The sequence below is a fragment of the Hemibagrus wyckioides genome, linkage group LG23 (assembly GCF_019097595.1).
Source record: "Hemibagrus wyckioides isolate EC202008001 linkage group LG23, SWU_Hwy_1.0, whole genome shotgun sequence".
Classification (NCBI taxonomy): Eukaryota; Metazoa; Chordata; class Actinopteri; order Siluriformes; family Bagridae; genus Hemibagrus; species Hemibagrus wyckioides.
In genome coordinates, this window is record NC_080732.1 from 6,930,144 (window position 1) to 7,074,322 (window position 144,179).

Genomic DNA, 144,179 nt, shown 5'->3' on the forward strand with positions numbered 1-144,179 from the left:
GCTCGGGAGTATTATTAAAATGGGTGCATAAATTCATTCAGTAGGCCTATTATACCAGGTCTATTGAATTTAATTTGGTCTTTTGAATGCATAATGATTTGTAGAAGGGCGCTGGAGAACTAGCTATTCTGTAGATCATACATTTATTAGCAATAATAGTATATCCACTGTATAGAAGAAGGTCATATGGCACAGATAGAGAGCATATGTTAACAAAACTTTATATAGTATCTATAGGGTAAGGATACAGCTCATTTGACATTATAGTAAAAATTATAAGAATAAAACTGTGTATGTACAAACATAAATCCTAGACACTTCTATTATCTATGGAAACTATGATTAATGTCTATGTTTCGTATTAAGTAAATGATTATATTAGCATAATAACCTACAATTATCAACAATTTGGTGTAATGCTGCCTGACATGTACTGTAAAAAAAAAAAAGTAACTGTTACTAGTTATTGTTTTCTTTTAATGGGACATACTGAAGTGTTTTATTCCTCTTATACAACAGCAAATAGCCAGTACTAATATTTACATTTATTTATTAAAGTTTGACACATCAGACTCATTTATCTGTTTAATGTTGTGGAATTTCTGAGAAATGTTATATGACCGAATAACAGTCATTCCTTACAGATAGATTCACTTTGTGCAGTGACACCTAAGGGGAGTGAAGAGCGCATGTACACACTGCCTCTCCTTCATCTTGTATGATATGAGGCATATATACAAACACCAAATCTCCATCAAATATGTTTTGTTTTGGCAGCAAGGAAACGGATTTGGAATGCTAGTTGTGTCACACAATGATAAACATTATTACTATGGCAACCAATAATAGGAACTCCTTCTGGCGACTTCATAGTACAGAGACTGCCGACTTAGAACGATAAAATCACTGCACATGTAAATATATAGCATGACTATGGGATCCTATGGTAACTATGGTAACTATGAATGTTATGGTGTTTATTACAGCTTTACTTTACATATTAATGTTTGTTATTAATAGTCCTGTATCGTAGCAACCATTAATTATAAACCTTTCTCCTTTTTACCGAAGAAGCGGTGGTTCATTTCTGTAAACAAATTATATAGATTCATGTAGTAGAAATTTTAAAGATTTAAGATTTTAGTATATTAGCTTACAGGTGGTCGAGGTTAAATGTCTAGGTTTGTTTTATTTGTTACATATGTTGAGTGTAGGTGAAAGTTTGCTGTATTCTCAAAGCGCTTTTAATTACAAAGTTGGAGAAGCAGAATGAGCGTGGTTCTTATCTTCGTTATGCTCCAGAAATTTTCCCTTAATTAAACAAGGCACCTTTTTTTCTGAGCCAAGGATGAATCTTTGTTTCTGAGATATATTGGATCACTTCATGTTCATGCTGCTGTTGCTGCTACTGAAGTGGATCTCTCTCTCTGTGTGTGTGTGTGTGTGTGTGTGTTGCGTTGAGATATATACAGTATGCTAGATAAGTCCTCGTTTGCATAATTGCCATGTTGCCTCTATTCATCACTTTACTCACCAATCAGTGAGCTGAATTCTGATTTATTTGGTCACATGACTCTCATACATCAAGCCACTGAGAGATGGTGTAACATCCTGAGATATGAAGAAAGGCCACTAATAGGATTAGCATGTGTGCAGATGCATTTGAATTTCAATCCTTCTTACCCCATCTCGCTGTGTTAAAAGCCAGAAAGACTGACAAGCTTTATTCGAAATGCTCTGAATAAAAACAAAATTAGGGTTTATTTAAAACCATAACCATCTCTGCTCATTATTGTCAGCGTGTGAGCAACGCAAATATTAAAAATCAATTTTTATCACTAAGTTTGGTCTGCTTTTACATGGAGATCTTCCTACATCACTATTTTTAAAATGCCCGTTTATTTGTTTATATGCCCTCTTATTTGTTTTCTTTTGGTGGAGTCCAACTGAGATTTTCATGTTTGTTTCATTATTTTATCTTTAGCTGGAGTGAAGTAGACTTAACGGCAAAATCCACCCTGAAAGGACAGCATATTTATTTATTCATCCATTTATTTATTTTTAAATATAATTCTTAGTTCATAATTACTGACCCAAATAAATTAAAAAAAAATCTGAATTCCTGCTCTGCTCTAGGGGATCTCCAGTGGTAATAAAACTGCCGGGGTTGTGGGTTTGATTACCAGGTTTGTGTGTTCTCCTCATGATCTGGGGTTTCCTCTGCGTACTTTGGTTTCCTCCCTCCAGCATCAGCATCTCTGTCTGTATTTGATTATGCCCTGCAATACGTTGCCACCCCCTCCAGGGTTCCCTTGCATTGTTCCCTAAATCCCCTGATACAGAATCCAGGTTCCCGGTGACCCTGTGTAGGATTCAGGAAGCGGTTCAGAAAATGAATAGATGTAACTCAAGATGTTCTCTTCAATTCCATCCGAGTTCAGGAAGTGTTGTCAAATCAACATGCTGATTACAGCATCAACAGTAAACAAAGCAGCACATTAAATGTTATACTATATACAAATAGTTGCTTTTTAATCAGTCAATATGCAGAGCTATTCAGTTGCTTGTTAAATTTCTAAGGTGCCATTTTTGTTTTGTAAGAGATGTACATTTCCCTACAAGCTAGCATGGACCATAATTCCAGGCTCGAATGAAGTTGGAAGAAGCATTAGCCCTTGCTTCATCTTCACCCAAAGAAAGTGATGTAACAGTATATTAGTGCTATGCATGCTATACATGTGGTAGCTTAGTGGTGAAGGTGTTGGAAGGCTGTTAGCTTAATTCCCAGGTCCACTAAGCTGCTACTGCTGGGTCCCTTAAGCAAGGCCCTTAACCCTCAATTGCTCAGTTGTATAAAATGAGATGAATTGTAAGTCGCTCTGGATAAGGGCGTCTGCCAAATGCCAGAAATGTAAATGTAGTGCTTTATTCTTTCCAGTTTTCTCACTTTCTCAAATGTACAATCTGCTGAAACTGATCAGCTTCTAAAGCTTCATCTGTTACACTAATACCACCATTTACACCATCATTTTCTCATCTTATACATCTCTAACTAGCCAAGCCAAACTCCACTGCAACTCTATCTTAAAAGTGTGCTGCATTTGATTGTCAGTGATGAGATTTGACTCCTGAAGCCTTAACCACTGAACCACCACGACTACCATAATGACCTTGTATTCATTTAGTGCAGTCTTTTACTGGAGTTAATTCAGTGGTTGAAGCAATGCCAGCTAGTGGTTAAGGCTTTAAGATGCAGATAAGAAGCTTGTCTGTTCAAATCCCAGCACTGCCATGGTTGGATCCTTGACCAGGGTCCTTAATGTTCTGCTCAGTTGTATCCTACATCAGCCAAATGGATTATGTGTTATTTTTAAATTATGTAAGATGTACAATATTCTAAATGTTTTAGAATTGTTTGCTGTACATTTTACAGCACCGGCATCCCAGCATTTTTACAGCATGATCGTTATCTCTTATGTTTGATGTCATTTCATTTTTTTCATTACACACCATCTAACTTATGTTAAGTACAAGTAAAATACAGCTCAAGCTAACATATTATCACCTGAATCAGCTGAACCAAATATTTGATCATAAAATAATTTCAGGGTGAAGGTTTCCTTTATGGATCATGAAAGCTGTGCCAAAAACCTCTTTATGTAACATTTAGTTTTGGCTCATTTCATCTGATTTTTTATTTCTTAGACTGCTCCAGCTGTACATGACTGTCAATATTTTTCTATTATTGAGAATTATTGAGTTACTGTATTGTATTGTACTGTATTGAGTTACTGACTTATTACTGTATGTTTCAGTACAGAGTACAACGAATTATACACTATATTGCCAAAAGTCCAAATCATTGAATTCAGGTGTTGTTTTTCAGGGGTTGGGCTTGGCATCTTAGTTCCAATGAAAGGAACACTTAATGCTTCAGCTTGCTAAAACATTTTGACAATTTCATGCTCCCAACTTTGTGGGAACAGTTTGGAGATGGCCCCTTCCTGTTCCATCATGACTGAGCACCAGTGCATAAAGCAAGGTCCATAAAGACATGGATGAGAGAGTTTGTTGTGAAGGAACTGCACAGAGTTCTGACCCCAACCCGACAGAACATCTTTGGGATGAATTAGAGCTGCAACTGCAAGCCAGACCTACTCGTCCAGCATCAGTACCTTACCTCACAAATGTGCTTCTAGTAGAATGGTCAAAGATTCCCCATAAACACACTCCTAAACCTTGTGAAAGCCTTCCCAGAAGAGTTGAAGCTGTTATGGCTGCAAAGGGTGAGCCAACTCCATATTACATTCATGTGCATGTAAATGCAGACGTCTCAGTTTTGGCCTGGCTCGCAGTTTCCGCTCTAATTCATCCCAAAGGTGTTCTATCAGGTTGAGGTCAGGACTCTGTGTAGTACAGTCAGGTTCGTCCACACCAAACTCACTCATCTATGTCTTTATGGACTTTGCTTTGTGCACTGGTGTGCAGTCATGTTGGAACAGGAAGGGGCCACTCCAAACTGTTCAGAGCATGAAATTGTCCAAAATGTCTTGGTATGAAGCTGAAGCATTAAGATTTCCTTTCACTGGAACTAAGGTGTCGAGCCCAACCCCTGAAAAGCAACACCTGAATTCAATGATTTGGAGCGGTGTCCCAAAACTTTTGCCAATGGTGTACAAATTGCTTCAGCTATATTGTGTTCATATTGCATTCATTGTGTTTATTTACTTTCTACTTCAATAACCCTTAGCTAGCTAATCAGGTTATTAGCAGTGTGTTAGTTGAGCAGTAAGGTCTTATCTACTGTCTTTATGTATTGTTTTGATTCCAATTTTTTTTTTTTTTTTAAATGTATGTAATGGATTATTTATTTATTTATTTATTTATTTATTTATTTATTTATTTATTTATTTATTTATTTCAGATTCATTTAGATATTAAACTTAATGAACAGTCTTCAATGATCCAGATGTCTATCAGCAATTTCTGGCATAAATAAAAAAAAGAGGGAAAGGAGGAAGATATGATGAATTTTCCAGCTGCTGCGATTCAAGGACATCAAAATCAACCAATACTTATGTGTGCTCATGTTGATCCCATTTCATCATGTCTCTTATGAATACAGAATAAGATCACAGCATACATATTTCAGAATAGCCTCTGTGCATATCCAGGTTTACTCGGTTCACAACAGACTTTGTTCGGTTGAAACAAGTAAACAAGAAACTATACTTTTATAGAAGAAAATAATTTATTTCTTATCATAGTGTGTGGAAAGAAAAACAAACAATATATACATTGAAAAAAAAATCTTAGATTAAATTGAATGTATTTAAATTTAAGAACCTTCAGAAAACAGTAACTAGGAAAATACCGGTTGAACACATTAAACATAAATAAATTAATTAATTTCTCTATTGACCATTAATGTGGTCATTATGGTGGTCTTCACACTGGATATGTTCACTACTGCCCAAATCTGAGTGTAATCATTTATGGTGCTTCCTACAGTGTTTACTGGTGCATTTGTGTTCATCTTATGTCTTTCCAAACTTGCATGGAGAACACAATATGACTATTATGCACACTAAGGCATATCACCTCTCCTGTGTCCCACAATATTCCTCTGACACTCGTGGTGTTGTGGAAACTAATGATGTTATCATCAGCTAAAACATGTGTGCAAGTGCAGACTTAAGTATGAGTTGCATTCACGTTCACATGAATCATGGATTCAACCGAACTCACACCACCTCCTACAGGTAATCTCGGGTTCTGTACCACCGTGTGCTTCCTGCTCCACAAGACAGCTTTCACATTACTACTTTTCCATGCAAACTGTACTCTATTTCGGGATAAACTACCAGTGGGAAATCCTCTATATCAGTTTACAGCTACATAATTAGTATTTAGAGTGTACTGCACTTTCCTCGTTTATTCATTTTTATTTGAAAAAGCAGATGAGACAACATAGACAGAACCAGAAGTCAAAAACTGAAATCACTCAAAGAAAATAACTTCTTGATGAGGGTTACTAGCTTTAATGAATTTTAATAACAAACCAAATATCAAACACCACCATTTGGGCTCCAGCTCTTTAAGAAAAAATGAATCTTGAATCAGCATCAGATTTACTAGCGCTAAAGTCATTTACAGTCTATGAGCTGGCTGTTGATCAAAAGCCCTTGTACTTGAGCAGTGTCATATTTTATGCAGATCGATGCAGGCATACAAATGCATTTATTAGCATGCGCGCAGCAGACTCAGGTTCAACCAAGACACGTTGAACAGGAATACTGCAATATAGAAGGTGTCCTCTGCTTGCCAAGGCTTATTTAACTCCGCAGACATCACCTCACACCTCTGAATCACTTTGATCAGCCATGTCATCGAGTCACGGCTGTGACTAAACACTTCGAGGAACTTTGTCGGATGACGAGCGTAAACTTTGTACTGCAGCGTATTTGGCAGAGAATCATATTTACAGGAATGTTCAGTGTCCATGTGAACTGAGAACATTTATTTTTGGTCTTTGGAAATTATATAGATGTAATGCTGAAGCACTGGAGCTTAGACACTGATTTTGGAAACAAGCCATATTTATGACCACCAATTAGCAGCAAGAAAACTGCAAGGCTGAAAGAACTACACACCCACACACTGTCAGGTTTTAAGGAAGCAAAATGGCTTTGAAACCAAACTTAATGACACGACCTAGGTCAAAGCACGTGTCTGGATTTCAGCATATGCTTTACATGATGTAAATTGATGGTCTTAAACTTCATCGACTTGTAAGCTATGGAAAAAAAATACTTAAATCTTGTAAGTATAACCTCCATAATTTTACCAGAGTAATGTTGAATTCTCAATTCTGATTGGTCAAGTGTCGAGTGGAAATCAAATCACAAATGACAACAACAAAGAAATTAATTTAATGGAATAAAAGCATATGTGATTGTTGATATTTTGTAGTAACTATGAGGCGATTATGCAACAACAACAAAAACAAAGTGTGGAATGTTGGACATGAACTCAACGTTTACAGATTTGCTTACAAGGCAGAAAAGGGGTGGGACTACCAGGTATTGATTTGTGGATGAGTAAAAAAAATTCAAAATGGCTGACTACACTCCATCTTACAAATGTGTTCTATATGAGATTTTTCTAAAATTCCTACCCTAGGCAGTAGAATAAAGTGTATAGTGTAAGTGCATAAAGCCATTTGGGACACAGCTATGGTGAAGCTTTCTATAAGCTTTCTGTTAATAACATGGAAGGAGTCTCCATTGTCCGCTTCAGTAGGATGATGTTATAGGATGACGCAAAACTCAAAGACACCTACCTAAAACTAGCACTGATATACTGATAAATATTGCCGAGGGGGAAAAAACTCAAGGTCACTTGAGAAAAATGTTTAGAAAAAATGTTCCAAAGAAAGACTGGTTGATGATGTGAAAGAACTGGCTTCCTTTAATCACAGGTCTATTCTTCATCATATAATCTGTCATGTATGTAGAAGAATGTTACAAAAGATTTGACTGGGATCGTCTCTTCCAATGTCATGCTCTTAAAACACTTCAGAAATCATATGATTTTAAATTGATGAGATTTTAATGTAAAAAACGTTACCAGAACTTTGTCATCAGCTATCATTGGTTGCACTAAACCTGATGAGAGCAGCATATTCTTGAGCTGGCTGAGTTCTAAAACCACAGATAATTGCCTGTGAGAGCAAAATCAGGCTTAAAAAAGCATACAGCGTAAACCTAACAAAACGCATTACCTGACACAGAAATAATAATTCAGCATGGAAGTCAATTCCCCAGAACTGGGAACTCCTAAGAGAGCTGTCTGACTTTATTTGCACTTGAATGAATGGACTGCTTCTCATGCTGCAGATGCTCCTGGCCAGATGATGCTGATTCGGATGCGTCTCCTCCTCCCTTCCATCCATCTCATTCTGTCCATCCTACCACTTCCTCCCAGAGAGAGAGAGAGAGAGAGACAGAGAGAGAGAGAGAGAGAGAGAGAGAGAGAATGGATTTCTCCTTGCTTCTTCATTCAGTCGCATGTGTATGTGTTTGAGCTGCTGGATGGATCCTGCAGTATAGCTGATATTTTATTATTGTTTTCTTTCTTTCTTTCTTTCTTTCTTTTTGGCACAGATTTGGATTACAAGCGCATATGGAGGGGAAGAGATGATAGAGATGCACGTGCGTTTTTGAATAGCTGGTGCACCATAAATCCGCGCTATGGAAGAAGTCCGAAAAACTAAAGCACGGCACTCCGCGGTGCGTATTGCTCAGTAAGGATGTAGAGAAATTAAATATACATTAAAAGAAAAGAAAAAGAAGAAAAGAAATACATTCTGCACGTGGATGAAGTTGCATGTTGCGTACAAGTGAAAGCAAGATAAAGAAGAAGAGGAGGAAGAAGTGACGAACTGGAGGATTGGATACACTTCGTGCACAGACGCATGGAGAGATCGATGGATGCATGGATGGATGGATGGATGGATACGTGCGATTTTTTTTTTTTCTCAGTTGTTGTAAGGATGGAGGCTTTTTCTTAAAATCCTATTGTATTTGCAAAACCTTCTTCGACGTGCTTTTGTAATTGTGTTCCAAAGCGCTAAAGGTGGAGCAATGCAGGAAAGGCGAATGCGTGCATGCAGCATGAAAGAGAGACCTCTCTAACAAAGTGGTGAATGTGTTTAAACTATACACTGCTCTTTGGACATTTTTGTTATTATTTTCTCTTTCTGGCTGGATTGCTTTCTGTACTTCTGAAATAAATAGATGCGCGATTACCCAAGGGCTGGTGTGCGCGAGACTCCACGCCACCGATTTTGGAAATATCCTTCGTTTCTTTTCTAATTATTCCTATCTAAATGGAAGTATTGGAGATCGAAGGCAGTGGTGAAAGGAGCAGACATGGTTCATGGGCGCAGTTTCCTTCACGGTGAGTCATTTAAAACAAAAAAAAAGACTTAAAACTTGCAGAACTTAATAGTTTTTGCATGCACACTTTAATCTAAGCTTCTTAATGCATCAATCTTTGAAAGTGAATGCAACACTGGAAACTGCAGACTGCATTTACACTGGCATTTATTCTCATTAAAGGTTTTTTTTGTACTAATAAACCATATAATGCATGATAATTAACCAGAAAAAGCCTGCAGAGCAGGACCGTTATGGGAAAAATATGTTTTTTTTTACATTAAGACTCTTATGTAGATGTATTATATGAAGTGTTGATTGATTGATTGACTGATTAAGTGGTAATTGATTAACAGCCCTCTTTTCTGAATTCTCTGCAGTTGTTGCAGGTCTCCTCATGGTTGGCTTGTCTGTTGCGACAAAAAAAGAAGCAGGTAATGCTGACTTTTTTGGGGGAGGAACACTGCTTGAATATTTTTGAAATGAACCTGAAATAAAAAAGAGTCACTTCAGTCACTGTCTTTCATTTTCTCTGCCTTTGAAAGTTTTTTTCTTTTGTGTCAGATTTTCTGAAAGACACAAGGCTCCAGGGAATAATTCTTTTGCACTGTTATTATCAATACTGGTTAAGAATACATGCCATCATACTGATGCACCATTTTCAGTATTTACATTTTCAGAATTTATTTTGTTAAACTATTTGGTGACCATATGGTTTCAGGTGTTTTTGTATCAGAGATGTCTGTTTCTGTATCATTGAGTCTTTACTGTTTGTTCTTTAGAAATTTAATCAAATGAGTTTTTCTTTCGTACTTTTTTCTCTCTCTTTGCTGCTGTGTCTGTCAGTTCTAGTAAAGGAGGTGTGGCTCTGTGCCTGTCAGTTCTAGTAAAGGAGGTGTGGCTCTGTGCCTGTCAGTTCTAGTAAAGGAGGTGTGGCTCTGTGCCTGTCAGTTTTAGTAAAGGAGGTGTGGCTCTGTGCCTGTCAGTTTTAGTAAAGGAGGTGTGGCTCTGTGCCTGTCAGTTTTAGTAAAGGAGGTGTGGCTCTGTGCCTGTCAGTTTTAGTAAAGGAGGTGTGGCTCTGTGCCTGTCAGTTTTAGTAAAGGAGGTGTGGCTCTGTGCCTGTAAGTTTTAGTAAAGGAGGTGTGGCTCTGTGCCTGTCAGTTCTAGTAAAGGAGGTGTGGCCTTTGTGTCTGTCAGTTCTAGTAAAGGAGGTGTGGCCTTTGTGCCTGTCAGTTCTAGTAAAGGAGGTGTGGCTCTGTGCCTGTCAGTTTTAGTAAAGGAGGTGTGGCTCTGTGCCTGTCAGTTTTAGTAAAGGAGGTGTGGCTCTGTGCCTGTCAGTTTTAGTAAAGGAGGTGTGGCTCAGTGCCTGTCAGTTCTAGTGGTGGAGGTGTGGCCTTTGTGCCTGTCAGTTCTAGTAAAGGAGGTGTGGCCTTTGTGCCTGTCAGTTCTAGTAAAGGAGGTGTGGCCTTTGTGCCTGTCAGTTCTAGTAAAGGAGGTGTGGCTCTGTGCCTGTCAGTTCTAGTAAAGGAGGTGTGGCCTTTGTGCCTGTCAGTTCTAGTAAAGGAGGTGTGGCTCTGTGCCTGTCAGTTCTAGTAAAGCAGGTGTGGCCTTTGTGCCTGTCAGTTCTAGTAAAGGAGGCGTGGCCTCTCTGTCTGTCAGTTTTAGTAAAGGAGGTGTGGCTCTGTGCCTGTCAGTTTTAGTAAAGGAGGTGTGGCTCTGTGCCTGTAAGTTTTAGTAAAGGAGGTGTGGCTCTGTGCCTGTCAGTTCTAGTAAAGGAGGTGTGGCCTTTGTGCCTGTCAGTTCTAGTAAAGGAGGTGTGGCCTTTGTGCCTGTCAGTTCTAGTAAAGGAGGTGTGGCCTTTGTGCCTGTCAGTTCTAGTAAAGGAGGTGTGGCCTTTGTGCCTGTCAGTTCTAGTAAAGGAGGTGTGGCTCTGTGCCTGTCAGTTCTAGTAAAGGAGGTGTGGCCTTTGTGCCTGTCAGTTCTAGTAAAGGAGGTGTGGCTCTGTGCCTGTCAGTTCTAGTAAAGCAGGTGTGGCCTTTGTGCCTGTCAGTTCTAGTAAAGGAGGCGTGGCCTCTCTGTCTGTCAGTTTTAGTAAAGGAGGTGTGGCTCTGTGCCTGTCAGTTTTAGTAAAGGAGGTGTGGCTCTGTGCCTGTAAGTTTTAGTAAAGGAGGTGTGGCTCTGTGCCTGTCAGTTCTAGTAAAGGAGGTGTGGCCTTTGTGCCTGTCAGTTCTAGTAAAGGAGGTGTGGCCTTTGTGCCTGTCAGTTCTAGTAAAGGAGGTGTGGCCTTTGTGCCTGTCAGTTCTAGTAAAGGAGGTGTGGCTCTGTGCCTGTCAGTTCTAGTAAAGGAGGTGTGGCCTTTGTGCCTGTCAGTTCTAGTAAAGGAGGTGTGGCTCTGTGCCTGTCAGTTCTAGTAAAGCAGGTGTGGCCTTTGTGCCTGTCAGTTCTAGTAAAGGAGGCGTGGCCTCTCTGTCTGTCAGTTTTAGTAAAGGAGGTATGGCTCTGTGCCTGTCAGTTCTAGTAAAGGAGGTGTGGCCTTTGTGTCTGTTAGTTTTAATAAAGGAAGTGTGGCTCTGTGCCTGTCAGTTCTAGTGGTGGAGGTGTGGCTCTGTGCCTGTCAGTTTTAGTAAAGGAGGTGTGGCTCTTTGCCTGTCAATTCTAGTAAAGGAGGTGTGGCCTTTGTGTCTGTTAGTTTTAATAAAGGAAGTGTGGCTCTGTGCCTGTCAGTTCTAGTGGTGGAGGTGTGGTCTCTGTGCCTGTCAGTTTTAGTAAAGGAGGTGTGGCTCTTTGCCTGTCAATTCTAGTAAAGGAGGTGTGGCCTTTGTGCCTATCAGTTCTAGTAAAGGAGGTGTGGCTCTGTGTCTGTCAGTTCTAGTAAAGGAGGTGTGGCTCTGTGTCTGTCAGTTCTAGTAAAGGAGGTGTGGCTCTGTGTCTGTCAGTTCTAGTAAAGGAGGTGTGGCTCTGTGTCTGTCAGTTCTAGTAAAGGAGGTGTGGCTCTGTGTCTGTCTATCGTAAAGAAGGCGTAGTACCTGTCATTCTTGATTCAAATTCAAGCTGAACAGTTTGCAATGAGACTTCAAATAACAGACAGACACAGTATTTTGTCATTCTCTACTATCGTGGAATATCTGATTTCTAATGTCCTTTGTTCCAGTGAAAAACAACTCAGGTGTTCAACCAGCTGGACAGTGTGGAACGTGGGTGAAAAAACCAGAGGGAGGACTTTTCACATCTCCCAATTACCCGAACAAATACCCCCCAGAGCGCGAGTGCATTTACGTCATTGAAGGTTCGCAAGACAGCAGCACCTTGACATTTTCTTTATTAATCCTGTATTGCTCACTTAGCAACGTTGCATCACATTGGCCAAGGTCATCTCTTTATATTCTATAGCAATAAGTCTGTAGCAATTATATGATCTGTTATTCTCACTGATAACCAGGGAGCTTTTATACAATTATTTCTTTTAATAATGACCTTTTTCATGCTCATTAGAAAAAATGAGCAAAGCACATCAAGTTTTCATTCTTTAAAGCACAATTTTAGTTTCAACTTTCCTCGCCACGGAAATCAATCCAAGACCTGCTCTTCATTAAAAATGAGCCACTTCAGTAATCATGGCACATTCAGGTGGATTTGATTATAACTCCTTAGAAACTAAAATAAGACTAGTTCATGTGTTTTGTGACTGGTTGTCTCAATATAGACAAGTAATATGCCTGTTGAGCTGCGAACCAATTATCATGAGAACTAATTAAGTATATGCAAATCAGGCTAAACAGATTAATCTTCCTGAGGAAATAATAAGATTTGAAATACTATTACTACAGGATCAGATTATAGATTAGGTAGCATCCTATTTCAGGGGAATATGTTTGCTTGATGAGGTTTTCCTTCTTCTTTTATTTCTGATTTATTTACCCAGCAAGTTCTTTTTTTTTTTATATATATCTTTAACCACATTACTGCTGATGCTGTAGAACTGGGGGCTGTACAGTGTGCGTAGGATTATACGTTCATTAAATATATGTAATTAAAAAAGTGCCTCTTTCCTTACTCAGTATTGATTCAAAATGAAATGATCTGACAACGTGCATGCACTTCTACCTTACGGTTACACTGTGTGTATGCTTTTGCTGTTCCAGCTCCCCCGAGACAGTGTATTGATCTCTTCTTTGACGAGAAGTACTCGATAGAGCCTTCGTGGGAATGTAAATTTGACCACATCGAAGTGCGTGACGGACCTTTTGGCTTTTCTCCTATAATCGGACGCTACTGTGGCCAGCAGAGCCCGCAGTACATCAGATCGAGCGGCCGATACCTCTGGATAAAATTCGTAGCAGATGGTGAACTAGAAGCCATCGGATTTTCGGCGAACTACAACTTCACCACAGGTAAGGTTTATGTTTATGCTGAACTGCAGCGATGAAGTGTGTTTCTTTTGAAAGGTTATTTTGAAAGATTAATTTGACTCACAAAAGCCTAAAAAAAAATCAGAGGGTTGTTTAGTTTTTCAATTATGTACACTAAAATTATTCTGTGCACGTCAGTTTGATTGGAGGTGTGGTCTGTGTGTTACTCAGCCCCAGGACAGTAAAGAAGGCGTGTCCACCAGACCTATGTACCAGTAAATGAGGTGCGGCCTCTGTGTTGCTCAGTCTCAGTAAAGGGGGAGTGACTTCTGTGTTGGTCAGTCTCAGTGAAGGAGGTGTGGCTTCTTTGTTGTTCAGTCTCAGTAAAGGGGGTGTGGCTTTTGTGTTGCTCAGTCTCAGTGAAGGACGTGTGGCCTATATGTTGGTCAGTCTCAGTAAAGGTGGTGTAGCTTCTGTGTTGGTCAGTCTCAGTAAAGGACGTGTGGCCTATATGTTGGTCAGTCTCAGTAAAGGTGGTGTAGCTTCTGTGTTGGTCAGTCTCAGTAAAGGTGGTGTAGCTTCTGTGTTGGTCAGTCTCAGTAAAGGTGGTGTAGCTTCTGTGTTGGTCAGTCTCAGTGAAGGAGGTGTGGCTTTTGTGTTGCTCAGTCTCAGTGAAGGACGTGTGGTCTATATATTGTTCAGTCTCAGTAAAGGGGGTGTGACTTCTGTGTTGGTCAGTCTCAGTGAAGGAGGTGTGGCTTTTGTGTTGCTCAGTCTCAGTGAAGGACGTGTGGCCTATATATTGGTCAGTCTCAGTAAAGGGGGTGTAGCTTCTGTGTTGGTCAGTCTCAGTGAAGGAGGTGTAGCTTCTGTGTTGGTCAGTCTCAGTGAAGGACATGTGGCCTTTATGTTGTTCAGTCTCTGTAAAGGGGGCGTGGCTTCTGTCTCAGTCAATTAAGCTTTGCATGAGCTGAAATGAGATGAGTTTTTGATTATTATTCTTTTCTAATTTCTAGTTTCTTTTATAGCACATTTTGTTTCTGCCCTTGACAAGTCATTGGTTAATGTTTCTGCTATGAAAAAAAATAATAATTGGCTACAGTTTTTGACAGCTTGTGCCAAAATTTATTTCGCACAGGTTCATCACCACATACTTGCTTCTTCCTGATTCTGAAAAGACTGCTGTCATCTGCAGACACAAATTAATCCACCTAGCAAAAAGTATTCAACGGTCACCCAGATTGCACCACCTGGTTGTGTGTGGTGTAGCAACGGTGGAATTGAAAATGAGTAGCATGGTATACGTAATCTAAAGCACTGAGGCCCGTCATGTGACTAACTGAAACATAACTGCATACCTTTTTGTTTTGTAAAAGACACCAGGAGGGGTTGTTTTATTATTATGGTAACTATGGATAAAAAAAAACTAACATCCTGGAAACAAAATTAGTTTGTTTAGCTTCCTTTTTCTGTCCTTAAAAATAAAAAAAATTAGGATGTTCACTGGTCAAATCAAAAGCGCTGTGAGTGACACACTTCTTAATAGCTGACAAGCAATCATTTTGATTCTTGATGCTTATGATTCATTTATGATTCTTTTGCTCATCACTCAAGTTTCCCAAGTTCACCTTGAATGAAATGTGTGTGAGTAATTCTCTTCAATGCAATACTATCGATTCCTATCCTGCTCACTGTGCATGAATTCCATCTTGTATAAGTTGGATTCTCTTACACATAAAAAGATTCAAATGACTGGAATCACAGACACGACTCAAATGAAGGCATCATTTACTTCTTCTGCTGCAGATTGATAGCTAAATTTGATGGACTCCCATAACTCATTGATGTTAATGTCTTAAAACACAGCTCAGTTATTGATTCTTTACAACACACCAGGATTCTGTGAAGGCAGCTCAGTCGATATATCAGATACATCACTGATTTTAAATTACTGCATGGACAAACCAGCATCACCTTAATGGTGTATTTTATTTCTTTAGAAGTGCTGTTAAACCATGCCGGGAACATGGCAGTAATATGGGAACAAATGCTCTTAATTGAAAATAAGCCACAGCATTAATCACATTCATGGATCAGTGAAGATAAACTGACATTTTAAAGTGCAGTTCAGAGAAAATGGAATTAATGATGCCTATGTAACCTAGCTAAAAAGGAGAAAAAATCTGATAATCTCAGTACAGCATTGGCCACTGCTCTCACGGTTCAACACGTTCTTCATTGTGAGATGCTTCTATGCCCAGCACAGGTATATAAAGTTGTTATTGAGACACCATACCCTTCTCGTCAGCTCAAAGCATGCTAGCAATTCACCTCTGAAATCTCTGATCAACATGGAGTTTAAGAAAAGCCTGCAGAACTGCCACTTACTGAATGTTTGTTTTGTTTGTTTGATTTTCACGCCATACTATATAACTCTAGAGGCATGAAATCCCTTGAGATCAGCAGATTCAGAAATACTCAAACCATTCCATCTGCCAAAACAAAAGTCATTGAGATCCCACTTTATTCTGTTGTTTGATGTGAATGTTAACTGAAGACCTGTATCTCCATGGTTTTATGCATTGTGCAGCTGCAGCATGATGGGCATGAGAAAACACTTTACACAGTGAAAATATTCTGCTATATTTATTTATTAAAAGTGTGGCATGTATGTGTGTGTGTAAGCGAAACTGAACATATTCACGTTAATATGTTAATGAATGCCAATCAGCCGTAAATTACCATGGCACGGCTGATTTGTGTTTGGAGACACCCCCAAAAACCAAATAACAGGCACCGCTCACTGAGCTTAAAAATAGACTTTCACAGAGATAGAAATAAAAGTTATTTTGACACACATCTTTGCCAATAAGAGAAGATTGGTACAGCTTTACAGAAAATTAGCGTAGATGTCAAATAATGAGGTGAAAAGGAAATATAATGACATGAAAATGGAAAAAAAAGAACCATAGCACACAAGGAAGGACACAACACTTGATTGATCTCTTTAAAGGAAGATACCATTTTATACAGACCAGACTTATACATCTCCTGAGCACCTCTTACCTTTATACAGAGTCATTATTAATCAAAGTTCTTAATTGTCTTCAGTTATGGATTTATGTTGTTTTGCTTTGCTCATATTTCTTTCATTAATGCAATTAACATTACATTTGTGTGAATCTTAAACTAGGCATGCTATTCAGACAGCGTAGTCTATATATAAAAGAACAGTAATTGCATGTTAGTTAGACTTTTAAATACAATTTACACACATTCAGGAAGGATATGAATGTTTTTTCCCCCCAAATTACAGGACTGAATGGATGAATACCAAATTTCTCGTGTAAATGCTTATGTGATTTAGAAATAAATCTTTTCATTTTTATGAAATTTTTCATGCAACCTTTTCTAGCATGATAAATAAGGCTCTTTGTATACAGTGTAAGCAACAGCACTTGTGCATCATGGGTAAATTTGACAGCTACTATTTATGTGGTTTATAGTCAACGATAACCATTAAAAGGAAGTGTAACAGTCAGTATGTGAGGAAAGCGCTCTGTAGCTAGCAAGCTTGGAGATAATATAGCTTTAAACACTCAGATGATATTCATTTTTGTTAAACTGATTATTTACACCAATCAGGCATAACATTATGACCACTTTGAGGTGACGTGAATAACACTGATGATCTCCTCATCATGACACCTGTTAGTGGGTGGGATATATTAGGCAGCAAGTGAACATTTTGTCCTTAAAGTTGATGTGTTAGAAGCAAGAAAAATGGGCAAGCGTAAGGATTTGAGCGAGTTTGACGAAGGGCCAAATTGTGATGGCTAGACGACTGGATCAGAGCATCTCCAAACCTGCAGCTCTTGTGGAGTGTTCCTGGTCTGCAGTGGTCAGTATATTTATCAAAAGTATCCTTTACATTCTGTAAGTTCTTTAAGTCCTGTAAGTATCCTTAAAGTCCTCGATGGGACCTGGTAACTTAAAAGAACTGCTGCTAACATCTTGGTGCCAGATAGCACAGCACACCTTCAGGGATCTAGTGGAGTCCATGCCTTGACAGGTCAGGGCTGTTTTGCCAGCAAAGGGGGGACCAACACAATATTAGGCAGGCAGTCATAATGTTATGCACGATCGGTGTATTTACTTAATGTGATCCATGCAGAAAGTCTAAAATGTTCAATAAAAATAAAAAAATACATAATTGACCGGAATAATTTGTCAATTAGTGACTAATTAATCTAAGAGTGATAAGCAATACGTTTTTGTAATTTTTTAAAGAGAATATATTCTTATTATCTCAGTCAGTAAACAATTAATATAAAAATCCATAACTACTATAAACATAACAACCAGGTATGCATCATAATCATTAAACTGAAACATTCAACAGGAATGCAGCATTTGTACTCTAGCATTTGTCACTCCTGTTCAGAAGAAAGGGTAAAGACAGCTGTCTTCTAAGTGTCTAGGCTATTTTGGGTTTGTTTGGTTGACTTTATTTATTTTATTTTTTTTGACAAATGCATAGGAACCCCACCTGTGCCCTCATTTCTGAAATGCACTGTCAAGATAAAATCCTAACCGGTGATAAAGAGCTTGGCCGTCATTAGCAAGATTTAATAACGGCTCATGACTTTTTTTTTTCTGGAACAGGACACCTCATGACTTCTTAATTAATACTGCATACCTCTTGTGGTAGAAGACTGATATGGATTCTGGAGGTTTTGTCCTCGGGATTTGAGTATAGAGGAATGAATTTGTGACTGAGATGACAGATTAGGGTGACAATTCATTCTCACTGCACAAATGACCTTCATTATTGACCTTTATAATTGACTTCAATTAGAGATGACTACAAGTGACTAATCTGTCACTATTAATATGAGTCATTTCTATAATAAAATCCGAGTTGTTTGAATATGAATCATTTCTGAATGAGCTGTTTCAATATGAATCTTTTTCTTTTTAAATGCTCTGGGAGAGAATCACTGTTTAATTGTGGGCTCTTTAAATATCACTTTTAAATGAGTTGTCTGAATAGAACTAGTTTTTTAATGTGAATTGTTTGATTGTAAATCACTTTTAATATCAATGGATCAGATATGATTTTGGATATGAATATTAATTTATCTACAAGTGTGCTGAATATGACTAAAAGGTGAACATTTTATTTATATTACTTAAATTACATCATTATAAACCATTGCCATAGCTTGGACATTTATTTCTACACTGAAATTAATGGCTAATATTTAGCCTATGCATTAAAATAACAGCTTTACAAATGAAATGCTTCCATTAAGCCTAAATAAAGTGGTCAGCACAATGGTCTCTCACAATTACGACTGCACCACTAAGTAAGAACTGTAAAGTACTTTAATATTTTACTGAAACCCACATCTCAGAAAGTTTGAGACAGGTCCATTGTTTAATTGTGTGGAATATTTGAAAGACAGCTGGCATGTTAAAGAAAAATCCATTAAAGAAACCTTTCTAGCCTGGTGGGAGTGGTGTCTTTCAGTATGACCCCACCCACATCCTCAGGGCACACATGAGCACTGAATGCTTTGATGAGGATGAAAATAATGAAAATTATTTGTTATGGCCTTCACACTCAGATCTCAACCCAGTTGAACAATTTGGAAAACCATCAGTAAAATTTTTTGGAAGGTGACAGCCATTTTCAGAGATATATAGACTCTGCAGTGACACACCAAACACACCACATATTACCCCAGTACACTTTTTTAATCTTTTATGTATTACGCTGTATTGGCCGAAATCATTTCAGTCCAGAGGTGAATCGGTGCCACATGGTCCTGCAGCAGATATGAATATTCATGAGAGTACATAGTGCTGTAAATTCAACTAAAAACCCCTTATTAATTTTATATTCCTGAATGTTTAATATTGTTTTGAACTGTATTAGTTGTGTTTTGGGCGTTTGAGCATGCATGGGGGGAGATGATAGAATTTTTAGGAGACTAGATGCAGAGAAGTCAGTGCTATACTTTGTTTATTCCATGCAGTTAAACCTATAAACCCTCCAGATCAGCAGTAGATCCAGTTTCTCAAATCACCAAGAACAGCACAATGAAGATTGTAACTGTGGTCAGAATTGAACCGGTTACACTCCCATCACACCTCATTTGCTTTAACAGAAATTATGCACTCATACTCATTTTATTCTAAAACATAGTTTAAAGCATTAAAAGGAAATGTAGGTCAATGTGAATTGAGGGGGAAAAAGATAAAAGAGATTTATTACAGTATTGCTGCTGATGAAGTTGATAAAGTGGAGCAAATAGCTGGATCATAATTAAATGTAGGAAATGTATTGCCTGTTTTTGTAGTATTGCTGAGAATATATGAAACGTCTACATGTAAAATGACATTTTAAAAATTTCATTAAGTTGCTATACAGTGGTCAGGGAATCTTGAGCCCAAGTTATTGTCTGTGTGCAATTTTTCATGATCTTCTTATGTCCACATTGGTTTCCTCCATGTCACTAGTTCCCTTCCCACTGTCCAGAAACATTCATTTCACTATATGGCTAATATTCTGTTGATGGATGGCTATTAATGAATGGTGCACAGTGTCTTTCTCTACCTCTTCAATACTTTTTTACTCCTCCCCAATTCATTACTTATTAATATTCATAACACCAACCCACATTATTTATTAATATTTATCAGTTGACTTGAGTAATTCCAGAATTATGCTTGGTCTGTCAGATGCAGAATATGCAGAAGAAAATGCACAGAATGTGAACTGTGAAGGTGATTTTAATTGAATTTTAATTGAAATCTGTAGTACTCATGACCCGGCCCGGCAACTTTAGCGTGCTCGGGTAAATTAGATCAGTGAACGCATACTCCACAAGATGAAGAAGCATTGTGCCTATCAATACTAACACTCAGCTTTGGGGAAATTAGTGTTGTATCATTTTGCTGTTTCAAACCTGAGCTGCACAAGGCTAATCCATTATTTAATGTAATGAAAGCCCAAGATAAAAAATCAGCTTTGTGCAATCATATTAACCTGTGTTTTCAATTCGGTTCTGAGAGAAATTGGCTGTGCTGTGAGGTCTCTTTTCACTTATCCTGTTGAGTTGATTCTGAATTTGCTAGCAAGAATTCGAGCACAAGAGAGCTTCACTTGAGTTGTGTGCTGTGTGTTAATTGGCTGCCATGAACCAATCAACAGTGGTTATACAAATTAATCTTTTGCCTGATTTACAGTATGTCAAAAATAAAATTCTGAACTGAAGAACCTGTCAAATTCAGGAAATTATGTTAATATGTTGTTTACTGACTATAACTCAGCATACCATAATTCCATTGGAGGTCCTGGGACTTCCAGCTTCCAGACAAACAGCGCACAAGCAGTAGGGGTGGGCAAGCATATTACCCTCCCCTCACCCTCAGCACTAGAGTCATCCAGGGTTGTAATCCCAAGCCCCCTGGTTTAATCACTGTACACCTATGTCTTTGTGGCTACTTTCAACTCTTCCACCATTGTCAAGTTTGCTGATCACGACATATTCATTGTTCAACTCTGACAATAGAGTCCTGGTCCTAGTATAACAACCTCCTCCAGAACATCAGCTAGACATCAATAAGGAGTGGACTTGAGAGAGAGAGCATAAAAGGAGCTACCAGGTGCTTAAAATCAACAGGAACAGTTTCAGACATCTGGTTATTCACATCACGCAAAGCCACATCAACATCATGGTGAGGAAAGCATCTCTACCTCATTAGATGTTAAAAAAGACTGCCCTCTAGGGCGCTGGGGACCTTTTCTACTTGCACCATTGAGAGCAAGCATGATGGGAAGCATCATAGCCTGGTTGAGAGCAAGCATGATGAGAAACATCACAGCCTGGTTTGGGAACAGCACCAAGCTGGATAGGCAGGCTCTCACTACATGCCGTACTATGTATGGTTGTGTATCTGACAAGTAACATTTGAATTTGAAAGTAGACTTTTCTCTCAGGGTTTCAGTGTGGGATTGCTTGGGTAGGTAAGAACACAGCAAATGTGCTTGGCTGCAGACCAAGACAACTGATCCAAGACTGTATGAGGTGGTCTCATTCCATTTCAAAAACAAACTCTACCATAGCTATATCGAACTCAGAAAGCGATTCGACCCTGAATCCATCCAAAAGAAGGAAGTGGAACCAAGCATGCTGGGGTTTTTTTTTTACATTACAAACAGCATTTTTATTTGGTTGCAGATGCAAGTTGCTGATGTGAGGAAATTCCTGTAAAGAGATGGGAAAGAGGAAAATAAAACAAAAAACATATGTTGGATATAGTATGCAAAATGTTTCACACTAATTAGTATTTCACTCTTTAATTACAGTATGTGTAGTCTGAAATCACACTAAATAACCAACATGGCAAAAATATCCATTTTGCTCAGGTTTCAAACCAGGAAACAAAATAATAGGTGTGAAATTGCCCTGAAAAACAGGACACAGCACATTTTCACACTATAGCCCCGTTAAGATCTGACTGTCTCACACCGCTCTCTGCCTATAGGATCTCTGCCTATATCCACCTCACCTCACCTGAAGCTTCTCTTCTGATTTAGGAAATTTAGGTGCACAAAATTCAGCATTAGCATCAATTAAACATCCACTTTTTGTTTTTTAAAGAATGATCTTCTTCTTCAGTAAAAATGCCATATGAGCCAGTCAGCATATGAATCTAGACTGATTGACATTTGTGTAAGGCGTTTTGAAATTTATGATATTAACTGATATCCCTGGAAGCCCCGCCCCCTTTCCCATTGCATATTAGTAATATTTTGGCAGGTGCTGTCATCTTGACTCGATCATCCTCACACAGTTTCCTGTCAAGGTAAATGTTGATTGTTTTAGAGATTATTGTGCTTACATTAGAATTAGCTAAGAATTTCGCTGTTTCTGTGAAGAGCATGAGACGAGCAATATTGAAAATGTACTGTGTTCTTTTTTCTTCTTTTTTTTTTTACTGTTTATTGTTTACTGCATTTCCTCTCTTCAGGCAAGTTTATACATTATTCAACTTCAGAGGTTAGCAGAACTGAATCAGACTAAAAATCTTTTAGCAGACACCCAGCATATAGCATGTATTTCTAGTCTGAACCCTTAGGTGCTCTTCATTCCTGCTTTGGGCTACTCATCACTTTGATTATCGAGGAAGAGGTGGACATCATTCCTCCTGTGGGAGTGTCGATAAGTATCTTCAGCACTGCACTGCAAAAGTCATGATTCAGAACATCATTCTCTTCTGGTCCTGATTTTCCTTCATCTGCTCAGCCATCTGTGTTAGCATGTGTTGGTGCAGGCTGGAAAGCAGCAGATGTGCTCTGTGCTCTGTTTGCTGAGGAACACCAACTGAAGTCATAGACTTTCATCTCACTAATTATGGAAATCCAATGCCATAGATATTCATTATAAAGACCAGTGATGCTGCTTTTTTTTCCCTCCCTGGCAAGCTGGACCTGGAGACTGTATGTCCCTCAGACTGAGCAAACTGTACGTGCTTGGAAGCAAAATGTCATCATGACCTGCAGTACAGAAGGAAAATACGTAAGCTTCGAGACAGGATCTCACCCAACAGTCTGACTGCACCATCGTGAACTGTCTTCATTTTAACAGCAACGTCACTCCAATCCATTTTGTCAGATCATATTTTATGCATCAAAGCAGGAGCTGAAAGCAGTTGGGTCAATATCACATAATACACTGATGGACCTAATGAGTGAGTCGATATTGTGTGTTAATCATTAATACATGGCAGTTATTAACACTGACTGTGTGTGATAATGCTAATAAACCAATTATTTGGTATCACAAACAGGATATTTAGACAGATTTCTATTTCAGACTTGGATTTGTTCTAAATAATGTAAAAGATTCAAGATTTTATTTGTCACCTACACAGTCATGTACAGGATACGGCTTGCAGTGAGATGAAAACCCGGCTTGCTCCTCCCTCCATTAAAGAGTGGGAACTGTTGTACCAAACGTGCAAAAGTGCAGTGTGCAGAATGGCAATGGAGTGACAGAGACTTTATAGACTCCTAAGGGATCTGTAAGGTGGGCAAGAGGACTCTGATGGCCTGGGGGAAGACACTCCTCCGGAGGCTCTCGGTTTTAGCCAGCAGATTACAGAAGTGCTTGGCTGATTGCAACATACTGAGCTGACAGTTACTGGGGTAGATGGAGTCCTTAATGATTTTAGCAGCTCTGGTATTGTATTATATGGTATTTAAAATTAAGTTTTCCAAACTTTTGCTACAGGTTTTTTTTTTTTTGTTCTAGTGTATAATTTGATGGTTAATTTTATCATGTTGCTATGTTGGTTGATTGCAAGCCTTTGTGTGTGTGTGTGTGTGTGTGTGTTTATGTTCTCTTGCTGTTTGCATATTATGCAATGAAATGAAAATGAAATGAAATTTTGTGCCTGTTTTGGCGGTGCCCTTGTTTAGCATTAAATTTCTTTGCCATGCCAAACTACAAAGTAATGGTTATGGGTCATTTAAAAAGAGACACTTAATATTTCTTGTTTTATCTAATAGGGGCAATATATTTATAGAAACGTTTTTTAAAAAAACAATATGGTGAGGTTTTTTTCCTCCACAAAATGCTTATATGTTCATAGTAAATGGTGACATTAAACCCATTTCTGCTCTCTAAGATGCCCCGGGTTACCTTCAATTACCAAAATTTGAGTTCGAGGACATGTACCATGTAGCGATGTGACACACCTAGAGAAGGTTTGTAATCTGGCATGGCCTTTGATTCTGCCATGATTATGCAGTGATTTGTTTTGTTTTTTTAAAAAAAAGGGCACTGGGTTTTTACAAAACCCTGTATTTACATCCTATTTGTTTGTAATCTGATAAGATATAATTAATCAGGATGGCTTGTGACCTGGAGCATTCACTAGACCCTGTGACAATTTGGCATTGGAAATAAACTGCAAAATGTAGCGTGACCATTTAGGTTTGTAGTGTTTATTAGGAGGAAACCATGCCAAAAAGAAAATGTGCTCTGTGCATGTGGTCTCAGCTCTGCTCGTGAATGATTTCACATTGGGTCTATATTCCTCATTGACGTTTTTTAATGTCTTTCGATCTACTTGTTAGCTTTATATCTTGCATCAAGGCTTCTTCCTAATGTAATCTCAGGGAGATTTTCCTTTACCTTGCTCTTTAGGGATAAATTTAAATGTAATATTTATATCCTGAATTTATATATTACTGTAAAGCTGCTTTGCAACAATGTCCATTATTAAAAGCTTTATTCCAAATTGAATTGAATTGAATTCAATATTTGTATGATTATCCCCTCTGCACGATTGTGGATTTGGAGTGTTGGCATTCAAAAGAAAATGCTTGTATCCCTTTAAAATCTAGTGACAAAAAGAATTTTATTTCCCGTAGCACTGAACTGATAAAATATATAATTGAAATCTAATGAACGAGAACATCTTCAAGCACCATCCCTCGCAAACACACCAGAAATATACAAGGCTCCGATCTTCTGTTTTTGCTCGTGCATTAATCAGAAAAATGTTGCCGTGGATACTGGATTCAGAGAGTGATGCTTGTGTCAGATGAGAAAGAGAACATCCAGACTTTATTACTCCTCCTGTTCCTCTTTCAGAGATAAAGTGATGCACGTAGACAAGATCTGGCTGCCTTAATAAAATGGAGAGCTGCTCACTTCGTTCTCCATTACTCGCCTCAGTGGCTATTGGAAGACTCTCCTCAGTGGTAAACAAACCAGTTGGTGGTAAGCAACAAAAACAGAAAGCAGAACACGGTTACAGTTACTCAGCTGCAGCAAGCAATAGAAAAGAAGTCATTGCTAAGAAAGTGAAAGAAATAAAGTTAGCATGATAGTTAGAAAAGTTCAAAATGCTAAGTAAGCGAGACAGTAGTGACAAGTCTTCCAAATATGAGAAAATAAAAGACTCAGTTCCAACTTGATTTGTTCTTCACCTTCGTTGTTATTATCTCATAGATATTATATATATAGCAAAATTCATTGTCTCCATCTGGATTCCTCATCCACACTAGTACAGATATATCTGAAAGTGGTTCTTGGTACTGGCTTTCTCAATTAAAATAGGCTTTTTAAAAACTGAAAATGCATTTTTTACACTCTCTGCAACGCTGGACAAATTTAAAAATGCCATGTTGGCACTTTAGTGAGGATGGAGGAATCTGGACATAGCTGTTTGGTAATGTCCATCATCTTGTAATTGGCCCATGCTTGACATGTGATCTCCAATGCATCCAAAACAGAGGCTGACTTAATTTGACTTTTGCTGTCTGTGCCGTCTGTTTCGATAAAATCTTAAGCTTTGTGTAATATAACTGCAGCAAGATGAAGCACATTGTATGACTTGCTGTCTGACCAATGCTGAGTGGACAATGTCATGCCACTGAACTTAGCCTGAACACTACATCCAGTTGCAAAAACTGTATAGAAAAAAACTGTATAGAAAGCAACAAAACATTGCTTTATAAACTACAATTTTATAAAAATGCTCTTTTTACATATATACATTTTAATATATATATATATATATATATATATACACAAGGCAACTCAAGAATTGGGTTTCAATACTGTGTTAGGAGCTGTGAAGTAACAGATGTGAAAATGGAAGCAATGAAGTAAAACAGCTTTAATCGCACACAGGTAAACAAATCCAAAACTTTAGGCCGGTTTAATGTCAAAAAAACAGCCAGATAGACTGAAGCAGAAACAGAAAGACAAACAATATAAAAAAGCGAGGTACAGACAGATGCACAAAGGGGAACTGAGTGCATATACTTTGCAAAAACTTGTGAAAACAGTGAATAAAGTGCAATTTATTCTGTTAGGAGCAAAAAATGTTTATGACGTTCTACAGCATTTTTGTTTTTGCAAAAGAAGTGCAAAGATGTACATTTGAGTATGTGTGTGGGTTGGTGTCAGTCCAATCGGCATGTATTAAGAAGTCTGATGGCTTGGGGGAAGAAACTGCTACACAGTCTGGTTATAAGGGCCTGAATGCTTTGGAACCTTTTTCCAGATGGCAGGAGGGTGAAGAGTTTGCGTGTGTGAGGTGTGTGTGTGGTCATCCACAATGCTGATGGCTTTTCGGATGCAGCATTTGGTGTAAATGAATAAAGCTTGATGATGGTGATTGGGACAGTGTGTGTGTTTGTGTCTGTGGGGGGGGGGGGGGGGGTTTGGTTAATGTAGTCCGGAGAGATCATGTCTGCAGGCTGTGATTTCTGCTGGGAAATGGAGTTTGTACAGTGAGATGACCTGACAGGAGCAAGCACTGGTGGTGATGATAATGATATCAAAACCAAAACGGTAAAAAAAATATGTATTGCATCATACAGACAGTTAAATCCATAGCGTTCATCACTTGCTATCGATTTTTACAGTCTTGACTATTTTAGTATGCAGCCAGCACTACCCTGGCACAGCTAAATCACTGGTTTCCACCATAAATTCATCCATCCATCTCAGCTGCCGTAAATACAGACTGTCCTGGACTCACAATATGCTTACACTGAGCATCCTTTCAGCACACTTAGTACTGCTCGGCTTTACTCTTCTACACCTGTAAAGTAATGATTTATAATCCCGCTATCTGGTGTTCCTCAGAAGAGGAGCTTCCATTTTGATTCTAGTTAGTTTCAAGGTTTCTTCTTCGTGTTGTCTCTGAGAGATTTACCTCCTCAGTGCTCCTTCTGGCTTGCTGATTGGGGATCTACGTAAATCTAGAGCTGGATTTCTGTGAAGCTGCAGTGTCTCCTGCATATCTATATATATATATATATATATATATATATATATATATATATATATATATATATATATATATATATATATATATATACATGTGTGTAGGAGAGTATAATAGGGATAATCAGGTAACAGAAAATCATAAACAAGTAAAAATATGTTTTCTTCTCCAAATATTCACCATTAATGGAGAGGGAAAATGATCCATGACTAAAAGTATTCTTAGTAGTATTTAATTATATAATTCTGTCATTGTATGTTACAAAGTGTTAGGAGAATATTTTTACAAGCTGTGTTCAAGTAAATGCAATCTCCTAGTTCACAAGGATTAAGACATGCTAAAAAGAATCCATTCCTACTCATGTGGAAAGGAAAGAATCCCCTTCCCAATCATGTGGAAAGGAAAGAATCCCATTCCCAATCATCGGAATCATTGATGGAACGAAGCCTTTTAATCTCATCATTTGCAAATGGGGAATAGGGAATAGTGTTAGAGGTAATTCAGTGATATTGCTGTCGAAAAGAGATGCTTTATGGCCTTATGGCTCTTCAGGGGTTTCACACCACTCCATGTTATTGAGGCTGCTGATGGAAAATTGAAAATTGAAGGAATGAAGCTTCATTTCATTCCAGTGTGATTGGGGAGGAGATCGAAGAGGACTATTTTGGTTTTGCGAGCTTCTATAAATTCTCTGGGAATAGATAAAGTCTCAAAGTCAACTGAGACGAATAGTGTTAGAAGATGATGGAGATGGACTGGGTTTAAGACTGAGATGCTAGGGGTTTTTCTTTTTCATCTTCATTCCAGCAAAAGTATTATAGATTGTTCTTTTTTTTTTTTTCAAACTGTCTGCTGCTCATTTCATTTCCTCAATGGAGGAAAGCAGAAGATTGGCTAGTGTTGCTGTGATTGACAGAGAGAGAGAGAGAGAGAGAGAGAGAGAGAGAAGACCATCCCTCCCAACCAGAGAGCACAGCTAATATTATTCCCTTGGCTCCTGGCCACGAATGGCTGTGGCATCACCTGAATTTGAATTTGCAAATTCAGTCTCCTGACAAAAGGACGAGTGGTTTTCTGTTTCATCACTTTGGTAGCCAAGTCATGTATTTTTTAAATTCACATCTTAATTGTATAATTTAAAATATGATTTGCATCAAATATTGAAACTGGGCATAAAGACGACAAAATGTGTAGTGTAGTGTAGGGCACTAGCTACTTTTAATGTGAGTACTGTGCATACACTAGGGAAAGTCACTGCAATCAGGATTTTGTGTCAGAACTGCCAAAAAATAAAGTGCGAAAGTGAGACACATTTTGGCAAACAGGGATTTTTTTTTTTTGGCACAAGCTATCATACTGCCACACTGCCAATCCAAGCTAGAAGCAAAAAGGTTTAGGTGGCCTTTTTTGGTTTTTGAAATGCCATTTGGGATGAACACTGCTACACTGCTGAATGCTAGAGAGCTTTACAGAGTGAGAATGGATCAGAGACGTTAAATGTAGAATAGTGATACTTGGTTATTATATATTACAAGGTTTATAATCACTGTATTATACTATTACACACAGCTAGATTGGACAGCATTAAAAAGATGAAGGGTCTTATCCCAGTATATACAGTATATATGCATAAGTATACAGTATATATATTTAAGACATTGGGGATAACCTTCTTAATATTAATATGGTTATATTACATGCAAACACATCTATACACACATACACACTTCCACACCAATCAGGTGAGATGATTAATCAATAATAACATAAAATGACATTGATTATCTTGTTACAGTGCCTCTTGTCAAGAGGTGTGATATATTAGGCAACAAGTGTACAACAGTTCTCGAAGTTAATTTTGTTGAAAGCAGGAAAAATGGGCAAACATAAGGGTCTGTGTATGAGTATGTGTGTATACAACAAAGTAAACAGCAAGGGCCCATGGCTTTCATGTATTTCAATACAATTTTAACGTCACATGATATCGCTCCTGAAAATACATGAAAGCCATGGACCTCACTCGTTGTCCATTGCTGTATATATGATGACAGGTAAATTTAATATCTAGTAACAGGAAAAGTAAGAGGAATAACATCCATCAAGAACAAATAAAAATGTTTTTTTTTAATTCTGTTGTTGTATGTTAGTGAAGGAAGAATATTTTCTGCTCACTATATTAATCATAGCTGCATTCAAGTTTTTAAATGCCTCACGCCACGTGTAAATGATTATGATCATCTGAAAAGGTAAACCCCAGCTCCCAGATCGCAAAGATCATGAAAAGCTAAAAAAAGGATTGCGCTCAATATCATGTGGAAAGGAAAGAATCCTTTCCTAATCATCAGACTCACTGATGGAATGAATCCTTTCAATCTCATCATTTGCAAATGGGGAATAGGGAATAGTGTTAAAGGTAAGTCAGTGATATTGCTGTTGGAGAGAGATGCTTTATCACCTTATGGTTCCTCTGGGGTCCTTGGCCCTTGTCAAACTCGCTTCAATCCTTATGTGTGTCCATTTTTCCTGCTTCTAACACGTCAACTTTAAGGATAAAATGTTCACTTGCTCCCTAATATATCCCACCCACTAACAGGTGCCATGATGAGGAGATAATCAGTGTTATTCACTTCACCTGTCATAATGTTATGCCTGTATATATATAACTATTAACTAAAATATAACTTAAAAGATGACTAAAATGCTCACAATGACTACATCATCATTTCAGCCCATAATAAGCAGTGTCATTATAAAATTCAGCATAGAGGAAGTGCTTTTCTTTGTCTGGTTGTCCAATTGGTTATTCTGAGTGCATTACAGTGAAATAGTTTGGTGATAAAAGGTTTTTTATTTTGATTTTAGGTTTTTGATTTTAATTGTCCACACTAACACTAAAAAATCTGACATAAAAGACTTTATTATTATTATTGGTGGCTTTTATTTGGGTTAGGAATGAATGGAAGATTTAACCTTATAATATTAATCTCATGAAATATTTTAAACAATAAATAAAAATAAATCATTAATATTAATATACATTAATATATAAAAATATTAATAAATGCATGAAAAATAAATGTTATTATCATTGTGCTCTTGTATTGGTAAAACGTTTTTTTTTTGTTTGTTTGTTTGTTTGTCAATTTGACTAAAAGATGATTGTCATATTTATATTTTCTTTCTTTCTTTTTGCAAAACAAAATTTTAATATTGTATTTAGCTAAAAGTGTCATTGTCACATTAAGGCAATGACAGTGGAGGCAAAAGCAGAATTCAGTTTATTTAATGTGCAAAATAAAATACTAGATTAAGAAATAAAACTGATGGAAAAACTAGGCAAAACAAAACAGACTCTGGAATATACAAACGCTGCATCAAGGCTAGGCACGACAAACACACTAGCATCTACAGAAGCTAGACAAAGATGTGGCAAGACAAAATGGATTAAATTAGGTAGCTAATTACATAATACAAAACTGCCGAGAATAATGAAGAAACACACAAGCAAAGAAGAATTCAACTACAATGTGCAGGGTTGGCCTCTACGGGTCTGGCATAGTTCCGTTGCTTCCTAGTTTAAAACTAGCTCCGTTACTATAATAGTGTTCACAACATCATAGGTGTACATGGCAAACAATATAACATTTGACGTAAAATATGAAAGCTCAGATGAAAGATGAAAAGAGGAAAGTTTATTGGACGCAACGAGAAAGTACAAATCAATGTCAGCTACATAGCCAGCTAGCTGACAGGCTATAAAGTGAGTGTGGCTTCTGTGTTGGATCTATTTCCAAAAAAAAAAAATTTAAAAAGGAGGACATTTGGCCACATTGTGTCCGAAATGTCGCTTACTCAATGCTAATTTCTTGTATATAGAATAAAGTAATATTGCAGTCACAGCTGTGATGATATTCAGTATAACCTCACTCTTATGAGTGCAATATTGCTTGGATGCACACAGTCACCTCTTGGCTTGAATAATATTATTTACTTCCAACAGATATCTCATAGAGAAATTGCTAACATTTACCATTTCATCTTCCTAGCTAACTAGCTCCTCATACGTCATATAATTTGCTACCATTTTAGCAACCAGCCGGTTTTCATATTTCAGAAAAGGTTGCTTTGTAGTGGCCATTGTGTGTTGTGCACCGTTATTCGGTTAGGCATCAATTTAATTTAATAAAGTTGTGACTTCTGGCACCATAACGTAATATGATCATAGCGAGACATTTGGCACAAGCTGGTGCAGACAAGGTGGAAAAGAACACAGAGTATTTCTCTGTCCTGGACTTATTCCAAAAAGCATTATTTCACCCTTTTTGCATTATTATTGCAATACAGAAGGAAGTCGCAATTGACCTGGTCTCAAAAGTGGAACTGAAGGAACGTGGTGTGTTCTTATACTGCGTCCTAATGGTTGAAGAGTCATTACGTTACTTTCTATAGACAACCTTTAGCCTTTAGAGATTAAACCATCAGTTTAGACGTACCTGCCTCAGTGATTTGACACAATTACCATGTTAACTATGTACCACAATAAAGATAAATGTGTTTATTAATGTACAAATGCTTATTACAAAACATTACAGAGACATTTTAATTAGCATGGCATATAGGAAGCCTGTGTGATTTCTTGCCAAGTGTGAAGATAATGCAGCATCTGAATCACTAATGAAGGCACTTCAGATAGTCCGCTTTGTTGCTGAGATCGGGTTGAAAGGAAATCTTCCCTGACACTGAGCTTAGAAGAAACAACCACCAATAAAATGCTCGGATGAAAGTAAAAGATTCTGCATATCTGTTATATCCAATGTGTGTATGGTAGGGGGCTCATTGTTTTCACGTTTGCATTGTGTTACGCTATGTTTTGCATGTTTCACAACATATTAACCCACAACAGAGACTGTTGCTAGTCTGGAGCTATGCTCAGTGAACTGTGCTAGTTTTGACAACACGTCTGCTCCAGCTGAAGATGAGGGTCTGCTTCAAAACAGACACAATAACCAGTTGATTAGCACTCAGACCTGTGTGTTATTATTAGGTACACAGTCCTGACTTTTTGACATTTTCTTCTGTCTGCTGTTGTGTTGCGTCAATTATTCCCAAATCAAACTGAGGGGAGAAAGAGAGAGAGAGAGAGAAAGGAATAGACAGACAATAGCGGGAGAGTCAACAATTTCCAGTTCATGCTCAAATGGACTAATACACTGAGTCCTAAAGCCTGGAAATGAGTTCGCATTTTTGCACTTCTGGCTCTGTCGTCCCAAAGTCAAAGGCTTTTTTGAATGTCTGCATTAAGGTCTGCGGTTAAACACAAACTCAAGACATTTTCATGTTTTATTCTACAACATAAAATACATCAGTAAGACCTCATTACTATTTTTTAAGCCTTTACATGTATTGAAAAAGACGGTTGCTAACAAATGGCTAAATGGCACCATAAAGGTTGTCAGGGACATTAAACGTCATCATGCTGAACAGGAAAACCCATCTACTACATCCTTTATACTCACAGTCTTGCAAATTGCATCATTCAGTCAGAATCATCCACGAAAAAAGAGCAGAGTAGATCCTTGTGGGCACCATATGGGCTTGAAACATGGGCCCCAGATGGGTTTGTCCGCGGGTTCCACGTGGGCCCCATCTAAATTAGCCCATATGAATCTCACGTATTTATTCTGACTGGGGCAAATGTGGGGCCCAACTGGGCAACATACATGTTGGCTGATAACACAAGCCTTTCATTATGGTACATAGAGTAAACAAATTATTACAAAAAAAACCCTGCAGTGCAGTAGACAGAAAACACCCCTTCAGAGCAGGACATTGTACATAATGTATATGTACATGTGAGTATATTTAGCGTTTGTATAGTACTGTGAGTCTGTCTAATGTATGCTGGTAAGGTGAGGTGAAAAGTCTCATAAGGTTTGGCAGTGAGTACACATCACTATAAGCTAAAAACAGCAGAGATCATAAAGAATTTCAATTGCTTGGGGGGAAATGATTTCCTCTGAATTGCTTTGTGTCTGTTGTCATGCTGTGGTAGCATTTGCCTGAGTGTAGAAGGAAAACAGGCTTGTGGTGTGGGTGACTGCGATTTTAGATCATTTTCCTTGCCTTGTCTGAACACTGTCTCAAATAAATATCCCGCAGATCCAGGGGAGCTTCACCAAGAGTATATTTAGTCAAACGTTTTTCAGAACCTTGCAGTCCTGACTGATCTAGCTCCCAAACCAAATACGGATGGTTTCTGTCACAGTACTCTCTGCGGGGCTTTTATAAAGGTTTATGAGCTTGTAGGGAGGCAGCTTAAATCTAATCAATCTGAAGCAATAAAGCTGCTGTTGTGGCTTCTTTATCAGAATGTCCGAGTGGAAGGACTGTGTCAAGTCTTTGGAAATCTTTTATCTAAACTCTTAATTCTAAACTGACCCGGCTAACTCTCTTCAAGGATGTCCTGTGGATCTCAATGTACCTGTATCCATTATTAAAACACTAAAAGAATATTGTATAAGTATGAGAATGCCATCGACCAAAGGTCAGTGATTGTGCAAAGAGTGTATTAGTCAGAGAAGCAACCAAGATTGTACAGACTGGAACTGCAAAGCCGATTATTGTGTTTTTGTTGTAGACTGAAGACATCTGGGTTTGAAATCGAAAGACAAATATGAGATGAAAGTGTATAATTTCAGGTTTTATTTCTTGGTATTTAAATGTAGATGTGTTAAACGGCACGGAACGTAGCACGTTTTGTATAAAACCACCCATTTTTAGGCAAGCAAAAATATAACACATTGAGCAGCATTTTCACAGGAGAGTGAAGGGAGAAATCACCCGAAACAAACAATAACTGAAAGAGGCTGCGGCAAAAGCCTGGAAAAGCAATACAAAAGAAGAAACCTACAATTTGGTGATGTCAGTGAGTCACAGGCTTGGTGCAGATACTCCAGGCAAGGGATAAGCAACCAAATATCAAGTGTTATTTACTTTAATTTACTTATTCGTTCATATATTTTTGCTAATATTAAAATTGGGTGGTTTGATATCGCACAGTTTGGAAATAAAAGCTGAAAATAAAAGGAAATGAAAGCCATCATCTCATAATTGTCTCTTTTTTTTTAATCTGAAACCCAAATGTTTTAGTGAATGGCACAAACAAGTGAATGAATTAGCTCTGCAATAATTCTAATAGTTTTGGAGAGGAATGTGACTCACTCTTTAACACTGATAAGCAGAAAAACATCTCAGAAAGCACAACACATCAAACCTTGAGGTAAATGGGCTTCAACATCATCAGAGGTTCAACTCCTGTAAGCCATAAATAAGAATCTGAGGCTGTCATTTATTCTAATCTTCAAGTGGCCACTTTGGGTGAGTTTTTGTCAGTGATAGCCTCAGATTCCTGTTCTTAGCTGACAGGAGTGGGACCCAAATTGGTTTTCTGCTGTTGTAGCTCATCCACCTTGATGTTTTATGCATTTCCAGATGCTTTTCTGCTCACCCCAGTTGTAAAGAGTGATTGTATGAGTTATTATATTCTTCCTGGCAGTCTGGCCATTTTCCTCTGATCTCTCTTATAAACAAGGCATTTCCACTCACACAACTGCCCCGCCCCCATTATTTTTTGTACCATTTTAAACCATTCTTAATTAATTCCTTTCTGAAATAGTTACACCAGTCTATCTGGTACCAATAGCCCCTTAGAGACTTTTAACTGCATGACTGATTCGTGCTGCTAAAACAGGTGTTCCTATTAAAGAGGACGACAGTGAGTGTAGATAAAAGAAATATATATATATATATATATATATATATATATATATATATATATATATATATATATATATATATATATATATGATCATCCCTAATAAAAAGGGTTCCAGAGTATCTGATCCAGTCGAGGCACAGTTTTTATCACTGCGCTGAGAATGAGTCAAGTCTCTGTGGTTCAATTTATCATCTGTAGCCTGGAGTCCCAGAGAATAACTGAATGAAATGAAACAACATGGTTTTACAATTTTCAAGTTCATAAGAATGTTCACGCTCCAATGTGTATGTAACACTCTGAGTGGTTCAGCTTAGGGTAAGAGGCTGGTTGGAGCTTGTAGCTTTAACTACAACTTCAATCACATCAGATACTAAATCACTTGCTCGCGTTCTTATGAATTCTTATCATGTTGAGTTGCGACACACTCTTCTTCTTCTTTTTCCTCTTCTTTCTTTATCTCCTGCTGTCTCTCTTCAGCTCTGCAGAAAAAAACGTCACAGTCCCAGAACATGCAAATGTGTTCTTTAAACACACGCTGCATTCATCTCTCTGTCTTTCTCTTTCTCTGAGATTGTAAGCAGTGTGTGTGTGTGTGTGTGTTTTAGTGTTATGCACTTTGGTAGTGTCCATTTTTGTGCCAAGCTTATGTGTTTTATAGTGTGTGTCAGTATGTGTCAGAGTGTGTGCTGTGTATTAATAGTCTGTATTGGCATTGTGTATTTCTTCACCTGTTCATGTGAATGTTGATTTGACGTGTGTATTAGTTATGTATCTGTGAGCATGTGTCTGAAAGCATCTGTGAAATTGTGCGTGTAATGCTGTGTGTGTGTGTGTGTGTGTGTGCGTGTGTGAATGTATGTGTGTGTAACAGTGAGCTCCCTCTAAGCTATGTTCTTTGGCGATATTTCATTACGTGCTCAAACAACCCACAGTTTAACCGTCAGTGATCCCGGAGTGTGCATTAATATCTTGAGATCACTCACAACAAACAAAATGCTGCTGCTCATACACATTCATAATCCTTCTACATTAGTATTCCGCAAAGAAAAACGTCCTTGTTATACACTGCATCAACATTCCATGCGTGAAATTAAATTCATTTCACTGGAAATCGTTTGTATTTACCAGCCTGATTTAAATGTTTGTGTGTCAAATCATTTCATGGTGAAACCTATTGCAATTTGACACAATACTGTCTCCAAGGGGGTTCCTAGTTATGTTGATCATCAGCATCAGTTGATAAGGAAACTCAGATCATGTCATTTATCATAGTTTTTCGTATGAAGATAACTAACTCTGGATGAATAATGGGTTAATTATCATTTGGTAACAATTTGCATTAAGGCCAAAAAATTTAATTTTGTTTGTGCCTATGTTCAGAATTGAATTTCTTTGTCATGTTACTCCATTGTGGTTCATATGAAAGTAGACACTCAAGTATTTTTTAAGAATTAAGAATTTAATGCTTAAGAATTTTTAGATGTCTATAAATATTTCTGTTTTTATCTAGCCTGTTCATAGAAAAGTTCCAAAAAAAATAAAATATTGTTAGATGTTTCACCCAAAAGTTTCAATATCTCAAAGGGGATATCAAACCCATTTCTTTTCTTTGAGATGCCCCAAGCACCTCAAATTTAAAGGCATAATCTTGAACCATTAAAATTCTGTGAAAGGTTATCCCAACAGAGGTAAAAAACATCTCACGCTAATTTTATATCAGACTTGTGGTGCTAAAATAATTCATTTGTTTATACTGATCGAAAATGTCTGACAAGTCGATTTCCATTAGGCTGGCGTACATGTAAAAAGGTTAAATAGTAATATTTACTGCAATAGTTACATTAAAAAAAGAATGAATGTCTCATTATCAATTGAACAAAGTATAAAAGTATAAATTATGAATTGATGTTAGAGTAAATGGGAACAGTTGTGTAATGTTGCAAACCTCACAGCTCCATGAGATGTGGCTCAAACCTGAGCTCAGGTTTTTATATGTGTCTTCTCCTTGTTGGTTTCTTCCAGGATCTTTAGTTTTCTCCTACCTTCCAAAAACATTTCAGTAGGTGGACAAGCTTCTCTAAATTGGCGATGAGTGTGTGCATGCTGCAGGTTAGGGTCAATTTCCATCTTGTGTCCAGTTTTCTCCGGAGGAGAACGTCCACGGTGACCCTGACCAGGATAAAATGCTTACTGAAAATGAATGAACGTACCATTAGCTGGATCCCCTTCATAAAAAACCAAGCCTGAATATAGCAGTGGCTTGGTGTGATATATTATATAACAGCTCTTTGGTGAATTACAGATGGATTACAGGTTGCAGATATAACTACACATTTTTGTTTTACGATCTGAGAAATTAGCATAATAGTCAGCTGGCAAGCTAACTTCTGCCTACACAAACTCTTAATGAACAAAACTTTATTTATACATAGGAGGAGACTTGGTTTAATTCCCCTGAATTAATTCAAGAATCTTAACCCAAGCAGCCAAAAGAAAATCAATCATGTAGAAATTTGGTTTACAGGAAGAGCATTTCCATACGCACACACACATACACACACACCTAGCCTCCTCCACAATATGGTTCTCTCTGCAGTTCCTCTTCTCATTGCCAAGCTCAATTAATCACACCAGCCACATTGCCGTCTAGTCCTCCTTTTATTACCTTTTAGTGCCTGAAAAATGCATCAATTTTCAGAAAAAAATGGAAACAGTGAAGAAATACTGGAGGAAATGTATGTCATAGTGGTTCAGGACCCTGAAGTTTTTCTTCACCTGCATATACACAAAGTGAAACATTAGACTCAGCAATATGTGTTAGGATAAATGACTGTGTACAGAGTATATTAAGGCTCTCCGAATAAATGGTGCTGTTAGGATACTACTTAATTGTTATAACTTAAGTGTTATAACGTTAACAGGTTCAAAATAAATGGGGACCCAATTTGAGAGCCACTGAGCTTAGGTATGTCTATCAAAGAGTTTCATTAAAAACAAAACCCTTGTACCTTGCACTACAGTTTTTGCCCTTCGTAGGAACCTTTATAGGATTTATAACATGAATTGAAAGTGTGATTATGATCACAGACACACAAATCATTGAGAAGTCAGCAATTCATCTCAATAAACGCCATTTGATTAGTGGTTGTGGCTGTAGATTTTGACTGTACAGCTGTCGCAGATCTACAGCGTACAGCTAAATAAACAAATCTACTCTACATGCTAAGGGAAAGGGGGGAAAATCCATGTGAGGTACAGTTTATCGCCGTGAGCACGTGAAAATCTTTACAGAAGTGTATTTCTGCCACATCAGCATCTCATTATAATGAGACAAGCATCTTTTTATTATTAAAAACACCTCGGTATTACAAGAAAAGCATCTTTTTATTATTAAAAAAACATGAGGAAAAAAAGTGTCATGAGAAAAGCATCTTGTTTTTGTGGATGGAGTTTTTTTTTTTTTTTCTTATGTGGAAAAAATGTATGTGCTTTCACACATTAAACATGTGTCTATATTGTATAAAGTACTGTATTCTAACTAAATAACACGATATTTATTTTAATAAAGGAAGAGTTCCTCATAAGATGCTCAAAATGCACAGCTGCTGTTCATATAAGGCATAAGAGATATTTTTCCTCATAATAATAAGTAGCTTATTATTATGACAAGAAACATATCTCATATTAACAAAATGATGATGGGGATTTATTTTTTATTTACCTCAGGAATGGTCTTTTGCTAGCTCGTTCGCCTTTAAGTAACAAATGCCTCAGGTCATGTCAATAGACAGGATTGATCAAGTGGAGCCTTTTAACGTGATTCATTTCTGAAGATATTTGCTGCCTCATTTGGTATAATGTATCCGATATGTCTGGAACTTGGGACTCCAGATCCATTTCATATAATGGTTAAGCTTGGGTGAATGTGATATTGAAATTCGACACTCACCTTACGTGTTAGTGTAATCCTCTAATGCACAACGATACCCACATTCTCTCCCACTGAGGCTTCTTCTTTCTTAACTGCTCTCCTGTCTAAATTCATTTTTCAGTCACCTACCCATTTCATCTGTTTCATCCCGTGACAGCGGAGTGGGAGTGGAGTCGTAGTGAGTAGATCAGATTTGTGGAATTAGCCTGCTGCTTATGAGATAATCGTATTGTGGATTATAATGTGTTTATGCACAGCTATCATTTATGATGTGGCTATAAATAGAAATGCCTGGATATTATCATTACTAATAGTGCTAGATTTTTTTTTTTTTTTTTGTGGGCTATTTAAGCATTTCAGAAACTGCAGCTTTTCTGGAATTTTCCAGCTCAACGGCATGTAGAGTTTACAGGAAATGGTGCGAAAAAAAAAAAAAAACAGCAACCAGTGAGGGGAAATTCTGAGGGAAGAAACACCTTGTTGATGAAACAGCTCAAAGTAGCATAGAGTAGAATTGGCAAAATGGTTCAAGCTGACAAGAATGTTTCTTAACTGAAATAACTACTCTTTACACCCATGATGAGCTGAAAAGCATCTCACAACACACCCAAGAACCGTCCGAGAACAAGAAATGTGATTATATGAGACACAGGATCTCCATCCTGATGTGGTCTTGCTCTCCTGCTGTTGTTTTCCATCTGATAGATAGATAGATAGATAGATAGATAGATAGATAGATAGATAGATAGATAGATAGATAGATAGATAGATAGATAGATAGATAGATAGATAGATTATACCTACTATGCACCTAGGTTGCCAAAATTTTCTTGACTTATGGATGCTTCTACTCAAGACAGTTCTGGCAACCTTGGCGTATAGAGAGTTCATAGAGAGGCACCTATAATCTCTGAATATGGAGAATTTTCCCCATGAAAACTCTAGATTTGGCTCCTTTCAAATAACGCATTGCTTATGTTAGCATAATGAACCTAATGCAGCAGATAACCGTATTTTAAAGGTTACATAAATGTGGGATCCTAAAACCCTTCGGCTTGTTTCATTACTCATATCAATGTTCTCTTTATAACATATGTATATGAAGAATATTAAATTGTAAAAATGAACCAAACCATATAATGTAGCTGAACACTGCAGCAATATGAGGACAGCCATCTTAGAAAAATCACTTTTGGTATAATTTGACCCTCTAGACCCCATCTGTCAAGTCTGAAGTCCGTCAGGACTTGTATAGAAGATGAGCACTTTAATTTATTAAGTTATTAGGATAGAGGAGAAGCAGAGGAGCACCAGGACAAAAAGTTTATTCATCATCCTGCTACTGAACTGCCATTAAATGAGTGTCATTTCTGTTTCTGTCACGGTTTAGCACTTCAGATTTATCACTGACTGCAGTTACATTTGTACCAGATCTTTAAAACGTTACCTTCAAAGCTCCTCTGAAAGTAAGAGACGTGATGAAATAAGAAGCGTGTCGCATCAAATATTTCCAAGCAACAGCGGGTGAAAACGTTCAAACCAACAACATGATTTAGCAGAAATCAAGACTGTCATAACATCCTTATTACTCAATCTTGTTAAAATTCAAAGTAGCAGAATAAGCAAGGCTGGCTGGTAGAAATGGACTAGAGAAGCTAGAAAGAAAAAGAAAATAAGCTCAAAGACTAGACAGAACTAATAGTCATAGGACTATTAGTAAATTGACACAAAAACTGATAAGGTTTTTATGCAAATAAGCAGAAATGCAGGAAAAAAGTAAGTGATTTTAGATTAAAGACAGATAAGCACCATAAATGATTATCTAGATAATCCAAAGTAGATAATAAATGGTCAACAAACAATCTATAGACTATCAACATCCTGTCATTAACAAGTCTGTCAGTTAATTCCACAATAACTGTTCCTGATATTCTAAGATTCCTGAGATTTTCTGCCATTCTCGTCATTTAACTTTTTTTTTTTCTTCTAGTTGTATCCTATTGGTTTTTAATTTGAAGCTAGTCTTTATTATTTTATAATTTTTTATAGTTTATAATTTTACATAACCTTACTTTCTTTTACTATTTGTATTGTTATTAGTTTATTATTATTTGTATTGTGCAACATTTATTTATTTATTTATTTTATAATTTTATAATTTTTTTACATAATTTTTTTTCTTTTTCTATCTGTCTTTTTTTAATTTTTATCTTTATCTTATTTATTACATGCCTATAAATAGAAATAATGCCTCAATATTAATATAACAATTACTAACAGTGCTCATTTTTTTCACATTAAATACATACATTTTATATTTAGTGAGCAAACACAAATTTTTTAACAGGATATTTTTATCAGTCAACCTTGTGCCAGCAGAGCAATGTATAACATCATAAAAAAAAATGAAGTCCACAACTTCAGTTAATGATCATATCAAACATCAGAATAAGGAAAAATGTGAACTTCAGCAAGATAGACTTCGTGTTAAAACTAAAATGCATTTCCTAGTTATGCAATTGCGCTTATAGTACCATATAGTGCACAGTTATAGAAGGAGGATTTTTATAATCGCTCTATCTTAGTATCACCCAGATGATGATGGATTCCCTTTTTCAGTCTGGTTCCTCTTGAGGTTTCTTCAGAGAATTACCAAAGGCTTGCACATTACGGATAAATTTGTGTAATAAATATCCTGATATTATGCAATTCTGTAAAGCTTCTTTGTGAAAATATCTGTTTTAATAGCTATACAAATAAAACAGAATTAAACTGAATTGATGTTAGTGACCTTGAATGTGGCAGGGCATTTCTGTAGATTTTCTGGAAATCAAAAGGAAATCTCTTTCTAAAAATGGTAAAGAATTCAAACAGTGAGATTAGGTCCCCGTTCACCTTCTACTTCATCTACATCACATCCAAAAACTCTGTTCATATTATCATGTTATTTGGGCGACTTGGCCAACAGAACGTTAAGGGATGAGTGATTTGGTGCCAAGCGCTGCAAAAGAAATTTCCATGGGAGTAACACAAAGTGCCAGAACATGCTGAATCTCCTGAGCTTTACGATTATTCGAATGAGCAGTTTTGCTTAGCAGAAAACCTCCACTGAAACTCACTCAGCTCTTTTTTTTTTTGTGACCAATCAGGTTACTGTTCAGGGAGCAAGTGAAGTTTAAGAGGATGTGATGTACAAGCATTTCCACAAACATGTCTTCCTCTGTTAAGCTAAATGTTCAAAATGTTAAACCCTTCTGATATGTTTTCTAAATGAAAATCTAATCCATCAGCACTAAAAAGGCAAGTATGAACACTACCAATATGGCCAAACAGATATAACTGTGTGTGTGTGTGTGTGTAGACTTCAAATCTTGTTTTACTATATTTTTCTCATTTCATTAACATTTCTCATTTTTGCCCATTTATCTCTTGTTTATATGCCCCCCCTCTCTCTCACACACACACAGACACACACACACACAGCTCCTCCACTGCATCTGTTTCTGTCCTTCAGTAATTATCACTTATTCAGGTAGCTCGGGAAGGTCACACTATCCCGCTGTGTTAGTGAACTGCAATCGGTGGAGATAAACAGATACAGGAAGTGATAACAGTCAGGCAGGTGCAGGATAAAAGGATAAAGGGATGTAACTTGAATTGATGCAAAATGTAGTCATGATAATTTGTGTGACACCAAAAAAAAAAACAGAAAACTGGTGGCCAGAGTGAAGAATCACTGCAAATGTTTTGATTGGTCACCTTTGTCCTGTGATGCTCTTTATCTTGAATTTATTCTTGTGTGGTAAGGTAGCATTCTGACTTTTGCATACTATCTGCTTGACAAAGTTGGATCTAGAGTTTTTGATCTGTTGGGTTATATATATTGTATAGCATTGTTGATCCTATTGTGTTGGTTTATGCTAATTAGTTCTCTCGGCTGATTAATGAAGAGTACTTTCAGTCTCCATTAAGGTGTGAATTATGGGCAGGGCTTACACACCTCTCCTCATGTATCATGTAACCATCTCTTCTCTTGTGCTCCCTTTCTAGCTATCAATTCCAAAACACTCACGCATAGGTAGACTGAACACGTGTCAGCTGACAAAGCTGCTCAACATATCTAATTATTGTACCATTCCATGTTACTACTAATAATGCACTACTTCATTTGCACCACTTTACCCTGATGTCCTTGCATGTGTATTGTAGCATCCACACTCTAGAGACATCTAAGAGCTTAGATGATAAACGATATTAAACAAAACAATGTTAAACAAAAAATCTTCAGGTTTAGAGAACATTAGGGATGTCCAATCTTATTCACAATAAGCCAGTGTGGGTGCAGGTTTCCATTCCAAGGAGCCATTTCACTTGTTCAATCAGTTGATCTTGGCTTTCAATAGACTCAAGTGTTGCTTCTGCTTGTTTGGAATAAAAAAATCTGCACCTCCACACCGGCTAAGATCGTACACTGCTGGCCTACATGGTATTCAACAATATGATATACTGCGACGTAGGTTAAGGTAGGAGTCAGCTCCTCTGGCATTGCTGATATATGTTGTCTTACTTTGTAAACCTAAAATGCTGATGGTGGCAATTTCCACCTTGTGAATAGTGTGCTGATCTGAACAAACACTACCGAAAAAGCACAAAACAAATGATTTGAGTTGTGCTTGCGTTCAATTATTTACAGAAAATGCTGAAATTTGTGGTTCCAAGAGCAAACAGAATCAGAATGTAATTCCAGGGAGCATATAAAGGCCATTTGAGGAGCCAGATGGCTGAACAGGACTTTGTTCAAACACAAATTTATTAAGTGTCGCGACTCATCATGAAAAAGACCTTTTAATGATGGGTGTCGTTATACGTGTCTCAATACGTGTCAGAAAATCATAACACCATTGAAAACTCACAAAACACTGACACAAGAAACCCCAAGAAATCTTAATGCCTTAATACCAATTAATATGTAACACACGGCCTTTTTACATTTGAATAGATGAATCATTGTTATGTGCTGAGTAACTAAGGTGTGTGAGAGATGGACTGGGTGTAAAAACACACAGTGACTGCACTATCAGCCTTAGTCATCTCTTACACATGAACAAGTATGAATCTACAACTGTATTATGGACTTTAATATATGATAATGCATACGTTTGTTATAACATGATGCATTTAAACTGTTCATTTACTTTTGGAATATACTGTAAATGTGTCTTCAAGGAAGCACAGGTTTAGTCCTCATCCTGCCCGGCTAATAGGTATCACATGACAGGCAACTGCAGTAGCTAGTAGGGAACAGTTAAGTGATGGTGTAGATGGTCATATTAGCACAAAGGCTTTGGAAGTTGAGCTGTTTGTGACCAGATGAAAGATGGGCAGATTAAATAACTAAAGCAGTGGTGGCTTAATAGTTAAGGCTCTGCTCAGAAGGTTGGGGATTCAAGCCCTAGTGCTGTTACTGGTGGGCCCTTGAGCAAGGCCCCTAACCCTCTCTACAGTGTGCTGTATCTGACCTCAGCTTCCTAGCAATCTGGGGTACACGGGGAATCGAGTTTTACTGTGTTGTAATGTATTTATGACAAATAAAGTCTTCTTCTTCTTCATCATCATCATCTTCTTCTTCTTCTTCTTCTTCTTCTTCTTCTTCTGCATTGCTTCATCACTATTTTCTGCAGACTTAGAGCAAGGCTGAAACCCACTGGTGCAACTATCAGCATGTAGTCAAATTGAAAACAGACCAGTATGTCAAGGAAGGACATGTAAACTAAAAACTTCAACTCACAGCTTCATTATATCATAAATCTTGGACAACACTGAGGATTACATGTTAATTATAAAGATTAATGTGCAATTTTATTACTAGCTAAAATATTAGTGTTAGCGTTGCGAATTAGAAGTGGCTGAACGAAGTCTCAAATGAGATGAGATGACATGAACCTTCATTAATCTCCCACAGGGGTAATTCAAGTTGACAAAGTGTCACAGCTAAGAAGAGTAATATCAAAGAAAAACATCATCAAGAATATACATCAAGACGTGTCAAGACAATGCCCCTGTGCACAAAGCAAGGTCCTTTAAAACATTGTTTGCCAAAGTTGGAGTGTTAACTCTCAAAGCAGCCTGCACCGCGGTCCTGACCTTAACCCCAGTAAACAATTTTGGGATGAACTACACCCCTTAAGGCTGGCTGAATAAGCAAAAATTACCTCAGCAATGTTCCAAAATCTAGAGAAAAGCATTCCCAAAAGACTCTATTTTATAACAGCAAAGGGGAGGATAATCTATAACAGAGTGTTTAACAAACACAGACACATAAAGATAAATGCGTGATCTCTGCATTGCAGGTTTGAAATCTCATATAAAGAGATATTGTGATGGGTAAGATGAGGTCAGAAATGAAGCTAAGATCTAAAATTCCTAACATCTGCTATGACATGTGGGTATACACACACACACACACACCAGTTCAACCTTGGTGTGAGGTTTCAGGCAGCATATGCTCACCGTATGCTGAGAAACACGGTGGCCACCATGCCAGACAGATTAGACTCAAGTTGAAAGAGCACACTGGAATATAAATGAGCATGCAGGGAAGCGTGTATGCCCACTATATCCTTTCTCTGACTGTATATTTAGGGAAGGAATAAAATAAGATTTAAATGTGATTTAAAGAGGAAAAATCACATATATTCTATCAGGTTTTAGGAACCAGTGGAATGAACAGTTGCGCTAGTAATTTGAATTATAGCACAATGCTCTCGGATTCGGATTGGTCAAAAGATGTTTATTACTTTCACATTAAATCACAGGTTAATGCGCTTATTCTAATATGTTATTTGTTCTAAAGTAATAATTTCGACAGAGACTACTGGCATTATTTGACAAAGAGAAACAAACAGACATTGATATTTTTAGTTGCTATAATGTACTCGATAAACCTAATTTGTTTCATGAATGTTCTACATTATAATGAATGAAATGTGAAATGGATCAAAAACACAATTTGTCATTTGTTAATAAATAAAAATTTTGGTCATTGTCAAATTATTAGGGTATAGGAGTACTTATGTGTGATGTCGGTGTATGGATCACAGTACCTTATCGTCATTTATTTTCCTGCATACAGCAATTAGTTCCGGTCAACTAATTTTATTGGACGAGTGACATTCCAAGGGAGTTTATGATTAGTAAAACCAAGCTGGGATACTGCACTCTTTACAACGTAGAATTTCCAATTCTAGCAACAGTCCCAATAAAACCATTACTACTACTACATTACAACATCAGCGGACATGATATATATTATATATCATATACATTTTTTGTGAAATAAAATAAAGAAGCTAATTTCACCAGGGGCACCTTTAATGAGCATGTGCAAATCATAGTGAGCTAGATAGCCAACCAGGTGACATCCCATCAGTGAGTGTGGATCTTCAGGATCTATTTCCATTTGAGGAACAAAAATAATCTTTGCCCATATTGTGTCCAAAATGTCAGTTACACAATAATAATGTCTTATGTATAAAAGCAATATGACACTCACAATCATGCTTTTAGAATGAATATAATACAATCATGCTTTTAGAATGAATATAATACAATCATGCTTTTAGAATGAATATAAGTGGTCGCCTCGAGCCTACAGCCAAATCTCTGTGTTAATATTCAGCATGACTGCATTCTTCTGCCTGTGCAATATTGCTTAAAGAACAGCTCAAACAAGAAGGTCTTAGAGGCAGAGGATCCAATTACATGAGGTTTTATACAAATCTTAGCAAACTTAGAAATAAAATCACCAAATATTCAGAAGGTTAAGGCAAGTCTCCGAGCTTTCTCAAACGCAGGGTATGGCAAACTATCAAAATCAGTAAATGTCCAATAGATGGCCAGTTTTTATTCTCTAAAATCAAGAAATTAACCAGTAAGTAAGTGTTAGCAGTCACACAAGTAACCGTTCTGCTTGACCTCTGCTGGCAGGGAGGTGAAATGTCCTGAGTCCTAAATTAAACAGCACACATTTCACCCTTCTAAGGTCTCAAAGATGAGATGTCACTTGCTGAATATATAATTTGATTAATTTCACTAGTGAATATTTATATTGCTATAACTGTTATTCATATTTAATTCCATGGTTACACATTGTCAAGAATTCTGACATATTTATATATCAGTTAAAAATTAATATCACACACACACACACACACAAGCACTCATAAAGATGAGTGCACACATACAGATGGTAAAGAGCTTCTAATGAAACCACAAGTCTCTATCTGACCAAAGTGCTTCTAAACATTTTGGTGATTAGTGTCGGTTCATTACAAGCAACAAAACTAAGCTTTCAGCAATGTTTTAGGCAGCAGTAAAGATTAGAATCAGATGTCCACATTATGATGATGTTGGAGCAATTGCATGGCAGTGCAAGAAAAAAATACATATAGTTTTTTTTTTTTCTCCATATCCTTGTCGAGATGAGTTTCTGTGTCTGCTGTGCACTGAAATTGAGGATTATTTATGATCAGTGTCAGTTGATATGAGTAACCGCAGATAATACCCGGTTATAATTTAAGGTCAGGAAGATAATTGGGTTTTTGCCATTTTTCCTCTTTGATAGCATAAGAGAGAGAAAGAGATAGAGAAAGACTATGATCTCTGGAGATGAGGACAGAGATTAGGGAAAAGCTGGGTTTAGAGTGAAAGTGCACTTTATTATTATCCCATTCACATACTCATACAAAGGCAAAGGAAACATCAAGATGTGTAGGCAGTGCTACACATAAGACGATATACACAATAACACACAGTACACATAACACATGAGTGTTTTAAATGGGCAGATTAACCATGCATGCATTCATCCATACATATTTTTTGTACCACTTATCCTACACATGGTTGCACGGAATGTAACCCAGGGTATTCGGGTTGGGTTACCCCCTGGATGGGGCACTAACCCATCTCACGGCACAATCACACACACACTCATTCACGTACAGACAATTTAGAGATGTCAATAAGCCTACAGGGTGTGTCTTTGGAAGGAATGTTATAGGAAGCCAGATGTACCAAGTTCAAAAGGTTCGAGAAAGAGGCAGGCTAAGGAAAGTGGAAAAAGTGCACTTTATTTTCTACTCTGCTTTTCAGCATTATTATTTTAATTCCACACACACACACACACACACATATACACACACACATCCCTGTGTGTTCCACTCTCTCTCTCACCGGCTCTCATTTTGTATCTACCACTTTTATCTCTGCTGCAGCTCACTGCATAACAGAGCAATCATTACTATAATTAAGCACAGGTGTGTGATCCTTACCGCTCACTTCCCTCGGCTCCACTCTCCATTCACAAACCGGCGCTCGACCACGCCCTTGCATCAACACCAGAGTACCCAGGGGTGCCACTGTGCCTCATTGGGTGAATTACATTTTACAATTTACAAATCGTTACAGTTTACAAATACAAATATCTTTGGCTTTGCTGTGTTAATTACAGTACCTGTTAGAGGACAAAAATATATGGTACAGACAAGAAGGTAGACTACCACTGTAGAACATGGAATACTGAATGAGACTACATCAAATTATATACCAAAGTGAAGTACTTTAACATTCCACCTTCAACCAAATTTCATCATTAATTACAAAAGGACACACAGAGAGGTGTGAAAGACAAAAAAAAATCCAGTAGGCAGCAGCTCTGCAGGCAGAAATACATTTGCTGATGAAAATGGTCAGAGGAGAATGGCCAGATTGGTTCAAGCTGTCAAGAATTTATTTAAAGTAACAAATCTTTACATCCATGCTGAGCAGAAAGGCATTTCAGAACACAATGAACCGCGAGGCAAAAGAAAAATTGGATTTAATTTAATTAGTTAACTATTTTAAAATTCCACCTTCATAATAATTAAAAGTTTCAAACAAATTTTAACACCGATTATTGTAAAAAAAAAAAAAAATTAAAAAATTAAAAATACACCCTATAATGTGCACTTTATGTTCAGTAGTTGGTCACTGAGGATTTGTCTTGAGATATGATATGGACAAGTAGAATCCTTTCCAAGATTATTCATTCAAAACAAGCCTTTTAAAAACCTTCTTTTATTCATAATCAGTGATGGCATTTCCTCGAGACACAGCACTGTTTAATGTTAAAGCAGACGCCCGCACTGGGACTTGCTGATGAAGCCTACCGTGTGCTTATCTATATGAAATGAGGAAACTCGCTAGAACAAGTCTTTTGGGTGATAATCATTATTAAATATGCACCGCAAAGTTAATTAGGAAGTTTGCATAAGGAACCTCTATGATCGCTTTAATTTACTGAGTGATTATGAATGAGCAGAAGCAGAGGAGCCCCAGGACAAAAGGATTATTCATCATCCTGCTGCTGAACTGCCATTACACGTGTCATTTCTATTTCTGCCACGGTTTAGCACTTCAGATTTATCACTGACGTTTGTACCAGGTCTTTAATGCTTTACCTTCAAAGCTCCTCTGAAAGCAGAGACATGATAAAACAAGAAGTGCGTTGCATAAAATATGTAAAATAAGAGAGTTACGACTTGTATTTTATGACTAACTTTGTGGCGTAATGAGAAATAAGTCATCTGGTCCTTATCCATAATGCAGACGGATGCAGATGTTGTGGAGAAATGCAATTAAACTTGGCCAAGGTCTCAGGCCACCAGCAAAAAACTTGCTGTATTTCACTAGATATTTTTGTCAACAACCTTTACGTTCTTCAGTAATATCCTCACAAACCATTTTGTAAGGAATACCTGCGTACCTGCCAATCACGGAAGCAACACAATGTATAGTATATCATCATGCAGATAAAAGTTTCAGAATGAATTAGAATGGGAAAAAGGATGATTTCAGTGATTTTAGCCATGGCTTTGGTTGTTCAGTGTTGGTGCCAGATGCATTGGTTTAAGTTTTTCAGAAATCTCCTGAGAGTCTAGAGTTCACACAAAATGGTGGAAAAAAGTGAGTGGTGAAAAGCCTGGTTGACGAGAGAGGTCAGAGGAGAATAGACAGACTGGTAGAACAGCTATGTTCTTGATTAATGTTTAATTATGAAGAATTTCTCCTTACTGTTGTTTGTTTTATGTGTGTTTTTTTTTTTTGTATTTGAAAGTAAAATAGTGTAAAAAATTTCTGTCAATACTGGTGTTAGCAAACACCATACGATACGAAGCATCGGATCAGAAATTTGAGATTTGTCTAAACATTTCAAAAGCCAGCTGTTGCAATCTGTGAATTGAGGCGGATCTGAATGCATTTCAACACTTTTAATCCAAAACATCAGACACAATCAAAGTCAAAACACAGACATGGGTCAGACGATGAGAAAACTGAGTAGACTAGACAAAACAAAATTGACAGAGCTAAGCAACGAAAAACCAGAACAACAATAATCAACTTGAGGAGCACAACTCTACTTAGCACTTAACAAGATAGATAAAAAAAAAAAAACACAGGCTAAACCTTTCTTCTTCTTCTTTTCTTCTTAAATCGTTAAATGTTTCAAAGCAACTAAGAAATGTAAAATTGTCTATAGTTATGTCCATAGACCAAAGTCTCATTATAATTATAAAAAATCATATGAAAGACAAAAGAAATAATATGTCTCACAATTAAATTGTCAACACAAGTCAGTAACTTGGCTAGCTAAGTAGAAAACTGATACAATAAACAATTTTTTAAAAATTAAAATACAGAAAAGTCATATTTGACATATTAGCTAACATCTGCTGTCAGAAAACAATCAGCTTCACTGTAAAATATACACAATATTACATTAAGTGAGATAGTGGTTTCTATAAATGTATGAAAATATCTTCAGTCAACCACCAGAACCTAAAAATATCATCTTTTATTATATTTCATTACACATATAGCTGGTGTCACATTTGTGGTTGTTTATGAGAGTTTTGCCATAGAAACCAGGAAGAGAGTGTGACTTTGTTTTTCTTTCTTGTTCTTATTTGATTGAGCTTTTCTTCACCACTACTGGACTTTAGAGGTCATTTTGTGTGTGTGTGTGTGTGTTTTTCTTTTTGCTAAGTGCTCCTCACAGAGCGTTTGACTCACATTCCACACAGCTTTAATAGAGGCCTTTATCTATCCAAAAGACGGATTTATCTGTCAGGGTTTTGCGAAAAGAAGTGATTTAGTGGTTGAAAAAACGTGACTCAAATGCTTTTGACAGTATCTGACTCTGTGACTGACTCAGTCGTTGGTTTGAATTGAATCTGCACTTTAAATGATACTGAATCAGGGTATAAAGCATACCAGTGCTGGCTGTAAAGCTCCAATGGAATGACAGGAAAAAGAAGACAATATTGGCCATACTGTCTCACCAAAAATAGTAACTCCTAGCATCCCAACATCTATTCAAGTATTCAAGTGCCAGATGTCCCTGGATCAACAAGGCTGGAGCTTAAATTTAAAGCTTCCCATAGTCTTTCTCGATTTACCTCATACTCTACATCACCTAGCAAAAAATAAAATAGATTTTAATGAAATGTTAAAAGCTTACTGTGACACATTCAGTACAAATCCCGGAAAGGCTAAAGGAATGATACGCATGTACGACAACCATATACAGGTGACTGTGGCTTCCATTATTGCAAATGAAGACAAATTAAGCTCTATATTTTTTAATGAAACCAGCATGTATTATAAATATGATGTCTGTCAATCTTGAGAGAGAGAGAGAGAGAGAGAGAGAGACTTTGTTAATGGTCTGCAGTCCTGAGAAAGCACTGCAGACCATTAACAAAGTCTCTCTCGCTCTCTCTCTCTCTCTCTCTCTCCTTTCTTTCTCACACATGATTCAATTTCAGGTCATTGCCAAATTGCTTTATTAGCTTGCCAACAGTATATTAGCAGAACATCAGGGAAAAAAGAAAATGACAATAATAATAACGCTCATAATAACAACAGTGCAGTAATAATAATAATCAGTGGTGTACATCTCATTTCAGTTTTGGCAGTGCAGACCACTCAAGGAACCCCAGCTATCATATGAAGCTTAAATACAAATATTAATAATAATGATTATACTACTTTTTTAAAATGAAGAATTTAAATCTATGAATGAATGAATTATTGTAATAGCATTTCAGCATATATATATATATATATATATATATATATATATATATATATATATATTTGCATTATACAAACCCCAATTCCAATGAAATTGGGACATTGTGTGAAACATTATAGACAAATATTTTGATCTCTGCAACACATTCCCAAAAGAGCTGGGACAGGGGTATTTTCACCACTGTGTTACATCACCTTTCCTTTTAACAACACAATATGTGTTTTGGAACTGAGGCCACTAGGGCAGTGGTGGCTCAAGTGGTTGCGGCTTTGGGCAGTTGCTCGGAGGATTGGGGTTCAAGCCCCAGTACCACCAAGCTGGCATTGTTGGGCAATTGAGCAAGACCCTTAACCCTCCCTGCTCCAGGGATGCTGTATCATAGCATAGATATGTGAAGAAAAATATTCCGCTGTAATGTATGTGTGGCAATAATAAATACTTCTTCTAATTGTTGAAGCTTTGTAGATAGAGTTCTTTCCCATACTTGCTTGATGTATGACTTCAGTTGCTTAACAGGTCGGGGTCTGCATTGCTGTATTTTGCACTTCATAATGCACCACACATTTTCAATGGGAGACAGGTCTGGACAGCAGGCAGGCCAGTCTAGTACCCACACTCTTTTACTATGAAGCCACGCTGTTGTAACACATGCAGAATGTGGCTTGGCATTGTCTTGCTAAAATAAGCATGGACGTACATGAAAAAGTTGTCGCTTGGATGGCAGCATACTTTGCTTCAAAACCTGTATGTACCTTTCAGCATCAATGGTGCCTTCACAGATGTGCAAGTTGCCCATGCCATGGGCACTAACACACCCCCATACCATCACAGATGCTGGCTTTTGAACTTTGCGCTGATAGCAGTCTGGATGGTCACTTTCCTCTTTAGTCCGGAGGACTTGATGTCTATGATTTCCAAAAACACTCTGAAATGTGGACTCGGCAGACCACTTTTACACTTTGTATCAGTCCATCTCAGATGAGCTTGGGGCCAGAGAAGCCAGCGGGGTTTCTGGGTGTTGTTGATGTATGGCTTGCACTTTGCATGGTACAGTTTTAACTTGTACTTGTAGATGTTGCGAAGAACTGTGTTAACTGACAATGGCTTTCCAAAGTGTTCCTGAGCCCACGTGGTAATATCCTTTACAGAATGATGTCTGTTTTTAATGCAGTGCCGCCTGAGGTCACGGCCATTCAGTTTTGCTTTTCATCACTTGCATCAGAATCACACTTGCAGTAAAAAAAAATTATTTACTTGTACTCAGCTTCACATTGCACCACTTTGCTGTTGATTATTTTCCTATAACAGCACACCCTCTATGATCTTTAATGCCTTATTAAGTCAAAATATCGAAGATATATAGAAGCAAGAACACATGATTTGAACAGTTGTTTTAGTGAGAGGCTTATATCCTTCAATATATTCCAATCTGCTTAAATACACATCTGTAACAATAATAATAAACAATAACAGATATTGTAGAGTGGCATGGTGGCAATATAAAGAGCAACAACTGAGGTAAAAAAAAAAAAGTGTGCTATTATAAATAAATAAATATAAATGTTTAAAACATCAATTATAGCAGTAATATAGGAATGAATTACACAGTAAGAATAAGATCGTATTAATGATGACAGTAAGAGTAAGGGTGAGGAGATGAGAGTTGGTGTGTATTTAGTGAGCATATTGATGTAGATGGTGAGTATATTTTCTAGAAGGCGGTGCTACTTGTTATTCACCCGTGTAGCTAGGTGTGTACATTTCAGTGTCGTTTCCCTTCCTTTATCTTATTTTGTCTTTCCCTCCCTATCTTCATCTTCATCTCTCTCTCTCTCTCTCTCTCTCTCTCTCTGTCTCATTTTCACTGAGATAGGAATTTGCAGTAAGGAGTTTTCCAGAGGCCCTTTCGTTGCAGGGAGTGATGTATGAGGTTTTCAGCCTTTTAAATTATTTCTATCTCTATCTATCTCTCTCTAACCCTCTCCTTATTTCTCGCTCTCTCTCATTCTCAGCCTCACTCCTTCTCTTTGTAGTTCTCAGTCTATCCGATCAGTTCATTGGTTCAAGTAGATGTTTCACAGGTCTTGGCACAGTGAGGAGCATTCAGCGGCGTTGTCCTAGCAGGACTGCTGTAGAGGATTTCACTAGGAAGAAAGGCCTGTCTCTTCAATTATTTGTCAGGGACAGTACATGGAGCTCTCGGAAAGAGAGAAAGTCAGAATAAAGCAAAGAAAATATGAGGCTGTGGACTGTGTGCTGACCAAAAGACGATGCCCGCATGGGAGCTGGTGAATGCTGATTAAGGAGAACGGAAAGTTTAAGGGGAAGTAAAAGAGGAACATGTTTATTAAAATGAATCTGAAAGTTGTAATGCAGTGAAAAATTCGTCAACCAGTGAAGGTGAAGGTGCTTGCTCAGAAATTTGCTGCTAAATTGGTAAACCAAATGGTGTGACGTGTCTATAAGTTAAATTAGATAAGCCACATACAAAGTTGATTATATGATCTTATAAGCTATGAACTTGGCTAGCTACTTAACACCAGATCGCTACTCCTGAAAACATAACATTAAAATTCATTTCGGTTGTTTCAGAATGTACCTGTAGTGCAGACCATTTGAACTTTTTCTTTACTAGGAGGATGAATCCCTTGCTGAGGACAAGCAAATTTGAATCCCAGGAAAAGACGCTAGACAGATCTGAATTATATTGTTTACGCGTGATACGAGGATTGAAACACGTAGAGCTTATAGCTGAAACTTTGGAGCGCTAACTAATGAATTTGTCATTAGTTAGCTAAATGAATTTGTCATTTGTCAGCTAACTAATGATTTGTCCACCTCTGTTTTGACAGATGAGCAAGTGATTCTTTGTCCACCAAAAATCATGGTCCTCTCAAACCCTTTGTTTTTACAAATGACTAATGGGAACAAATTAAAATGAAATGAAAGAGCCTGAGTGCTTGCTATCACCACTGTTTCATTTTCATAATTTGTTTTTAGCTCTAATAGCATTCAAATGGATTTTAGTAGCCAGTTCAGACTTGCAAAAATACAACAGAGATCATCCACACCACCAGAAGGGAGAGACGTTATTTGTCTTAATCTCGAGAGACCCAGTTTGTTTTTCATGAGAATCTGTTCGTGGTTGGAATTCAATTCTTCATGCAGTATAGAAAGTGCTTCCTTCAGCAGTATGTGCAGTCTGCCTTGCATGTATTTGTTCTAAAAATAAGTCAAAATAATTAGGCAGACAGGTTTGATTAAAGTGAGAGAGTCCAGACAGTTCAAAGCAGAGGATATTTTATGGTTTACTAAAACTAAGGTATACATATCTACATGCAAACTTGTGTGTATATAACTTTCAAATTAAGTTTTACAAGACTGGCTAATGCAGCTCTTTAATCCCCTCCGATGTTTCATTATTTAATGCTAACACGGCCACACGCCCTCACACTCCATTACTCCCGCTTGTCTGGGGTGACACGGTGTTCAGAGGGAAACACGAGTTTGGCTCAGAGGCATGTAACTGTAGCGTGTAATTGTGTTCTCAAGCGGATGCATTTGCAATATGAACTCCAGCACTGTGTTTAGGATAAAGTGGTTTTTCTTGGTCTGCTTTGACAGGCGGCATGTTCAAGCGTACAAACGCTCTCGGGCTGTTAAAGTGAGAAGTTTAAACATCTTTGCTCACATTTATTTTGTGCTGTAACCTGTGCTTTTCTGTCCTTTATTACAACACCTATACCATATAAATTACATTGTTTAATACAAAGCACACAGTTCAGGGCATAATAAAGTGAGAGATTAGAAATGCTATTTCTATACTGTGTAATAGTAAATAAAAGTTTACATCCACATACAATAAAAATATTCAATCTCAGCTTTTCACAGCTGCACAATTTTCATGTTAAACTTAAAGTATAACTTTTGGCAATTGTTAAAACAAAGATATAAGCCAGATTTATTTATATGCTCTTAGAATTAAAGCGGGTGAAAACTTTACAAATGCCAAGCTGACTGTCCATTTAAACAAAAAAAAATGTAAATGATAATATAGTAATGACTTAGGACTTTTCAAATTGGTCAATTGTCAAAAGTAAGAGTTTATCAGAGGTCACCTGTGTCTGTGAAAGGTCCTGTGTTCACAGTCCGTACCTTTTTGCTCATGGTAATTGGAAAAAAAATCCAAAATCCAATTGGCAACTCAACCAAGACCTCAGAAAAACAAACAAGTGAAGGTTGCATTGTATGCAAATCTATAAATCTTGGGACCACACCAACTGCATTGTTCAGGAAAGTGGTACAAATTAACTTTAAAAGTTCAACTGAACCCCTTGAGAGTAACAAATAAAATGGTGAAGGAGCTAGAGTTATGTACAGTATATCCACCATTAAGAGAGCACTACATCGCTATAGTCTTGTAAGGAAGCTGCCTCTATTCCAAGACTGTCATAAAAAAAAAAGTCAGACTGAAGTTTGCAGGTCATCGCTAGCCTTTTGAAAGAGTGAGACTTTTAATCTGAAAAACACTCTCCCAACTGTGAAGCATGGGGGTGGCAGCATCATGCTGTGGGGGTGTGTAGCTGCACAAGGTGCACATCAGAAAATAGATACAGTAGCATCATTAGGAAGGAGGATTATCTTGAAATACTAAAGCAACCTCTCAAGACACCAGGCAGAAGGTTGAAACATGAAATGTGTGCAGTTTGAATCACTTTGTGTGTAAACTTTTGGCCTCTAAGGTAAAGTCTAAGGGAAGGCCTTTAGGTAAAGTCATTTTTTTTAATAATGGATTTAATGGTGCTCCATGGGCACAGTGGGGTAATTTCCCAGAATTATGTCCTTTGTCATTTGTTTGATATTTCCTTAGTCTTCATGATGCTTTTTGTGTAGGCGTGTTCTCTACAAAATGTTGTATTAGTATTGAGAAACATACTTTATTTACACACAGGTCATCTCCATTTAACTAATTATGCAACTTCAAACAGAAACTGGTTGCTCCGGACCTAATTTACAGCAATGGGAGTGAATATGCAATCACAAATCATTTTATTACATAAATTTTGCTTAAGTTCATGATTTTTTTAATTCCAATTAAATCTATTTTAGTTTTTTAGCAGATTATAATAATATAAAATGTGCTAATGTTCAAGTAAGGGTGAAGTCATCCTGAGGTTAATACACCAAAACAATTTGTATGCATGATTTTGTTTATCCCAGTACTGAGAAATCATACACTTCAAAGAACAACAGAGCTGTCATGTTTCTTTCTACTAGTGGAATGTTGGTCCTACTGTATAAAGAGATCATCTTGGAAACGCACCCCTTATTTAGCATGTAAAGAGACCAATGTCTGTCAATATTACAATGCAAATCAGGCATCTGCTACACAGCATATGGCGTTTCATGATAGCATTCAGTCTGTCCACTATACTAAATAGTCCTGACATGAACAATTTGCGACTCACTCTGCTACAGCATTCTGCAAAACACATCAGTCAACCTGACCAGATAAATTAGACGTGCCCAAAAAGTCTGATTAAGGATTCAGTGAGTGGATAAAGATGCTTCATGTGCTGGAGGTCTGTCTCACCCCAAATTTGTCACTTACAATGATTTATAAATCATTTTTAAATAACTCCTTTATCCCGGTCAGGGTAACAGTGGATCCAGAGTCTATTGCAGGCATATATTCACAGTTTTTCAATAACACACAATTAATATAAATACTGTATAATAATTAGCCATGACAGTGAAACTTTCCATTATGTCTAAACCAAACATTTCTACATATATCTGATATCTGTATACATTTGTGTTTTCTGTTACATGATCTCCATGATTAGTACTCAGGTCTGAAAATGTGCTATACCAGCTATTTTATGAATGTCACTTATTTTTCAGTCATATATCCTTTTTGGCCTGATCTCAGCTGAGAGACTGGTGTCATTACCTTAATGTAGCTATAAATCCATTTGTGTGGTTTTTGGCCCAAAAACTGTCTCTGTTGATAGAGAAGTGGAAAAGTTCTTGTCAAAGTGTGTGTCACTAAGAGAGAGAGAGAGAGAGAGAGAGAGGCCCATCTTCAACTAATTTCAGGACGAAGTTTTTAGAAGAGGCCACAACTCTTTTAAAAGACATATCTATATTTACATATTCCTTTAAAGGGATAGCTTGGCCAAAGATAAAATTTAAAGATTAAAAACTCAAAAGCTACGAGGGAAGCTTAAAAAATACAATGACTCAGTAACACTGATGAAAGCTATAATGAAATAGTAAATGACATTGGACGTATTTTCTGGACACTTTTCAAAGGTAATTGCAAATTGTTTTTGTGTTGTTGATTTTTTCATATTGCCTTTTGCATTTTTGTTTACACAACCCAACAACATCTGCCAAATCTCTAGTGGAAAACTAAAGTCCATTTGCAATTGCATTCCACATGGCTTACGGGTTATTACTCTGTCAGATCTCAACCCTGTCAAATACCACAGTATACCATAGTGCCCACAGTACACTTCTACAGTACGCTCCCACCCCAGCACTGATGGACAGGTTTCTGTGCAAGGCATCGGAAATGCAAACACAAAGGGATTTCTGATTCCATTTGAATTTTTGGCAGTCTCCATTCACGACGCTGAGGAAGTAAAAAAGCAAATGGGGTACTTGCTATTGCTATTTCCATATGACAGAGTCATAACTCACAAGACATGGGAAATGCAGTTGCAAATAGACTTTGCTTTTCCATTTGAAACGTAGCAGACATTGTACATTCATGAAAACGGTAATACACGATTTGCATTTTCATTTGAATTATGTGACAATTTATGCGTCCACAAATAGAAAATGCATTTGCGAGGTCAACTTAGAATTTCTTTTGAAAATTGTCCAGAATGTACTTCCATATGACTCTTAAAATTATTGCCCAACTCACTATGTCACTAAGCTCTACATTCTCACTTTGGGTCACACATCCTAATCCATGAGAATGAAAGTGATTTCAGCTTCAAAATGGCTGCTTCTGTTGTTTCAGAATCCTGCAATGTCCTCTTTGTCCATTTCTGTAGACAACAGTGTCATGCTTAACTAATTGTTTTTGTGGTGGGTGGGTGATCATTTGGAACGTAAACCTAATAGCTGGATGGGTCGTGTCAAGAGCTCATTCAATTCTATTTTAACAAGCATTTTTATCTTTATATTTTGATTAGCAGATTGTTACAGACGAAACAACCTTAAAAACGAAGGCTTGAGAACAAATACCACATTGTCACAATGTGTGTTCGTCCTGATCTTGCGGTTTTTCTGTCTTTTATGTCTAGTCTTACACTCTTGACTCATCTTATTCTTATATCCTATTATACAGTTTAATCCTGCTTATTTAGGCAATGTTCACAACAAATAAGATAAAAAGGTACATTTATAAAAATAATTTTATTTCTTGTGGCAATGTGGAATTTATATTCAAATACTTTCCTCAGCTCCGAATCTCCCTACCTGTAGTTCATATGAATATGCAGCTGTGACACAGCTGGTGATGTGTGACTAAGGTCTTGATGTGGTGCTTCCAGTGTGAATTCTAGGTAAAGGACATTGTACACTGAATTTTTTTCCTCAACTATTTCTTCCATTCTTGTTTTCTTATATTGCTATTACAAGAGACAAGCAATAATGAGTTTATTCTTTGAGGAAATCCTCAGCTTGTCAGTGACAGGATTAGATAAGCATGCGCTTTTAACTCCACATACTGATCAGCTGGACTGTGATGAACAAGCACAGGCTTACATAAGAGGAAGAATTTCGATCTCCTCTCAGTCAACATCTTGCTGTTCTAAAGCAGTTTAAATCCCCTCGCGCAAGTATTTAATTAATCGTCTCTTATTAAAAACATCCTGATTAAAAAAACATCCGTCTGGCTTTCTGCTTAGCTTTCAGACATCTGGAGGCTCAAGAAAATGAAATGAAAGGATTTTTTCAGTCAGCGCAATGTTAATGCATTCATTTATACACTCATGCTTCCGCATACATTGATTATTTCATTAGATAATTTAATTTATTTTACATATATTCATATCACCCTCAAGGAGGCATGAATATGAGAAAGGTGTGTGTGTGTATATATATATACACTACCGCACAAAAGTTTGGGATCACTTGCATATTTCAGCTTGATTTCAGCTACAGAGGAAGACTCCATCAGCCAATCCATCTTGTGGGAGATGCTCCAGGAAGCATGGGGTGAAATCTCATCATATTATCTTGAAAAATTGACAACTAGAATGCCCAGGCTGTAATTGCTGCAAAAGGTGTTTTTTTGATGAAGGAAGTTTGAAGAAAACATTAATCATTTCCATCCAAATCATTATTTCTAACTCTGACATGGCAGCATGTCCTGTTCTTTTGCTATAGTTTCTATCCAGACTAATTTTGTGTGTGTTTCCTTGGAAAATGATAAAATTTTTGAGTGATCCCAAACTTTTGAGCAGTAGTGTGTATATATATATATATATATATATATATATATATATACATATATATATACCAATCAGCCATAACCTTATGACCACTGACAGGTGAAGTGAATAACCTGTTAGTGGGTGGGATATATTAGGCAGCAAGTGAACATTTTGTCCTCAAAGTTGATGTGTTAGAAGCAGGAAAACTGGACAAGTGTAAGGATTTGAGCGAGTTTGACAAGGACCAAATTGTGATGGCTAGACCACTGGATCAGAGCATCTCCAAAACTGCAGCTCTTGTGGGGTGTTCCCGGTCTGCAGTGGTCAGTATCTATCAAAAGTGGTCCAAGGAGTGAACAGTGATGAACCTATATATATATATATATATATATATATATATATATATATAGTTTGAATTACATAGAGTGATTGTGTGTGTAATATTCACATAATATTAATGTGATCCAATTATGTTATAAAAAATATATGCAGTGCATAAAGTCACATAACATAGTCATATAACAAGTCATGTTCTATGTTACAGTTCGATTTTATGGTCAGGTGAGTGTTCAGGGCTTTGAATATATAGTGCAAATGACCGAATCATGTTGGTTGAACAAAAAATAAATTATTAATGCAATACAATTTATTCAAGAAAACTGATGTACAACTTTAAATTTACTTTTTTATTTGTTCAGTATAAGACATTTGTGTGTTACCATTACAGAATAGTGAAGACAATTATGTTTTCCCTAAATTTTAGTAATGGTTGTAACATAATAGGAGGAAATTTTTAATATGTAAATTGAAAACCTTAAATACAAATCAGGTCATTTTTTGGATAAAAGGTCTCTTTTTTAATAAAAAAGATTTGATAATCCTTTGGGTAAGTCTTGGTGTCTTTGGTGTTAATCTTTGGCCCCAGATTATGTTTGGCATCTTAAAAGAATGTATATGAATGATATTATGTATAAGTAGGCTTTAGAAATAAGTCTGACCAATCTGTGGATAACAGGATGCCTGTGGAGATAATATTTACTGGAAATGAAATTATGCAACACATATATTTTTAATTTTTGAGAAACTAAAAGCACATGGTATTTTGCGATTGCCAAAAGGACAGTTAAATTACACAATATTATAAACCACTTTTAAATCTTCATGGAAAATATTGGGCTTAGCCTTGTAGAGTAATAGAAAAAGAAGAAGTAGAAGTAAAAGTTTTTTGGCTGTTAAATAATATAATATTATTATATTATTATATAATATTATATAATAAAGTCACCTGTGAATAAACATACAGTACAATACCAAGTGTGAAATGTTTATGTTATGTTCAGATCAGAAAGATATAAATGTCCTAAATATAAAGGTTATCATTAAATGTAAATATTTGCTATGTATCCCTGAATCCTTATTTCGATTGAGATTATATATCAAGCTGAAATACATTATGTAGAATCATGTTATTTAGATTAGGGAAAAACTGTGTAGTATTGTATTATATTTTATGTAGAACTGTCTGACTTTGCTGGATTAAAAGGGATTGTTGAAGAGTTTGTGTGTTGTGTTTTAAAGCCTGTCTTCAAGCTCCTGAAGCGTGCAGTATTTACTTACAAAAGCAGACAGCAGAAACACATCTTTTGCTTCCTCCTGAAATTAGACTGACCCTCTCAGCATACAGGCCAATCTCACTCTCAAATACACAAGCTCAGAAGTGGCATCAAACACACACACACATACACACACACACACACACACACACAAACTTGTCAGCTTGAATTGCTGCAGGAAGGAATCGCTGTGCAGCTTAAATCTGGATCCGACTGAGTTTTTTATTTCATCAGCAGTTAGCAAACACTAATACAATTGTCAAATAATATAACTCATCCACCACATTTTATGGGATCAGGAAAGTTTTGAGGTAGAAGGTGACAATGAAGCCTTTGGTAGAAGTTTGAAAAAGAGAATTAAACAAATAAACGATTTCAGCAAACAGACTACGACAAGGTGAAAATGAACTCTAGGGCTAAATGATACAGTCCTTAGGCTGATCTAGCTAATTTATTAACTTGTTCTACATGATAAGCTTGAGATAGTGTGGATAAGCATAATAAAGGTTGGAATTGTTCTGAATATTTTTAATGGATCTGCAAATTTTACCTAGCTATATAATTTTTGGAATACAAGTTATCTATGGTAGTTTTGCGAGCTTTGCTAACTTCGTTTGGTTTGTTAAAGCTACTTTAAAATCTTTGTTAAAGATTTTGTTGCTGCTAAAATGCATAATGTACGGTCTGTTACTGAAATACTGTATACTCTGTCTGTAATGTATACTTTGTCACCTAAGGACCGATAAAAAGCAGAGTGCTAACGACATGCACTATATTCCCCACAGGAATTGTTTTCTTTTCACTCTCTAGCACATGATTTCAGTGCTAAATTGGTTGATCAAACTAATGAATTACTTCAATAAATCAGTGCCAGATCCATCTGGATTGGGATTACAAACCCTCCCTTCAGTCTGCTACTATTAAACGCTAACGTTTTATCACTCCTTTAGCGTGTCACACACACATCTGTGGATAAATGATCATAGGTTGAGTGGAAAAACATTTAAAATTATTTCTGTTTTTCTAGATCACTTGTTTGCTGTTAATTAGGTGTGTATTACCCATGATGCATTACATATATTACCAGTTTTAACACTAAACGATGGCAGCAGATATGGTTTTAGCTATGCCTAGCTATGGTTTGGACTGATATGGCTAATATACTTCCGTAAGTGAGTTGCTGGACATATGGCCTTGGCTAATATTTCCCCTGAGACAAGACGGAAATGTACAGATATCAGTTATCATCGACAGCCCTTACGTCTCACTCGGGCAGCTGTTCATATGTGGATGACTAAATTTAAACGCAGCTCTTAATCAGCCACATTCTTCTCCTGCCTGTCAGTCAGGCTAAGGATCAATATTATAGGAGATCATTTTCATTACACCACTTCTGCATATTAGCGAAGAGGGATTGGCACTCTATGGGGATATTACCAAGAGGTAATTAAAATGTTTTGGAGATTGCCTTTGCCTTTTTTCTACATTTCATAGCATGAAGAGTCTCTAAATCAGATAGCGCAGCCTATTTTCTGATTCACCACCTTTAGTTATTACTTAGGACCGATAAAGGTGGTTGACAAATATGAAGTGATTTTATGCAATTCTGTTTATCGAAGCATGTGAATACACCTGCAAACTACTAAATACTGTGCCAGAGAGTGCAGAGAATCCCTATTTCCAACTAGTTACTTCATAAATTAGTCAGGGCTTTCCCGCTATATTTGAAGATACAACCACTGACCACTTTACAGTTGAACATTCATGCAGTTATTTAATCAGCCAATCATGTGGCTGCAGTATAGTGTATATAAAATCAGATACTTGTTAAAAGCTTTAAATGTGATCTCACTGACATGGTTATAGGTACCACATTTATGGCATTTGGCAGACACCCTTATCCAGAGCTATTTACATTTATCTAATTTTTATATATAATTGAGAAATTGAGGGTTAAGGGCCAAGCAGCAGTAGCTTGGTGTACCTGGGCTTTAATCTCTCATCCTTCTGATCATTAGTCCAACACCTTAACCACTGAGCTACCACTACAGCCAGTTTGGCTGGTTCAGGTCATTTCAGAAACTGCTAGCCTCCTGGGATTTTTCACTCACAACAGATTACAGTGTTTACACAAAATGGCTTGGAAGGCAACTAGATCTGCCTTGTGCATGTGAGAGTTCAGAGGAGAATGCTTACAGAATGGTGAGAGTATTTCAAATAACTACTCTTTACAACCATGCTGAGCAGAAAAGCATCTCAGAATGCACAACATGTCAAACCAAATGAAGCAAATGGGCTACAACAGCAAAATACTTAGCCAAAATGGCAATTTGAGGCTTTTTCCCATCTTCAGCTCTCTGTATAATATAATAAATTGCACTGCTACCATAAGATTGGCTATTTAGACAATTACATTAGTGTGTACAAGTGTTCCTATTAAAGTGGTCACTGAGTAAATATGATCGATCAAATATCACACACATGGGTTTCAGTGTCATATCTGAGGATTTATTTGCGTGCCTTCTGATTATTTATTCTGTTCACAGGCTTCAGTATGGTAAGAATGTCCAAAGGTATAATAACATTTCCTTTCACACTGATGTCTGATATGATGTCAAACTCGAAATTCACTCTTAAACACTATTCTAAAGCCCAACATCAAGAGTAGAATTGTGAAATGATCTAAAACTTTTGTTTTAAAATAGTCAAACAATAACTTTCATTTTAAAGAAATGCAATTTGTGTATCAACAACATTGCTGTGCTGTTCACGTCAAGTTTATATAGCTAGTAGTTAGCTACGCAAGTCTCCAATAACACAGTACCACAACGCAGTTGTCTGTGCTCACTAAATGAATTTAACTCTGTTAACAAGCACTCCAGCTCAATGTTTGCTAAAGTAAGCTAACTAGCAACAGTCATGCTGTTACTGCAGCTAATACACCTGCTCAATTTTTTTAAAAGCAAACTAGCTACCAACATTTATGCCGTTAGCAAAAACACCTTAATGTTTCCTAAAGCAATCAAACAACTTTTATGTTTTTAGCAAAACATATCCTCGGTGTTTGCTGAAGCAAGCTAACTAGCAACATCCATGCTGTTAACTAACACAGCTCCTCAGTTTTTAGTAAAGAAAGCTAGCTAGCAACATTCATGCCGTTAGCTAACTGCCTTAGTTTGAATAAAGTAAGATCATTAGTAACCTTTATGTTGTCTTGACAAGGTTATAGACAGTATTAGCATTAACACAGTTTTCATTGATGAATTCTAAAAGAATTTAATCACCAACCCTACTAAAATTGAAAACTAAAAATGGTGTTTATTACCATCATTACTTCTATTTTACATCCTGCATTTTATCTGTGAGAGAAATAAAGTTTAAAATGTTGGTGAATAAATAAAGGTATTATAATTATGTATGCTGAGTGCAACTGGCATTACACAGATAGCATGTGCAGCGCTGCGAGACTATATGCCTCATGAAAGCTGAGAAAGATTCCTGCATATAAAACTGAGGAATTGCTTATGTGATTAAAAAGGCATTTATATTCAAAGGCTGATTTCTTTGTAACAAAAAGTCAATCTTCCTTTACGGCGTGTCTGTTTACCCCAAAGCTGTTTCACCCAATAATAGAATTATAGTCATTAATTTTAATGTCAGTGCAAAATGGAGGTCTAAAAGTCAAAGACTAATGATATTGTAGATATTGGATGAGGCTTCCCATTCACATGCATTTATGCAAGTTTTTTTTTTTATATGGTAAGGTATGAAAAAAAACTTTAAAACCATAAATAATTAAAGTTTAAAAATCCTGGGAGTATTCTCATGCATTTTGTATGCTGAACTTGACTATGCTGCACTCCTGCTATTTCTTCTAATATCCCATATAAATGCTTAGCCAGCTAACTAATAATAGAAGTCCTGTATATGTTTAAGATGTTTCTTTTAAGAGGATGAACATCTGTTGATTACATGAATATGCGCTTTGGAATATAACCTATGCTGGTTTGTGTGAAAAAGTTGTGTGTGATTGCAGAAGGTATGATCTAACAGGGAATGGAAACCTAATGTTGTAAATAAACAAGCTTATCACATGGACAATAGATAAGTGACATTTTTTTTTGTCATGGGAAATTTCCAAAGGTATCAAATAGGTGATTGGTCAGAACTGCATCAGAAAATTTGTTTATAAAGCAAAGAGCATATTTTCACATTATTGAGTAAATATGGAACTATCCTGACAGATGTGTAACGAAACACATACATTTACTAAATGAAAACAGCCCCATGGGAAATACCTGCCTGGGGTGTAAATGATGCCAAATGCCACATTATAAATCAGTGCAGTAGCCAAGCTTGCTTGACCTGAAGGTCACCGTTCCACTGACTTCCTGCCATTTTGATTATTGCTTAGAGTGAAATATGGAAGGCCATCCAAAATGGTCGATATTCCCACAATCAACATGCATAGAGAGTATAGAGATATATACACACAACTATGGGATTGAATTAAAAAAAAAAATACACATGAAGCCATATTGAATCTGTAGTGTTTTGTGTTGAATAGTGACTGTTTACCTTATTAAGATGCAGGGTTTAGAATACAGGAATGCTGATATTGGTTTCTACTCTGTTGTATAGAAAAGATTTTTGATCGTTCCAAAGTATTTATTACTTTAAATTATTATTATTAATATTATTATTATGTCAGCCCCATTGTTTTAGTTATCATTTGAATACTACTTTTACAAATGTAAAATTGTTAATTGGTCACTCCACAGAAAGTGTATTATTCCTTGGATGATACATTCAATAAGCTGTTTAACAGGAAAACTGGAGATCACACCATCACATGGCTGCACTGAGTATATAATAACTACAAAGAAGACTATTACACTGGATAGAAGATAAAGTAATGCTGTACAAAGACCCAAACCTCAGTCTAAACAATTACAACAGATTTTCCCAAAATGAATCTAACTGCTTTACAGTAGATTACATTACATTTATTAGATTCATCTGGCCAATGGTGGTGTTAGGAAAGGAACAAAGATGGTGTGAGGGATGCTGTAAAGAATCAAGGATGGGGCAGAGTCTCATCCTGCAACTAGTATGCATGTATTCTGTTGACTCGCCTACTGTTCATGTTGACATATTGAAATTTCAGGTCTGGCAGATGTGTTAGCTCTATTTTGCCTGATCAATATTCCTGATCATGCACTGCAAAGTGTGCATATGCTGATGGCAATCATGAAACAGAGGTATGGAGGGGAACCCAGACACAAATCCCAATCAGATTCTGTATCACCACTCCAACCAATCATCCTTTCTTTTTTTCTATAAAAAAAAAAAAAGAAAGAAAGAAAGTCAGAGCTGCATATGATGGAACTGAAAATCAGGTTGGGACCCCAGAGTGACACAGTAACACCCTGAGCCGAAAGTCGCCTGTGGTATTGGGTCAGTTCTTATCAGAACCCGGTCGGCTGATTGAGCATTTCGAATCAGAGTCAGAGGAGAGCTCTCTGATTGACTGGTCAGCCAGGCAAATCAATGCAGGAGAAGAGAAACAAATGATGCTGTCAAGAGTCCCATATATATAATGTCTCATTTCTCAACTTCTATTTAAGCCACAGTTTATTTTAGCAGTGAAAATGTGTTCTCATTATTTGCATTTACATTCCTTTATTTAGTCAGTCATCTTCAACAATACCTTGGTGACATCCCAAAGCAGGGGGGCAGTGGTGGCTCAAGTGGTTAAGGCTCTGGGTCGTTAACTGGAAGATCAGGGGTTCAAGCCCCAGCACCGCCAAGTTGCCGCTGTTGGGCCCTTGAGCAAGGCCCTTAACCCTCTCTGCTCCAGGGGCGCCGTATCATGGCTGACCCTGTGCTCTGACCCCAACCTCCAAGGATGGGATATGCGAAGAAAGAATTTCACTGTGCTGTAATGTATATGTGACAAATAAAGGCTGTTTCAAAAAGCACCTACTGCACCACTTTGACTAACACTAGTACTTCAGGATAGTACACTGGTAATACTGGCAGGTTTTGACAAATCAGATATTGTTACATTTAGAGATTTGGCATTAAAACTCTGTTATTCAATGATATTGAGATGTCTTCTTTATTTCTTTCTTTAATATCAACTATAAATTCTACTGCTCCAACTGATACGGAGCATGACAGCCATCAAATTTCCTCCTCTAGCTAGTCTTGAGTGTAGAAAGTACACATGATCCCTACATTCAAAAAGCATTTTATCCTCACTTTGCTATGGATCCTGGCGATAATCTGTTGCTTGAGGACTTGGGATTGAGGTGTATGTTGATTCTTTTTTATAAGGTTTCAATGATATGAAATAGAAGCTTCACTGCCAGGTGTGAATCATTGAATCAGCCACAGAATGGGATTTAAACATCCCTGACAGCTTTAAGCTGGACAGCTCTACTGATGGCAACTGAACCCAAAATTGTGGGATGTTTTACTTTTTTTTTTTGCTATATTTGCATGGTTTATACATTTGTAATAATTCTGTCATCTTAATTTAATCTATTTAATTTACGAAAACCTAGCTAATTTGACAAAAAGCCCAGTACTGTCGCTTATTTTTTTCCACTTCCAACATTGCTTTTACCAAATTACAATTCAGCTCATGATTTTTTTCCCCCCATGGCTGAATTTCAAATGCCATTTGCTGCATATATCCTACTACAATGCAAGGTTGTGTTGTACCCTAGAGGTCATGCTTTTAAAATGAAAATTTTAATCAATACAACATAATCTTACATTCAATCTCGGTACTTATTATAGGCACGATATTACTTTCATTCCAACAAAACCTGATCTGATGATAACACACAACCATTCACATTTTCTTACAGTGCCCATTGAGCATTCACTTTACATCAAGAAACCTTTGGATGGACAGCAGGTCCATTTGAGGACAGTTATGAGAGTTTTGCTGAGATCATATTATAAAGTCATGTAGACACCAGCAGAACCTTATTAAACAGGGCCTTTCCAAACCAAATGACTAGGGTTCAGTCACAAAATGGCAATATAAAGTTTGAGTACGTTAGGTTTTGCCTATTATATTGATATATATTTTGTTTAATAAAAATAAAACATGATGTGCCATACTGTTATAGGGAAGTAATCAATGACAGTTTCTTGTTCAAGTCTCTTTTTTCTGTCCTGAAGACTTTCCTGCATTGGAAAACATAAGGGTCCTTCTGACAAAGCACTGATATTAAAGGCTACTTTCAAAAATGCTAATAAATAAAGAAAACCTCACAATATCAGCAGTTACCTATGTTTTGTAATCATTGAGTTTATATGGCTCAACAACCATCTCTTTGTTTTATTGTCTATTAAAGAAAAACTGGGGTTTGCTTTCTTTCCTTGTTCCCACAGTCGGTTTACAATAGCAACAGAGAATCTAAGTTCATATTTAAGAGAGATGGAGTGCAGTGTGAAGTCTGGTTGTGAATGTCAATGCCCAAATCCTCATTCTATTTTCGTTCTCCTTCCCTCCTTTGATCACACATTTCATCTTCATACAGCCCATGAACTTCATTTGATATGGCAAATTTCCCTCTTTCTCCCTCTCTCTAACTCCTCTAGCCTTGTAATGTAATATTTTTCATTATTTCATTATTCCTGCTGCAGAGCTGGTTAGGTTGTGCTGGGTCACGTCCCATTCTGCATTCCTACTGTAGCTGTGTAAAGAGTAAAGTGAGGTGATCATGCTGTGGGTATTGGAATCTGGTTCATGTTTCTAAATATAAAGTGGTGTTCCTTCAGTTGCACCATACTAAATATTTTAGTTAGTACGCACTAACACACCGCATTTAATGCATCAGCTTATTAACACATGCATCATGAACTTAACATGGGTGTGTAACAATTGTGCTACAGAGTACGGTCTATTTCTTTTCTCTGATATAAGACACACTCCTGCAGCAATTGAAACTGTTTCAAAAACTCATCTTAAGCTGTCTGTATGATTTTATACATTGTGATGTGATTGGCTAATTAAAGAATCAGTTTGCCAATAGTACAAAAATCATCCAGTGGGAGTAAATGGCTTGGTGGGAAGGTTAGAAGACAATGGCCAGACTACAGAAATTTAAGTAAACACTCTTTAAAACAGCGATATACAGAAAAGTATCCCAGAATGTACAACACAAATTTGAGGTGGTTATGTTACAACAGCAGAAGACCACATCAGGATGCAGTCCCGTCAGCAAAGAACAGGACAAAAGTAAAAATTAGTATTAGTCTCTGATCTTCATTTATTCCACTGCAGTGAACATTTATTTAAAGAATATTTGGAAAGCATTGAAACGGTAAGCCCAGTTGTTTTGTTTCTGCAAAATTTTACATAGACATTTGGGTTTCAGATTAAAAGGAAAAATAAATGAGTTGATCAGGTTTCATTTGCTGATCTCTACATCTAGAAATGTTGAGCACCTTAGAAAAATTTACATGAACCCCCAGCCCCCTTTTTACGTGATCAAAAATATTGAAATGTGTGACTGAATTTTCAGTTTGATTGTATAAATAGTTAATAGTTCTGAATGTATACTTTTGAGGCCTGGGTTTCACTAAGTTCTTAAAAAAGAATCAACCATGAAGATAAGAGAGATGCCGTTGGGAGAAAAACAAGCCATCCTGATAAAAGTGAGAAAATCGATCAGAGCCAATAGACAAGCATTGGCCAGTGCCAGTACAACAATTTGGGATGTTCTGAAAAAAAAGACATAAACCACAGGTGTACTATCAACCAGACATTAAACTGGCTGGCCAAGGAAAACAACTAGCAGATGACAGAAACACTGTGAGAGCTATGAATAAAAATCCCAAAACAACAGTCTTTGACATCAACAGCAACCTCCATAGTGAAGGGAAAGGCGTATCACAAACCACTGTTCAAAGAAGACTTGCAGAAATATAGAGTCCATAAGATGACCAAACCACTCATCAGCAGTAAGAATCAGAAAGTCAGATCACAGAGACACAAAAGATTATAGTGTCACCTTGCTTATTTAACTTTGTCAAATAATCAAAATAGCAATACAACTACATGTTGTTTGCTGAGAATATTAGCCTGCTATTTCAGCTATTGATGCTTCAAGTACTGCTAAGCAACACGCCAGTAACTTTGCATGGATGAATACATGTAAAACTTCTTCCCTTTACAATATTTTTGTGTAATATTTTATAACATTAACACACAAAAACATATGTTCCATAACTTATTGTCACACCTTCTTTTTATCCACACCACAGCTATCCCACTGGTGCTTCTAGTCAGGTGTTCAGTCCCAGGCTGAAGCTGTCAGATGGAAATAGATTGTGTTACAGTAATAAATGTCCTTCCGCAACTACGCATGGGGACACCCAGGGGTTCACATGACTGCACAGAGGGGACAAGCTATTTTTCCCCAACAAATCAATCTATTACTCTGTGTGTGTGTGTGTGTGTGTGTGTTTGCAGCAGAAACCTGTCACGAAAATCCCAATATATTCCCACCATAACGGCCTTATCTGCTGAGATATTTATTTGAAGACGCAGTTTATTTCAATTACAAACTAAAATTACTTTAAACACTTCATTTGTATGTAGTGCATTATATTGACTATGTCAGGTGATAAAACAAGCAAAACAGTGAAATAAGTTCGAGGGTCAACTGGACAAACAGATGAAATGTCCTTGAATTGATAGGTGCCTCTTAGACCAAAGGGGTCCATATAGAGTGATGACATGATATCATACATCGAACACAGGGTGGGTTGATGGATGTGATCCTGGGGGCTTATGGTGTTTCCAAAAATTGTCCAAAAACCTGTTGCATCTATGTGTTGGTCAAGCTTTCCTACATGTTGCAGTGCTAGCACATGAAAGTGCATGTAATTTACATTACAATACAAGACCAACAAATTGGTGAAAGTATGAACCATCAGTATGAACTATGGCTTCAAGCAACAAAAGCTTAAGAATAAGATGCTGAAAAACTGGAACTTAAATAGCATAATAGCCACGCATAACATGGCATGATGTGAATCAGGTGAGAGTGATTAGTGAGGCATGGTCCTGTGATGTCCTGGAGCTGATAGATGATGTAGTTCTGCACCATTCACCATGACATGCAGGCATAACCATATGTATATACAGTGCATAAGTTTACAAGGCATCAGTATATTACTGCATGATATCAGGTTGCAAAATGACATACTTCTTCGCATAATCCTAAGAAACAGTACTGCTATTTCGCATTATATAGCTCTTAGTATAGTTACTATAGTATAATCTATAGACTATCTATATATAGATAGTCTGATACATGATATTATGCAGCAATGTGAGCATAAAATTCATTATAATATTGCATAATATTATTACAGTAGTATTGCAATTTATAAACATAACTTTAAATTACACCTGCTAAATAATATACATATTTATAATGCATTATGATTGCAGGTGGTGTTATACATTATTAATGAAGTAGTAGTCTGCAGTAATGCTGTACTATGTGCTCATATCACATAAACTAGGGTTAGGGTTAGGGTTAGAAAACCAGGGTTAGGTTTAGGGTTAAAATATAAACCACAAGGAGGCAATAGCATAGTTTGGGATTTTGAATGAACTTTTATAATTCATTCACAATGATGTTTTGTTTTGTTGTCGCATCAACAATTATCTTTCGGTAAATGTCTGAAAATAATTAATAAAAACAGACATTTAAACAACGTGAAATGGTTGAACGTGCTGCAGTAGTAGTCTGTGAAATATCAATATTGTATAATAATATCATATTGTATCCTAGGTAAAGACTGGAAGTCTGGTGATGTGAAAATCTCTGACAGTTGCCTAGTGACAGACCTCTACTGACCCCTAATGACAGACCCATTTCCTACATCATGCCACAAGGGTCATTGTACAAAAAGTTTAAGAACATGTTGTATACTGCGTAGTGTACTTAGTTCTGTGTAGTTTTATGTAGCTCTGTGGTTTCTGGAGGAATACTGGTTTATTTCACTGTGTATTGCACCAGCTGGTTGGAATGACAGTAAAACCTTTTACTTGACTTGACTTCAATAGACATGCATCAGGTAAACAAAAATATTGTGTGAGATCTTGTAGATTCAGATTCAGATAGTAATTACTGTATTATGAGAGTTCATTTCGAATTAGCTTAGCATTTGACAGTCCTGTCATTTTGCTGGTGAGCTCTGAGGTGCTTTCATGTCATTTTGTTTGCTTTCAGGTTTGTCCAGTTCCTTTGTACACTACTGTCCTGTTAATGCTATGTTACCTGATTGTGTCTGTGTTTGGTCATAGATTATTTTGTCTCTGTACACTTGCTGTTTTGTCTATTTTTTGTCTAGTAGTTTGTCTAGTCTTGTTGTAGTGTTATTGTGCTTTTCCAAGCCTCACGTTTACCCATCACTCTACACTGTTATGTCTGTCTGTGTAGTGAACCCCACTAGGCTAGGATTTCTGGAATTAACCCTATTAAATCATATTACATTTACACGCAAATGCCCTGCCTTCTCTAACTGCATGTTACACGCCGAATAAATCCAAATTCCCCCAGGTACCACTGTCAGTTTCACTGGGTGTCAGCTGCCGCTCACTAAATAACACAAGAATCAAAGAGAATTCACACAACTTCACAGAATTTAAAAGTACCATATTTTTCCATATTTTCCAGACATGTTCCTCAATGCAGAGTCATTGTTTACAAGACAATAAAGATGCAACTAGTTATTTTTAAATGCGTGTCTATATCTAGAGCAATGATATCATTTTAAAGATAACACTATACAGTAGATTTCGCTCATTTCTTAGTTTTAGGCTTCTGTTGACATTTTTCTGGCGTGGAAATGAGTTCTGCCTGCCAGTTGGAACAGAACTGCTCAAATCTGCCTTGTTTCCTTAAAATAGGGGCAGCTCAACAGGCATAGAAAAGGGTTGTCAGTGTTTTCACTGCAACTGCAATTCATCTCACATCCACAAACATTTAAGATTTTTGACTATTTGGTACACCGATACAGGAAACTACATTTTTTCTGCAATTTCAGATAATGCAGCGATCAGGGGAAAGGATGCAGGATGTACAAACCGATGATTTGCCTCTGCTAGCATTAGGTCAACTTTAACCCATTTTAATATATGAACATTAGGCTTGTGAGCCAGTAGAAACCAAGGGCACAGGCCACTTTTTCAGAATAAAAAACGAGCTTGTAGGAGCTACTAATTATTAAAATAACACACATATTGGTGTTTGTGTTTTTTTGTAATAAAAAATATTTTTATTTAAATATTTATAAATATTTTATTTATAAAATAAAAATTCTTTATTATTAAATTTTTATATAGTTATAAATTTCCCATTGGGATGAATTAAGTATCTATCTCTCTCTCTCTCTCTCTCTCTCTCTCTCTCTCTCTTGTTAGCAATGTTGGCACCTCTGAACCTGGAACATACCCAACCACTAGGATGATGCTAACATCTGACAGTGTTATGTTAGTTTCAAGCTTCCTCTAACTACTACAGTAAAATGCCTACCATTAAAAGCACCAACAAATGGGCATGTTACACTGTGTGCATGCTACATCTAAAGCTCCAGACAATGTGGTAAATGCTTGTAAATTAAAAACTAATCAACTAATTAAAATTTCTGCTTCCTCACAGGTTCGCAAGCACTTAATGTTTTGTTTTGAGCTCCCCTTCAAAATCTTTCAGGATGATAAATTATAGCACGCAGTTAAGGACATAGAAGATCATCTGTAATTTGACAGCCTTCAGTCAAGCTGAAACACGATAATTACTGTTTATTGTTACTCGATATTATAATCACGGTCATTTATCACAATTATTTAGACAATTTACAAACAACATGTTTTGATTGAATTTTATTATTGAATTATTTGAAGTAAACAACAAAAAGCACTTTTTTTGCAAGGACATTATAAGTCGGGATGATGGCTTCAATTGTACAAATATGTGAATCACGATAAGAATGATCTTAGATAGATAACTTACAATGACTTATTATAAGATTATAAGATGTCAGTGAAAGAAAGAAAGAAAGAAAGAAAGAAAGAAAGAGTTTCAATTGAACTGTGGTTAAATTACAAGCTACTGACACTGGAGATTCCTTATCAAGACATTAACTTATCAATAAATTTAGCCAATTGTTGTTCATGACTTGAGAAAGCCAAAAAAGTAAAAAACCTCTGAGTTTAAATGTGAATAATTGTTCATCTGTTACCTCAGGTAAATAAAGTAAGTGCTCGATTGAAGACAGTAATCGAAGCATATTGTGTTTTCTTGTCTTTTAGATCCTGACTTTCAAGACATGGGCATCCCCAAGCCTCTTCCCGGTGTGTATCGCTCTTTCATTCTCATCTCACAGCCCTCAGCTCATTCTTTTACAAAAGAATGATCTAAAACAAACCTCTCTCTTTCTTTCTTTCTTTCTTTCTTGTAGCATGTGAGTTTGAGATGACTGGACCCGAAGGCATCATTGAATCACAACAGATCATCAGGGACGGTAAAGCTTCACAGACGGAGGCCGTGGACTGCAAGTGGTTTATCCGAGCTTCTCCTCGCTCTAAGGTTAGCACTGTTTCTTTTAAACATGACTTTAGCCAAGAATGAAATACACAAAATGTACCAAATGATACCAGATTTAAGGAATCTTTATATCAGTGCAAACTGCATGCCTGCATGATGCCGCAGTGTGTTTCATGTAGTCCACTGATATTATTTGTGCATTAAAAGCTTTATAAGTGTCTATATGAAATGTTTAATTACAAATCAAATTCTTATTCACTCTTGCTTTAGAGCAGTGTTGTATTTTCAAACACTCAAATTTCTGTTAATTTAAGCACCTACGCATCGTATCATAAAGCCTCTTCGGTTTGATTTAGCGGCTGATCGAGGGATTGAGGGCGTAAAAAAAAAAAAGGAAAAGAGGGAATGTTCTGCTTTGAAGCTTTCAAAGTCTTTCAAATGTGAATGGCTTCAGTACTTCATATTGTACACAGATCTCTCATCCTCCTCTAAGCTAGCTGGAACATCAGCAAATTAGCACAGGAGAGACGTGAGGAGCATGGCAATCTTGTACATGCATACACACACACACTCACACACACACACACACACAGCAGCATGGCCCTAAAGGTTGCTTTCTCAATGACAGACGTCCACCGCTAATGTATTCCAGACCAGTGGTGGGGAAGAAGCAAGCTAATTAAAAAGCTGTAGCTCAGAAGGCTAATTAGAGTGTGTTCAAGTAAACAAGGCCATGAAGCAGACATGAAGGTGGTGACGCTTAAGTCTAATATCATACCTTGTCTGTATTAATACGGATACATTTCCAAATGTATAATTTTTTTCTTCCATTTGATACGGTTGCTGGAAAGTATAGAAACACATTAGCAAAACAAAAGCAGAAAATCTGCCCCAAACCAAATGCACAACCGAAAATAAACACAAGCAAAAACTTTCATACAAAAGTCAAAAATTCTAAATCATGGCCTTAGTGTGTTATTTTGCACAGATTCTCATTCAATATCACAAGTCACAAGAAAGATATTTTGAAACTGAGCTTAACCCCAGTGTCACAGAGGGCAATATGTCACAAATCCCGTTTCAGAGCAGCTGACAAATATGGCCGCCACGGACTAAAACTTTAGTGCCCCTTCATGCAGCATGTGACCAGTTTTTTTTCCAGTTCATGACATTACTAAGCCTTTGGATTTTGCTGTGTTTTCCATTTTTTGATCTTGGACCATTTTTCTGTTTTTCCGGCTTGTGGCTGTTCTTGTAAATAGCTGTTTTACCCCAGATTGAACTTTGTCTGTGTTTGACCTTGCCCTTGGATTATTGTTAGGACTCTCACTGTGCTTATTTATGTGTTCTGGTATTTATTTTATTTTATTTTTTTGCATGTTCCTGTTTTTGCAACTCTTGTCCTTATTTTCTATATTTTTTTTTCTTTGTGTGCCCCTGCATTTTTGTTCACACTTGCCCTGTGGAATCATGCTTTTTGCACTTTGGTTCTGTATTAAAGTCACCCTGCACTTGCTACACTTGACTACATCTCCATTGTGACACCCAGGTCATTCTAAACTCACGTTTAACTCCAGAGAGAGTTGTGACTGAAGCTGGGTTAGTACTGCTTTTTACCCAGGGTAATGAAACCCTGTTCCGGAGCAGAGTTCTCAGTGTTAAACCCACATTGCTGTGCTACATGTGTAGTGTGAAACGATACTGTTTTACAAGATGCTTTGCAACAGAAACCCAATCAGAATATGAACAGAGCATGCCTCATATGACACGTTTTGTACAGTCACAGAAACTGTACGTGTGTAAACAGTAGCTGCAACATGTGAGAAATTTTTTTAACCCTTTAATGTCCAAAGCAATGGAAAAATTCTTACTTTGCATTATTTAATTAATTCGGTCAATAATAACAACAATATATAACTGTTTTTTTTTTTTGTTTTTTTTTTAAAAACCATAATTATTTAAATATAGGCCTCTACCAAATGGCTGCCCAATCGGCTTGGGTTAAGTTAAAAAAATTTGTTAATGAAATTTAGTGACTCTACCAAACGGTTGCACATGGTCAAATGGTCAAGCATCACGGTTGGTGAAAAAGCAAATGTGCAAATAAGAAAGTTATCCCAGGTAATAATAATGTACAGGGTAAAACAAGATAGCCCAGGTTTCCCTTACCCAGAGTTACCCAGGGATAACTAGTTGTGTGAAAAGCAATAAGTAGTGAAAGAGCATGAAATGACCTCAGTTCATTATCAACTTAAGTTTTTCAATATCCTCTGTTTTAGATTGTATCAGTTTTCAAAGGTTCAAGGCAATATAAAATAAAAATATGCTGTGTTTTGTATTGCTTTGTTGAACAAATTTTATTTTGCAGCAATTTCTTAGTATTAAAAAATAGAAAAGTTGTATACAAAAAACTCAACAAGGCCTTCAAATAAAGAACGGATGAAAAAGTGTTTCGTGTGGATAATACAACAATTTATTAAGTCCTTTTCTTCAGTGTAACATAATGGGATTTTTTTAAATGACTAACTCAATTCAGGTTCAAGTGCCAGCTGAATTCATTCATCACTGGATGTATACGAAACTAAAAGAAGCAGGTGTTTCTACAGTGTTTAGTGAATCCCATGAACAATTTAATGAATACTCTTTTTGCCAATAACAATAAATCTGGTATGTTTAGCCATATTTAAAATGAGAATCATCGTTTTCCAGCAATTTAGGAATGGTCTTGGCATTACATAATCCTCATTATAGATCTATTATAGCTATGGTGTGCACTTTGCAACACCCACACAATTTCACATTCAGATTGTTGATGGGATGCAGTGTTGGATCTCCAGCTCATTAATCTTGCTGATGGCGTGTGTATGTGTAGCATGTTGAGGACGCAGAGACACACAATGATGAGGTTTCTGTAATGGTTTCATTTTCATGAAGAAGCTTCTTCATTAAGCTGTGCGCATCCTGTCATTCCATACACACACACACACACACACACACACTGTTCCTCATTTATCAAATATGATCAGCATGTGCAAACAAAATGTGCAAAATTTCTCTGCTGGTGATGATACCCATCTGTTTCATCTTTTCAAAATGTAACTTTGAGTATAATAATAATAATAATAATAATAATAATAATAATAATTTCATTACACCATTTGTGTCTGCTCATAGAACAATAAGTAACTATCACAAAACCCATACCAACTACCAATCCAAGACTTCTGATCATGCACATCTGTTCATCTTTAACACACTCCTTGAAATAAACTGGACATCTTGCTCCAGCTGTCTAGACTGTGATGTTATTGAGCCGTATATTTGCCTGTCTAATTATCCAATTCTAATTGTACTTTGGCTTCAAGTTTTACATTTTAGCCTTGCCCTGATTGCCAGTAACCTGAACCTTTACCCATTAATGGTTTTGGAGAATTGTCTGAACCTCTAGGTTTGTTTGCTATGTCTTTTCTTTTAACAAAGCACAAACTTGCACTTCTAACTGCATATTATATCCTTTACACACAATTAGCACGGCTTGCCCTTTTTTGCTCTATGGCTGCGTAATGCATACTGTAGTGAATATAATATCTCTTCTCAAGAGAAATATCAGGATCACTTCTCAAGAGGTTTCTCAGGGGTTTTTTTTCATTGCCACTGTTTGGCTGTCATGTCTGTGTGTGCCCCCATCACAAACTCCAATTCCCATGATCCTCAGCAAGTCACACTTTGTTCAAACGTCAACTAGACCAAAGACCTAAACTATCCAATACTGCTGTACCAAATCACACAAGCTGTACCAAATCAAATTCCCTTTCAAGACCCCAGGATTTCTGGCTTTGCAGAGTCTCATTGCAGCATTTGCCTGTGATGTTTAATTCTTTTAGGTTCCCTGTTTAGTTTTGTTGGTTTTGTTTGCCTAGCCTTGTTTATGCTTGTTTGCCACTTGCCTGAGTTTCTGCCTTTCCCTTGCTTTGATATCTGCCTTGTCCTTTTGGTTTGTCTACTTTTTGTGGTTTTAATAAAATTTTATTCTGTAACTGCATCATCTGTTTACTCTTTGTAATGAAATATTTCTCATCATGGATGCAGCAGGTTTCACTGAACTCTGAAGACCCTCACGAGACTTAATGAATTCTCATTAACCAACTACAAAAGCTGTACACTGTGTCACAATCCCACAGCTGTTTGGTTGTTGCTCAATCCAACATGTATAACACATCTTCCTCAAGGCACGAAGGTTTCCTTATTCATTATAAAGTCCAAAGTGGCACAATGCAACATGTTTATTCAACCACCTGATGGCAGAGAAGTAGGAGAACATCTCCTCACCCTGAAACAAAGCACAACACACTGCAGCTTGCTTTTCATTGTGAAATTAAGAGGAATATGTTTACAAAACTGGCCAGTAGAGATAGCAATGTTTCCCTGGATGCCATTTTCAAGCTAGCCATTTGCCTAGAGCTAAGCTCTAAGAGAAGCTCAGTGTTTTCAACTAGGCCGAGCCAAGAGGAAATAATATCAGAGAAGAACTGTATGTGATTAATACTCTGTGTTTTCTCCAAAACCTCTGACATGCAATTCATGTTTAAGCTCTGTATGAAAAACCAATTTGGGATTTCTGTCACGCAGCTTTGTGACAATGTCTGTTGTTAAAATCAAGTTTGCCCCAAATAACAGCTCATTTCAGTGTTATATGACAGATTTGTTAGTGGAATGTCACTCATTAACAAAATCTTCTCTCAGCATTGACAAGTTCCTAATCTAGCTCATGTATATGGCTGAAGTGGTTTACTCTTTTTATCACTATGACAATGGAACAGCAGTAGAGTTAAAAGGTTAGAGATTTCACAAGTCAGACCATTGACCTGTCTATGACTGTCTGCCTCTGTGCAACACACACTTCTCCGTAGGAGTACAAATATTCCATTAGTTGGTCTTGCTCGAGTGTGGAATACTCATTTAGAAGCTAGAGAGCTCACTGTTTTTAGCGCACTCTTAGCGATGGAGAGAGAAGTGTTTAGGGGTAAGGGTTATGTTATGGTGTCATTCTAACAGTAGGTTTGTTTTTAGCTGTTTAAGATGCATTAAAGCAGTGAATTTAATGTTTGAAGAAACAGTTCGTTAGGTTGATTGTGGGAATGTGTTCATAAAGTCTGAAGTCCAGCTTAGACCTTAGTAATAGTTAGTAATATATGTTGTTTGTTGTTGTTCTTTTAGCTGCTCCCTGTATGGGGTTGCCACAGCAATAAGAGTGTGGGATCCTGCCACTGGATCGCCAGGAGACCTAATGATACATGTTGGTGATAAACAAAATAGATATTATTGTGGTTATTATTGTATACTTTGACTGTCTTAGTTCTTTCACTAATTTGGTGATGCAAATCAGTCTGTGACACAATGCGAGCTAGTTCTCAAGTGTTTACCGAGCTGGCTAAAAAAAATTGAATAACAGCAAAAGGTAGAGGTTTTAGATATACAAAGGATAGAAAATATTTAAAGTGTAAATATACAAGATGTAATCTCTCTCTCTCTCTCTCTCTCTATGTTCAGATCTACCTGCGGTTCCTGGACTATGAGATGCAGAACTCAAACGAGTGCAAGCGAAATTTTGTGGCTGTGTACGATGGCAGCGGCTCCGTTGAGGATCTGAAGTGTAAATTCTGCAGCACGGTGGCTAGTGACGTGACATTGAGAACTGCACTGGGTGTTGTGCGGATGTGGGCCGACGAGCACAGCCGCCGCAGTCGTTTCCGGATTCTCTACACCACTTTTAAAGAACGTAAGACACACACACACACACAGAGCATTCAATTGCTTAATCTAGAATCTGTTTTTGATATTCCCATTAAAAACACACTATCATTTAACACTCATCAGCATTTAACTGCCGAAGCCTGAAACTGAGTTGTAATGAGTGAATTTAATGGTACTGTTTTGTGTGAGGCTGTAATCATGACCGCTGCTATAAAAATCTTCTGCAAACCTGTGGTTTTCCAATAGTCGTGCTGCATGGTCAGCACGATTGAATGATTTTTTTCATAGAACATGCTTGAAATTCACCCACACAGATTTGTCAGGAAAAAGAATTGAGCACAAGAGCTCTTACTCAGAAATCTGTATATATACATATTTGTAAGTGTGGCCACTGATGGTGTTTTTTCATTTCCTATTCTAGACAACATTGCAGGGGTGTAGGAATAAAGGAGAAACCATTTAGGTTGCTGAAAAATTCATTCATTCATTTTCTTTCCATTTTTCCTGGGGGGTCGAGTTGGCAGCAAGCTGAAAAGGTCAGCCCAGACTTCGCAATTCCCAGCCACATATTTCAGCTCTTTTGGGTGAATTCCAGATGTTCCCAAGCCAACTGGAGATATAATCTCTACAGCTGGTCCTGGGTCTTGCCTGCACTAATGAGATATGCCCAATACACCTCTACCAGAATCTGACCAGAGGGCAGCAGTGGTTCTTCTTCAGTGAAAGAAACTACTAGGGTTAGGAAGAACCTCAATTCTGCTGAATGTACTCACAATTTTGGTCATCCACAGCTCCTGACCATGAGACATATATTAACTGGTAAACAAAGAGCTTCATTGACAAACTGAGCTCCTCACAGACCATTGCAGTGACTTTGATTCTGCTGTCACTGACCCAATTCATACTCCTTTATGCCATGTTACAGTGTGAGGTGGCATTGATTCTCAAGCCAAAATATTTTACTTTCACAAAATGGACAGAGGGTTTCACCGGCTTGGCTCATTTGGGTGAGACGTCATGGTATTAAGTCATGACCTTCATAATTCTGCCAAACACAAACAGCAACAGATGATGATGAGGAGGAGGAGGACAATTATGAAGAGGAGGAGAAGGAATACAGTATGTGTATGTACAAGCTTGAACATCTACAAGACTGATTCAGTTAATGAATGGAAGATTAAATTATTGTACATGTTCTTTCTTTCTTTCTTTCTTTCTTTCTTTCTTTCTTTCTTTCTTTCTTTCTTTCTTTCTTTCTTTCTTTCTTTCTTTCTTTCTTTCCTCTCTCACTCTCTCTCTCTCTTTCACACACACACACACACACACCTGCATAGACACATGACATATGCATACATACAATCACTCTTAACCCCAAACCAATATTTAATTGACGTGTTATGAAGTGCACACACCTACATGTGGCTATAGTGAAGAAAACTGCACTCAGCCTCACCCTTTTCTTTATTTTTTCCTTCCACCCTTCTTCATTTCCATCTTTTCCACATCTTTTCTTCCTGTAGAATTATTCAAATTGGATCACACATCCACATGAATATAGTTTTTTTATGCTGAACATCTCTAAATTATCTGTTGTGCACGGATGTGTGAGTGTATGTGCGATTGTGCCTAGGAAATGCCCTGAAATATTGTGATATGTCCTCATAACCTTCAAGCCAAAGTCAGATTCATTTCTAGAATAGGATTGTGTCTTAGTCCATATGAGTTTGGAATTGATGTGGTTCAATAGCATTTTTGGTTTGATATGGATTCACAAGTGCATGAAGTAAACCATTTTTTTTGGAAATGGCTGTGATGCCATGGAAACAAATCAGGCGCGAAGTATACAGAACAAGAGCTAGATGAATTACTAATTTATTCCATAAAATAAATAGTTTAAAACATCAGCACCACATCTTAATGCCGCAGCACACTAGTCCTGTCTTCTTGCAGCCTGCAGTCTATAATACACAGCATGTTAGCTTCACTTTCAGCAGTTGGATTGTTCTCTCTGTAGGTGATGCTGGAAGCAGATCTAGCTCAGATGGTTGTTTTGGTCATAATTCGAGTATGATTATGTTCCCAACTTCCTAAATAAAGCATTCAGTTGGCACTGGCTGCATAGTTTATAGTTTTGACAGGCCTGAGCTTGAGCAGATCATGTTCCTGGCCTGGCTTTCTGAACCATGTCAGGTTTTCAGTGTGTATAGTGTTTGGTGTTTCGAGCTGTCGGTTCAGTGCTTTGTTTCCCATGTCGGGGGCACTAGGGTTCAATCTGCACTGCTCCCTTGCTGCTCTGTTCCCTGATCCTTGGTGCCACAATGTACCTGTCCTTGCTTCGTGTTTTTTATGTGGAGTAACGGAAATACAGGTCAGATACGCTGTGGACCTGTGAGAATAAAAGCATCCTGATACAGTATGTGTACAGCTACAGATTTTGTATGTTGTCCCACCATGGAAGCATTCTCCTTATGGTTAACCTCTGAAAGGGCAAGAACCTGGTAGTTAACATGACTGATATCTCAAAGTTAAACTTATCATTCCAGGCAGAATTACTTGAAGCGTGCAGTAGGTGTTGTTTTATAAATATTGGAGATAAACTGTATAAAGTGTAAAGATATGTTATATGAGTATTTATATTTATAAGTCTAGCATGTTAGCTGTCACTTACCTCATCAGCTAGCAGCTTGGTACCACCAGGCAGACACAGCTAACGTTGGCTTGATTTTAAAAATGTCTCTTGAAAAGACATACGGTAAAGTAAAATTGTTCGCCTTTGTTTATTATTAGTCTTGGATTATGTAGAGTGTCTGCCGTGTGAGTCCCTGTAAATTACTGTAGAACCGATAGATGCGTCATATGTTTTTCTGAGATACTGTGGGATTTTTTTTTTATTAATTACAATTATTATATATAATTTAATTATAATAACTAAAAATGGACTGCAAGCAGCTGATTTAATGTTTTCACAAATTATTTTTATAGACACTGTATAAAACATTACACTGATATCAAAATCATAATGTCCTTTTTCTGTCAGATCGCCACTTTTATCTTGGGTGGAAATCAAATCTCCTTTACCAAAACACTCCTATCAATAATAATGATTATTTTTTTTAATTTATGCACATTAATGAGCATTAAGCATTTTATTAATATTTAGTTTATTATAAAAGATTATAAATAAGTTACTCTTGACTTTGTCCGCAGTTTTTCAGCAGAGAGCTGCAGCGCCACCTGGTGCAGAGACGAATCTGCTAATTAAAAACCATGAGCATGTCGGGTCTAAAGCAATGAATCATCCTCATTTACTCTGTCATTATTATCCTCCTCTGGAGTAAAAACATCGATACTTCACTAAAGACATAGAGTCCTGAGTCGCTTTCAAGATAGTCCTTCTTTCAAAACTCAGTATGTGCTAAAAATGCACATGCTTAATGCAGTAATTCCCCATTCTCATATCCTGCTGCGTTCGTTCTCCTGCCTGCACTCGTCTGAGTGTTTCCTGCTCGAACGTACCTGATACAGCTCATCATAGAGTAAAATTGTTACATTAGAGTTTGCTAATTCTGCGTCTTTGTCCTCATGAATGGCGCGTTAATGAGCTGATTGACTCGATTCACATGTGGCTGAGCAGGAAAGCACTAGAACATTCAGGGAGCATGACTAATAGCAATTTTCCACCAGACGGTATGGTACAGCATGGCAACGTTATAGTTAATATATACCCTACCTAGTGCCCTACTGTAAACACAAACACATTTTAACATCCAAATATACTATACACTCATTTGGTTGTAGTTCTGCTACAGAGATTTAGTTAAATCATACCGTAGCCTTGTGTTAATTTGTCATATTGAAGTAAAAAAAAACACTATAAAAGTATTTTAGTCATTCTTTTGCTAATATGTTGGATGATTCTGTATTTTTATAGTTGGCATTTTTCTTCAACGCTTCCATCACAGGAGCACATTGTTAGCGGAGTTAGAAGTGAAGTTCAATGGAAGAAAAAAAAACCTTCAGGTTTCACTGTCAGCAAGAGCGTCTATTCTCCCAACGTTTTTCAACAACATTCAATATTATATTAATGAGCAAATCTACTATAGACGTAGTGGACACAGCAAACCCTGGACTCCAAATTCCAGAATGCTCTGCAGCTGTATGAGTTACAGAATCGGACAGATTAAAGGAATAAAGCCCTGCCACATTGCTCGCTTTAGGTATAGATGAAAAGAGATTTAAATCCTACTGACATCACTATTATTAGGCAGTCAACTGTGGATAATATAGAAAACCTAGGGGGAAATAGACGAATACGAGTATAGAAAGCAGTGGTATTCCGGTAACATGATCCTTTAATAAGGGCGGCACAAAACAATTCAAAGGGAAGACAAAGTCATTTTAAGCAATCATTTAAAAACAGACCAATACAAATCAAATTGTCTCTTCACCCTAACCACAAGTGAAAATCTTAAGTGCTTTAGTGCAGTTTAAAATACAAGTATGCAACTCATAATATACACAATAACATAGGATGTACAGTATTCACACAAGACAATATTCAACATTTAATACGCAAAGACACTATACACAGTATACATACAGGACACTGTGCAGAGTATAGCCATGACATTTAGAGGCTGATGTTAGTTCATCTCGTCAGTCAGAGGACAGTGTAACTGACAATAAAGATGATAAAGTCAGTGCTAAACTGCTGTGCATGGACGGTAGAGTGGGTTGTGATTATGGTGGTGTTATTAGTTACAGTTCAACAGTCTGATGACCGGCAAGTAGGACCTGTCCCACAGCCGGCTGGTGTGCGATCAGGATGCTTGCAGTACCGTCTGCCTGATGGTAGCAGCGAGAGCAGTTCGTGGCTCAGCTGGCTGGAGCCTCATGATCCTTTGGGCTTTCCTCACACTGACAAGGAGGATGTGCTGGTTGTCAGTGCCAATCTCTGCAGAGTGTGATCTTACAGCAAAGTCAAGAGGAATGCTTCAGGTTTAAAATCTATAGACTGTTAGAGTTTGATGTATAAAATCTACTCCTAGAAATGAACAGACAGATAAACAACACTGTGGAAGGGAATGTTTCTTTATCAAGGAAACACTGATGGGACACCATAAAGATCTCTGCATCCAGCACCTGATTTAATCAGATGATATTAATACAGTAAAGACTGCAGTAGCGTCTAAGCACCATCAAAGCTGAATGATTCTCAGGCACATTTCAAACAGTGTTCCTGTACAGAGGTTTATTCACAAAGCAGGCAGACAAATCCGAATCACAATCCAAATATCAAGGTCGTCAAACAGGCCAAGGTGAATAATCACTGTATGGCAAACAGGAACAAAGGGAACATCCAAATCGCGCAGGTAAACAACAGCAGGCAAGGTTCAGTACACAGTGCGCCAAGAAAAAGTGATCAAAACATGGCTCAGAATTTGTAAAAAGCTTTCTGCAAGACTAAAGAGTGCAACATGACTTCTTACAGGTCAGAATTTAGCAGTCAGTATTTTTCATTTCGTAGTTAATGTGGAAAATACTAAAAATGCTATAAAAAAAAAAAAAAAAAAATTGTGTAAGTTGTCCATTGTTTTGGAACAAGTGTATTAATAAGCTTTAAACAGTTTGAAAGTGATGGGGGAGTTTTGGAGGAGTAGCTTTGTGTACATGGGTGGAATTGGGGGCTGGATTAGTAAAATTATTCCAATCTTATTCACCCATTTAATCATTAGAGCTCGTTTCTTCATACTGTACCTAATGCACCTATAATGGGTGTCAGATATTGAGGTGCAGATATGAAACTGAAATCTAGTCTGTGTTCAGATTTAAGCATGAAGTGAGCACTGAACCCAAACTTTAACTTGTTTTATTGTATTTATTTATTTATTTATTAATAAATCTGAACAATACTATTTAAAAACAACAGCAGTGTTTTTTCAGTTATACTTGCACAGTCATTATTTTGGTTTTAAGCCATCCATGATACTGTCTGTTGAATTTTATTTGGGTCTATGTCTCAAAGTAGCCTCCTGTTCTTATCTGTATTGATCTAGCTAGGTCTCAAATCATGTACTGTACACTAAATTGTGCAGTGTACAAGGGAGTGTATTAGATGAGGTTGGTTTGTGTTGTACTACTGACACATTCCATATTGAATGCATTCTTTCATTTATAGAGATGGCTTTGGACTATTTTTACTTTTTTCTTGTTCCTGGGAAATAAGTGTTATTTCCCCATTCTTTATAACCCAAAAAAAGAGAAAAATCCCAGCCATGAAAGTTTGGGTTAGTTTTTGGCAATTTTCTTTAGTAAAATGGGCTAATTTTGAGGTTTTTGTTCTCTTAAAAGCCCAAACCCAAACTTCAAGTGGCTTAATTTTTATCATTTTCTATCAAGAGTAATTGGAAAATGTCATTCACTACCCAGGAACAAAAACGTAATGGTGTAATTGATCAGTTTTGCATTTAAGTCTCCAACAATTGACAACCTCAACAATATATTATATTATAACCAGAATGTATCTCCTGGTTACACAATTGCACTTTTTGCCATATAGTACACAGTTATAGAAAGGAAATTACTTATAATCACACTACCCGGTGTCACACAAATGAGCATCGGTTCCATTTCGAGGTCTGGATTATCTCATGGTTTCTTCCTAATATCATCTCAGGGAGTTTTTCCTCACCGCCATCACCTATGGCTTGCTCATTAGGGATAAATTTAAAAAAAAATTATATTCCTGTAAAGCTGCTTTACGACCATTGCTGATTGCTGTACAAATCATATTGTACTGAATCTGAATCTTCAGTAAATGCTTTATTCTACTAAGGGTTGGCATTACCTCACTATCTGGAACCTGTCCTGGGAGCACTGGGTATAAGCAGGAAATACTCCCTGGATAAGACACCAATGTGTGTTCTATGCACACACACACACACATTCGAACCTAGTGCCATGGTTATGCCGGAATTGACACTGAACTCAACGAATACTCACACCAATTCTATGTGACACCCCAACTTCAGCACCCCAACTTATCTCCTACTTATGTATGTTTCATTGTCAAGCATTTGCCATTGCTGTGTGTGTGTGTGTGTGTGTGTTGCTTTTGTTTTTTTTTTGGTTTTTGTTTCACATTTTTGGTCATTTGTGTTACACTGTATTAATAAAAATCTGCACTTGCATCCACTGCCTCTACATAATCCTGACACCTAGAGGCAATTTATCATATCTGGTCCACCTGCTGTTGTTTATGGGAGGTGGGAGGAAGCCAGAAAACTTGGAGGAAACAGAAATTCTGCACAGACGTATGTTCAGGATCGAATCAGGGACCCTGGAGTTGTGATGCAGCAACACTACCAACTGTGTCATCATGCAACCCTGCTCAGTCTGGTTGTATTATTATTTTTATTTTTTTTTTGACTCATTTGTTTATATTTTGGTTAATAGAGCCAACTAGTCAGAACATATTACTGGTATATTACGTGTGAGCAAACAGGACTGGGTTTTTAAAAACAGGACCACCTATAGCCAGAAGCAACTATGTTGGTGAAACTAATTCTCATCGACACGCTACAACCTCTCTGTGCAACAGAAGTATCTAGGATTCATTTCATTTCCCAGTGCTTTCGGCATATTGATGTAACACTACATCATTCCAGCCTTCCCAATGTGAGTTAAACAGATGCAAAGAACATGATTTGAGACTTAATATTCACTATGACAGAAGATGTCTGAGCTTTGTGCTGAAGGCTATGCAGTCTGAAGACCTCCTTCATCTTGCTAGAAAATGTTTTGCTTTGTATTCTTACATACACTCACAGTCCACTTTATTAGGAACACCTGAAATCATGCAGTTATGTAATCATTTAATGATGTGGCAGCAACGCAATGCAAAAAAAAAAAATATATATATATATATATATATACAGATACAGGTCAAGAGTTTGAGTTAAAGTTTACAGTAACATTGGAATTAAGAAAAAGTGTGATCTCTTTGACATGGCAAGGTTGTAGGTATCAGATGGGATGGTTTAAGTATTTCAGAAACTGCTGATCTGGGATTTTCACTCAAAGCGGAAAAGTTTAGGCAGAGTGGTGTGAAAAACAAAAACATATTGAGTGAATGACAGATCTGTTGGTTAAATGGCCAGACTTGTTTGAGCTGCCAGGATGGATGTAGAAACTCATATAATCACTCTTTACAACCACGTTAAGCAGAAAAGCATCTCAGCATGCACAAAACATCGAACAGTGAGGTGAATGGGCTACATGGGCGCAGGCTCTCCCAGAGGAAAAAATATTCTCTGGTCTTTAACTGTCCGGTTTCAGTGAGTCTGCATTGCGTTGTCACCTGATTGGCATGAGCGTACAGTTGTACCTAATAAAATAAACAGTGAATGTATCTAGTGAACATCACTGACATTCATCTTCAGGAACATTTGCAGATACTGGTTGTAAAATACTGGCAGTGTGATTGTAGAAGACAAACCAGAAACATGAGCGGTATTGAGAAAAATGCAGACATGTTTATGCAATAAGCCAATTCCTGACTCCCACATTCCTGACTGTAGGAGGGTTGCATTTATGTTGTAAGTATAAATGAGCAACATGTGAATGAGCAATATGTGAAGTAACCAGGCACCATCTCAGTGCTCTGAGCCCTCTGGTGTTGTATATATTTGGTGTACATATTTGATGCCCATTTTCATATCCATGCCACAGCCAGATTATACAAACCTTATGTAATGGGGTGGCTCAAGTGGTTAAAGCTCTGAGTTGTTGACCAGAAGATCTGGGGTTCAAGCCCCAGCACTCCCAAGTTACCACTATTGGGCTCATTACCTCTGTTGGGCTCTTGAGCAAGGCCCTTAACCCTCTCTGCTCCAGGGATGCTGTATCATGGCTCACCCTGTGCTCTGACCCAAACCTCCAAGGCTGGGATATGTGAAGAAAGAATTTCACTGTGCTGTAATGTATATGTGACAAATAAAGGCTACTTCTAATGTGACAGAACCTAGATATAACTTATTGTTTTTATTATTATTCTTTACTCAAACCATCCACACTACAAGATTTGCCCAGAATAAAACACCATGCACGTTTAGATTACACTGATGATTCATAAATCCTGAGTCAATGACTCCCAGAATGTGGAATCTTACCATAGATAAAGCTGACTTTATTTTGCACAGAATAAAGTTGCCACAAAGGTGCATGTAAATATTGAAGAGTAATTAACCAAAAATATGAGCAAAAATCCTTTCAACCTGGCAAATATGAGAGAGAGAGAGATAGAGAGAGAGATTTGCTCATCTCAGTACTTTTACTTTAATTTGAAAATATTTTATACCATCCTTGTATGACATTTAATTAACTTTTCTTTTCTTTTCCAGCTCCCTGCGAGGCCGACATGTTCTTCTGCCACAGTAACATGTGCATCAACAACTCACTTGTGTGTAATGGGATCCAGAACTGTGTGTATCCTTGGGACGAAAATCACTGCAAAGGTGAGTCTTACGTTTGTTCTGTAAATGACACGTCCTCATGTTAGACCACAAGGTCAATCACCAAGAACACTATCAAGAAGATTTTAGGAAACCTATCGTTTTTTTTAATGATTTCCATTAATCAGATCAGATCAGATTTCACTTCATTGTAAATGTGCAGTATATATTAATTTATATATATATATACAAATAAGCATGCATTTTAGAAGTTTTAATTTTGTCCGTAAAATCATCCAGTACACAGTAGAATATGTTAGGGATACAATTCTCCTAGGTGTGCATTAGAAATGTACTGTATTAGGGTACTTAGAGTTTTATAAGGCAGTTAAGACTCACGTCGTTATTAGGCTGATAGTTGGTGAGAAAATGGCAGACCTGTCTTCAGTTTCTCACTGTAATGTTCCCATGGTTAAGCCTAGAGTATAAAGGATTTATTCCTGCCTCTCCAAAGGTGAATCAAGTTGCCAGTTTGGAATAGATAGCTTAGAATTCTAATCAAATAAGATTGGACTGGATGACTGATAAGCCACTTATCAGTCACAGCACAGAAGTTCCTTATCTGCATTGTCTCATTGTGTTTAGATCTGACATTTATATTATTATTATTATACTTTATATAATCATGTGTCAGGGGACACAGTGGTTAGCATGTTTGCCTTACATCTTTAGGGTTTGGGGTTCAAATACTGTCACTTGCCTGGATGTGTGAAGTCTGTTGTATTACGCATGCATGGTGGGTCTGTTGGCATCTCTAAATTGCCTGTAGTGTGTATGTGTGTGTGAGATTGTGCCCTTTGATGGATTGGCATCCCATCCAGGGTGCTTTGTACCCCTGAGCCCCCTGGGATTAGCTTCAGGCTCTGTGCGAGAGTGTGTGGAGGATAAGCAGTACAAAAACTGGATAGATGGATGATTATCATGTGTCATCTGTTTGCACTGAAGTAACCATTTACAGTCAATAAGACCAGCATGATTGACAATAAGGGTGATAAGGACTCCTCACAACCGGCTTTACTGTACATCCACACACACAAGAATCACATCACACATTTTGTGCATAGAAACATGCTAATATATGGTTTATACATAAAACAATGCATCAGCACAGTGGATAAATGAGACCTCTGGTCTTTCAGTCCAAGTGTTCTGTTCATTTGGATATATCTACTGCTCCATCATGGACACAGGCACACCCACTGATACGTTGGTGGGTCTGATACGTGAGACTAATGGAGCAATTCTGAGATAGTTCAGAAAAAGTAAAAGAACAAGTGAAAAGATATCTCGCATATGGAGAGCTGCTATACAAGCTACACAAGCTCTTTTGTGAAAATCACAGCAGTAATTAAGCTGCAGGAATAACATTAACCTAAACATGTATTCATTTCATGCATTTTCTTCAGATTGGTATGCATGTGTCATGAGGGATCCATGCATTTGTAGCTGTCACTCTAATGTACCAGTCATACAGTGATGCCATCTGTCATTTTGTCTTCCATTTCCTTCCACAGCCATTGTTTCTTGCTCCCATTAACCCCCATTCATTCTGCTGCTTGACTGCACTTGTTTCTTGTGCACCACTTTCCATATATGGTCATGCTTCCTGTTTCCCTCTAATCTCAAAAGGCAGACTTCAAGAGTCTGATACACATCTTTCTGATATTAGTCTATGATCTCTGCGTAGCGAATGAGATTTTAGCCAGGAAAGATTCTGTTTCTTGTTGCCAAGCTAATGGTGCATTTATTGGGGATTATCCTTGGCCAGTTTATGAGACTCCACAGTCTATTTTTGTAGTACTCAAAATTTATTGACAGCTCAGTGTTCACAATGCAGTGTTTATCTTTCAGGGAAAGAGCATTTAATTTTAGTTGTTTTGAATGGTAGGGAAATGATATTCTTAATGAAGGTTTTTTTTTTTTCTTGTTCCTACTATTATTCTAAATGTATAAACTTAGTCGCTAGATACACTAAGCAAGATAAATCACATATGTCTCTCATCTCTGTGGTAAGGCTTTCAGTGTCAGTCTCCACCTTGCATGTGTGGAGTTTTCATGTTCTGCACTTGCTACACAATTTCTTCCGACTAGATTCCGATGATTGGAATTTCTAAATTGTGTGTGTGTGTTCGATTGTGTCCTGTGATGGCATGGTACACTGTCCAGGATGTTCCCTCCCTTGTGCCCCAAATTCTTATTCAAACTGCCTATTAAGGTATACATTGAATACAAAGTCTTGCTCCTGACATCAGCTCTGAATGGATTAGCTCTGGTCTATCTTGCTGATTTCCTGAAACAGTAAAGCCTAGAATCACTTCAGTCAGTGTTTACAGACTTGCTGCTAGTAAGTCTTAACAGAACATAATACTGGCCTTATGCTAATACCTGTTGGATAGATGAATTAACACGTTATCTACCTTTTATGTCACCCTCTTTATGATCTAAAACCAGTTTGAACCAGATGTTTCTTCTCAAACAAACCCTCAACAACACATCCTCTTCTTCTCTTTCTACCAGGTTTCTTCCTTAGGCTCGTGCTGACCGTTAGATTAGTCATAATCACAGTCTCTGGCATATCCACTTACATGCCAAGTTCTGTATATATGCTCATACTACTGAATAAACATTGAGAGATCTTGCCTCTGTGTCTCTTTTGGCAAATCTCCCAGGATCCTGAGGAAGCATCCAGTGGGGTGATTTATCTCTCCAAACAGAAAAAACCTTACACTACGGAACAATCGCTATTCCAGCTAACTGCTGAAAATATTGAAACTATATGGCGATGCTGGGTAGCAACAGTTACTAAGCAGTGGGCAAACAAATAAATGTTGGAAATGTTGCATGTTGCTGACATCTGCTGGTCAAATCATTGTCAATGCATCAGTATAATATTCTTAAAATAAACAGACATTAATTAGCTTCAAATATGTAGGCCTTTCTCTGGCTAGGAAATTTTCATTATACGTTTTGTGTTTAAACAAAATAAATGAAATTGGAAATTTTGTGATCTTTTTTTTTTTTTTTGTTAATCTAAAGAAAACTTGGAATGACTTGTCTGCTAAATCCGCCTGGATTTGTCTGAGTGCATATGTATAAATCGAGAGCATTTATATAGAGTTGAAAAACAAACTCGAGATGATATTTGAGGTACAATTTGGCGCACAAAGATTCATCTGACTTTCACCAAAGACGAGTCAGGGGCTGCAGCTAGATTCCTGTCCTAAGCTTCCCTTTTGACCCCTGCCTGCTGTAGCAACTCTTTCTATCTCAACAGCACTAATAAACACGTCAAGCATGCCAATTTGTGTCCTTCCTCTCGCTCCCAAACCTGCAGCCACATCTTACACATTTATTATACCAGTTATAAATGGCTTCTCTGGAGCACCCTCCTGCTATAAAAGTACCATGGAGAAAATGCTCACCTCCAGCTACTCATTATAACTGTATATGGCTGTATTCAGGTCACATATAAAAATAACGGTGATTTATACCAGGTCTGAGACGGAAGGGGAAAGTATGGTCGAGTGTGTATAGAGAATAGAGGTGTGTTCAGCATTATTGTAATGCATTTTAACTTAGCAGAGAAATTAGATAGTGTTTGTGTCAGAGGTTTGACTTCTCTCATCTGGTGAAAATGTACATACTGAGTAAATACTGAACACTCCAGATTATACTATTAATAAGGGTTTTATTTATTTATTTATTTATTTATGATAATTAAGGCTTCTACTTCCTAAAGTATTTGTAATTGGAGCATATACTTAATATTTTGCATAAATTTTCAAATTATTACTTTATATTATTAAAAAAAAAAATCTGTGTATGAAATTTAATGGCATGCAGTTAAAGGGAAATAATCAGTGATATGGTGCTGTGATGCAACCCAATCCAAAGCGAGAGTTATTTATTCCACCTCAAAGTTGTTTATTTTCCAAATACATTAATCATCTTTCAGCAATTTGCCAATGATTAAAATAAAAAAAAATATTTAAGGATTGTACACATTGTACCTTTTCTTTTTCTTTTTTTTTTTTTTTGGAATTACATACATTTACTTTCACAAAACAGGATCGATTCTGTTGTGTTCTTTTAGAAATCCTGGGATTTTATGATTTTGCAGTCACAAGAATTAATAAATTATGTTTTTGGTTCTAGTCATAAAGTCATTACCTCATGAGTCTTTTCTATTCTCTTAAATAACGTGGCAAAATATTTACTGCCTGTTAGAGTTAAATAAATGCAGCCTAAAAGAAAACATCATTAACATTATTCATTTCATAATTATTCATTTTTCTTTATTAAATAATAGTGCACATTCATAGGGTTTGTCTTACAAGTGAGCTGTGAGTACTGAAACAACATATTAGAATGGGGACATGATTAAAAATATATATTTCAATTCTAAAGTCAATAGTTTGTTTTTAGATTCAATTAAAAATGTACATAGGAAATTTTGTCCACTTTCACTGAACTCTGCTGTTAATTATTACATTATAAGTTTATTCATGATTGTGTTTCATCAGAGAAAAGGAAAGCAAACATCCTGGACAACCTGAACAACACAAACGGCAGCATCATTGGTGTGACGTGCTGCATCGTCCTCGTCCTCCTCGTCGTCTCAGTCACGGTGCAGATCAAGCAGCCGAGGAAGAAGTACGTGGTGCAGCGTGACGACTTTCAGGAAGTGTTCCAGGAAATGCCTCGGCGCTACGACCTGGGTGACATTGCCGAACTTACAGACGATGTGGAGACGACCTTCCAGAAGAACTGCGTTCATGAGCACCACTGTGGCCGCGCCAAAACGGCGGCCGTGATGGATCCGCATCATCACCACCACCATTATCATCATCATCATCATCACGATAACCGGCGCAGCATCGTGGTCATGAAGCACAGCTACTCGCAAGAAGAAGCGGAGATAGAGGATGAGCTTGACGAGGAAGTGCCAACCACCAGCCACCGACTGGCCAGACACGACAAAGCTGTGCAGCGGTCAGTATCCATCGATTTCTGACCAATTTATCCAGCATACATCACTTTTTCAGAAAGGAAGGCTGAAGGGAACTAATTGCTTCTCCTGACTTTCATTTGAAGTCTCTTTTTGCATCAGTTACTTTTGTACTGTTGTTTTCTTTTAAGCTCCCACTTTTTACCCTTGGTTCTTCCTTTGCCTTTATGTCTTTGGCAGTATTTCCTATGTCCTTCTTTCACCTTTTTTTTTCTTTATACTTTTTAGGTCCCCTTTCTACTCCTTTTTACATGTTTGTTTCTGATCATTTTTTTTTAGATTACCAAATTTTCTGTAGTTGCACATCACATTATAATTAGATAAATCAGAACATACACCCAATGACCACTTCATTAGGAATACCTGTATACCTGCACATTCATGCAATTATCCAATCAACCAATCACGTGGCATCAGTTCAGTGCATGAATTTATGTGGCTAGAGGTCAAGAGCTTCGGTTAATGTTAAAATGGGGAAGAAGTGTGATCCATGTGACTTTAAACTTGGAATGGATATTGGTACCCTGTTGGGTTGTTAATTGGGATTTTCACACACAACAGTCTCTAGAGTTTACATAGATTGGTCTGATAAGCAAAAAAGATTGCATGAGTGACAGTTCTGTGAGTTGATACGCCTCGTTGAGAAGAGAAATCAGATGAAAATTGCCAGATAACTGGGAATAATAACTCATATAATCACTCTTTACAACTGTGCTGAGTAGAAAAGCATCTTAGAATACACAACAATAGATGTGGTACCTTAGTGGTTAAAGTGCTGGACTACTGATGGGAAGGTTGTAAATTTGAATCCAAAGTCCACCAAGCTGCACTACTGGGCCCTTGAGCATGGCCTTTAACCCTCAATTGCTTAGCTGTATAAAAAATTAGATAAATTGTAGGTCGCTCTGGATAAGGGTGTGTGCCAGAAAAGTAAAGTAAACAAGCATGATACTAACAACTGTTTCATGTCCCAGAGATCACACTTTTTCCCCATTCTGATAGTTGATATGAACATTCACTGAAGTTCTTAACCTGTATCTGCATAAATTCATGCATTATGCTGCTGCCACATGGCCAATTAGGTAATTACATGAATGTGCACGTGTACAGGTATTCCTAATAAAGTGGATGCTGAGTTTGTGCACCTCATAAAGGCAGAAAAATTCTGTTCTCATAAAATCATGCACATGCAAAGAAAAAAATACAGATATAGTCAGTTTAATAAAAAGAAGGAACCTGTGATCAATTTAACTGCTTACTGATGTTTAATTGTGTAAATGTATTCCACTAACTAACTGTTAAATTATACAGGATTATTTAAATGCACAATTAAAACACGTACATACAAAAGATATTGTCCTGAAACATTAGCATTGAGTTATAGATAACATTTCTCCCTGTGCTAAAGAGAATTAAGAGATTAAATATGACAGCGATGATATTGCAGGTTCTGCCTCATTGGGTCTCTAAGCAAACACGAATCAGAGTACAACACGACTAGGGTGTAGGAGACGATCAGGAGGTAAGAGCACCTAAAAAGCATGGTATGGATCATTTCTTTTATATATTAAGCAGTCATTGTGAGTCAGTGCTTTTGTTTTTTACCACTTGGATGTTGCATCATATTGCTTGCTGGTGAATTTCTGTGATTTGTGTTGTTTTCTCCCATTTTCATGGTTTATTTACGTTTACACTTGTATATGATGATTTGCTTGTATGCATGGACTGGAAATGTTTCTGTTTCAGTGCTGTATGAACTGAGATTCAGCCACAGATTCAAAAGCTCAAGCACTTTCTTCCCGCTGGTAAAAATTTTGGGCCTTAAAAAGTCCTTAAGCAATACATCACAAGAGGAATGCTGCAAAATGTCATTTTTTTAGGCTAAAATAATTGCAAAACAGAGTAGACATATAGGTACTGTCTCAAAAACCTTCTGAATTAAATATAGGACTATGGCGGCAAGAATGTACACAAGCGAAAATAAAAGGTATCTACTGTATATTTAAAGAGCAGACCTGACTAAAAATCCTTAAGCCAAACATGTGTGACTCATACCATAAATTCATCATAAAGAAAATATTTCTGCTAATTCGGACAAACCTAAAAGCTTGTCATGCTAGTCAATACCCCTTTTGGAATAAATCTGAAACAACAAAAACAAAACTGGACTGGAATCTAATTTAAAAGGTACAGTGGAACATCAGTATACAAATGCCCTCCCTTACGTCTTAAGAATTTAAATTTTGCGAGAAATTTGCATCGGCATACGAAGCATTTCCAGTATAGTCTAAGCTGCGCTTACAAATTTTGTTTGTGTTCAGGGGAAAGCCAAGCGAAGACAACCAAAGTGAATTTACAAATTTTTAAAAAAAAATTTCAGTCAGTGAAAGCTGTTTGGAAAGAGTCAACCCACGATACCAGCGTTGCCTTCGGTATGCGTTCAAAAGCTACGTGATTTTTCGGGTGTTTTTTTGTTGACAGATTGGTGGTGTGGGTGATCTGTTTTATTTTTAGCCCAAGCTTGGTGGCACGACTTCCTGTGAGGACCCTTGACATGGAATGCTTGGCTTGGGTCAGTTCTTTGTAAGCAGCCATACAGTTTACATACGCTTCGTATTGGGAATATTTTTGGGAGGCTGGAACGGATTATCTGCATTTACTCTATTTCATATGGAAAATTTGTTTCACAATACAAATTTTCACCTTAAGAACTCGCCTCCAAAACGAATTAAATCCATATGCCGTGGTTCCACTGTAACTTCTTACATAGGTACCTAATGTAACAAGTTAATTTAGAAATCTAGACTAGCTAACTCACTAACTGTAAAAGATTGCTGGTGAAATTTAAAAATAAAGAAGTTTAAGATATGGCGACTTAGTGGACAGCACGGTCACTTCACACCTCCAGCATCCTGGGTTTGAGTCTTGCTCCCGCTCAATGTGTGTGGAGGTTTAGTGGGTTTCCTCCCACAGTCCAAAGACAAGCTTCTAGGCTGATTGGAGTCTCTAAATTGCCTGTAGTGAGTGAATGAGTGTGTGTGTGTGTGTGTGTGCCCTGCGATGGGTTCAGGGTGTATCCTGCCTTGATGCCCGATGACGCCTGAGATAGGCACAGGCTCCTCGTGACCCGAGGATAGATCGGATAAGCGGTACAGACAATGAAATGAAATGAAAAAAGTTTAAGATGTCAAGATTATTATATAATATGTTATATAAGAAGTATAGAAAGTGTAAGAAATGTGTAAATTTACATGAGCAAAAGTATTCCAAAGTAGTGAATTTCAGCAATACTGCAGTAAAGAACAAATCATCCAAAAAGAGAAATTATAAAACATGTATTTTCATATACAGTACATATACAACTATTGTGCTGATTTTGTATTAAGCCACTCAAACCTCAACTGATGTTTCTATTAGAAAAAAAGCACAATGTATCTGAAAGTAACAGAAAATTTAATATTAATTTGGAAATTCTAGTAGCACCAGACCTTACATGCCCCACCCCTTTTTTCTGGGAAGCCTGTGCTGCATGCACTGAATTTGCGAACTGGAGCATGATAGGCAAATTTTATCTCAGATTTTATGACGTGGTTCAAAAGTAAAATGTCCGCAGTCTAAAATGCAACCTACCCAAGCAGCCGATTTCCGAACGCAACACAGTAGAAGTGCTTCTTATTAATACCTTATTTTGTCTGTGATATTATGCTTATCAACACTCACTCATTCATCATCAGTGCTCCACAAACGAATGTGGCTGAATCTATCGGTCAGATATTTCTTGAATGTTCACTGAGGTGGATAACTGTGTGTTATTATATAAGTTCGTGATCTATGTATATGTACGTGCGCATGTTATAGCACAGGGTTATTTTTAAACATTTTTTCCTATCACAACCCAGAAAAATCTTTGAAATTAATCTAATTTGTTAATGTGCATTGCATGTGTGTGTTTTTTATTTTATTTATTGATTTATTTATATGTCCAAATTGATGTATAATTAAGCAGGACTTGACGCTTGTGTTTACATGCAGATATGCAGAATCAGTTTATTCTGATTGCAGATTCTGAATGAACAGTTTACATAGTCTTATCTAATCTTATTTCACATTGAGCGAATCGCCGCTCTGGGCTTGCAGGGAGAAAAATTAGCTGGCGAAGTCTAACGAGTAGCTAAAGAGAGCTCAGCATTGTAGTCAAGTGTTTGTGAGGGGTTTTTTTTGTACTAATACTTAGATACATGGTTTTCATATTCCGTTCAACCCATTCCAGGACAAACCACATTTGTGCATAATCAATATTTTTACCAAACTATTAGACAAGGTCTGCGTTTAAAACTGAGAAATGATGTACGAAAACACATCTAATTAGATTTTCACCTCTGTAGTTACAATAACTGATAATATAAGCAAAGTTGACCATTCAAACACCACATTTTTCATTTCGTTGAAGACGTTGCCTTTTCTGAAAAAGATTTATTTCTTTTTCAAAGTTTCAAACATTTATTTCTGTTTCAAAGTGATTCAAATTTTTTTGGGAGATCCAGGTATATCTCTATACTGTAGATTTTATCTTTAAAAAAAAATTCCACAGAAAAACTACTTCAGGAAAAGAACCATTGATAATTTTAATCCGCTACAAGCATGCGCCTTTGGTGATGTGGGTTGTGTGTGCGTGTGTTAAAAAAAACTGTGTTATGGCATACTTCACTATAATTTTATATTCGTTGAAATTATTACTTCTTCTTCTTTTTTTTAATAATGGCATCATCATTTCCCATCTTGTGTTTGTGCTAGTACACTATTATTTTATGTCTTATGCATAATGCTATGAATTCTGTACTATAATATGTGTGAGAGTGTGTACATTTTGTTGCAGGACACTCTCAGTTATCAGAGGGAGGTACACGATTTTGAGACGTATGCACATTTACAGACTAAACAAAGAAAAGAAGCAAAGAAAACAAGACATAACAAGTCGATAAGTTTGCGTGATCTTGGATCACTCTTTCTGTAAAACATGAGTGGAGTAATACTTCAGTAAGTTCGTTAAAACACAGAAGCAACTGTCTCTTGATGAAGCATGAAGGACTTCATTAAGTTGTATTATTAGATTTTTTCTTAATCTCTTTAACTAACCGAGTTCATACAGAATATTGAATTATACGCATGATTATGATTATTTTGCGACAAAATCAATGTTTTTTACCTTAGAGAAACAAAATTAATCGTACTTACCCTAATCATCTAATGTTGTCCGCAGACACTGTGCCAGTGCTTGGAGCTAGCAATAAACTCCTGGGTTTTATGTATAATCCTTGTATTATAGGAAGATGCTGTCGTTTCTCTTCTTGATATTTTCTAAAGAACACAGTTTGTAGTCTTTAAAAGAACTTTAATAATGTTACTGGTCTTAAGATTAAGTATATCTTTATTGAAATGACAATTTTTTCTTATCTATAACCCAACAAGCTGTATCTCCATTTGCATTCATAACTCACAGTAATAGCTAACTTCTGGGTAAAATAACATTTCTCGTTTCTCTTGCATGCTTTTACAAATTATATTGTTAGATATTTTTATATATAATAGTTGATACTAAATTCTATACTAACACCTGCTTGTAAATTTTAAAGAGAGACTTCACCGCAAATGCATCTGATGAGCTTAGACATTTAGTGGGCTAAATAATTTTTTCTTCAGATTTCTACAAGAACAAGTAAGAAGAGGTTAAAGTCTGAAAATTAGCATCATGCAAGCTACATGGCATAATCAGCACACACTCATTTTAAACAGACAATTTATATTTATTACACTGCTCCTTCAGTAACCACTTCAGCTTCATATCTTCCCCCAATATTTTTTCTTATATTATACAAGATTTATAGGAGCTCTTTGATGATAAATAAAGGGGAGTGGTTGAAGTGATGATTGACAGTTTAGGTTGAGCCAAGAGATGGAGACAGGGAGGAAAAAGCTGAAAAAGAAAAAATGTGTGAAAGTGCCTTCTGGTGGTTAGATGAGGAATTGTTCAAGGTGGCTGTGAAAGTGAGGGAATGAAATGATGGCAAAAAATGAGGAAGCTCGGTTTTTTTTTTAATAACACTTTGTTGGGGAAAAAAATAATATATCAAAACAAGTATAATTCACACTTTTATGATGCACTATAGTGAGTACATGCTCACAACATGACCAAGGATTTCTTTATATTGTTGCTTGAGCGCCCAAATCTACTGAGCATGATCCGGCTCCAAGGCCTTTATTGTGTAGACTTCGTCGTTCCTTTTCATGAAATGTCAACAAAAAGGCTTCAGGTAGAATTTTATACATAAAATAGCCTTTAATTAAAGCTTAGAATGAAAGAACTTTATTCAGCTTCAAGATGTTGCAGTTGCATGTATGCCTTTCTGTTTTTAGCTCTGCTATATTCTTTTGTTTATATATTAATTTATATATATATATATTGTTTATATATATATATATATATATATATATATATATATATATATATATATATATATATATATATAATACTAGGTCATTTGGCTTGTCAGAAACCACAGCAAGTCTTTTTAAAATACTGAGCCACTCAACAAAGCATCTGAGGCAAGTGTGTGGAGTTTTTGACATGTGGCTTGCACTATGCTAATCTAATGACTAGATGCATACCATTCACTTGCTAATATTTCATTACTTTATCCTTGAAGTGCAAATCTAAAAAGACAAAGATCAGACATTTAAAAATGTGGATACAAGAGGAAACTGTGTACATTTTGGGCAGAAAGGAAATTGTATAACAATGATCCAACGAATATACACTATATTGCCAACAGTTTTGGGACACCCCTCCAAATCATTGAATTCAGATGTTGCTTTTCAGGGGTTGGGCTCGGCCCCTTAGTTCCAGTGAAAGAAACTCTTAATACTACATACTTAATGCTCTTAACTTTGTGGGAACAGTTTGGGGATGGCCCCTTCCTGTGTCAACATAACTGCACACCAGTGCACAAAGCAAGGTTCATAAAGACATGGATGAGTGAGTTTGGTGTGGAGGAACTTTAGTAGCCTGCACAGAGTCCTGACCTCAACCTGATAGAACACCTTTGGGATAAATTAGACGGAGGCCTTCTCGCCCAACATCAGTGCCTGACCTTAGAAATGTGCTTCTAGAGGAATGGTCAAAAAATCCACACACTCCTAGATCTTGTGGAAAGCTTTCCCAGAAGATTAAAAGCCGTTACAGCTACAAAGGGAAGGCCAGCACCAGATTAAATTCACATGCATGTAAAGGCAAAAAACATCCCAAAACTTTTGGAAAAATAGTGTAAATAAATCTCTTGTTAAACCTAATTGATTGAGGCTTCATTTCATTAGACCAGGATAAATCTTTAATATACAGAAGCTTTGATGAAAATAACCTGCTACATTAACATTTAGGTACAAACCTTTGTAGCTGAGTTGTCTAAAAAATTTATTACCAGTATCTGTATGGTTAAAAAAAATGAATAAATCTTGAAAATCTGTATTTTGTGTTTCTTGTTCCATCTGCCCCAAAGTATCTGCAACAGAGAAATATTTTTGTACATTAAGAGCATCTGGTAAAACAAAAAAATGAGTAGTAGTTGTTAATGCTGTTATTCCAAAAAGAGAAATTAAAGGAAAAACCATCAAGCCTTTACAATCTGAAAAGGAACGGTTCTACATTGAACCTTTTAGTTAAAATAATTGTTTGTAGTAGTGATAAAAGCAAAACTCCTTATTTAAGCATTTCTATCATTTGAGTTTCAATTATTTCAGAAATGTATTAAACAAAAAATGTCATTTCAAAACTACACTAAGAACAAAAAAGTCACTTACTAGTTTATCTTAGACATGACAATTTTCTCCATTACAAAGACACCATGACATCTTTCTCTTGGATTGCTTGTGAATTAGTTTGCATCATGTTCATTTCGCAGTGTTTAGAAGGAGGCCCAATCAATAAATAATGCTAAAAATCTAAATCTGCCTGATAAAAAAGACTTCTACAAATAATAAGACGAGAAAAATATGTAGTAAGGCACTTTACCATACAATCATTAATGTACGAAGTGCAAAACAAAATAACAAATCCGAAAACAAAATTACAAATCCAAAAACACAACAACAATTCAGACAAACCTGAAAAGGTAGGCATAGTTTGCAAATGTTATTCTTACCGCTGATTGGACGAGACATCTGTCAGTCAAGATATACAAGAAGTAGAAAATTGTGTATTGCGTTCACTTTAAACCATTTTTTCCCCATAGTGCAACTTTAAATCTTTCAAAGAAAATAACAAACATATATTTATATTTATAAGAAAATTGGAATTTATTCAACACTACTTCAAGGAAGGGTGTTCATATGCCATTATTTTGGATATGCTGATAGTGTATCATGGCATAAAGATTAGTTTGCTATGTCTAAAAACACACCTAAAGAACCCCACGTATGTTTCGAAGACAAAACTATTCCAGATTAAACGATGTAAGGAGCGTTATAAGAGCAGAGCTGCGTTCATACACACACCAATCCACTTTCTACTGCCGCAGCCTGCTGGACTTCTTGTATATCTTGAGTGACAGATGTCTCTTCAAATCAGCGGTAAGAATTCCATTCACAAACTATACCTACCTTTTCCGGTTTGTCTTAATTGTCGTTGTGTTTTTGAATTAGTTATTTTGTTTTCTGATTTGTTATTTTGTTTTCAGTTTTGTTTTTGTTTTTCTTTTAATTTTCTGATTTTGTTTTCAGTTTTGTTATTTTGTTTTCATTTTTGTTATTTTGTTTTCAGTTTTGTTTTTGTTTTTGTTTTTCTTTTAATTTTCTTATTTTGTTTTCAGTTTTGTTATTTTGTTTTCAGTTTTGTTATTTTGTTTTGCACTTCTCTGCCACCCTATTAATGAACTGACTATAAATCTACCAGAAACTGCAAAATAAACCAGGACATGTTTTGATTTCTGTCATCTGGATTCAAACCTCTTACTGAGCTAATGTTGTAGGCTGGAACACTATTCCAGAATCAAGAGGTAATATATTAATAATAAATATTTTCTATGAAACAGGGCTAACAGAAGGCTGGCTTCAACCGAACAAAGTGTTCGGATGGACTTTTCTTTTTTAGGACATTCATAAAATAATGCTAGCTGACAAGAAAGTAATCTGACCTACATTCACCATACACTTTAATACCTGTGCATCTGCCTATTCATGCAGGTATAGAATCAGCCAATCGTGTGGCAGGTGAAGACTGGAATGAATGGTGTCCAGTTTTTGTCCAGTTTCTGTAGCCCATCATCCTCAAGATTCGATGTATTGTGTGTTCTGAGATACTTTTCTGTTCACCATGGTTCCAGAGTGGTTCCAGAGTGCTTCAGGAACGATATATTTTTGTAGGCCAACCTGGAAGAGATCATTACCCTGGTTTCCTTGACATAAAGCCAATATGATTTTCCATTGTTGCAGAAAATAAGCTCTGTGACCAACTGACATTTATGATTCTTATCTCTTCATCAAGATAATTTTCAGAAATAAACACAAAATACAATCGGCAGAAGTAAAAAGCTAAACGAACACCACAGTATCATGACTTCAACGTCACCAAGACGTCGTTATTTAAAAAACATGTCTCCTGATAAGGGTCCACTGTTCTCTTATTGAGGACAAATCTGAATGAACGAAAAGTTTGAGAAATAGTTTGCAAGAATGCGAATATAAACACAAGGCTGAAGTAGATGAGTTTTCCTATTCAGTGTGATGATGTTTAATTTCCTCGACAACCTCTTTAGTCCTATTTAGGCACTTGTAAGTAATCGCCTTTTTCAAGACATGCAAAAGCTTTAACAATCACAAGCAGGGTATTACTGATGTAATGAATGTCATAGATTAAAAGATGAAAATATCTTGAGCTTGTGTTATAGACTTTAATTGTAAAAAAGCCATTAACTTCAGGACGATGGAACCGGAAGTGCAAACAATGTGAACTCCGGGACTCATTCCTGCAGCACTTTATTTGAGTTACCGTAGCCTTCCTGTCAGCTCCAACCAGCTCAAATCTCTGCTGCAGAACTGTGGCTCACTGGATATTTTTTTTTTTGTGTAATCTGTTGAGACTATTATATATACTGTAAACGAAAATACTTCAAGCAAACTGTCTGGCTCCAACAATAATTGGGATCACATTTTGACTTTTTCTTGACCTATATCTGCATGATTTTATGCATGCTGTTGCTGCTATATGATTGGCTGATTGGATAACTGCATGTATGAGCCACTGTCCAAGTTCTTCCCAGTAAGTTAGTGTGTATTTACACCTAGAATTTTTCGACAGTTGTTTTTCATCTTAATAGTACTCTTATTTTTCTCCAGACAGATATATCACATCCCTGCATCTTCCCAGGTGTGACAACTTGAAAGAGGAATCTTGTAACACCCTACTACAACGCTGTTCCCTTCAGCGAGAAACTTGACAGCGGTCACACCTGCGATTTCTCTGGCGGATTAAAACATTTCTTGGATTGCTTGTGCAGTGGATTTTGTTGCTATGCTGACCGAACACTAAGGACAGAATTTCTACAACCATAAAAACGATAAACTGAAATGTGGGTGTATTGCTGGGGTTTTGGTTAGGATTTGTCATTCTATTCTCAATTGTTTCCTTGTGGAATATAAATCTGATGCGTTGTTTTCTCTCTCTCTCTCTCTCTCTCTTTCAACTTTCAACTGACCTTTAAGAAACTCTTGTAATGCTAAAACGACTTTTGAATAGAGACCATGCTAAACATTGAAGCAAAATTTGACCTTTTCACCAAATTAAAGAATTTCCTGTGATAGGTTATCGAGTCTTATTACAGCTGCCCAGTGTCCATCTACCATTAAATACCTCTTTATGAACAAAAGCCGAAGGAAGATTGTGAAGCCCCTAAAATATTAACAATCTATAAAAAAAAAAATTAGATTAGCAAGTCTTGTCTATGCATATGTCTATAGATTTAAAAAAGGCTATCTGATGACCTTTATTTCTACCAATAAAACAGAGGCCACAAAGCACACATTGGATTGTTTTCTTCATTAAACATCACTGGGAAATCTGTTCATTTGCTAAAGGGTCTCGACTTGTTTAAACATTAGATCTTGAACAGTTCGTATTGAATAAAGCGTTATCAATGCTGTCAGATCACTGCTTCTCTCTCCTTATTCTATTCTATTATATTTAATTATATCATATTATAGTACAGTTGAATTCTTGAATCTAATTGGTCAGGAGATGTGTATAATATTTAGCTTTATGTCTGTTAGTCTGCTAGTGTATGAGGTTTCCTAAAAATAGTTATATTTACAGAATAAAGGCAGTTGCCAAATCTTTGTCAGTATTATTTAATAGGTTTATTGTGTATTTAACAACTAACAGTGAAAGTAGTTTATTTACAGTTTAAAAAACAGCTCTGCTCTGAACCGAAGGTCTGATTTTACTGTAAAATTAAATTTGTTTTTTAGTATTATCTTTAAATATAGAGTACATTAAACAATATTTCCTGTGTATTTTACACAGGGATTCATCAGGCATAAACTCATATGACTTTGCTTTTGCTGTCGCCCCCCACCCCACACTGTAATGTTGAGGGAAAATGGGATAGAGGGTCAAATAGGTGCCATTAAAAATAAACCTAGGAATTGTTTGCCCTTTCAGATGCTCAGCTCTATTCTATATATTACTTATGTTTTGAGGCTGGCTGGATATTCATGCTATATTACTTTCCACTGAAAGTAAAAAAAATGTTATTGCCCTTACCCTGTAAAAGTATTTTCTATAAATAAATAGCAATTTAAAAACCAACAAATCACTAAAAAGATGCTCACACCTATGTACATTACATTTACACTGTGCCGCACCGCTAAGCTCTTCACCCTCCAGCAGAACAACACAACAAAAAGGCTGGCCCCGCCGGCCACGCGAGGTAAGGCCTGCCCCTTGCTGGACTAAACAAGAACTATGTGCTTTGTTTACAAGCTGCTCAGACTAAAGCCCTACCTCTGCTGGATCTGCACCTGCTGTCTTCAGCCTTCGCCAGGACCCTGTTGCTGCCTCCAGCCTTTCTTGGCCTCGGACCCCTTCAGGGAAGAATCGTCTTAGTTGGCCCTTTTTGCTATTTTGCTTTCCTCCCTTTTGCTCTCTAGCTATCCTGAGTTCCTTTTCTTCCCTATTTTTCTGTTTAGTAATTAAAAGCTGGTGTTAACATGTTCCCTGGCTCTGTGTTGTTCTCTGTCCCCGCTCAGTGCGCTACAACACCCTTATCCAGAGTGACTTTCAAAAGCTTTCGAAGTCCCAGTCAATGAATAGATACTGGATGACTAGGTCACAGATTAAGAATACCATCAGTCCTAAAACTCAGTTGTGAAGTAATGTAGCATTTAGTATGAAGTACTAGTGTAAGTATTACAGGAGGATGTATGTCTTTGCACGTCATTTGAAGACTCAGCTCACACATTGCAATGAAAAAGAACCTCGTACAGCATAAAAAATTCTTTCATTTCTTTTATTCCTTAAGAACATGGCATGTGCAAAAATATATATAATAACTACAGCACAGATCAGTGTCATGATACTAAGAAGAGTGTTTCATATAAAATATATATGAAATACTGCATGGATGAACCGATCAGAAAAAGTAAAACAGGTTAGTAGAATCCTGTAAAAGACACAACTAGTATAAAAAGTATTTAAGATAAAATTGTTCATGCCTCTGGACAAACCAAAGGTGAGTCTAAACAGTCTAAAGGAAGAAGCAGGTACACACACACACACACACATACACACACACACACACACACACACAGACTATATATATAAGTAAGTGTGAAAAAATTTGGAAGCAGCTAAAAAAAAAGTGTTCATTATCCCCTATGTATGTAGCCTTTTGGGCCCTGAGCCCTGTATATTACATCACAATTGATAATTTAGGTTCCACTGCATGCAACACTTTTGGACTGACCTGGACATGCTGCTGTGTGACATGTCCACTATGTAAAGATCTGGGACTGAGACTACATGTGCTGCAGGTATTGTTGGTACTGTGGATACTAGAACCTTACATAAAAAACACAATGATGTTTGATTAAAAAATGAATGACTATATTAGAACAGCAAATTGTGTAGTATAGATTAATAAAATTAAAGAAATAAAAAAATTCAGTTGTGGACAATTTTAGTGATATTTAGTTTATAAAAACATATACACCAATCAGGAATAACATTATGATGTGTTGGTCCCCCCTTTGCTGCCAAAACAGCCCTGTCCCATAATGCACTGTGTATTCTGACACCTTTCTATCAGAACCAGCATTAACTTCTTCAGCAATTTAAGCAACAGTAGCTCATCTGTTGGATCTGACCAAATGGGCCAGCCTTCGCTCCCCACGTGCATTAGTGAGCCTTGGCCACCCATGACTCTGTCACCGGTTCACCACTGTTCCTTCCTTGGACCACTTTTGATAGATACTGACCACTGCAGACCAGGAACACCCCACAAGAGCTGCAGTTTTGGAGATGCTCTGATCCAGTGGTCTAGCCATCACAATTTGGCCCTTCATCAAACTCGCTCAAATCCTTACGCTTGTCCATTTTTCCTGCTTCTAACACATCAACTTTGAGGACAAAAAGTTCTCCTACCAACTAATATAGGATGATATAGGTGCCATGATGAGGAGATAGTGTTATTCACTTTGCCTGTCAGTACTCATAATGTCATGCCTGATCTGTGTATTTTTAATTGGTTTACCGAAAAAAAGTGATGTCAATTTTAATGGAAGCAGGGTGTAAATGGGTTAATTAGAAATGTAGACTGGTTAGCTATGACAGTTCTGATACACAGGCTAACACTAACGGGATTTAAATGCATGAAGTAGCCAGGGCACACATTTAAACATGTTTACAACACGGAATGTAAAGGTGTTTAACTTAAAAGGCTTTAAATTGTGTGCTTTCAAAGGCACAACAATGTTCACACACCAGCAGCACAGAGGTGGACAAGAAAGCCCTCTAGGGGGTGATCAACTCAGCACAAAAAGTCATCAGCTGCCCTCTGCCTTCCTTAAAGGAACTTTACACAGCACGCTGGCTCTAAAGGGCAGCAAACATCCTAAAGGACCCATCTCACCCTGGACATCACTTTAATTTAAACTGCTGCCCTCTGGCAAGTGATTCAGGTCCATCACTTCACGAACCAATAGACTTAAGAACATCTTCTACTCCAGCAGCATACGGGAACTGGCTTGTGAACACACACACTCATAAACTGAAGGATTGCAACAATCTGATCCAGCATTTTGCTATACACAAAACATGTTAGTTTACATTCTCTGTATCCCTCAGTATGTGTCTGTTCATATGTTACTCAGTATGTTTACATTCTGCTGCACTTTATATTCTACATTATTTGGCATGTTTACGTCCCGTGACATTAATACCCTCTCATCATATGCAAATCCCTGTGTTCAACTATTTTGCAATAAAAAATCCCTATGTTTAACTATTGTGTAATAACGTATTTATAGCTATATAAATAATATTTACACACCTATTTATACCTTATACATCAATACAATATTGCCTTACTTATTACTATTGCCTTGACTGCAGTTGTGTTTTTATTCCATTATTTCATTTTTAAAAATGGATGTATAGTTTGCACATTATATGAGAATTGCACTGCAAGGACTGCTCTAATTTCACTGAACTCAGTATAGACCCTTTTATTTCTATTAGTGACATCTACACCTATCTGATTGAGAAACCAAATATGTATAGTAAAGAAAAACTGGCATATAAATCTTTAACCTGTGAATCTTTAAACCGTTAATCTTTTAGTGCTGTGTTGTAATCATGTCCTCGGCACAAAAAGGGTATAGTATAGTATAGTATATATATATATATATATATACACTATATTGCCAAAAGTATTCGCTCACCTGCCTTGACTCGCATATGAACTTAAGTGACATCCCATTCCTAATCCATAGGGTTCAATATGACGTCGGTCCACCCTCTGCAGCTATAACAGCCTCAACTCTTCTGGGAAGGCTGTCCACAAGGTTTAGGAGTGTGTTTATGGGAATTTTTGATCATTCTTCCAGAAGCGCATTTGTGAGGTCACACACTGATGTTGGACGAGAAGGCCTGGCTCTCAGTCTCCGCTCTAATTCATCCCAAAGGTGTTCTATCGGGTTGAGGTCAGGACTCTGTGCAGGCCAGTCAAGTTCATCCACACCAGACTCTGTCATCCATGTCTTTATGGACCTTGCTTTGTGCACTGGTGCACAGTCATGTTGGAAGAGGAAGGGGCCAGCTCCAAACTGTTCCCACAAAGTTGGGAGCATGGAATTGTCCAAAATGTCTTGGTATGCTGAAGCATTCAGAGTTCCTTTCACTGGAACTAAGGGGCCAAGCCCAGCTCCTGAAAAACAACCCCACACCATAATCCCCCCTCCACCAAACTTTACACCTGGCACAATGCAGTCAGACAAGTACCGTTCTCCTGGCAACTGCCAAACCCAGACTCGTCCATCAGATTGCCATATATATATATACACATTATATTGCCAAAAGTATTCGCTCACCCATCCAAATAATCAGAATCAGGTGTTCCAATCACTTCCATGGCCACAGGTGTATAAAATCAAGCACCTAGGCATGCAGACTGTTTTTACAAACATTTGTGAAAGAATGGGTCGCTCTCAGGAGCTCAGTGAATTCCAGCGTGGAACTGTGATAGGATGCCACCTGTGCAACAAATCCAGTCGTGAAATTTCCTCGCTCCTAAATATTCCACAGTCAACTGTCAGCTGTATTATAAGAACGTGGAAGTGTTTGGGAACGACAGCAACTCAGCCACGAAGTGGTAGGGCACGTAAACTGACGGAGCGGGGTCAGCGGATGCTGAGGCGCATAGTGCGAAGAGGTCGCCAACTTTCTGCAGAGTCAATCGCTACAGACCTCCAAACTTCATGTGGCCTTCAGATTAGCTCAAGAACATTGCGCAGAGAGCTTCATGGAATGGGTTTCCATGGCCGAGCAGCTGTATCCAAGCCATACATCACCAAGTGCAATGCAAAGCGTCGGATGCAGTGGTGTAAAGCACGCCACCACTGGACTCTAGAGCAGTGGAGACGCGTTCTCTGGAGTGATGAATCACGCTTCTCCATCTGGCAATCTGATGGACGAGTCTGGGTTTTTCTGGTTGCCAGGAGAACGGTACTTGTCTGACTGCATTGTGCCAAGTGTAAAGTTTGGTGGAGGGGGGATTATGGTGTGGGGTTGTTTTTCAGGAGCTGGGCTTGGCCCCTTAGTTCCAGTGAAAGGAACTCTGAATGCTTCAGCATACCAAGACATTTTGGACAATTCCATGCTCCCAACTTTGTGGGAACAGTTTGGAGCTGGCCCCTTCCTCTTCCAACATGACTGTGCACCAGTGCACAAAGCAAGGTCCATAAAGACATGGATGACAGAGTCTGGTGTGGATGAACTTGACTGGCCTGCACAGAGTCCTGACCTCAACCCGATATAACACCTTTGGGATGAATTAGAGCAGAGACTGAGAGCCAGGCCTTCTCGTCCAACATCAGTGTGTGACCTCACAAATGCGCTTCTGGAAGAATGGTCAAAAATTCCCATAAACACACTCCTAAACCTTGTGGACAGCCTTCCCAGAAGAGTTGAAGCTGTTATAGCTGCAAAGGGTGGACCAACGTCATATTGAACCCTATGGATTAGGAATGGGATGTCACTTAAGTTCATATGCGAGTCAAGGCAGGTGAGCGAATACTTTTGGCAATATAGTGTATATATAGATATATATATAAAATGTGTGTTTACTTCTCCATTGTAAAAGGCACTGTACAAATAAATTAAATTTAAATTGAATATTATGCCTGTGTTTTTAATGTTTAAGCTGATCACTGTATGTATGATATGTGAATATGTGTATAAATTATGTCATGACAAATTCATAACCTTATGAAAAAAACTAAATAAAGCATATATAATTTCCTGCTTGCTGTTGGCCACATTCACAAAAGGAAACGTAACTTCAAATCTTGCTGAAAATATAAATATGAGGTGAAAACACAGGTAATTATATCATTAACTCTAGGGGAGAACCTAGGGGAGATTTCATAATAATAATAATAATAATAATAATAATAATAATAATAATAATAATAAATAATAATAATGGCTTCCCCATTAGGGTTTAAACAGTAATTTTGCATAATTAAAAACTTCAGCTCTTGATTTTCTTTCAGTAAGTCAAAATGAAACATCTTGATATGACTTGATATTTCAACTCAAGGAGCTTTTATTGTTATATCAATAAATCATATACAGCTGATGCAGTACACAGTGAAATTAAATGTTTCTCTGCTACAGAGTCTTGCGGTCAGAGACGGTGCAATTTCCAAACTGGGCAGTGACACAGCTACTGGGGATGGGAGATGATCTTTCCCCAGCCTCTACAGAAAGTATAGAAAAAGTCATGTTACTATTAACAAGCAATTCTACTGCAACAGCTTTGTGGGCTTGTTTCTCAATCCAGTTGCATTAAAGGGATCAAACATTACTGTAATGTTAGCCAGGTGGTTTTCAGTTCATGTCATGTTACAGATTTTTGTTTTCTACTATTAGAATTTATAATCAGACTTTTCTACAGGCTGGATCTCAACAAATTTGTGAAGGCTATACAAATTCGAATTTTATTATTTGTAATTTTTCACATTTTGGTGAAGAACTCACAGTTTCAGTCATTCTTTAAAAAGGATTTTTATACATTTATATTAATGAGAAATTCATTTTGTGTGTTTGGGTTGCTTTTTATAGAAATGATCAGAATGAGGCTTCAATAGATGCTAATAAAATATTTTATTGAACTAATCTATATAAACACTACACTTAAAGATAAAACTATTTACAGATGATCTACAGGGTACAGTGTCTACATTCTACATAGGGGGATGAGGGGGTAATTGGGGTAGTGGGATTGATAAAGGGAAACAGAAAAACTCTACACAGGCTAAAGATGATGCCCTTAACTCTTGCAGACCTGTTAAGAAAGACAAGAAGAGAGATTTATATACAGTGGTAGGTAAAATATAACAAAATGTATTTATACCTACCTGTGGAGAGCTTGAGCTATGTGGGGTAAATGTGGGGTTAATAATGGAAAGAAGTATGAAATGTGATGGATGGATGAAAAGGGAATTAACTTAAGTATAACTTACACTCACTGTCCACTTTAATAGGAACACCTGTACAATAAATGCATAAATGGGCAGGTTTACAGATGTTCTTATTAGTGGATGGTGAGCGTATAATGACTTAAAACTATGCTGTGGCCAGTATTAAAAACATTATTACGTGTGTGTGTTTGGGGTGAGGGATGGCAGGGAATGGGGAGGTGTAGGGTTAAGGGACTACATAGCTCATAGCTTCTCCAAAGTGTTCATCATCAGCTGGACATGCTGCTTGATGGTTCGTGTAACTGCAGTGGCCAAGGCTTCTGGGTCAGCTCCAGGGGCTGAGAAAACACAACTTCTAGAAGTTCTGTCAGCTGATCCTATTGACAAACACACACACCAAACACAAATCCAACAGTGTCACTGATTTAGAGATACAAAGCTGAGAATTTGTGTATCGTAGCATCAGAAGATATTCAACACTTACAATAAGCACTGTAAAATACAGCTCCACTGCAGGCTCCCACACATCCAGGTCCCACATGCTGACAAGTTCCATCAGCCGCTGTAAGAATCCTCCCTCAATCTTTGAGAAAGAAAGACAACAAGCTCCATTAGTGCCATATATTATCAGTGGGAAAGTTCTAAATTAAAATATAAGAAAAATATTCAGGCATAATTTAGAAATCGTCTGATAAGACACTTACTGTCTCAGGTACAAAGCCGTTCCCGTAGTAGCCGACGATGAGCAGTTCGTAGAACACATCCAAAAAGTTGAAATGATGAAGCTGCACAAACGTGAAAAATTTACATATACATGTGGCAGTTCTATGATATCAAAATCTTTGATATTTAAACAAGTCATTTTCTACAGGCATTTGCAAGCTTACCCCGGCCCCGGAGAGCTCTGCTGCAGTCGATTCCTGGTTAGACGATGTCCTCAGGAACCGAATCAGCGCCTCGTAGGCCAACCGTACGGGAACTGGGTTCTATTAAAGCAAAACAAAAACAAATCTCTATAACTCACTTTGTCTACGGTGTTCAACATGGCTACTTATTTTAAACCCTGCATGCATGTCCAGTTTTCCTTTAAAGATACACAGATGATAGAACACATAGCCCAAATGTTCATTATGTACAATTTATCTGTATATTTTTCCTACGAATGCCCTTCATTCATAACAGACTGTGATTTAAAATCAGACCTCTTTAAAAAGGTGACCTGCACATACCTGCATGTGTTTGAAGATGGGCAGGTGGACACCGCCACTTGGGCAACGCAAGATGTTTGCTCTCCTCACAATTCACAGAGCAACTCTGAGGTAATTCTGTGTTTCCAAACTTCCGTGTATCTACACATACACGCTAATTCCCCTGGATAGGAGTCTGTAAAATGTACTGTGTGAGTTTTAATGATTCATTGCTAATTTGCGTTGCAGGATTGTGAGGAGAGATTTAGCCCAGAGGAGATGGAGGTGCCCTTTATTAGGTACAATCCTCTTCCCAGTTTAATGGTGTAATGGTGTTATTTATGTGTAACATGCACTAAGCATTTCCATCGTTCCTTAGCTGCCTACTATCAGACAGAGAGGTGACTGCTCTCCGCCAGGCGTCTGATGTGAGTAAAAGCTTTGTGTAGCTGCTGTTATTGCACAGGTAAAGTCCACTCTGCATTAACTGTTCTGTCTTTATATTCAGACTGTGTTAGACTGCATGCTTAATCTGAACTTCCTGTTTCTGACCGGAAAGAAGATTGTAATGCAGCTGGCAGCAGCTAACAACCAGGTGAATTTTTTTCTCGTATCAATAGCTAATTTTCTGTTTTATAACAATCACAGTCTGTTATGAATGAAGGGCATTCGTAGGAAAAATATACAGATAAATTGTACATAATGAACATTTGGGCTATGTGTTCTATCATCTGTGTATCTTTAAAGGAAAACTGGACATGCATGCAGGGTTTAAAATAAGTAGCCATGTTGAACACCGTAGACAAAGTGAGTTATAGAGATTTGTTTTTGTTTTGCTTTAATAGAACCCAGTTCCCGTACGGTTGGCCTACGAGGCGCTGATTCGGTTCCTGAGGACATCGTCTAACCAGGAATCGACTGCAGCAGAGCTCTCCGGGGCCGGGGTAAGCTTGCAAATGCCTGTAGAAAATGACTTGTTTAAATATCAAAGATTTTGATATCATAGAACTGCCACATGTAAAGTAATGTATATGTAATGTCTTTTTTTAAAAAATTTTCACGTTTATGCAGCTTCATCATTTCAACTTTTTGGATGTGTTCTACGAACTGCTCATCGTCGGCTACTACGGGAACGGCTTTGTACCTGAGACAGTAAGTGTCTTATCAGACGATTTCTAAATTATGCCTGAATATTTTTCTTATATTTTAATTTAGAACTTTCCCACTGATAATATATGGCACTAATGGAGCTTGTTGTCTTTCTCAAAGATTGAGGGAGGATTCTTACAGCGGCTGATGGAACTTGTCAGCATGTGGGACCTGGATGTGTGGGAGCCTGCAGCGGAGCTGTATTTTACAGTGCTTATTGTAAGTGTTGAATATCTTCTGATGCTACGATACACAAATTCTCAGCTTTGTATCTCTAAATCAGTGACACTGTTGGATTTGTGTTTGGTGTGTGTGTTTGTCAATAGGATCAGCTGACAGAACTTCTAGAAGTTGTGTTTTCTCAGCCCCTGGAGCTGACCCAGAAGCCTTGGCCACTGCAGTTACACGAACCATCAAGCAGCATGTCCAGCTGATGATGAACACTTTGGAGAAGCTATGAGCTATGTAGTCCCTTAACCCTACACCTCCCCATTCCCTGCCATCCCTCACCCCAAACACACACACAACAAAGTAATAATGTTTTTAATACTGGCCACAGCATAGTTTTAAGTCATTATACGCTCACCATCCACTAATAAGAACATCTGTAAACCTGCCCATTTATGCATTTATTGTACAGGTGTTCCTATTAAAGTGGACAGTGAGTGTAAGTTATACTTAAGTTAATTCCCTTTTCATCCATCCATCACATTTCATACTTCTTTCCATTATTAACCCCACATTTACCCCACATAGCTCAAGCTCTCCACAGGTAGGTATAAATAAATTTTGTTATATTTTACCTACCACTGTATATAAATCTCTCTTCTTGTCTTTCTTAACAGGTCTGCAAGAGTTAAGGGCATCATCTTTAGCCTGTGTAGAGTTTTTCTGTTTCCCTTTATCAATCCCACTACCCCAATTACCCCCTCATCCCCCTATGTAGAATGTAGACACTGTACCCTGTAGATCATCTGTAAATAGTTTTATCTTTAAGTGTAGTGTTTATATAGATTAGTTCAATAAAATATTTTATTAGCATCTATTGAAGCCTCATTCTGATCATTTCTATAAAAAGCAACCCAAACACACAAAATGAATTTCTCATTAATATAAATGTATAAAAATCCTTTTTAAAGAATGACTGAAACTGTGAGTTCTTCACCAAAATGTGAAAAATTACAAATAATAAAATTCGAATTTGTATAGCCTTCACAAATTTGTTGAGATCCAGCCTGTAGAAAAGTCTGATTATAAATTCTAATAGTAGAAAACAAAAATCTGTAACATGACATGAACTGAAAACCACCTGGCTAACATTACAGTAATGTTTGATCCCTTTAATGCAACTGGATTGAGAAACAAGCCCACAAAGCTGTTGCAGTAGAATTGCTTGTTAATAGTAACATGACTTTTTCTATACTTTCTGTAGAGGCTGGGGAAAGATCATCTCCCATCCCCAGTAGCTGTGTCACTGCCCAGTTTGGAAATTGCACCGTCTCTGACCGCAAGACTCTGTAGCAGAGAAACATTTAATTTCACTGTGTACTGCATCAGCTGTATATGATTTATTGATATAACAATAAAAGCTCCTTGAGTTGAAATATCAAGTCATATCAAGATGTTTCATTTTGACTTACTGAAAGAAAATCAAGAGCTGAAGTTTTTAATTATGCAAAATTACTGTTTAAACCCTAATGGGGAAGCCATTATTATTATTTATTATTATTATTATAAGGAAATCTCCTCTAGATTCTAAAGAGTTAATGATATAAATACCCGTGTTTTCACCTCATAATTATATTTTCAACAAGATTTGAAGGCACCTCTTCTGAATGTGGCCAACAGCAAGCAGGAAATTACATGTGCTTTATTTAGTTTTTTTCATGAGGTTATAAATTTGTCATGACATAATTTATACACATATTTATCATGCATACAGTGATCAGCTTCAACATAAAAAACACAGGCATAATTTCCACTCAATTAAGTACAGTGCCTTTTACAATGGGCATTGTCTCAAAGCAGCTTTACAGGAGTAAAGAAACAGAATATATGCAAAAGTGAGTACACCCCTGACATTTTTGTAAATATTTTATTATATCTTTTCATGTGACAACACTGAAGAAATGACACTCTGCTACAATGTACAGTAGTGAGTGTACAGCCTGTATAACAGTGTACATTTGCTGTCCCCTCAAAATAACTCAACACACAGCCATTAATGTCTAAACTGTTGGCAAGAAAAGTGAGTACACCCCTAAGTGGAAATGTCCAAATTGGGCCCAATTAGCCATTTACCCTCCCTAGTGTCATGTGACTCGTTAGTGTTACAAGGTCTGTTTTCTGTTACATACGTAATATATGTCATGTAATATATAATGTTATTTGTTATTTTTCCACGTTTTAGTAAACTATTTAACGTTGTGAAATTCTTTAAAAATGATCTGTATATGAGTGAAACATTCTGTTTGTGTTTAAAGGAAAGTTTTATACATATACTGATGAAAAAATGATCAGAATGAGGCTGTAATAGGAACAAATATAAATATTTATTTAAGTAAAGCATATAATCATTATACAAATAAGTTTATTTATAAACAATTCTATTTATCTATATATTATCTATAGTAATAACTTATGGGAATAGGGGGAGAGGGATAGGAACAGGGATTGATTAAAAAGGGATAGATTAATAAGGGAAGAATGATCTTAAGGGTTAAGCCCTTCTTCAGGTCCTGGGGTTCACTGTACAAACCTGTAAAAAAGAGAAGAGATTTTTAAAATATTAAGTTCATCAAAAATAGAAATAAAATTAATTCATACTTACGTGTGGAGTCTGAGCAATGTAGGAAAAAGAAGTGAGAGAAAAGAACATGAAATGAAGTGGAAGAAAAGATGAAGTGGGTAAGGGGAAAGACATTGCTCAGAGCTCCTCCAAAATGTCCATCATCAGCTGGACGTGCAGCTTGAGGAGTCGCTGAACTGTGCTGGCTAAGGCTGCTGGGTCACTGTACAGCTCCAGAGGCTGAGTGAACAGTACTTCAACAAGCTCTGTAAGGTAATCCTATTGACAAATTACACACACATCCAACACAGTGTCACTGAGTTTAAGATACAATCCTGAGAATTTGTGTATCGTGGCATCAGAAGATATTCAACACTTACAATAAGCACTGTGAAGTACAGCTCTGCTGCAGGCTCCCACACGTCCACGTCCCACATGCTGAAGAGCGCAAGCAGGCGCTCCAAGAATCCTCCCTTAAACTTTTGGAAAGAAAGACAAGCTTCATTAATGCCATGTCTTATCAGGTTTAAAAAATATGGAGAAAAGGAAAAGGAGATCAAATAGACCATGTTCTGAAACTCAAACATTGCTTAGAAATCTCCTGATAAGACACTTACTGGCTGAGGTTTTGAGCCATTTATAAAAGAGCTGAAGAAAATCAGCTCAAAAAAAACATCCAGGAAGTTGTAGTGGTGGTCCTGCACAGAGTAGAAAAATTACAAAAATAAATTAGCTTTACATATTGGAGTCCTGTTTTCTATATTAGCAAAATCTGTTATCTTTAAACATCTGTCATTTCACACAGGCGTTTATTAGCTTACACAGGAGCTGAGCTCTGCTTTAATCGATTCCTGATTGGAAGGCGTCCTCAGGAATCGAATCAGGGCCTCGTAGGCCAACTGCACACCAACTACATCCTGTTAAAGCAACGACAAAATCTCTGTAACTAACTTTGGCTATGGCTGAGAAACTGAAATTATTTCCATCACAAAAATGATACAGTCTTTCATCATTCTGAAGTCACCTGGTTGTTAGCTGCTGCCAGTCGCATGACGATCTTTTTTCCCACCACGAACAAGAAGTTCTGGTTGTGGATGCTGGCAAGCAGAGTCTGAATATAAGACAGCACACAATATAAACGTTAAAGAAGAGTGGACTTTACCTGCGCAATAACAGCAGCTGAAGAAAGGTTTTACTCACCGCGAACGCCTCACGGAGAGCGGGCACCTTCAGGCTGATGTCAGTCACCCCTCTTTCTGAAAGATGGGAGCTAAGAAAGAAGAGATGTAAATGCTTACCGTATGTTAAACATACAATACACTGTTACATCAATAAACATTGAATAGGATCGTACCAAATAAAGGGCACCTCCATCTCCACCTCCTCCTCATTCTCCTGCAAGCCGAATCATTAAATCATTAAAACTCACACAGTAAATTTTACAGTATCCGAATCAGGGGAATAGCAACATATGTAGATACACATCAGATCTGAAACTCTGAATTACCTCAGAGTCGTTCTGGTCATACTCCCAGGTGGAGGTGTACATCTGCCCATCTCCAGCCACATACAGGTAATGGCACGTTACCGTTTTAACGGTTTTGTGCTGAATAAAAAAAAAAAATTGTCACTGTAGACAAATAAAAATACATCTGACAAAATTCCAAAAGTTACTAATTACAATATACAGTTCATGACAGTGCGATAAATTTACCGTGTTATAATGTGGCACGATGAATGATGTCTCCACTCGGTTACAGGAGATGAACTCTGTAACCCTCCCAGATTCAGACTTAAAAGAACAATTTAAAGTGAACACAATTAGTCACTGCAATTAGCAAAAGTTTCCTAATGCCACAACGAATAATCCCTTACCTGTATGCCAGTGAAACAGTCTTCTATGGTGGTATGATAAGGGAATCCCTGCAAATGACAAATAGCTGGAACTCAAGATCTATTTCACAAACGTGAGCATCTAATAATCATCAAGGTCAATTCTCTTCCTCAGAATAATCAAGTCTGTGATTACCATGTGAGTCAAGCAGTGTGTCCTGGTGGTGTTAAACCAGCAAAGACGACTCTGTGGGCCCCTTATCATCCCCAAGAAGTAGGTCTTTACGTCCACTGACTGGAAATAGAGAAACAAAACTAGACATCAGAACTTGTAAAGAAGGGTGTTTGTGTGTTTGTATCTCAGTTGCTGCACTGTAGAATACCTTAAACTGGGAGATGGAGGGGTCTGAAGAGAGGAACTGTATGTTTTGGCAGGCGTTGATCAGCTCACCAGCATCGAGCGGCTGTGAAAAGTAAAGCAGGAAGATCGTGAGTGCTTCTGATCATGGCAGTTTCATACTAATATTCTTTTACTTAAAGCTCTGGTTACCAGAAAAACAGGTGAAGGGTCTTGGTCTTCTTCGGTGGGCAGCAGCTGAACAGTTGGCTCAAGAACCTTAAAACACACAAACAAAATTAGTCACTGCAATTACCATAATTTTACAATGCCACAATGAATAGTCCCTTACCTGAATGCCAGTGAATCTCCCCTCACAGCTGGAATAATAAGGGAATCCCTGCAAATGACAATTTGATGAAATTCAAGATCCACATTTCAACAAAGTACTAAAAACCATGTCAGTTCAATAATGTCCATTCTCTTCACCAGAGTAATAAACACTGTGATTACCTCGAGAGTCAAGCAGCGTGTCTCCGCGGTGTCAAACCAGCAGAGCCGACTCTCTGGACCCCTTATCATTCCAACTATGTCTCTTCTTATATCCACTGGCTAGAAATAGAGAAACAAAACTAAACATTAGAACTTGTAAAGAAGGGTGTTTGTGTGTTTGTATCTCAGCTGCAGCACTGTAGAATACCCCAGACTGGGAGAGGGAGGAGTCTGCAGACACGCACTGGACATCACGGCAGGCGCTGTTCGGCTCATCAGCATCGAGCGGCTGTGAAATGTAGAGCAGGAAGATCATGAAGTGCTTCTTATCAAATAAGATTCATACTAATATTGTTTACATTAAACGCAACCTTGTAAAATCTATTGACTGGCTTTAGTAAATAAATGAATGATTAGTTTACCAGAATGACAGCTGAAGGTTCATCCTGTGGTTCAGGGGGCAGCAGCTGCAGGACTGGCTCAACAACCTTAACATGAACACACACACACACATACACACACACACACACACACATACACACACACATACACACACATACACACACATACACACACATACACACACATACACACACACTTAAACAAAAGTGGCCTACAGGTTTCAAATGAAGTTAAATATTACTATTTAACTGACACATACCTGGAGGACGGAGGGAGTATCTACTGATTCCCCCTGCACATCCACAGGCTCTGTAACAAAATCACTTTTATGTGACTCAGGATTCTGACTCTTCAATTACACAACATCAAACTTTCCTATTAATGCTTAATAACCTGTCAAGTTTGATAATTAGTTAATTTGTGAAGAAACAGACAAATTGTAGCAGTCAGATTGTGTAAATTCACTGTACATGTGACCTGACTAAACTCTCTAAAACCTCCTGCCCCTGTCCACCACCCAAATCTATACAAATATTATACTGTGTAATTATTAAAACTGAGTTCATCAAGCTAACTAGCTTTATACTCACTATGATATTGTGTAAATAAATTGATTAGTGAAGTTCTCTAGGTAGATAACATACACCTGTAACCAAGCCCTTTAGGAGAGCTGATTAATCAGTAGTCTAAGCATGATTTAGTCTAAAACCAGTAGTCAGGGTTATTAAATGTGACTTTTTAATGGGGATGAATATTATATTGTAGAAATAAATGAAATTCTCATTGTTCAAGCTCATCAACTCGGTTCAGGATTTTAGTGTCATTTAAACCAACAGCCAAGTTCGCTAGCAGCTTAAGTAGCATTAGGCTAAACATTATATTTATATTATATTTACCAATTAATTGTGTAATAATTACAACAAATAGACAGGTTCTCTAGAGCTTGAGAATATGATAAGCTGTAGATATGATTAGTCCAACTATTACAGTGTCATTTAAATCGGTAAAAATCGGCTAAAGTCTGTTAGCGCGCTAGCTGGAGAATCACAAGGCTAAGTATGATTTAGTGTAAAACCAGTAGCCAGGGCTGTTAAAAGTGACCGCTAACAGGGTAAATAATTCATTGTGGAATAAAATACATTCTTGAACCAAGCTGAAGGACTTTATTGTGTAATTTAAACCAGTAGCTAAGTTCGCTAGCACGATAACTAGCATGAGGCTAATTGTTAGCAGTAGATGAGGTCGCTTGTTAGCTACATAACATTAGACTGTAACACTGTACCTTCTACTGGATTTACTGTAAAATCAGTGAGACATTAAAGTCACGAGGTAGGATAAAGCTCCTCATACCTTGAGGAAGCTCAGTGTGGTCAGGAGGAGCTCTTTCTGTCCGGAGGCTGCGGTAAATGAAGTATCCCGCACCGGCAGACAGAGTGACCAGACCCGCAGCACAGGCGATCTCACCCAGAGTCCAGTTCTTCAGTCCCTGTAGAAATCCTCGGAAAGCCATGGTGTGGTCAGAAGTCCTTCGTCGATAGTCGCTGATCGTAGAGTTGTCTTGTAGAGTTGTCTTGTAGAGTTGTAGATCTGTAGAGTTGTCTTGTAGAGTTGTCTTGTAGAGTTGTAGATCTGTAGAGTTGTCTTGTAGAGTTGTCTTGTAGAGTTGTAGATCTGTAGAGTTGTGGTGATGGAGACGATGTTTATCCGATGCCACGCAGAAACTCAATGCAGGTTTTGACTCAAAACTACTCGAAGAACGCGTCATCACCATGGAGACAGTTTAAATACAAATAAACAACTCTACAGCAGTGAAGACGCAAATGACGTCAGAGATGAAGAGATGCGACCCCACGTGGTATTGTCTGAGATGCGGATTGGGGTCACGGAGATAATGACGATGATTATTATTATTATTATTATTATTATTATTATTATTATTATTATTATTATTATTGGTTATTGTTATCGTTATTAATGACAAATAAAAATTACTATTATGCTGTTCTTATTGTTAACACATACACTTTAATGCACTTATTTACTTTAATTACACTTATATATTAATATATACTTAATCCTTAATTAATAATAAACTTTACTTGTTTATTGGGTTATTTATTTTTTTAATCTATTGGTTTAAATGTTCGAAACCATTTCGGCCTCCAAAGTTTGCCACTGGTTTCACCTATTAATTGTAGTCCTATATCCCCCTGGATCCATTAATTATTATTTTTTTCTGATTATGTGAATTCTTCTTCTGTAGTTGGTCAGTCTAATCATTAGGATGTCCTTATGATTGTGGCCTGATCTTGATCAAAAGTGTACTGAGTACGAGTATGTGCACTGTGTATACATAATTTATATTAATGTTTTGTTTGCTGATATAAATGATCATGATTATATTCAGTTAGTTAGTTAGTTAGTTAGTTAGTTTCTAATCTATGATTCAAACTTTCTTCTGTACATAATTGACATACACTTTATAATTATGTATTGAGGGTTTTTTTGGTTTGTATAACCCTGAGTGTGGGGGGAAAAATGTTTTTTCTATTCTCCTGTATTTTTATCCTTTTATTATTATAAAAGCTCAATAAACAGATTAAGCAAAAAAGAAAGAAAGAATGAAAATGACTGAAATAAATGAAAGTTTCATAGTGTTATTGGAGTCTCCCTTCCTATATGGTAAACAATCTCCTTACAGAAAGCTTCAGCATTACAGTAGTTCTATATATTCAGTATTTCTTTACATCACTACAGTTAAACATTACATTACATTACATTACATCACTGCACTTAAAATGTTTAAGGTGAGGCTTAAATGATTAGAGTTTGCCATATACTTTGATTTAACTGTTTTAGTAGACAATAATCAGAAATAGGACATTCTTTAAAGAGAGATTTGATTTGAAACCTGAACTGCTATCAGGGCCATGCTGAACACCTTCTGACCAATCCAAACCAAGTATAAATTGTAATGTCAATATTGCACATAATTATCAAATAATAGTCTATCCAGCTGTTATGCAAAAGTCTGAAATAATGTTTCTCTTAAGCGTTTTAATTAAAATCCATATTTTGGTGTAATTTATACACACGGGTTTGTCCATTATGACTTTTGGACGCTTTATTATGTCCATTTTATGTTGAAACAGCAAAAGACTTTGAAAATCATCTGTCATTTTCTGATCATGTTAAATATCAACACAACTAGACTGAAATATACAGGTAAGATATGCAACTAATTGTAACATGAACAGAGCAAGAAATAAACTGATATCTACTGGTTTCCTGTCAGGGTTGTGGACTTTTTTCTGGCCACTAGAGGCCCCCACTGCCTTTTTGTTGGTTTTCAGTCTCTGTCATGATGTCTAATAGGTGTCACCTGTGCTTTGTTTAGGTTTGTGTATTTAAGTCACAGGGACCTTCAAAGATGATGAAAATACCCAGATCTGTGCCCAGATCTCTTCAACCGCCTGCCATCTGGAAAGAGATACCGGAGCGTTTGGATCTGTACAACCAGACTGTTGAACAGCTTCTTCCCTCAGGCAGTCAGGTATCTCAACAGAGAACTGAACTGAGCTGGACACCGACACACGCACATGCGTGCACACATACTCACACAAAAAATTAACAATGCAGACCCATATGTGTACAAAATTCCAAGAGTTGCTATCTACAATACAGACTTCATGACATTGCAATAAATTTACCACATAATCCTTAAGTGGCTCGATGATGGTTTCCACCCGGTTACAGGAAATGAGCTATGTAACCTTCCCATATTCACCCTTAAGTGAACAATTTGAAGTGAACACAATTAGTCACTGCAACTAACAAACGTTTTGTGATGCCACAACAGATAATCCCTCACCTGTATGGCAGTGAACTGGTCCTCAATGGTGATCTGATAAGGGAATCCCTGAAAATGACAAGTAGATCTGAATCTCAAGATCTACTTCACAAAAGTGTTCATCTAATAATCATTAATATCAATTCTCTTCATCAAAGTAACAAAGATGGTGATTACCAGCTGGTCGAAGTAGCGTGTGGTTTTAAATCAGCAAAAACGACTCTCAGGACCCCTTATCATCCCGAGGAAGTATCCCTTAATGTCCACTGCCTAGAAACAGAGAAACCAAACTAAACATTAGAACTTGTAAAGAAGGATGTGTGTGCTTGTATCTCAGCAGTAGCACTGTAGAATACCACAGACAGGAAGGTAAAGGTACGTGCAGAGAGTGTCGGAACTCAGAGTCCCCTCCGAGTGGACATATCACAGTGTGGAATCTTTAATTGTACCAATTTCTCTTATTTCAATAATCTTACCAAATAAAGTCAATAAACTATCAAATACTTAGCTGAAATGAAGGAGATCTCAGTCAGCAGATGAGAAGAAGCAGGTTTCTTTATTCAGAGATGCCGTCAATCACATGCATTTCTGAAGAGAGCAGCTGGTCTAAAAAAACCCCCAAAAAATCCCTTCTTCTTATACCTCAGACACCCCATGTCGCCTCCTCTTCCAAATTTAAATATTTCTAGAAGTTTCCACATTATACTCAATGTATGTATACTTTTAATCCCTTCTTCCTTAATTAACATACTTACTATATTTTCTTATTTGTCCCGATACTGCCCCTAAATTAAAACATCCTCCCTTTGATGACATCACACAACCTTTCGGGTACATGATGTATAAAACAACAATGTGCACGTACGCACGTACCAACCTCGATATTTTCGATGTGTCAAAATTAGATGTGCTTCAATTTCTCGGAAAACCATACTTCCATTTAAGTTTAACTCTTTGTGTCTGGAACTAAATGTATTCCTCTGTTGCTTATTAAGCAATGCTAAAGCTCATAAGATGCCTAGGTTATGTCTAGGTTATGTCTGTCTGAGTGACTATTCTTGGTGAAATTCCCCTTATGTTTGCACTTTTCAGCACAAAACCATCCTCTATTTCACAACAATAACAATCCTCTATTTCACCCATCTCAGCACTATTTCTGCCTGATGATTATGAAATTTACAAAAACAACCCCATCTCAACACTGCTTGATGATTATGAAAGTTACACATGTGCATTAATCAAAAGCTCAAAAGCTCCAAAGCCTAATATTATAAAGGATATATATTTGATATATTTGTATTACTCAAAAGCTTACTACTATTCAGGAGCTAAATATTTTGATAGATATTTGATATCTGATAGATAATGTAATTTCTCCGACAAGAGGAACTGGATATTTCGGCAGGCGCTGATCAGCTCACCGGCATCGAGCATCTGTGAAACGAAGAGCATGATGAACATAACTGCTTCCTATCACAGCGATTTTATAATAACACAAGTAACATTCTCTTACTTTCTTTACAGTCAAAACAACCCTGTGAAATCCAGTGATCAGCTTTAGTAAATAAATGAAAGGTTTGGTTACCAGAAGGACAGGTGAAGATTCCTGGTCATGTATGTTTGGCAGCAGCTGTAGGTTTGGCTCAACGACCTTAAAACACACAAACACAATTAGTAACTGCAATTAACACAATTTTGTGATGACACAATGAACAAGCCCTTACCTGAATGCCAGAGAAACTGTCCTCACAGTTGTTATGAAAAGGGAATCCCTGCAAACGACAATTAGATGAAACTCGAGATCTACAACCGCATTTCATTTAAGTTCTCTTTAAATAATTGTTAAAGTGGAATCTCTTCATGAGAGTAATAAATACAGTGATTACCTCGAGAGTCCAGAAGTGTGCGCTTTCATGCCAGCGGAGCCGACTCTCTGGACCCCTTACCAACCTGAGGATGTCTCTCCTAAGGTCCACTTGCTAGAAATAAACAAACAAAACTAAACATTAGAACTTGTAAAGAAGGATGTGTGTGTGTTTGTATCTCAGCTGTGGCCCTGTACAATACCCCAGACTGGGAGTTGGAGGAGTCTGCAGTGTTGTACTCAACATCAGGGGCGTATCTAGGATTTGAAAACATCAGGGGCTGAGCCCGAAACATCCGGGGCTAATTGAGGAGAGGGGGTAAGCAAGAATAACACGTTTTGTAAGGGCATTTTTATGTAATATTGTTTAATAATAAACACAAATTAACACAAACAGTATGCAACTTTAGAAAATTTAATTCAATCTTTTTTTCTGACTCCTCCCATCATTTCAGAGTCTTGCTACTAAAAAAGGAGTCCATTAAATTCATTACATTTTCTCTCACACAGGTATGCCATGCAATATTATCTCTTTTACAGCTTGTGTGTGGAGCTGTGCCGTGCAGATCCTTTATTATTACTATTATTTTACAATAATCTATATTATACATGCACCTATTATTTCATTCCTGATTTATGCTGGCACTACTGTATGAATTATTCTTTGTTTATTTTTTACAGCTTCTCTTCTCTTATCGTTCTCTCATCTCTCATTCTCTCAGCTATCTTACTGCTTGTATCTTGTCTACTTCATGCTCTTGATGACTTTTCTATACTATTTTTTTGAGGGTGGAATCATCAGAGAGTATCTCCGAGCCTTGAGCAAAACGGTCAATTATCATACTATTATTTCTAGTGCTGAGAATTCCTTTATCAATAGACAGAACAGCTGAATGATGGAGTCTGTTCTGGTCCATTGTTCACCTAAGTCATGTCTGTATTTTAACTTAAATACTGCATTAGTTGAATAATAGAAAGTCATGAGGTTCAGACTGTAATGTCTTAGTGCTTTAACAGTTTAGATTTTATTTAGATCTATCTTTAGGATGATTTAATTTAAGGCTTTTGTACATATTGAATAATATTCTAAAGGGTCCTATATGTCAGGGGTTTTCAGAATCAGACACAGTGGGCCTCCTTTTTGACACAACATGCATTTGTTAGCCGACATTAATCAACTGTGTTAACATTAGAATGATTAGAAGTTAGACTTTTATCTGAATAATAAGATTGCTGTGTTTTCTGACGTTTTTATTGCTGTCCCGTTTAAGGGCTGTAAGGTATTTAAGTCACGTGGTGTGAAAGCGGCGCCGCGCAGACCGACAGGTGTAGGACATTAAAGTATCGCGAGAGCGGTTCTAGAGCATATTCGAGCGCACACTCTCGCGGTATTTTGGCGAGAGCGTGTGTGTGTTTGTGTGTGTGTGTGCGCGCGGAGATGTCAGACAAAATCGTGTACAGTAAACAGTGCTCTAATAAAACGATCAACATTCCATTAATTCGGAATTCGGAAAATTCGTGATAAAACATTCGGGGCTAGATTAAAAACATCCGGGGCTCGAGCCCCGAATGAATAGCCCTAGCGATACCCCTGCTCAACATTACAGCAGGTGCTGTTTATCATAGCAGTTTCACACTAACACTTTCAAACATGCTGTTACTCGTAAAACTGAGAGATCAGATTCACTGGCAACTTTAACAGCTTTAGAAGTCCTCTGCAGAAAAGGGAGTACTTGCTGGAAGTACAGAAGTTCTCCATCAGTAAGAGCTTTATGTTGGAATGGCTAAATGAAAACTGCTGCTGAATATAAGCACTGGTCATCATTTGGGCAATACCACTGTTATTGTGAAGCATGGTGTTGGCAGGAGTACTTCTCAGTGGCAGGAGGGGAAAGACGGGTCAGAATTAAGGGAAGGATGAATGCAGTCGAAATACAGAGAGGTTCTTAAAGAAAACTTGCTCCACAGTGGACACAGCCTCAGATTTTAAGGCAAGGTTAAACCTTTCAGCACGACAACATGAATATAGCCAAGACAACCCTGGAGTGGCTTTGGAACAAGTTTCTAAATGTCCTTAAATGGCCCAACCAAATCCCAGACCACACAGGACATCAGTGAAGCAACATCAGTGAGTCTTGTCAAAGTAGACTTAGAGCTGTACTCAGTAAATTGTGCACAAATCATATGTGAGAAGTGGATTAAATTGTTTCCAAACCTACAGTGTCAATGATCTTTACTTTTATTCCTTTTTCACAGATGAGCTTTCAGGTATACAAGAAAACTTTTCCTGGAGAAGTGAAACGGTGAATGAAATGAAAAGGTGTCATCTCAAAACCTGATGATGATCTCTAGTATCATAAACAACCATTATTAGTGTGATTGCGTCATTATTAGTGTTATCGTCACTATTTATTATTATTATTATTATTATTATTATTATTATTATTATTATTATTATTATTCCGTTTCCTGGGCGTGCTACTAGTCCTAAATGGTAATAACTAAAAACATGGTTCCAATGCTAAAATGTTGCTCATGTTTAAATGCATTACGGACTTCAGACCGCTACTGTGTGTGTGTGTGTGTGTGTGTGTGTGACGTCAGCTAGAGTGAGGGAAGAGGTTGGACGCATCGTCTTTAAACTGTTCCCAGCGCACACACTAGTTCGTTTAGATTTCATATTTTAACTGTGACTTTAGTTTGTATATATTATTTGAGAATGTCTTGCAATAGTTTAAGCATGTATAGCTTTTATATTTGTAACTGAGTGTAGCACTACGTGCTATGATGTAAACCTCATCTTAATAAGTTAACTTGCCAGTGTTAACGTTCATCGCTTCTGGTACTTTGTTAGTGCGTTCGCCTCCCATGCTGGAGACATGTCTTGCAATAGTTTAAGCAACATATCGCTTAAACGATAATAACTAGAAACATGCTTCCAACGCTAAAATGCTGCTTAGGTGTGCTATTAGTTTTCATGCTGAAAAGTATTATAGTTTTTTTTTAGATGGATTTTTAAATGTATGTTTCACGGACTTCAGACGGCTTGTGTGTGTGTGTGTGTGTGTGTGTGACGTCAGCTAGACTGAGGGAAGAGGTTTTTTTAAGGACGCATCGTCTTTAAACTGTTCCTACAACTTGAATTCTTCCTCTACAGCCACATAAACTACCTTAAACTCTTTAAACTGTGACTTTAGCTTTTAAATATTATTTGAGCATGTCTTGCAATAGTTTTAGCAACATATTCCCAATCACACTCGCATTTTCTTTCTGGAAATGCAACATTCTAGTTATTATTATTATTCCGTTTCCTCGGCACGCTACTAGTCCTAAACGGTAATAGCTAGAAACATGGTTCCAACGCTAAAATGTTGATTATGTTGTGCTTAGGTGTGCTATTACTTTTCATGCTGATAAGTATTATAGTTTTTTTTATATGGATTTTTAAATGTATTTTTCGTGGACTTCAGACCGCTGCTGTGTGTGTGTGTGTGTGTGTGTGACGTCAGCTAGAGTGAGGGAAGAGGTTTGTTTTTTTTAAAGTCTTATCGTCTTTAAACTGACATTTAAGCACAGCGCACACGCCGGTTCGTTTAGACTTCATATTTTAACTGTGACTTTAGTTTTTTTGTTTATTATTCGATCATTTTTTGCAATAGTAACAGACCTCTCAGCAGCAAAGACGTATAGCAAAAAAAAAGACTGCTGAAGCCTCAATTAGGATATTAAATTTAAAAGAGCCTTTGTGCAGAGAGGACTTGATTTATTCACCTTTTGCTTACAATCAAACTAAGTTAGTACATGAATGTTTGCAAATCAATAAGAATATGTGGAATAACTGCATGACTAAACATGTATCAGCATATAAGTAGACTTGGAGAAAAGAAAACATATCCTCTGAACAAAACAGTCTTCTGTCACGTTACTTTTGCAGATATCATTGAAGAGCCAATGCTGTCGCTGTGCTGCAGAACCATTATTGGCTGCAAGACATGTGTGGAGCAGTGGAAGGAGGCTTCTCCACACTGTGCAAAATGTAGAGAAGTCAACAACAGTGCAATAGAAGTTGCAGGTCTAACTGCTGCTTTTTCAGTTTTGAAATCCTTTTTTATGGAAGAGTAATGTTTTAATTACTCACAGAAAGGTAAACCCTTACAGTTATGTATTGTAGTTGTTTCAGTTCAGTATGTTCTGTAGCTTGCAAATGCACCAGTTCATGCATTTCTCTGAGTTGTGTTTATCAGATAAAGCAAGGCTTGTTTGTATGGAGCAAAGTTGTTGTTTACTGCTCTATGAAACAAATGTGAAATGTCAGGATATTTCTCTGAAAAATGATTCTCCGTTCTGAGTTTGTCCTGTACTGTTGTAAAGGGATCAACTCCAAACGTTGAGTGTGTTGTCAGTGCAGATCCTACATGCTGTCTGTAAAGGTCTGCAGCTCCAAATGAATGTGGCAAGAGTTCTGATGTAATTCTTCGTTTACACCCAGGTTCTGCAAAGTGATTTGGTATGCCTTTTCCTGTTAACATAAGAACAAGTGTGTGTATCAAAAATTTATGTGATAATTATCAGTGTGCTTAAGTTATACTGCCTACTACATATTTTACCTGGAATCATATGAGCATTCCATGATTCTGCCACGCTTGTAAGACCAGTGTGGCACAGCCTACAAGTTAGATTGGACACACAGTATCTTACAAGGTTGTCCTCCATATTGATCTCCTCTTGGTCCATCAGTTGCAGAAGGGCTGTTTTCAAGGGATAGTTAACACGGTTGTTGATCTCAGGCCAAAGTCATTCAACTTTGTGGTTCTGATTTAACAAAACACCAAATGAATTTATTACAAGTATAGATTAGAAAGAATTTCAGTTTTTTTGTTGATAGTGTAGAAATATTACTCGTGTAGATGAAGTCTGTAGATAAGGCAGTCTCTCCTGATTGAACCGATGGTGTGACAGCATCTCCTGCATGAACAGTGTCAGGTAAAACTCCTTTCCATGGTCTACTCGCACTTGATCCCACATACCATAGGTGATCACTGCAGGCCTAGAAGAGGAAAATTATTTGAGGTTGTGCAAAATGTCATTTTCATTTCTGTCCAACAATGTTGCACTTTTTGTTAATTGTTTGTTATACTTTTGAATGTACATGTTCATACACTGGTCAACCATAGCATTAAAATCCGACAGGTGTAATGTGGCTCTGACTGGTGTGAGGCTACACAGTCCCATATGCAGCAAGAAATGATGCACTGTAGGTTCTAAAGCCTTTCGATCATAGCCACAGTGCTTGGCAGTTTGCTGTGTATGGGGCAGTGTAGCCACAGACTGGTCAGGGTCACAACATTATACCCACCTGGTGGTTTTAATGTTGTGGTGTACTTATTTGGTAGTTGAAGAACAAACATTACTGCTAAGGATGTATAAAATGCGATGCAGTGTCACTTTCCACAGCAGGCACTTTAGAAGGATATGTTTAAATATATGTTTATATGTTTACGGACCGTAAACAGACCAAAAACACAATAAGAAATATAAAAGGAAAATGACAAATCAGAAAACACAAGGACAATTCAGACAAACCGGAAAAGGAAGGTATAGTTTGCGAGTGGAATTCTTACCTCTGATTGGACGAGACATCTGTCACGCAAGCTATACAGGAAGTACAACTTGCTACAGTAAGTGAAGAGACCTGGGGCCTCGGCCCACCCTTACGTTCTGTCACTGTACAGTTGTTTATGTGCTTGCTTGTTTTACAATATACCAACACTTTTTTTGTAGGAACCTTTTTCTGTGCCTGTCCTTTCAAGTCCCTACACTGGGTCATAACCCTTTTAATCACAACAGCCACAATAAACTTGATGTTACAGCCTAAAATCCTGTATTTTTTTCAGATTTAAGACTTTATCTTAATTTAATGCCTAGCAGAAAAATTGAGATTCTAATTTCTAAGCCTAGTCCTGCTGGAACCGTGAACCTGACCTGCTACCTTGCTGCAGTTTACGGCTCTAAACTTTTTTTGTATGTAGGCCTCTTAATGCATGGTATCAGAACTGAAATTCACCCTACCTCATGCATTTGTCCTCTTTCAGGCACAGCTTATGTCGGATACATTGTAAATGAAAAATTCTGCCATTTAAAAATGGTTGTTATAAAGTGTGTGGAGTAAACGGTTTCAGTTTTCCCTCATTTGAACAAATGGCAGCCAAATGGCCACAAAATGCAACAGGAATGCATAAAATAAAACAATTGTAAATACAACTTGATTAATGTCAGGTAAAAGCATAACTACGTGTTTTGAAAATATCCATTTTACCTGCATATTTTTGGCTGAGTCCACATTGAAAATAGTGATTCCCTGAAAGAAATTGTATCCTTGTGCCAAGAAGGAAATTCCTCTTGTTCGAACATTTAAAATCTTTACACTTATAATTTTAAATGTCTGCTTATTTTCAACAAAGTTCATATGATATATGATATTATGATATGATGTTATGTGAAGAAATTTGAAACAAAACATTGAACGCAGCAGGACTACTTTGTCAAGATGAAGGTGTTGTCAGCCAGAGATGCGTTCATATTGAGCGTGTAGGTCCCATGTGAGAGACTGATACAGGATTCATGTCTGATACAGGATTCTAGCTTCTCAACAGTCCTGGGTCTTATTTGTTATATTTGTTATTTCATGATACGTAAAATGTTTTCAGATGATGAAAGGTGTGGACTACCGGCAGGCCAGTTCAGCACCCGGACTCTTCTACCACAAAGCAATGCTGTTGTAATAGATGCAGTATGTGATTTAGCATTGTCTTGCTGAAATATGTAAGGCCTTTCCTAAAAAAGACATTGTATACATATAAGCATATGTTGCTTTAAAACCTGTACATACATTTCGGCATTGGCAGCACCTTTCCAGATGTGCAAGCTGCCCATTCCATAGGCAATAATGCACCTCCAACCTTCAGAGATGCACTGAGCACTGACAACAAGCCGGTTGGTCCCTCTCCTCTATAGTCTGGATACATATACATGTATACTCTATAGTCTGGATACATATGTCTGGCAGCATACATGGATTCCAAAGAGAATTTCAAATTTCTATTCGTCTGACCACAGATCAGCTTTGCTCCTCTTTGCGTTTTAAAAGAGCTTTGGGCTCCAGAAGATGGCAGCGTTTCTAGATCATGTTCACATATGGCTTCTTCTTGGCATGATAGAGCTTTAACCTGCATTTGTAGATGGCACAGTGAACTGTGTTCACAGGCAATGTTTTCTGGAGGTGTGTCTGAGCCCATGCAGTGATTTACATTCCATTCATGCCTGTTTTTAATGCAGTGCCACCTAAAGACTAAAGGCAGCCAATACTGATTTTCACACTTGTCCGTTTGTGAGATTTTTCCAGAATCTTTTGATGATATATATGATATCTAATGTAGATGATGAGATATTCAAAGTTTACGCAATTTTACATTGAGGAACATTATTCTGACACTGTTCCACATTGGTGAAACCCTGCCCATTTTTACTTTAAAGATACTCTGCCTCTCTAAGATGCTCTTTTTATACCCAGTCATGTTGCTGACTTGTTACCAATTAACCTAATAATTTGCAAAATGTTGCAAAAAAAATCTAAATTTGACTCAGTTTAATTAATGACGGTTGTTTTTAGCACCTACATTTTTGTTTATTCTACCCTCATAATAAAGTCACTTCAAATGATTCAAGCAGCCCTATTTTTATTTATTTATTAAAAAATCTACATACATATGTTGTTCTTTTGGCTGCTCCTTGTTCGGGGTCACCACAGTGGATCATTTGTTACGCATATTTTGATTTGGCACGGGATTTACGCCGGATGCCCTTCCTGACGCAACCCTTCCATTTTATCCGGACTTGGGACTGTCACTGAGACTCTTCAATGGCTAAAAATCTGCATACCAATAGTTTATATATAGGAACACAGGTGAAGTGACACCATTCAACACATCCTCAAGAACCTGGTCATCCATAGTGCAGATGGAGAGGATCCTGTGGACGTATCCATCCTTCTTGAAGGCAAGGACACACTGCTTATATGGCTGATTTATGCCCTCAAACTTGCATACCCCTCAACCAAGCTCTACACTTTTATTCCAGAAACCTTTCATAGAAGTATATGGGATTAAGCTGTCCCCAAAGCTTTAAAGTTGCTGTCTTAAATGCTTTTGCCATGGAAAGTACAAGCTACTGGTAGACTCTAACTCACATCTCATCTTACAAATGACTCATAACTGATCTTTATGTCATCCTTTTTCTTTTTATAACTGTGAGGGTATGTTTTTTGTTTGTTTGTTTGTTTGTTTATTGGCACTTTTGCTTTGGCTGACCTTCTGCAATATTAAGTGACAAAATGCCCTTTTATAAAGCTATTCCACATCAAATTGTGTGTCAAATTGTACATGGTCAAAATACACATTTGTTGTTCCAAATGTTTGGAGGTTTTATTGAGTAACCCTTAAATACTGTACATGATGATGGTAACTATGTAGAAACTAGTGTGTCATTACTGTTTAATCTTAACAAAAGAAACAGTTTAATTGTAGCGTGTGTGTAATTTGTAATAAAAGTATATTAAGTTCATAGAGAAAATAATTCATTTATTTGGTAACATTTATCAAAAGAAAATAAACAATATCCACATAATAATAGAAAATGTTAAACAGAAAAAATGTAATTAAATCTAGTTATTTATTTTACAACAGTAAATACTACAGACATACAAGGTTTGCTAAATATTTTGATGACAGTGACATTTCTAGACATTGCTAGAACATTTAGTTCTGCAAACTATTCTGACTGTTTGGTTGCTGTTGTAGAAAGGACATTATCAACATGTACATTATTTACTGTTCAGTGTCACCCAAATGAGGATGAGGTTCAATTCTGAGCCTGGTTCCTCTCAAGCTTTCTTCTTCATATAATCTCAGGGCTTTCTCATTCAGGCTTGCTCATTAGGGATAAAAGAGTAACTTTAAACTTTATAATTTATTTTTCTGTTTCTATATTTCTGTCAAGCTGCTTTGGGACAATGTCCATTGTTAAAAGCACTATACAAATGAATTGAATTGAGAAGGCGAGTAGCTTCAAGCGACAAACAAGTCATGCTACAGAAAGATTTTCAGTCTCGTGTGAAGATAGAAATGCAGCCTTTTATATCAGACCTGAGACACTTTCATATGGTTCTAGACAGAGGTGGGTAGTAACGAATTACATTTACTTCGTTACATTTACTTGAGTAAATTTTTTGGGTAATTGTACTTTTAGAGTATTTTTAAAGATGTGTACTTTTACTCTTACTCAAGTACATTTTTAGTGAAAAAATTACTTTTACTTCACTACATTTGGCGGCGTTTCTCCGTTACTGTCAAATGTTAATAATTAATATGAGATTTTAAAATAATTAGTTTATATGGATTGTTCGCAAGTCTCGCGAGACGTTGGAGAGGCTGCTTCGCGAGATCTCCCGCTTGCGTATAGCGCGCGTTTAGAGGAAGATGATGAAGCTGAAGCAGAGGAAGACGTGTGCGAGTTAACGGAGGCAGATCACCCATGGCCTCAAGTTCAGTCCGTTTTCACTCCAAGATGTCAAAAAGAATAGTTTCATAATGCGATGCATGCTGTGTTCACCAAAACCATCTGACATCGCAGCGTACAAGAATTCCAGCTCCAACCTGAAAAAACACGGAGCAGTGTCACAGTTATGTCTATTTGAACCCTATTAATGGTCATTTGGTAACTATGGGCACATTGACCTTATTTTAATAGCACATTTCTCCCACTATCACACTTTTCCTCATATGCCCTCTCGTGCAAGCAATATCTTGGGAACCCTACAAACAACACAGGTTCATGAACAAACGTTCATTCTAAACGTCTGGACAATTTCACACCCAGTGAAAGTGTAGAACATACATAGAAAATAAAAACGGGATTGTATTTGATTTTATTCCTACCTAAAGAATGCATGTACAAGCACAGTAAAATTCTGTAAAACTAATTGTTCAAGAAAGAACATATGTCAAAATAAACATTCACGTACTGAAGGGCAAACACACACAAACAAGTTCATACACAAACATGATAACAAACACACACTCTGCACACACACCTTCTCTTTTGTTCTCTTGTTTAAATGCAGATGCTGACAAGGTTGCATTGTGAATATGAAAATAAAGACAGAGTTAACTATTAGAAAAACACCTGGGTGTGTTTGAGATTTTATTGCAAATGACAGGTCATGTAATGTTAATGTACCCATCACTGGACTGAGATGTGGCCATCACTGGACTGAGATGTGGCCATCACTGGACTGAGATAGGCTGCTTTACTACAACCTATGTTTTATAAAAGCAGAACAAAGAGGAGAGGTGTGTGAAAGCATCCCAAGTAGTTTGAAATTCTGGTTTTTCGCACAATCAGATCAGAAGTAACTAGTTACTAGCTACTTGAGTAGTTTTTTCATCTGATACTTTTTTACTCTTACTCAAGTAACTATTAAGATTGTTTCTTTTAATTTTACTCGAGTAAATATTTCTATAAGTACTGGTACTTTTACTTGAGTACAGATTTTGGATACTCTACCCACCTCTGGTTCTAGAGTGGATAAGTGAAGGACAACAGATCGGATTTTGTGTGGTGTTTTTCCTAAGTGATGTAGTCTAGTAAAATAACAGCATCAGTGTCTCTGTTCAGTGTGTTTACGATGTCTGACACTAAACCGCTCGTTATGTTCACGTGCGTCTAGTTTTCATTGTTCTTAACGAAGAAGAACCTTGTCTTGCAGTTCCGCACGCTGAACATGGTGTCCGAGTGTCTGTTCTCCCTGATCAACGGAGACGACATGTTCGCCACCTTTAAGAAGATGCAGCAGAAGAGTTACCTGGTGTGGCGTTCAGTCATGGTTACCTGTACACCTTCGTTTCGCTCTTCATTTACATGGTGCTCACCCTGATCACCAACACCTACGAGACCATCAAGGGAACAAACTTCACCAAGGCAGGGGAAGAGGAAGGGTAGCAAACTGCACCGGGGCAGGGGAAGAGGAAGGGTAGCAAACTGCACTGGGGAAGGGGAAGAGACAGGATAACAAACTACATTGGGGCAGGGGAAGAGGAAGCGTAACAAACTACATTGTGGCAGGGGAAGAGGAAGAGTAACAAACTGCACTGGGGCAGGGGAAGAGGAAGAAAAAGGGGAAACAAACTGCCCCAGGGCATTTAGTGTCACTACAGTTAAAACACGAGCAACAGCGAGAACTAAAGTACACAATAAAATAAGAAAAAAGGAAAAAATATATAGAAATAAATAACTATTTACATAGTAAGATTTTTGTGTGTAATGTAGACATTAGACATTAGAAACATAGGTTACATGTGTGATGAGCAGGTTGTGGTGGTGTGTGTATAAAAATCTACATTAGTCACCAAATAAATCATAAATATCAACATATAAACATAGCTGATCTTTTACTCAAAGCTTCTGGAAGTCGACTCTTGTCATGAGATGATGTGTGTGTGTGTGTGTGTGTCTCCTTCCCCAGCAGCAGCAGTTGGACGGGAATCCCATGTCTGAGCTCCAGGCCTTTATATCGGAGTATAAAGATCACCCGAACTCGGGCAGTTACCGTGTGGAGGAGCGATCGTCTCACTGCCTGTTCTGCTGCACCCGGAGGTGAGATTTTCAGCCTGATGAGGAGGAGAAGATGAAGAGTGGTTTACCTGCACATCTACTTTTGATCTACAAATAATTGACAATCAACAGAAATAAATAATAAATCATCATATGCTGCACAAATCTCAGGCTGATATGCTGCTCTTCTTTCCCTGATTGCGTGAAAAGTATAATGCTTATTTAGAATGATTGTAATTATGCTACAGTATATTATTTACAATTATATTTCACCATATAACAAATTACTAGCAGGCACTGTTATTAATATATAATGATGTATTATAAATAAACATCACACTAGACTATGTGATATACTGTACTATCTTTAAACTTACTTTCTATTAATCATTTCATGAGCCACTTTTTAATGGTGTAAAGTGGTGTCTTTATTAAACTGAATAACTGATCATTTATAATCCTATTAAAAATAACATGGCGATTTTTCCCCAATCTGAGCATTTAGTGTTTTTTTGTTTTGTTTTATTTTGTTTTTGTTTGTTTGTTTTTATTTGGTAAATCGTCCATCATTTCCAAAGGAAGTTTCTATAAAATGAAGATCAGACTGTAAACTGAAGCGTTTCCTGTTTTAGACTCAGTGACCTGCACGAGAGACTGGAGTGTTAAACACGGGCACGGCGACGTCGATCACACAGAACATAATTCATTACAGTTTAATTCCATTCGTTGTATAAACACAACACACAGGTGATGAAGGATGAAAGAACGTTCCTGATGTTTCAGTCACTTTATTTCAGCAGCTCAGACACACCGTATACCACTAGTACCTGGGGATATACTCGACATACATGATATTCACTATGAATAAATGTTTGTTACATCATAAATTAAGCCCATTTGTTTTTGCAGTCTGCTTTATACACTGTGTTTGAATTTCCACTGAACGATTTCTTGGTATCAATAAATTAAATTTGAGAGATTTCTGAAATGATCAGTGTTCAGTCTCTACATCTGAAGGAAAGCTATTTCTAATATGTTCAGGTGAAGGAAATGAAGCTGAAATTCTGACTAAGAGTTATTTTAAGAATCTGAATTGATAGTCATTTAAGAAACACTTTTAATGTCGCAATGAAAATCTTCAAATCTGTATGATGTAATAGACACAACAGTTAGGTTTAATGCTAACAAACTTTTTTCTTATTACCTTCAAGAGAGAGAATAAAGAGAGACAGGTGAGGGAACTTGTTTCATGTACACTACCAGTCAAAAGTTTGAACACACCTTTTAATTCAATGTTTTTTGTTTAGTTTATTTATTTTCTACATTCTAGAACAATACTGGAGATTTCAAAACTATGAAATAACACACATGGACTTAAGTAATCCATATGTAATGACAACAAAAAACAGTCAGTTGTTATTTTAAGACACGAAGGTCAGGTGTTCTGGAATAGTTCTTGCAAGAACAGTATTGTCAAGTGCATTTGCAAAACCCATCAAGCACCATGATGAAACTGGCTCACATGAAGACCATCCCAGTAAAGCAAGACCAAAATTTACCTCTGCTACAGAGGGGAAGTTCATTTAGAGTTACCAGCCTAAGAAATCACCAATTAACAGCACCTCAGATTAGAGCCGTTATGAAGGCATCAGTAGCAGACATATCTCAATATCAACTGTTCAAAGGACATTATTGTGTATTTCGGCCACCTTCACCATTGTTTTACAATGTAGAAAGAAATAAACATCAGGAAAGACCATGGAATTAGAAGATGTGTCCAAACTTTTGACTGGTAGTGTATAAACGAATAAACTGATGCACCGCGGTTTTTATTCGTGTTATTTAAGATTTGATGTGTTCTGGGTTAATGAACTGAGACCTGAAGCCATTCTGCTGACTGTGTTTTCATGTTCAAGGTCAGTGTATTTACACTGTTTCGTCCACATGGGGCAGTGTTGGCTTTCGTTTCTCACCAAAAGCCCTACGGAAAATCAATTCAATGAGGTGAACGCTTTGTCCAATTCTTTTGAATTAAACGTAAATCATATAAACGTTTATTCCCCACTGTAGTGTAGCCCGGCAGTGGCCGCCATTTTAAACTTTAGGGCCTGAACTGATGTGTATAAAATGGCCGCCGTTCAGTTTACCCTGCTGTAGGAATTAAAAGCGCTATACAAATGAATTGAATTGAATGATTTATAAATAAATGTGTGCAACCAGATAACTTTCAGTAAAAAGGTCTGTACATAATGGATTTCACTGTGAATGTGTGCATTAATACTGTCTGGGTTTTTTTCGTTGTTGTTATAACTAAGCCTTCAAAAAAAACCGCGTCCATGGAGATCAGAACTCCGAATTCTGAGGTTCCGATGATGCCATGACGACCATGACGACACTATTACGTATACGCAGAGTGGTGAAAAGTCTCATTACCTTCTTCACGTTTCTGAGAGCGACACCATAGTGATTACATCGCGACTAAAGTATCGTATTAATAACTAAAAATCTTCTTCAAGCAGAAGAGCTGAAAGCTGCGTCCGTTAAGGTATGAAAACTATTAGGATAGAGTATCTGGAAATATATTGTGTGACTGCGACTGTCTGTATTGATTTGGTCTGTCTCTTGAGCCTAAAGTGTAAAACCTTCAGGAAAATGACTTTAAAAAAGTGTTAAAATAGGTCCTACGGGTTTTTTTTAATGATAAATAACGGCTTTACTCTCGAGTAAAAATCCGCTAAGCAACAGTCCGGCTCGTTTCCCCGTTTCCGTTCCGCCTCCCATGTATTTATTATGGACACAGGTGATGTGCCGTTCATGAAAGATCCGTTCATTTTGAATGATTCCTTATCATTTCATGTTTCATCGATCCATATCTTTTTGATCGAATCCTTAATAAGACTCGGGAAAAACGAGCCGGGAAACATGATTAAGTTCATCTTTCGTTCATCACGTGACATTCAAGTGCCATAGGGCTATGCAGTCTGTTCGTCACGTGACCACCTTCTGGCTCAGTATCTTACAGTATCAAAAGACCCGTGCAATGAACATTTTCTGAAAAATAGAAAAGTTCTGTTCTTGTTCCTGTCAGTCTTGTTTTGGCCTTGGTTGATTTATAGTTCTGTCTTATTCTGAATGTGATCAACGTTTGCATAAGTGCATGTGTCGAGGTAATTTACTATTAACACCTAACACTGTAATTATATTCTGCTAAAATGAACGAAATGACTCGGAAAAGTTTAGTTCATTTTGCTGAACGAGATTCAAAGATCCGTAAAATGTAAATGATCCGAACTTCCCATCACTAGTGCAAAGGAAAGTGGGGGAAAAGTCTCAGATTTAAGCAAATGACAAGAAAATATTGTCTGTGAGTCTGATTAATTTGTCCAAAATAATTTAAACACAAGTTGAATCATATAAATAAATAACCAGACATATTTATGGTGTTCCACAGTGTTTTATCAAACATGATGAGTAAAATGGACAAGAAAATGCAGAGCATCCCTGCTGTTCATACACCTCATCATGAGTTAGAAAACGGCATCTTAAAAGTTGATGACAGCTACTTGCCCGATGGGGAAAATATCTCTTTTCCTGGCCCTCTGATGAGGTGAGTCCTCTTTTTTCTCTTCTCAGATAACACACACACACACACACATTCAGCAGTAATGTTTGGAAACATATCATCAAGTGAGCAAAGTGTAGTAATCCATATCCATCTATTACAGCAGCAAGATCCAGATGGATGACGTGCTACGTTTTATCCAGAGGAAATCCCAGGAGTGCCTACAACAGGTGGAGCAACCTGACCAGAAAGAGGCCTACTTATTCTGGAAAATGATGGAGCTCCGTTGCAGCAAAAATGGAGTAAGTGTTTTAGTTGATTGTGTATTGACTGTTAAAGCAAAATTATTCATGATAAAAGCAGCAAAAGATTTAATCTGCTAATATGTAAAATTTGTCAGTATGAATAAATATACTGTGTGTAGAGTAGCTTAACTGAAAGATATTTCTTCTACAGGAAGCACTGCTGGCAGACGTTGGGTCTGTCCTCTTCAAGAGCTACAGACTTCTGAGGAAAAGGGTATTGTTTTGTTTTTAATCTTGTAATTTTATGTTGTAATATTTAATATGTTATATTACCTATACCTTTGTTTAGTAATACATCAACATCACCATCTGTCTGTTTTGTATACTGTGTTGTATGTTTTGTGTGGTTTTTGCTTTATTTTTTGTGTATTAATTTGCCAATTCCTGCTACAGCTAGGGGTAAAAATCCAGGACAGCTGGTGTCTTCCACTGGCGAAACGTTTGTGCTGTGCTGACCCAGATGACGAGATATTGGATTCTGTGGTTCAAATGGGAAAGAACCTTGGTATGGATAATATAAACAATCAACAATATAAACAACAAAAAAATCTGGACTATTGCACGGACCCAAATCCTTACATGCATGTTCGGTCTTTCATCCGCAGACTCCATAGGACTG

The 144,179-nt window shown here is 37.2% G+C and overlaps 1 protein-coding gene and 2 long non-coding RNA genes across 4 annotated transcripts; 1 reads left to right on the plus strand and 2 right to left on the minus strand.

Moving 5' to 3' along the window:
• The first annotated feature begins 8,020 nt into the window (after window positions 1-8,020).
• neto1l (neuropilin (NRP) and tolloid (TLL)-like 1, like) lies at window positions 8,021-107,032 on the plus strand. 2 transcript variants are annotated; one of them, XM_058375788.1, is made up of 11 exons: window positions 8,021-8,961; window positions 9,320-9,373; window positions 12,091-12,225; window positions 13,082-13,330; window positions 75,370-75,411; window positions 75,519-75,646; window positions 81,155-81,383; window positions 90,760-90,873; window positions 95,394-95,862; window positions 97,326-97,400; window positions 106,265-107,032. In XM_058375788.1, the coding sequence occupies exons 1-10, from the start codon at window positions 8,934-8,936 to the stop codon at window positions 97,384-97,386; spliced, it is 1,509 nt and encodes a 502-aa protein (XP_058231771.1). In that variant the 5' UTR covers window positions 8,021-8,933; the 3' UTR covers window positions 97,387-97,400; window positions 106,265-107,032. The 2 variants fall into 2 exon arrangements, with proteins under 2 accessions (XP_058231771.1, XP_058231772.1); XM_058375789.1 differs by lacking the exon at window positions 97,326-97,400.
• Window positions 107,033-114,320: 7,288 nt separating this feature from the next.
• Window positions 114,321-115,373, minus strand: LOC131344523 (uncharacterized). The gene is made up of 4 exons (XR_009203330.1): window positions 115,012-115,373; window positions 114,829-114,909; window positions 114,609-114,707; window positions 114,321-114,501 (listed from the first exon to the last, which is right to left on the minus strand). It is a non-coding gene; the product is annotated as an uncharacterized LOC131344523 (long non-coding RNA).
• A 16,944-nt stretch (window positions 115,374-132,317) lies between these two features.
• Window positions 132,318-133,069, minus strand: LOC131344496 (uncharacterized). Its single transcript, XR_009203327.1, has 3 exons — window positions 132,926-133,069; window positions 132,634-132,774; window positions 132,318-132,545 (listed from the first exon to the last, which is right to left on the minus strand). It is a non-coding gene; the product is annotated as an uncharacterized LOC131344496 (long non-coding RNA).
• Window positions 133,070-144,179: the final 11,110 nt, after the last annotated feature.

What these genes read in the sequence shown, in the direction of transcription:
- neto1l (XM_058375788.1), top strand. Translation starts at nt 8,934, where the DNA reads ATGGTTCATGGGCGCAGTTTCCTTCACG. An exon ending in TGCGACAAAAAAAGAAGCAG is followed by an intron (nt 9,374 to 12,090) that starts GTAATGCTGACT and finishes CCTTTGTTCCAG; the next exon opens with TGAAAAACAACTCAGGTGTT. An exon ending in GAGCTTCTCCTCGCTCTAAG is followed by an intron (nt 75,647 to 81,154) that starts GTTAGCACTGTT and finishes CTCTATGTTCAG; the next exon opens with ATCTACCTGCGGTTCCTGGA.